This window comes from Carcharodon carcharias, chromosome 5 (assembly GCF_017639515.1).
Source record: "Carcharodon carcharias isolate sCarCar2 chromosome 5, sCarCar2.pri, whole genome shotgun sequence".
Taxonomy (NCBI): Eukaryota; Metazoa; Chordata; class Chondrichthyes; order Lamniformes; family Lamnidae; genus Carcharodon; species Carcharodon carcharias.
In genome coordinates this window covers 51,798,297-51,942,475 of record NC_054471.1, presented here as the reverse complement: position 1 = coordinate 51,942,475, position 144,179 = coordinate 51,798,297, and the positions used below count along the sequence as shown (strand labels likewise).

The 144,179-nt window shown below is 43.8% G+C and overlaps 1 protein-coding gene across 15 annotated transcripts; it reads left to right on the top strand.

Annotated features, from left to right (window-relative positions):
* The first annotated feature begins 38,640 nt into the window (after positions 1-38,640).
* On the top strand, positions 38,641-131,714 carry prdm1a (PR domain containing 1a, with ZNF domain). Of its 15 annotated transcripts, XM_041188825.1 has the most exons (12): positions 39,673-39,917; positions 41,421-41,506; positions 42,641-42,698; positions 44,897-45,075; positions 50,085-50,151; positions 100,806-101,084; positions 108,298-108,417; positions 113,573-113,825; positions 116,411-116,482; positions 124,111-125,225; positions 125,999-126,127; positions 129,644-131,714. In XM_041188825.1, the coding sequence occupies exons 6-12, from the start codon at positions 100,905-100,907 to the stop codon at positions 130,217-130,219; spliced, it is 2,445 nt and encodes an 814-aa protein (XP_041044759.1). In that variant the 5' UTR covers positions 39,673-39,917; positions 41,421-41,506; positions 42,641-42,698; positions 44,897-45,075; positions 50,085-50,151; positions 100,806-100,904; the 3' UTR covers positions 130,220-131,714. The 15 variants fall into 15 exon arrangements, with proteins under 15 accessions (XP_041044761.1, XP_041044759.1, XP_041044764.1 ...); XM_041188827.1 differs by lacking the exons at positions 39,673-39,917; positions 44,897-45,075 and adding an exon at positions 38,641-38,689; XM_041188830.1 differs by lacking the exon at positions 42,641-42,698.
* The last annotated feature ends 12,465 nt before the right edge of the window (positions 131,715-144,179 follow it).

Sequence of the window (144,179 nt, the reverse complement as noted above, 5' to 3'; positions counted from 1 at the left end):
TCCCTTCCAACCTCCTCCTGTCATAGTTATGGTGCAGCACTTGAAAGGGCTGGGGATTTTCAGCCTCATTGACTGCAGATAGCGATATATTACGTGACTTTGACAGTACAGAAACAATTCAAATGGAGACCTAGGTGATAACCTAGTCTTCTGATGACGTGATATTGTCCCTGCTTTATTTACATTGTTGCGAAGATTGTTTTACTCCAGTACCAACAGTTACCAATTTTGTTTGAAAATATAATTTGTGATATTTACCCACGGTTGGGAGAAGTCTACATAGTGTTCTGAAGAAAAAGCAACTAGAATTATGTATGCAGCATGTACACTGCTACTCCAGCACTCTGAGGTCCAGGGAAAACACCAGGTCTCAGATTCTTAGTGGCTCCAGAGGACTTATGACTCTTCAGATTACAACTTCATTTGGATATCAGCCTTGGCCGAGTAGTACCTCTCTCACCTCTGAGACAAATTACTATTGATCCAAATCCCACTCCTGAGTCATCAGTACATAATTTCGGTTGATAATTCAGTGTAGCACTGAGGGAGTGCTGTAATGCCAAAGAAGATGTTAAATTAAGGCCCTGTCTACCTTCTCAGGTGGACATAAAGGACGCCATGTATTTTTTTGAAGAGGGGGGTGGGAGGGGGGTGGGGGGGGGGGGGGGAGTTGGTGTGGGGGGGTGCGCGTTTGGTATCCTGATCAAGATATAGTCCTCAACCAATTCTGCAAATAAAAAAGTCTTATTGTTGTTTTGTGGGAAATTGCTGTGTGCAACTGTTCCCTACATTATAACAAAGACTACATTTCAAAAGGGCTTTATAGGATGTGCAGTGCTTTTGGGACATTGTGTAATGCGTTATCTATATGCAAGTCCTCCTTCTTGGTGCCTCCACCCCATTTACTTGGAACACTGCTGCTGAAACTAGAACTATTATCAGTGTTTGCACATTTTGTTAAATGCACATGAGGTATTGTCATGTCTAAGGTGTGTTGAAGAACAATTAGGCACAAGTTCCACTATGTGTTACGACTGTTGGCACCTGAAATTTCCTTGTTTACCCTTCCAGAGAATGAAACCCTATCAGGAGTATTACAGGACAAAAATAAAAATACCTGGAAAAACTCAGCAGGTCTGACAGCATCTGCGGAGAGGAACACAGTTAACGTTTCGAGTCTGTATGACTCATCAGCAGAACAAAGGAAAATTAGAAGAGAGGTGAAATAGAAACTGGTTTAAGGGGGGGATGGGACAAGTAGAGCTGGATAAAGGGCCAGTGATGAGTGGAGACAGCCAAAAGATGTCATAGACAAAAGGACAAAGAGGTGTTGAGGGTGATGCTATTATCTAAGAAATGTGCTAATAGGTGACATTAAGGGTAGAAAGCAGGACGAGCAAGGTACAGATAGCCCTAGTGGGGGTGGGGTGAGGGGAAGGGATCAAAATAGGCTAAAAGGTAGAGATAAAATAATGGATGGAAATACATTAAAAATAATGGAAATAGGTGGGAAAAGAAAAATCTATATAAATTATTGGAAAAAAGGGGGATTGGAGATGGGGTGGGGATGGAGGAGAGAGTTCATGATCTAAAATTGTTGAACACAATATTCAGTCCGGAAGGCTGTAAAGTACCTAGTCAGAAGATGAGGTGCTGTTCCTCCAGTTTGCGTTGAGCTTCACTGGAACAATGCAGCAGGCCAAGGATGGACATGTGGGCAAGAGAGCAGGGTGGTGTGTTGAAATGACAAGCGACAGGAAGGACTGCGTCATGATTGCGGACAGACCGAAGGTGTTCCGTAAAGCAGTCACCCAGTCTGTGTTTGGTCTCTCCAATGTAGAGGAAACTGCATTGGGAGCAGCGAATGCAGTAGACTAAATTGAGGGAAGTGAAAGCGAAATGCTGCTTCACTTGAAAGGAGTGTTTGAGCCCTTGGACGGTGAGGAGAGGGGAAGTAAAGGGGCAGGTGTTGCACCTTCTGCGGTTGCATGGGAAGGTGCTGTGGGACGGGGTTGAGGTGTAAGGGGTGATGGAGGAGTGAACCAAGGTGTCCCGGAGGGAACGATCCCTGCGGAATGCTCCCGGGGGGTGTGAAGGGAAGATGTGTTTGGTGGTGGCATCATGCTGGAGTTGGCAGAGGATGATCCTTTGAATGCGGAGGCTGGTGGGGTGATAAGTGAGGACAAGGGGGACCCTATCATGTTTCTGGGAGGGAGAAGAAGGTGTGAGGGTGGATGTGCGCGAAATGAGCCGGACATGGTTGAGGGCCCTGTCAACCACTGTGGATGGAAAACCTCGGTTAAGGAAGAAGGAACTGTTTTTGAAAGTGGCAGCATCAGAACAGATGCGACAGAGGCGAAGGATCTGAGAGAATGGGATGGAGTCCTTACAGGAAGCGGGGTGTGAGGAGCTGTAGTCGAGGTAGCTGTGGGAGTCGGTAGGCTTGTAATGAATATTAGTGGATAGTCTATCACTAGACATTGAGACAGAGAGGTCAAAGAAGGGAAGGGAAGTGTCAGAGATGGACCATGTGAAACTGATGGAGGGGTGGAAATTGGAAGCAAAATTAATAAATTTTTCCAGGTCCAGACGAGAGCATAAAGTAGCGCCGAAGCAATCATCAATGTACCGGGAAAAGAGTTGTGGGAGGCGGCCGGAGTAGGACTGGAACAAGGAATGTTCCGCATACCCCATAAAGAGACAGGCATAACTGGGGCCCATGCGGGTACTCATAGCCACACCTTTTATTTGGAGGAAGTGAGAGGAGTTTAAGGAGAAATTGTTCAGTGTGAAAACAAGTTCAGCCAGACGGAGGAGAGTAGTGGTGGATGGGGATTGTTCGGGCCTCTGTTTGAGGAAGAAGCGGAGAGCCCTCAGACCATCCCGGTGGGGGATGGAGGTGTAGAGGGATTGGACATCCATGGTGAAGAGGAAGTGGTTGGGGCCAGGGAACTGGAAATTATTGATATGATGTAGGGTGTCAGAGGAATCACGGATGTTGGTGGGAAGGGACTGGACAAGGGATGAGAGAATGGAGTCAAGATAGCAAGAAATAAGTTCCGTGGGGCAGGAACAGGCTGACACGATCGGTCTGCCGGGACAGTCCTGTTTGCGGATTTTGGGTAGGAGGTAGAAGCGGGCCGTCCGAGGTTGGAAGCTGTGGAAGGAAGATCTCTAGAGGAGATGAGGTCTGTAACGGTCCTGGAAACAATGGCTTGATGCTCAGAGGTGGGGTCATGGTCCAGGGGGAGGAAGGAGGAAGTGTCTGCGAGTTGATGCTCAGCCTCTGCAAGGTAGAGGTCAGTGCGCCAGACAACAACAGCACCACCTTTGTCAGCAGGTTTGATGACAATGTCAGGGTTGGACCTGGGAGAACGGAGTGCAGCAAGTTCGGAGAGAGAGAGGTTAGAGTGGGTGAGAGGAGCAGAGAAATTGAGACGACTGATGTCACGTCGACATTTCTCAATGAAAAAATCAAGAGCAGATAAGAATCCATAGGGAGGGGTCCAGGTGGAGGGAGAATATTGGAGGCGGGTAAAAGGATCCGTTGAACGGGGAGAGAACTCCTGCCCAAAGAAGTGAGCATGGCGACGAAGGCGGTGGAAGAAGAGTTCAGCATCGTGCCGAGCCCGAAATTCATTGAGATGAGGGTGTAAGGGTATGAGACTGACTCCATTGCTGAGCACTGAGCGTTCAGCATCAGAGACGGCAAGGTCAGGGGGTATGGTGGATACAGGGCCGGGGCTGTGATTGGAAGACAGGATGGGGACGGGCAGGGGTGGAGGGTCCTGGATGGGCGTTAGTGTCGATGAGTTGTTGGAGCTTGAGTTCCTTTGCACCTGAAAGAAAGAGACAAAGTTTCTTGTTGAAGCGTTGGATGAGATGAAGAATAAAATGAAACTGGTCTTGCTTCATGCTCTTGTCTGGACCTGGAAAAATTTATTAATTTTGCTTCCAATTTCCACCCCTCCATCAGTTTCATGTGCCCCATCTCTGACACTTACCTTCCCTTCTTTGACCTCGCTGTCTCAATTTCTGGTGATAGACTGTCCACCAATATTCATTACAAGCCTACCGACTCCCACAGCTACCTTGATTACAGCTCCTCACACCCCGCTTCCTGTAAGGACTCCATCCCATTCTCTCAGTTCCTTCACCTCCATCGCATCTGTTCTGATGATGCCACTTTCAAAAACAGTTCAGTTCCTCTGACATGTCTTCCTTCTTCCTTAACCGAGGTTTTCCATCCACGGTGGTGGACAAGGTCCTCAACCATGTCCGGCCAATCTCCCGCGCATCCGCCCTCGCACCTTCCTCTCCCTCCCAGAACCATGATAGGGTCCCCCTTTTCCTCATTTATCACTCCACCAGCCTCCGCATTTGAAGGATCATCCTCAGCCATTTCCGCCAACTCCAGCATGATGCCACCACCAAACACATCTTCCCTTCAGCACCCCCTGGCAGCATTCCGCAGGGATCGTTCCCTCCGGGACACCCTGGTCCACTCCTCCATCACCCCCTACACCTGATCCCCCTCCCACTGCACCTTTCCATGCAACCGCAGAAGGTGCAACACCTGCCCCTTTACTTCCCCTCTCCTCACCGTCCAAGGGCTCAAACACTCCTTTCAAGTGAAGCAGCATTTCGCTTTCACTTTCCTCAATTTAGTCTACTGCATTCGCTGCTCCCAATGTGGTTTCCTCTACATTGGAGAGACCAAACACCGACTGGGTGACCGCTTTGTGGAACACCTTCGGTCTGTCCGCAAGCATGACGCAGACCTCCCTGTCGCTTGCCATTTCAACACACCACCCTGCTCTCATGCCCACATATCCGTCCTTGGCCTGCTGCAATGTTCCAGTGAAGCTCAACGCAAACTGAAGGAACAGTACCTCATCTTCTGATTAGGTACTTTACAGCCTTCCGGACAGAATATTGAATTCAACAATTTTAGATCATGAACTCTCTCCTCCATCCCCACCCCCTTTCCAATCCCCCTTTTTTCCAATAATTATATAGATTTTTCTTTTCCCATCTATTTCCATTATTTTTAATGTATTTCTATCCATTATTTTATCTCTACCTTTTAGCCTATTTTGATTCCTTCACCCCGCCCCACCCCCACTAGGGCAATTGTACCTTGCTCGTCCTGCTTTCTACCCTTAATGTCACCTATTAGCACATTGCTTAGATAATATCACCACCTTCAACACCTCTTTGTCCTTTTGTCTTTTACATCTTTTGGCAATCTCCACTTATCACTGGCCCTCTCTCCAGCTTTACTTGTCTCCAACCTCCCCCCACCCCCTCCAACCAGCTTCTATTTCACCTCTCTTCTATTTTTCCGTAGTTCTGTTGAAGAATCATAAGGACTCGAAACGTTAACTGCGTTTCTCCCTGCAGGTGCTGTCAGACCTGCTGAATTTTTCCAGGTATTTTCATTTTGTTTTGGATTTCCAGCATCTGCAATTTTTTGCTTTTATCATAGGTGTATTGCAGGTTGTGGGTGAGTTTAGGTGCAATATTTCCAGCAACAGAATCCTACTCTGCACCTCTATGCTTTCCTACTTACCACATTAATTCCTATTTGTGAATGATGGTGTTTGTATATACTGCATTATAAGAACACACAAAGTTTTCAAAAGCTGAATTAATCAAGCATGTAAATAAACTAATGGGATGCTAAACTGAGCTAGGGACAATTTTATTGGAAGTTGCTGAAGTTGGTGACCTTGACAGTAATATTCTAGGCTTGAATTTCCACAGCCACATCTTCGCTTTCATGCCATAAATCTAGAGGTAATCTAAAGAAAGTGTCAGGATTATTGATGAAAGTTCCACTGAAAGATCAACATTCACTGTACTCTGTCTCCAGAGATGCTGCCTTGACCTGCTGAGTGTTTTTCCAGCTTTTCCAGTTTTCATTTCAGATTCCCGACATTTGCAGTATTTTGCTTAAGGCATATTACAGGCCACGTCTCACATGATCACTCTGACTCAGGCTTTGCAAGTACTGGGATCTCTGTCTAGATATTACCAGGCATCAGAATGGACAGGGACTTCTTACATTGGCAATTGCTATGTCCTTGTCTTGCAGGTAGCCTGTTTAACTTCAGGAGAATGAAAAAAAGGTGTTCTAGCTAAACGAGAAGAGTCAAAGTGGTCCTCCCTGGTAGGATCCAGCTCAGCATCATAGCATGGTCCTTTGAAGATTGAACGTATATAATTTTTCTTTATTTAAAAGGCATCCCTGGCATAGATGGGTGTAAGGGCCACCATAAAGCGTTCCCTCTACCTCCACACATTCCTACTATGGGAGAATCTTGTCCCATGGACTGGAAAGTGTGGCCTGACTGTAGGCTGGGGGAGGGGTGAGGGCAGGGATAGAGGAGAAAGGTGGCCCCTGTAGCCTTCCTCTTTGGACTCCAATCTTCTACATCTATAAGCTTAACCTCATTCAAAAGTCTGCTGCCTATTTCCTAACTCGCACCAAGTCCTGTTCATCCATCGCCCCTGTGTTCGCTGACCTATGTTGGCTCCCAGTTGAGCAACAACCTGTATTTCTAGGTTTCCTGGCTGCTAATTTTAGTCCCACACTCCAACCTTTTTCCCATAATGCTGCAAATTAGTCCTCTTCAAATACAGTTCCACATGCTCTTTGAAAGTTCCTATGAAACATATTGCGCCATAATGGCCCTCTGGGTTTTTATTTATTTTTTTTTTATTTATTCATTCTTGGGGTGTGGGTGTCACTGGCTAGGCTAGCATTTATTGCCCATCCCTAATTGCCCTTGTTTGGAGGGCATTTAAGAGTCAATTACATAGCTGTGGGTCTGGAGTTACATGTAAGCCAGGCCAGGTAAGGACAGCAGATTCCCTTCCCTAAAGGGCATTAGTGAACTAGATGTCTTTTTACAACAATCAACGTTGGTTTCATGGTCACCATTAGACTTTTAATTCCAGATTTTTATTGAATTCAAATTCTACCATCTGCCACGGTGGGATTCAAACCTGGGTCCCCAGGGCATTGCTCTGGGTTTCCAGATTACCAATCTAGTAACAATACCACTATGCCACCGCCTTTGTTTCCAGGGTTATTATTATTCTTGATTATTTCCTAAAATGATCATTGCATCAGCCTCTTCATCTCTACTCAACATTCATTATCAACGTACTTCTAAGATTTCTTCAATCTGGAGTTGTTTGTGGGATGTGCCCACTGTCCATTTTGATTTTCTCAGTACAGCATTGAGTTTCAGGCTTGGCAGCTGCCAAAACTAGCATTTACTTCACAAATTTATTATTAATCATGTCATTGAAACAAAATGATCTCTTAAGCTGGTTGCTTAATGCAGCCTTCTCACTCAATCCACTCTGGCTACATGCAAAATTATTGTCACTAGTCATCTTCCTGGAACCCATTTTCATCATATTTTTGCTTCCAGTTCTCTGCCTTTTTCTCACCTTTCCTGGGGCAATGCTGTGTACTGCTGGGCATCTGATGGGCATCCATAGCCCTCTCACAGTCCAGTCAAAAGGCCATCTTTCAGGCATGTTTATTTTACCACAGAGGATGCTGGAATGGAATCAAATACTTTCTTGCCAAAACAAAAACAGAATTACCTGGAAAAACTCAGCAGGTCTGGCAGCATCGGCGGAGAAGAAAAGAGTTGACGTTTCGAGTCCTCATGACCCTTCGACAGAACTTGAGTTCGAGTCCAGGAAAGAGCTGAAATATAAGCTGGTTTAAGGTGTGTGTGTGGGGGGCGGAGAGATAGAGAGACAGAGAGGTGGAGGGGGTTGGTGTGGTTGTAGCGACAAACAAGCAGTGATAGAAGCAGATCATCAAAAGATGTCAACAACAATAGTACAATAGAACACATAGGTGTTAAAGTTAAAGTTGGTGATATTATCTAAACGAATGTGCTAATTAAGAATGGATGGTAGGGCACTCAAGGTATAGCTCTAGTGGGTTTTTTTTTTATTTTATATAATGGAAATAGGTGGGAAAAGGAAAATCTTTATAATTTATTGGGAAAAAAAAGAAGGGGGAAACAGAAAGGGGGTGGGGATGGGGGAGGGGACTCACGACCTAAAGTTGTTGAATTCAATATTCAGTCCGGAAGGCTGTAAAGTCCCTAGTCGGAAGATGAGGTGTTGTTCCTCCAGTTTGCGTTGGGCTTCACTGGAACAATGCAGCAAGCCAAGGACAGACATGTGGGCAAGAGAGCAGGGTGGAGTGTTAAAATGGCAAGCGACAGGGAGGTTTGGGTCATTCTTGCGGACAGACCGCAGGTGTTCTGCAAAGCGGTCGCCCAGTTTACGTTTGGTCTCTCCAATGTAGAGGAGACCACATTGGGAGCAACGAATGCAGTAGACTAAGTTGGGGGAAATGCAAGTGAAATGCTGCTTCACTTGAAAGGAGTGTTTGGGTCCTTGGACGGTGAGGAGAGAGGAAGTGAAGGGGCAGGTGTTGCATCTTTTGCGTGGGCAAGGGGTTGTGCCATAGGAGGGGGTTGAGGAGTAGGGGGTGATGGAGGAGTGGACCAGGGTGTCCCGGAGGGAGCGATCCCTACGGAATGCCGATAAGGGGGGTGAAGGGAAGATGTGTTTGGTAGTGGCATCATGCTGGAGTTGGCGGAAATGGCGGAGGATGATCCTTTGAATGCGGAGGCTGGTGGGGTGATAAGTGAGGACAAGGGGGACCCTATCATGTTTCTGGGAGGGAGGAGAAGGAGTGAGGGCGGATGCGCGGGAGATGGGCCGGACACGGTTGAGGGCCCTGTCAACGACCGTGGGTGGAAAACCTCGGTTAAGGAAGAAGGAGGACATGTCAGAGGAACTGTTTTTGAATGTAGCATCATCGGAACAGATGCGACGGAGGCGAAGGAACTGAGAGAATGGGATGGAGTCCTTACAGGAAGTGGGGTGTGAGGAGCTGTAGTCGAGATAGCTGTGGGTGTCGGTGGGTTTGTAATGGATATTGGTGGACAGTCTATCACCAGAGATTGAGACAGAGAGGTCAAGGAAGGGAAGGGAAGTGTCAGAGATGGACCACGTGAAAATGATGGAGGGGTGGAGATTGGAAGCAAAATTAATAAATTTTTCCAAGTCCTGACGAGAGCATGAAGCAGCACCAAAGTAATCATCGATGTACCGGAGAAAGAGTTGTGGAAGGGGGCCGGAGTAGGACTGCAACAAGGAATGTTCCACATACCCCATAAAGAGACAGGCATAGCTGGGGCCCATGCGGGTACCCATAGCCACACCTTTTATTTGGAGGAAGTGAGAGGAGTTGAAGGAGAAATTGTTCAGCGTGAGAACAAGTTCAGCCAGACGGAGGAGAGTAGTGGTGGATGGGGATTGTTCGGGCCTCTGTTCGAGGAAGAAGCTAAGGGCCCTCAGACCATCCTGGTGGGGGATGGAGGTGTAGAGGGATTGGACGTCCATGGTGAAGAGGAAGCGGTAGGGGCCAGGGAACTGGAAATTGTTGATGTGACGTAAGGTGTCAGAGGAATCACGGATGTAGGTGGGAAGGGACTGGACAAGGGGAGAGAGAAGGGAGTCAAGATAACGAGAAATGAGTTCTGTGGGGCAGGAGCAAGCTGAGACGATCGGTCTACCGGGGCAGTTCTGTTTGTGGATTTTGGGTAGGAGATAGAAGCGGGCCGTCCGAGGTTGGGCAACTATCAGGTTGGAAGCTGTGGGAGGGAGATCCCCAGAGGAGATGAGGTCAGTGACAGTCCTGGAAACAGTGGCTTGATGTTCAGTGGTGGGGTCATGGTCCAGGGAGAGGTAGGAGGATGTGTCTGCGAGTTGACGCTCAGCCTCCGCGTGGTAGAGGTCAGTGCGCCAGACAACAACAGCACCACCCTTGTCAGCAGGTTTGATGACAATGTCAGGGTTGGACCTGAGAGAATGGAGTGCAGTAAGTTCAGAGAGAGACAGGTTAGAATGGGTGAGAGGAGCAGAGAAATTGAGACGACTAATGTCGCGCCGACAGTTCTCAATGAAAAGATCGAGAGAAGGTAAGAATCCAGAGGGAGGGGTCCAGGTGGAGGGAGAATATTGAAGATGGTTTGACATGCACTTTCAGCAATGTCATGATGCACATGTGGATCACTCTGGTTGAATTTACTGCATCCTTGCACAGGGAGCCAGAGGTTAACTGTGCTGCACTTCCCTGACTGAGACCAACTAATTCAGTCCAGACAGGAGTTCAAGCCTCAGAACTTCCAAACTTCTGTAAACAGTACTGTAATAGGAATGATATTTACTCACTGAGTCATCAGCAGAGCTCGCCTTTCACCATCCGTCAAATGCTGATTTGTCAGGTCCATACCTTGATGCTTCAACATATTGTACTGTTCCCTAAAAACTGATGCCACAGAGATGTGCAATAAGTGATGATCATGCATTGCTTGCAAGAAATGGGAGAAATCCAAGAGAGAGTCACACCAAGCAGCTGCTGTGCATTTGACAATAATCTGTTACACAATCTAACACAATCTTACATAGTAATTACAGCACACAAACAGGCCACTCAGGCTAGCAGGTCCATGCCCATGTTTATGCTTCATATAAACTACCTCCCGCATCTAACACCAACTATAACTTTCTCCCCCATGTGTTTATCTACCTTTTCTTTAAATACATCTACAATAGCCACCTCAAATACTGTGTTGCAATTTTCACATTCTAAACACTCACAACTAGATGATTCTCCTGAATTCCCTATTGGATTTATTGGTAACTATCTTAAACTTATGGCCCTAATTTGGGCCTGCCCTACAAATGGAAACATCTTCTCTTTGTCAGTCCTATTAAATGCTTTCATAATCTTGAAGCCCTCCCAACCCTAGCCTCTATCTGGAAAAGAGAAAACTAAGGGGAGACCACAGAGAGGTCTTCAAAATTAAGACTGCAAAGTGCTTAATCAAAAGATGAGGTGATGTTCCTTGAGCTTTTGTGGAGCTTCATTTTGCGTGTGCAGAAGGCCAAGGACAGAGAGGTCAGAGTAGGAGTGGGATGGAGAAGTTCAGCGTCACATTTATCGATGAATAGCAGTTTTCACCCAATCTTTATTTGGTCTTCCCACTGTAGAGGAGGCTGCATTGTGTGCAGTGACTAAATATATACAATTGAAAGAAATGCAAGTAAATCACAGTTTTTCCTGGGAAGGAGAGCTGAGACCCTGGATGAACAGGGAGATGGTGAAAAGGCAGGTGTTGTATCTCCTGGGGGTGATGGAAGAGGACAGGAAACAGACCTTTTGCAATGTTGAAAGGGGAGGAGAAGGGAAGATTTGTTTGGTGATGGCATCACATTGGAGGCATAAATGGCAGAGGGTGATCTGTTGTAGCGGCTGATTGGGTGGAAGGTGAGGACAAGGGGGCCCTATCATAGTTCTTGGATTGAGGGGAAGGGAGGGGCATAAATATAAGATAGCCATTAACAAATAAATAAAGAATTCTAGAGGAATTCCTTTACATTGAGAGTGATATCTGGAACTTGCTGCCATATGGAGTGTTTGAAGCAGACATAATTGCTGCCTATAATGGAAGCTTGATGCTTAAATGAAGGAGAAGAGAAGACATGGTAGAAAGGGGTAATTAGAATGGGAGGAACCTTGTGTCGTGTATAAGCCTGTTGGGCCAAATGGCCTCTTTCTATATTGTAAATTCCATGCAAACCTAAAAAAGGTAATTGGCACCAGGAACAGATGGATTCTTTGCCTGTTTGACTGAAATCAGAAGCTCATCATGTGGGAAATCACATAGTTAACCACTGCCAGTCACATTATACATCATAGTTTCAGCTCATTGCACTTAAATGTTACCACAAGAGAACAGTTCTATGTCAGCACAGAATGAAGTCTGGTGAAGAAAATATTAACAAGGATGATACCTGAACTGAAAGGCTATACCTATCAGGAAAGACTGAACAGGCAGTGGCTCTTTTTTTCCCAGAAAGGGGAAGGCTGAGGGGTGACCCTAATCGAAATCTATTAAAAATTATGAAGATGTTTGAAAAGTTAGATTTAGAGATGTTTTCATTTGAAGGGGAGCTCCAAACTAGGGGCCATAAATCTAAGAAAGTCACCAGTTAATCCAATTGAGAATTCAAGAGAAACATCTTCACCCAAAGAGCGGTAAGAAAGTGGAACTTGCTACCACAAGGAGTAGTTGAGATGAATAGCATAGATGCATTTAACAGGAAGTTACATAAGCATATGAGGGAGTACAGAATGGAAGGGTATGCTAATATGGTTGATAAAGAGGAGACTCGTTTGGAGTATAAATGCCGACAAAGACCAGTTTGACCAGAATGGCCTGTTTCCGTGCTATAGGTTCTATGTAACTAACTCTGTGTAACTATGTGACACATGGTCAACTGTACACCACAATCCCTCAAATATGAAGCAACAATGATTCATCAAGCAATTACCCTATGTGGTAAATTCCAGTAAAAATACCAATGTTACCTTCATTGATGATTCATTGGTCGGTGATCATAACGTGTGGTACCTGAGTTCGCTGATCTTAGTCACAATATCAACTGCTGTGGTAGTATTAACTTTGCTTAACATTGGTTTCTGTGTCCTCAGGCAAAGGAGGGGAAAAATGCATAAACCAGCAATCTTGCTGCTTACATCCCTGCTGCAGAAGTGTATGTGGATCTCTGTGGGGTAGGTGTTACGGGCTCTTCCAATGTCAGATAGTTGTAGGCAGTTAAGGAAAAACTAGCAGGGAACCGATTCCTTACTGCCGAATATCACTTCTGGGATCTTTCTGCTGGAAGTGATGTTGTTTATATGATACATCTACTCACATATGGGTGGGTGTGTTACAATAAGGTGCAAATGATGAAATAAGACTTGGAGACATTTCCTGTCACTCCTGGTGTCCTGCATGACTAGGGGATGCAGAGAGGGGTTTAAAACGAAAATGACAACTTTACTTAATGTAATTAATCAGAGAGTGATTGAATGCTTTAGCTAATGTGAAAAATTCAAGAGAATGTTTTTTAAATTCACAATTCAGGACCAGTAAGATCAGCGGCATTGTGCTTCAGCAAAACTACATGATTCCAGAAGAGGTGAGGAGCTTATGCATCATAATTATATAGAACAGGTTGAATGAATCAGAGGGTATTCACCTGTCCATCATTGTTCAAATATTCACATGTACCGATGACAGACTATGATGACTATGATTAATATCTTCGCTCACAAGTGTGTCTCTCCTCTTAAGGATGACAATGCCATCTGTCAAAGCTGAAAAGAACATTTTCAAACACTCCTCAACTGTGAATCCACACCACAGCGGCAACTGATACTCTCCAAGCTATCTGTGATGGAATCCATGGGTGAAGCACCATCAGTGGGAGAGCTGCAACATGCAGTCATTTCACTGAAAAACAACAAAGCATCTGGTCTCGATGGTATTCCAGCTAAGATCTTCAAAGCTGATGGGCCTTTGCTCACATCAAGACTCCGTGCAAAAACTCAGGAACCCAAGAACTCACCCTTTACTTAAGGAATGCGAGAATTGTAACTATCTTCAAGAAGGGGGATAAATCATGCTGTGGAAACTATCAAGGTATTTCCCTCTGGTCATAGCAAGAAAATTTTTGATGTGCATTCTCCTGAATTGCCTACTTCCAACAGCTAAGGAAATCCTCCCAGAGACACAGCATGGTTTTAGACCTTCCAGACTCCAACATTGTCTTTGTTGCCAGACACATCCAAGAAAAATGTTGAGGACCATGCCAGGAACTCTTCATTGCGTTCATCGAACTGACCAAAGCATTTGACTCAGTAAATCATGAGGCTCTGTGGATTGTACTCCAAAGACTGGAATGTCCAAGAAAATTCATCACAATTGGCAATTGCTTCATGGTGATATGACTGCAGCTGTCATGAATGGGAAATCTGAACCAGACATCTTCAAAATCCAGACTGGTGTCAAGCAACGCTGTGTGATAACCTCATACTGTTTACAATCTACCTGACAGTGGCTATTCACCTCATCAACAATCAATTGCCCTCTGGTATCAGTATTAAATGCCAGCTAGTTGGGAAACTCTTTAACCTCAGTTTCATCCAAGCCAAACTAAACTGACCACCATAGACATACATGATCCAGAGTTTGCAGCTGGCTGCAGTGTCATTACCCATTCTGCACCAGATTTGCAAGTCACTCTTGGTATCTTTATCTGCACACAAGAGACTCAGCCTGAACTTGAATGTTGCCAAAACAAAATCTAGCCAAATATTCCACCTCTCACAGATGTTGAAGGAGAGACTCTGGAATATGTTGAGCACTTCTCATACTTTGGCAGCTGCCTCTCTCAAAAGGCCACCATTGTTGAGGAGATCCAACACTGGATTGGCTGCACCAGCTTAGCCTTCTACAAACTACAGCAGCAAGTGTTAAAGACCTCCACAAGTCAACAAAAGTCCTAGTGTACAGAGTAGATGTCATCACCACATTCGTGCAGTGAGACCTGGATTGTGTATCACGTAAGATACATAACAGCACTGGAGAAATTCCATCAGCAATGGCTCTGACGCATCCATTGGATTCAATGGGAGAACGACCAGACAAATGCTGGTGTCCTTCTTGAAGAAGGCTCCACAAGCATTCAGGCAAAATTCCTGCAAAATCAACCATGCTGGACTGGACACTATGTCCTGATGGTCAAAAGGTGCCTTCCCCACCAGGTCCTGTTTTCTCAGCTCTCAGGCAGCCAGCGTTCCAGGGAGGATAAAGAAAAGGCTTCAAAGGCACTCTGAATCTCTTCTTGAAGTGTAGCAGCATTGACATTAATGACTGGGAGGAGCTTGCTAGCCAATCGTTCAAAATGATAACAGCTTGTCCATAAAACTGCTTCATGTTTGAGTCCAAATGCCTTAATGGCAAGGCATAGCGATGGCAGTGAAGGAAAGAAAAGGAAGCAAACCCTGCACTCCCGATCCCACTACCTCATGGGATATCCTGCCCCATGTGCCCAAAGATCTGTGGGTTGAAAATCAGCTTGTTCAGTCACATGAAGGCCCATGGCAGAAACTCATGACACTGAATAGACATCATCCTCAAATCGAGGGTCAGCTGTCGACAACAGGTCTTTACTATGTTTGCAACTTAAATCACTGACTGTTGTTATCTGATGCTGAATTTCTGGGCTTCTTCACACAATGTTTCCTTACTACCTAAACTCACCATTAAATGGATGAGTAAACATAAGTAAAGAATTGAGAATACATATTTTTGACCAGAAAAAAACAATAAAATGTGAAACACATTGCTTTCAATTGCTATTTTCAGTTCACTTCAAGCTCAAATTTCCCATCTTAATGCCTTACACCAGCAAAATCAAGCCTGCAGCCTTAGACAGGATTCCTCTTGCAGTGACATAGTTATTTTCTCCAGTCATGTGAGGGTATAAGTAATTAAATATTTTTCTTCTTGTGCACTTATATCTTCTCCATTCCTTCCTTAATGGTATAGACCAGGAATCTGCAACCTGTGGATCTGGAACAGCAGGCAGCTCATTACAGACTCATGTGGCCCCCAACCTTGCTTAATCAAACCCATTTTGATGGTAATTAAATGACTTGTTTAGTTCTTTGAATTTTTATCAACTTGGGAGAAAATATAATTCAATTACCCAATCTTTAAACTGTTGTTGAAATATGTCTCTGCCCTGTTTTTCATTATTCTTGGCATCTGAGAATTATAGCTCTTAATTGTGTTTTTTGACTAAACTGAAAAAAATGGCTCTTCTTGTTGTTAAAGTTGCTGATCCCTGGTATAACCTGATGCTGAGCTTGAGTCTAACGGAAGACAGACACTCTCCAGTATCCTTACCTAAATAGTTATTCATTGTATGTAAGCCCAGATAGCGACTGTCGGTAGAGTGCTCAGCCAGGGTGGAGAGGGAAGGGATTGCGGGTTGCAAAACTAGTCGGTCCTGATTCTGTCCTAGCCCAACATCTATATATACACACTTTTCAGCACTGGAAGGATAACAAACTCCTACCACCCTCTCACTTAAAAAGACAAGGAGCTAACATTTTGACTGGTTTTATCAACTGGGACATCAGTGGCATCCTCAAATAATGAATATATTTTTCTTTATTTAACAGTTTTTTAGTTGTATAATTTGTCTGGGCATGTAAATTACCAGGTATAACATTTACTTGCCTCTGTCCCATAACTGCCTCTGGTTCTAGTTAGGTTTAGATTCTTCCTCTCTGTCCTCTCTGTTCCTGATGGCATTAAACCCTTAATAGGATACTGTTCCACAAGTGTCTGGTTCCTTCAGGAACCCCACTTAAGAGTCCATACCACATATATAAACCTGGGCAGTAACTGATGGCAGGCAAAGGGGTGCTGCTTTGGGGGCGGTTGGTGGGGGTGGCTGGTGGTGTTGGTGGGGACGGGGTGACATCTTGGTGGCAAAACAATCAAAACCAAAGTTGCCCTTAATCAGTCTTCACCATATGTAGACAAGGGTGATCATTGAATCACATTCAGGAACAGGATTCCTGGTCCCCTTTCCTGTGTCTGCCCAGGACTTGAAAAACAGTTGGTTCATGTGAAGTGATGTTTACCAAGTGCATAACAAGTTTATAGTAGGTTTCATACTTACCCACCGAACTATCAGAGAAGGCCTATTATGTTTTATATATCATTTACATGTGGTATTGTGCACTGTGCAAAGAATTCATTATCATCTCAACTGACTAATTAACAGATCCACCAAATTGAATTGACTCTCTCCTCTGTAGATTGAGGAACTTTGCAAAAGTAATTTGGAATTATGAATTTTCTATTGGCAATTATTTTTAAACAATCATCCTATACAGAAATTTGCACATAAAGAGTTAAAGTGAATCTGGTTTATTAATGCTATAGTTTACTAACTTGTATCATTTACACCTCTTTTACTAAACAATGAATAAACTTGGAACATTATCCAATTCTAGAACTTCATGACTTTCAGCTTTTGAACTAAGGAATTTGGGTTTAATTGAGCCCCGAATCAATGTTAACAGCTATAAATGTAACCCCTAAAGCTATAGATGACTTTGCAAAATTATTGCACATAGTCTCTCCCATATAGATGCTCTTCATGGCATTAACTGCTAACTATTCTACAATTTATCAATGAACTAATGAAGACCCCACTGGAATAAGTGCATCAAAAGAGGAAGATCCCTTTTCCCAACAGTATCCAGGTGTTCAGATAGACCAGCACAGGATGCAGGGCAGGAGATAGACAGCAGCATCACTGCAGGAATCATAACTGCACAAAGTTTGCCAACCTCACCATGCTACCCAACGTGGAGCATACATTGTTACTTTTATTGGTTTTAATATCAATTACACAAAGGATGCTGAAGACCAGAAGAGATTAAACATTTGGTGCCCAACAAGCAATACTCAGAGTGTCAGCGGCACCTGTTCTGTCACAGTTGTACCCCTGCAGTGGGCTTGACAACTCTCAGGACTAGCCTGTGCATTCAGCACATGTCAGACACTTGACTGTTCCCAATTTTTTTTTTTTTAAGTCACCAAATGTAACTGTAAATGTTAGAGGAGAAAAATCTGAGATTATTTCTCTTTATATAACTGCAGATGTTGTACAAATGCATCTTGAATTAGAACATGCTGATTCAAATCAGGGAGTTCTGTTCAAGGCAGCAAAAATAGGGTTGCAGCTGTTCTCAGTGGACTCTCTCTGCCCTGGCCTCCTGGACTCACCACCCTGTCACTTCACCCCTCCCGCACAATCCTCCATCCAACACCATCACTCCAAATGCATAGCTTTTTGCTACAAATTATTGCTCTGATAATCAATAGCTTGTGTGACAGATGTTTGGATGAGTGACAAGGTATTACAGCATTGTTCAACAATTGTTCAATCAGTTACCATCACAGATATAATTGGACTCAGTGCCTCTGACTTGGGAGAGGTGGGCACATGGTGGGGGGAAATCACACAGGGTGCCTGCTTCTTATCACTATCCAGGGATACTGGACATGGCAATGTGTGGAGATACATACTCCTTCATGGGTGAATAAGCTTCTGGCAGTCACTGTCCAAAGTCAAGCGTGAAGAGCATTTCCATCAGCATGGCACAGAAACTCTGCCATTACCCTGGGGACCAGACGACAAAAGTAATCGGCACCTTCTGGTGAGGAGGGGAGATAAAGGGGAGGGAAAAAAATGACCAAGTTAAAGGCCATAAGTCTTCAAATGGTATGCACCGCCCAAACTTCACTCTTGTGATTTATCATGAGCACCCCACAATAGAATGCAGGTAGTGGTCAAATATTTTGATGCAGGTTGACAGGCAATATATTCTTAGGTCCCAATCTTAGTGGTGCTCTTGAGGAAGCTGCAGAGCAGTACTGCAGTGCTTCACCAACTGAACATCATCTAATAGCTGGTAGTACAGTGACATTGACAGTCATCAATAATGCCTTCTTCACTCATGACTCAGGACATTACTGGCTGAAAGAAATGAAAGTGAAGAGAAAGTGTCTTTCTTTGTTTAATTCTCTTTCTTCTCAGTACTCCTGAAGTTTTTGAGTCTTGCTGGGTTGTCTTATGAGTCTACAGCAAGCATAGGATCTGTTTAATGCCTATCAAGCACCTTAACAGCCCTAATAATTGGGATTAAAGCGGTTATGCCCATTAAAACAATGTTGGAGAGTGGAGGAACAGCAGACATTATGTTAGTCTCACGCACTAGGCAAATGTGTTTCACAAACTGTACCATAAAACATTTGTCAATGAAGTGCTGGTTCACCAACACCAAATGTTCACATTGTGGGTTTTGCAACAGCTAATACTTGCTTACTTTGCACAAGATGGCACAATGGCTAGGATTTTCCACTCCTGTTCTTGATTGGTCTGTAAAAGTCAGTGTCGCTGGTGAATCCCAGGCAGTGTATGAGTGCTTGTGCATGTATGGAAAGTCAATGTGGTAACACAAAAGACAATGTAGTGATACAAATGTAGCAGAGGGCAACTAATCATATGGTTCCTTTTAGCCATTTACAATTGTGCTCATGCCTTTTCATTCCTGTAAGGCATGAGCACAATTGTAAATGGCTAAAAGGAACCATATGAGCAGTTGCAGGGTTGTTATTGTTGAAAAGAAGGCGTGTTTCTACCTATACAAAAAGTGCAATCTACGTGCCATAATATACATCATAGTAATCTTGATATCAATCTACTTGTTACAGATCAAACGCTTACAGAAAGTAACAGCACAAGGAGGAAGTAGTGAATCTAAGAAACTCCTGCAGCCCTAGCAAGGGTTCACACTTGATTTTATTGTGTCACTGCAATTGCCCTCTCCCTGAGGTAATTGCCACACTGCTACCTTAGTTATTAAATTTCTCCACCAGGCTAGTATCTTCAGCAGTGGGTGTTAAACCAAAAATGTAGTGAAGAAATTAGCCCCAAGGTAACTCTGCATAGACAAAAAATTAAATCTTCCTCATTCTTATGGCCCAGCATCAAGCACCCAGTTGGCTTACCCACTCACCATCTAAATCTTAAAACATATTTTAAGCTTGCTTTCCATCCTTAATAAAGCTATTTGTTTTTACCATGTTTTTCTTTCTACCCATTCCATTTTATTTAATTTTCCCTTCCCAACTTTTTCATTTCCAGCATAGCTAATTGGATCTTTTCATGAGCTCTAGACTACTGTATCTTATACCAATACAACTGATCAAACGAAGACCACATGCTTTGAGACTATAAAGAAGAATTTATGAGCAAACAATCTATAAAACAAAACAGTGGTGTCCTAAGATGAGGAAATCCATTTTGTGGTGCTAGGGCCACTTGTGGTCTCTGAACCCTTTCAAACCGGCCCTTGTCATCCAAGGAGCATTTATAAAATTTTTCATGGACTTGCTGGCTAGACCAGCCTTTTTGCCCATCCCTAATTGCCTTTGAGAAGATGATGGTGATCCGCCTTCTTGAACTGCTGCAGGCTATCTGGTGTAGGAACACCCAGTGCTGTTGGGAAGGGTGTTCCAGGTTTTTAATGCAGCAACACTGAAGGAACAGTGATATATTTCCAAGTCAGGGTGGTGCGTGGCTTGGGGGGATCTTGCAGGTGTTGGAGTTCCCATGCGTCTTGTTCTTTTGTCCTTTAGGTGCTCAGAGACTTAAACAACCTACAGCAGGCACCTCAAAGCACTAGAGAAGCACCAACCAGCGTTGCCTTTGCAAGATCATCCAAATCCAGTAGCAAGAAAGACGGTCCAACAGCAGCCTCATCTTGTAAGCCAACATGCTCAGCATCAATCAAAGCCAGCTCCACTGGGCAGAACATGTCATTCCTGTGCCTTACACCAGACTCATGAAGCAACTGGTCTACCTGGAACTCGGTTGCTGCAAGGAGGCTCCCAGGAGCACAGCAGTAACACTTTAGGGATGTCCTTAAAGCATCCCTGAAGAGGCCAAACATCCCCCTTGTCTCATTGGAATCCCTGGACTGTGACTGACTAAAATGGAAAAGGTTCATTCGGGAAGGCACTGAACACATCATGAGATTTTTGTCAGGAACACGCAAAGCAAAGTCGAGGTGTTGAAGAGAGCGCACAAACCTCCAAACAATTCACCTACCTGACCCTTCAAGTACCCCCTGCCCCGCATGCCTACAGGTCATGCATTGGACGTATCAGCCATCTCAGGACCCATCAAACTGGAATGGAAGCAAGCCACCTTCGATCTTGAGGGACTGCCTGAGAAGAAGAAGGTGGTAGATGTCATGGGTTTGCAAGGTGTTGTCAGAGGTTTGGTGAGTTGCTTCAGTGCATCCCAGAGATGGTACGCACAGCTGCAACTGTACCATGACGTTGGAAGGAGCAAATGTTTAAGCTAGTGGATGGGGTGCCGAACAAGTGCTGATCAAGCCTTGTCCTGGATGGTATTGAGCTTCTTGAGTGTTGTGGGAGCTGCACTCATCCAGGCAAGTGGATATTATTCCATCACACTCCTGACTTGTGCATTTTAGATGATGGACAGGCTTTGGGGAGTCAGAAGTTGAGTTATACACTGCAGAACTCCCAGCCTCTGACCTGCTCCTCTAGCCACAGTATTTATATGCCAGGTCCAGTTAAGGACTGGAATGGTTTGGATTCCCCTGTCCTGAGCTTATTTCCCTCAGCAGCAACTGATGCGAACTGAACGAACTGGACTAGTTTCTGTTGCATGTCCTGCACTACCTGCTGTCCAAGCACAAATCTTGCTTACCCTTCCAGAAAACCTGGTTTGTTTCTGCTGCATAATTTTTTAAAACAAAAAATGAAAGAAAGCAAGAGGTGGTGAAACAAACTTGTAGATATCCCTGACAGTGCAGTAGAATTTCCTCTGCTGTGTCCTCTTCCCTCACAAATTGCTTCTGCTCAAAAGTACAGATAATTATAGCTTACAAACTGAGCCAGCACATCTGTTTGGTCAACATGTGAAACTTGGCTGCTGTGAATCTAGTAACACATCCATTCTTTGATGTTTTATGGAATAAAATTCATTTAGATTTGTTATTCTTCCCTAAAGGGTTTAGGCTTTGCTTGTCTGTATGAGGGCTGTGTGTTAATCATGTAGCTTTAATTCCAATTCTCAGAAATGCTTTAATGTAACCCGACCTATCCCTGTTACACTGAGAGCTTTGCAAGAAAATATTTACTGTGTCGGCTGGAAATTTTCAGATGCTTTCATGTACGTTCAACTGCGAAGAAGAATGGTGCTAAAGTGCAAACCCTTGACCTATCAGCATCATTGTTCCACTCTTCCTTTACCAGTGTGTTGCCAACATCCAGGGGCCTGCTGAAAAGGACTATTTTGTCTGCTGATTGTAAGGGTCTTCTGTCAAATGGGTTTAAGCAACTATATTTCAGTACCTTGTGAATAGTGGGCCAGAGGTATAGAATTGACATATTTCCCCACAAATGTCTGTACGATAGAGGTTCAGTAGCCTAATTGTTATGTTACTGGACTATTTACCCAAAGGTCTGGAGTAATAAGCCAGCAAATATGAGTTTAAATGAAGAGTGCAGGAGGGCATTCCAGGAGCAGCACCAGGCATATCTAAAAATGAGATGTCAGCCTGGTGGAGCTACAACACAGGACTACTTGCGTGCCAAACAGCATTACCAGCAAGTGATAGGGCTAAGCAATCCCAAAACTAATGGATCAGATCTAAGCTCCATGGTCTTGCCACATCCAGTTGTGAATGGGCAATTAAACAATTCACTGGAGGAGCAGGCTCCACAAATATCCCCATCCTCAATGATGGAGGAGCCCAGCACGTCAGTGCGAAAGATAAGGCTGAAGCATTTGCAACAATCTTCAGCCAGAAGTGCCAAGTGGATGATCCATCTCGGCTTCCTCTGGAGGTCCCCAGCATCATAGATGCCAGACTCAAGCCAATTTGATTCACTCCTTGTGATATCAGGAAGCAACTGAACGCATTGGATACTGCAAAGGCTATGGGCCCTGACAATATTCCGGCAATAGCACTGATGACTTGTGCTCCAGAGCTTCCACAACCCCTAGACAATCTATTCCAGTACAGTCACAATACTGGCATCTGCCCGGCAATGTGGAAAAATGCCCAGCTATGTCCTGTATACAAAAAGCAGGACAAATCCAACCCAGCCAATTACCACCCCATCAGTCTACTCTCCAAGATCAGTAAAGTAATGGAATGGGTCATCAACAGTGCTATTAAGCAGCTCTTGCTTAGCAATAACCTGCTCACTGATGCTCAGTTTGGGTTCCACCAGGACCACTCAGCTCCTGACCTCTTACAGCCTTGGTTAAAACATGGACAAAAGAGCTGAACTCCCGGGGTGAGGTGAGAGTGACTGCCCTTGACATTGAGGCAGTATTTGACCGAGTGTGGCAAGAAGGAGCCCGGGCAAAACTGGCATCAATGGGAACCAGGGGGAAAACTCTCTGCTGGTTGGAGTTATACCTAGAACAAAGGAAGATGGTTGTGGCTGTTGGAAGTCAATCATTTCAGTTCCAGGATATCACTGCATGAGCTCCTCAGGGTTGTGTCCTAGGCCCAACCATCTTCAGCTACTTCATCAATGACCTTCCTTCCATCATAAGGTCAGAAGTGGGAATGTTCACTGATGATTGCACAATGTTCAGCACCATTTGCAACTCCTCAGATACTGAAGCAGTCCATGTCCAAATGCAGCAAGACCTGGACAATATCCAGGCTTGGGCTGACAAGTAGTAAGTAACATTCGCACCTCATAAGTGCCAGGCAATGAACAACTTCAAGAAGAGAGAATCTAACCATCATCCCTTGATATTCAAGGGCATTACCATCACTGAATCCCCCACTATCAACATCCTGGGGGTTACCATTGATCAGAAATTGAGCTGGGCCAGCCATATAAATACTGTGGCTACAAGAGCAGGTCAGGGCCTGGGAATTCTGTGGCGAGTAAATCACTTCCTGACTCCCCAAAGCCTATCCACCATCTACAAGGCACAAGTCAAAAGTATGCTGGAATACTCTCCACTTGCCTGAATGAGTGCAGTTCCAACAACACTCAAGAAGTTTGACACCATCCAGGGCAAAGTAGCCCACATGATTGGCAACCATCCATAAACATTCACTCCCTCACCACTGATGCACAGTGGCAGCAGTGTATACCATCTACATGATGCACTGCAGAAACTCACCAAAGCTCCTGAGAAAGCACTTTCCAAACCCATGACTATCCCCATCTAGAAGGACAAGGGCAGCAGATGCATGGGAACACCACCACCTGGAAGTTCCCCTCCAAGCACCACACCATCCTGACTTGGAAATATATCACCATTCCTTCACTGCCGCTGGGTCAAAATCCTGGAACTCCCTTCCTAACAGCACTGTGGGTGTACCTACACCACATGGACTGCAGCGGTTTAAGGAGGCAGCTCACCACCACCTTCTGAAGGGCAATTAGTACGGGCAATAAATGCTGACCTGGCCAGTGATGTACACATCCCATAATTGAATTTAAAATAGTCCCACTATGGTAGTTTGCTAATTTAATTCATTCGAGAAAATCAGGAAAGAAACAGCAGTTATTAGTAAAAAGTGGCCATGAAGCTATTGGATTATTGTAAAAACAAATCATTGGTTCATTAATCTTCCCTTGAATGTGGTTAACTTTAAACTGTCCTTTCAAATGATGAAGAAACACGTTTCTATGCACAGGAAGTGTATACAAATATAAGATTTTACATATACCGATCGTCAGTCTCACTATTCTTTGAACACTTGGAGTCAAGGCAAAGCATACTTTTCAAATGAAGTAGAGTGAGAGGGTTATTGGCTCACACATTCACACAGAATTTACAATTATATATTCTGGCCTTAAGTATATGTAATACAAGCTGAGGAGGTGAAGAATCACAAAATTGAGGCATTACAGTGTTACTGCTGACAAAACAGTGTAATTAAAAGCAGCAAATTTACCTAGACAGTTTCCATTATACTCAGTCCATGAGGTGCTAATCACTTTAAAAAAAGCCAGCTCAACTAGACAGGACATGTTCATATGCCTGACATTGCTGAAGCAGCTCCTTTAATCGAAACTTGGTGTGGCAGGAGACTCTCAGAAGTACAGCTTTAGGGATGACCTTAAAGATCCCTGAAGAGGAGACATAGGCTTGTGACCGACCAAAATGGAGAGGTCTCATTCGGGAAGGCATGGACACACTGAGAAGCTTCATTGGGAATGTGAAGAGGCAAAGTTGAGGCTTCAGAGGGAGAACACAAACTTCCAAACCACCTTTTTTATCGAACTCTTCAAATACCACCTGCCCCACATGAGGCAGTTTGTAGGTTGCACATTGGACTTATCAGCCATCTCAGAACCCATCGAACCAGAGTGGAAGCAAGTCATCCTTGATCTCAAGGGACTGCCTAAGAAGATATGCAGTCTTGGTCAATTTATAATGGAAAAGGTGGCAGAAGGCAAACTTGGACTATAATATATTGCAGATGGATACACTTCAATCTTAGCACATAAATCATTCACAGAGAAAGCCACACTGAATTCAAAATCATGTATGTGTTAGACGTTCCAGAAAATAATTTAGAAACTTTTAGACTACAGCCAACTTAATCCTTAGTTTCAATGATAAAAAATAACAAAAACACCAAAAAGAAAGTATTTAAAATGTAGGCGTGTACATTTGTGAAATGAGGTCCTATTGAGAGCTGTCTCTGACTATGTTTAGCTGTGGATTATTAACAAGTAATGAAGAACAGAGAATGTGAGATCAAAGGTGTAATATCATCATGGACATGTCTTCAGCAGCACTAATTTACAAAATAATCTGCATTCCCACAATAAGGTCATGCTGATAATGTAAACTAAGAAAATAGATGACCAGTCCAGCAGTTGTTACAGAGCCACTAATTTAATCAAGTAACTCTGATAACATCACGAAGCACAATAGGGAGAGTTCAGTGATCTAGTGACCTCAATAAATAGATGAGGTTAAATTACAGTTTTGTAATACACCGGCAATCATTTGTTCACAGTAATGTGATATAATATTACATAATTTGCTTAAATAATGTAACTTTGCTTGGTTGATATACTAAGCACAGCAGAAGTGGTGTGAGGTCAGTGAAAGTGGTTTCTGTATTGACGTCGTTTTCATTTAGATTGTGGGAAATGGCACCAGTTTCTCCTGAATCTGCTTACAAGTCTGCTGGTAGGTTAAGGGTTTCAGCAGAGTAAATACCAGAAGCCAGCTCACAAGAACTGGTTCCCTGCAATCTGTAATTGAAACACTGAAGATATAAAACAACAACGATAATCATGTTTTAGAACGTGAAGATTAGTCATTGCATGTTACTGATTGTCTGATAGGTGCTACATACTGTACTGAGGTTTTTTTTTTGAGTAGATTACAAGCACACCCAGTTTCTTAGGGCAGAATTTTGCCCTTGGCATGTGGGCTCAGCGGGGACAGGCGGGGAAGTCGGGAAGCCGACCTCCGCCTGTGATTGGCACCGCGCTGCGATGTCATGCTGGCGGGTGAAACGCCGGCCGCAATGCTCAGTGCTGCCTGTGCGGGTGGGGGAGGAATGCGAGCCAGGTGAGTTCGACCTTTGCGCAGGCGTGTGAGTGAGCGCTTCATAATCTCCCTGAGGCACAGAGCTGCTTCAGGGAGATACAGTGAAATGAAAAAAAAACATTAGAAAAGTAAGAATGTAATGAGACATGTCCCCTCGTGTGACCCTGTCACATGAGCAAGGGCGTGTTATTAATGAAAAAAATAAAGTTTTTATTTTACTTTTATTTGCTTTTGGAAACCTCAACTTGCCCATGGATGAGATTTCCCAAAAAATGCAAAGGTCACTTGGCCTTTTCGCCTGCCCGACAACTGTTAGGTTGGACAGGCAGCGAAACACTTATCTTAATTGATTACTTAATGGCCTTAACAGGCTTTTTAATTGTCGGCGAGTGCGCTGCCGGCTCCAGCGTGCACCCGCCAACGAACTATCACGCAATTGCTCGTTGACATTGGCACGCTTGGCCGACGTCAATGCACGTCATTTCACGCTCAGTGGATCGGGTGCGTGCCCGCCTGCCGAGCGAAAATTTCTACTTTTGATGTAGCTAAGGGTAAATTCACAGAGATTTGCCATGCTAATAGATTTGCACCTGGCATCCTTCCAATTGTCCACTGTAAAGTCAGCAGAAATTGGAGAAGGAGCATTTACACCTTTTCATTGCAGTTTCTGCCAATTCTTCCATCAAGGTTGTGTTAAGACATCGAAAGACCCCATGGAATTTCTACCCATCGTTCAATCATTATGAATTAAAATGGTGACAGGACAGACAGGTTTAATATCTCATCTAAAGGTCAGCGCTTGGCAATGCAGTGCTCCTTTAGATAATGTGCTCAAATTGTTGGTTCAATGATTGAACCTCCAACCTTCTGAGGCAGAGGTAAGATGGTTATCTCAGAACCAAGGTTGACACCTAATGTAGTGCCACCTCTTATGGGGTCCCTTGCATATCGGAAGATGTAAGAAGAGGTGAGAAGGGAAACAGAATGGAAAGGCTAGAGTGGTGAACTAGATGACTGGTTAAAGAAGAGATCTTTAAGCCTTTTAAATAAAAACACAGGAAGAGAGGTGACAATGTGTAGGGAACTCAGTAGAGAGCTGTAGGTTAAACAGATGGCACCAATGTGAAGCAGGGAGATGAGGAGAATTTCATTTGGGGGATCTGTGTCATTCAGGGGCATAAAGCAGAGAGATCAGCAGGTTGAGTCATAATCTCCTCCACCCCTAATGAACCTGCATGATCTCTAAACTTTTCCAATTCTTGCCTTTTGCACGTTCCCAGTATTCATTGTCCCATCATTGTCAGCCTTGCCTTTAGCTGTCTAAGCCCTAAGCTCTTCTTATCTGAAGCAGCACTGCATTGCTGACCTTTAGATGAGAAGTTAAAGAGTGGCCCTGTCTGTCCTGTCACTGTTTAAATGTGTTAAATGTTGCTTGCATAGCGAATGAATGGGTAGAATTTCCATGGAGTCTTTTGATGCCTTAACATAACTGGAGGAATGCCCAGGTGCAAGTCTGGAGTCCCTTCTCTAAATCTCTCCCCTCTCTCTTCTGCGTTAAGAAGCTCCTTAAAACCTGCCTTTTTGACCAAACTTTTGGGCATCTGTCCTAATACATCATGTCACTTGGTGCCAATTTTTTTTGATAACTTTCCTGTGAAACACCTTGCTACCATAAAGGTGCTGTGTAAATGTAAGTTTTTGTTGTTTTTGGAACAAAGCCATGGAGAGAATTGAGAAAAGAAAGAGAATTTTGCAAGTGACACCCTGGATCATAGAGAGTCAATGGAGAGAACAGGAGTGATGGGCTTACTAATAATTTAAAAAGCAATAATTTAAATTTTTTTCCACAATCAAGGAAAACAGTAGCTTAGTTGAGTTAATATAACAAATAGCAACTTGTTTTTTTTTAAAACAAAGATTTAAATAGACATTAACTATGAGGAGCTCTTAGCACAGAGGTTGCAACATAAGGAATAGGAAAATGTAATAGTCACTATGCCAAGTCATTACAAATAAGACAGTGAACTAACTAAACTGTGAAGAAGGTGGCCTGAAGAACCTTTATGTCATTCAAATGTTCTTACAACAAGATTATAGTAGAGTCAGTCTCTTTCAATTGCATTATGGAAATCATATTGATGTTATGGCAGAGTTATTAGTAGAATTATAAAACACTCTCTTCAGTAATGTCTGTGCATAAGCCATCAAATTTTTTTTCTCTCGAACATGCCAAGATCATGAAATTTAACCAAAAATCTGATGGAAAATGCAGATCCTTTATCATTTCTTTTCACGGTCATCCTATGAAAGCACGGGGCTGGGTTGATTAAATTGGGGCCTGGGTTTATATCCAGCCCAGAGTGATGGTGTGAAACCCCTTTCTTTAATTGCTAGCTGTATGGCTCTTATATGAAATGAGTTTGGATGGTTTCTATATTTTTGTTTAAAATTGTATTCTTTAGTTGTTTTTGGTCTTTCCTCTTCCCCTGTTCTGAAGGCACATGCTTCATGCTGGGTTATATCCTCCTGGTAGTTAGTTGCTACCTGCACTAACAGCGACCAGCTAATTGAGAGTAAACAAGTTGTTGCAGAGGATTTGGAATACTGCTTAAAGTTATATCATGTTTTACTATTCAGTTGCTGCTGGAGGATTGACTGATGGACTTTTGAAACACATCAAAAGGCTTTCTGGGACACTTTGTCATACAATGGCATTGCCTTCGCTGAATCCCCCACTATTAAAATCCTAAGTTACTATTGACCAGATACTGAACTGGACTAGCCATATAAATACTGTAGCTAAAAGAGCAGATCAGAGGCTAAGAATCCTGTACTGTGTAACTCACTTCCTGATTCCCCAAAGCCTGTCCATCATCCACAAGGCACAATTCAGGAGTGTGATGGAATACTCTCCACTTGCCTGGATGAGTGCAACTCCAACAACACTCAAGAAGCTTGACACCATCCAGGACAAAGCAGCCCGCTTGATTGGAACCTTTCCACTAACATTTACTCCCTCACCACTGATGCACAGTGGCAGCAGTGTGTACCATCTACAAGATGCACTGCAGAAACTCACCAAGGCCCCTGACGTAGCACCTTCCAAACCCATAGCCACTAGAAGGGCAAGGGCAGTAGATACATGGGAACACCACCGCATGGAATTTCCCCTCCAAGCCACTCACCATCCTGGCTTGGAAGTATTTCGCTGTTCCTTCACAGTCACTGGGTCAAAATCCTGGAACTCCCTCCCTTACAGCACTGTGGGTGTACCTATACCACAGGGACTGCAGCAGTTCAAGAAGACAGCCCATCACCGCATTCTCAAGGGCAATTAGGATGGGCAATAAATTCTGGCCTAGCCAACACCCACATCCTGTAAATGAATTAAAAAAACACTCCATCAACATTTATTCTGGAAATTCCCTGAACACTTCACTTAAAGGAAGAAGTGATTTTCTGCTTTATAAGAGTCGCCAGAAGAAAAGGAGTGCTTGGACATTGACATCTCACTAGGGGTTCCTCTTAGCCTGCAGGAGGAATGGTAGGAGAACATGAGGCCAGGCAAAGCAACAGCAGCTGCTGTAGGAAAGAGGGGCAGAAGGCACAGGAGGGTAAGGTGAACTCCATCCCTCCTGCAAAAATGGGACATGCTTGGTTTTCTGCAAGCCCTCCACCAGGACCTCCAGTGCAATGTCAAGAACATGTGCACCCTCTCTCTAGATCCATGAGACATCCTTCCATGCTGGCCTCTCTCCCAGCCAGTGCAGTGAACATCCTAAATGGAAGTGCATGAGTGCAGACTACAATATATCTTCTTTCCCTCTTTTGCTCTTTCCTCTTCCCATACCTAGTGGCATATGAGACAGACAAATTGCATACTTATGTCTGTTTCCCTAGCTAGTTTTTACCTTGAAGGAGTCACTAGCCTTTTGCTAAAGCTACATATATAACTCTTGGAAAATTGAATCTAAACAGCTTTTGAATGCTGGACCTGCAGTCATTGATTTCAGTGTCTGCAGGCATGTTTAAATCATCATAATCATCAGTTAGCCTGAAAACTACGTGCTAAGTCCATGCTTTCAATCAGGCATTCCTTATTAGCATAGTACTCATTTAGCGCCTGTTTTCACCCTTTGGTCAAAATAACCCCCTCCAAGTGTTCACAAGGGAAGATTAGAACTACATGTTCCAACTGATATTAATGACTTTTTCATATAAATGAGATTATTTATTAATGGTTTGAATGAAGGAATAGAGGTTTGTATATCCTAAATTGAAGATGGCACTAAATTAGGAGGGACAGGAAGTAGTGCTAATGGGAGAAGGTAGTTACGAAGGTACTATGGACAAAACAATGCCAACTGGAGCTGAGTGAGAGAAAATGAGAGGTCCTTGGATCCAAAAACGACAAATCAGAATATTTTCCACATGGTGTGAAATTAGAAACAGTAAAGGATCAAAAAGAGTTGGGAATCCCAAGTACAAAAACCATTAAAAGCCAATAGCGAGGTACAAAAAGCATTCAAAAAACCTTGGAGTGGGTGGTGCAGTGCAGATTCACCAGAATAATAGCGGGGTTTACAGGGTTATATGATGAGAACAATTTGCATAAACCTGGCTTGCCTTGAGGGCTGATCAGGTTGAGGTATTTAAAATATTAAAAGGATTCGGTTTGGTAAGCTTGTGGAAAATATTTCCTCCGGTGGTGGCATCAAGAATTGAAGACATCAGTCTAAATTTAGAACCAGACACTTCAGGAGCAAAATCAGGAAGCACTTTCTCAGACAAAGAGTAGTAGAAAGTGGAACTCTTCCTTCTAAAAGACTGTGGACACTAGGACAACTGAAGCTTTCAAAACTGAGACAAGTGGAGTTGACATGTAGGCCAGCCATGATCTAACTGAATGGCAGGGCAGGTTTACAGAGCTGAATGGCCTATTTCTGTTTTTAATATCCCTATTAAATAAATTGGGTAAATATAAAACTAAGAAATCCCTGGTCGACTGACAATCATTCTAAGGGAGTTACAGCACAGTGGGAGGACACCAGAAGGTTGGAAACAGGCTAATATGGTCTCCATATTCAAAAAAGATGATGAAACAGATAGAGTAAACAATGGTCCCAGTAACGTTACTTCCATTTCATGAGAAATAATGGAATTGATTATCAAGAGGTTAACGTGAAGGTTCTTTGTACACCAGTACCCTAGCTAAGCTACTCTCTGATACTCACATATGGACCTAAAATTGTGTACATTTTTGTTTGTTAATTATAAAAATTCTGGTGAAATATAAAAGCAGCTGTTTAATCGAATGGTTTGATGAAACCCCCAGGGATCTGATCAGCCAGAATGGAAACCTTAGAACAGAAACAAATCCCTGGTCTATATTGCTTTACCCAAGAAAGGCCCTGATCATTCTTATTCTATGCTTGCTAACTTTGTGGCATTATTTTATTTTAGTTTTCTGATATAGTTTTGAAGTTTGAAATAAGTAAAGTTTCCTTACTTGTTGACTGTATTCTGAGCAATGTATTCACAAGCCCTTAATTATGGATAAGGAAGACCATTTAGTACATCTTGATTCATCTATCGAGAGAAAGTATAACATCTTCCAAATTCAATTGTTTATGACATGATTATGGAGTTTTTGCCTGCACTACTCTATCTGGAGGTGCATTTCAGGTGCTGATCACTCTTTGTTGGCCGTGTCTCAGTTGGTAGCACTCTTGCTTCTGAGTCACAAGGTTGTGGGTTGAAGTCCTACTCCAGGATTTGAGTATGATAATCTAGGTTCATCTAGGTTGATGCTCCATTGTAGTACTGAGGGAGTGCTGCACTGTCAAATGAGCTGCTTTTAAGGTGAGACATTGAACTGAGGCCTCATCTGTCCTCTCAGGTGGATGGAAAAGATCCATTGGCACCAATTTGAAGAAGAGCAGGGAGTTATTCCCAATAATCTGTCCAATATTTATCCATCAATAAGTGGCACATAAAAAAATAAATAATTTGGTCTTTATTACATTGCTGTTTGTGGGCGCTTGTTGTGCACAAATTAGCTGTCACTTTTCCTACAATACAATTCAAAAATACCTAATTGGCTGTGAAGCACTTTGGGATGGCCATTGGTCTTGAAAAGCATAATATAAGCAAAAGCAAGTCTTTCTTTATGTGAAGAAGACTTTTTGATATCTGTCTGACCCTTCTCTGATATAAAACAATGCCTTCTTGCTCTTCTTTTGCTGTTTAATTTAATGTCATATTCTAGGTTAATTTCTTTCTAGGTCCTTAAAATCTTAATTAGTTCTATGAAATCATTTCTCAGTCACCCTTTTTCCAAGTTGAAAACTCAAGTTTCTCTAATCTACCCTCAATACTTTCCTTTGAGATGCTTCCAACACTTGAATGTCTCTCTTGCCTCCTGGTAACTGGAACTTGATGTAGTATTCAAAGTGCAGTCTCACTAGAAGTATGTGTGTTGCCGTCTCTTACTTATATTCTACTGTTTGGTCAAGTAGGTCAACACTTTTTGGCATTGTTGATTACTGTTTTCTATTTGTTGGACATATTTTGCACTGAGTTTATTAAAACTCCTAGATAACTTTCAACTTCATTATTTTTTTCAACAGCACTCATGGAGTACATGTATCATTTCCCCCCCTTTTTATAACATTTTTTTTCATTAAATCTGCCCACTTACACATGCTATCCAAGTCACTCTGCCCTTTTTGAACTACATCCTTTAGTTCCACTACTAGTTTGGTATTATCTGCAAATTTGTTAAATTTGCAAGTTTCTGAATTTCCATCATTTACGTTAATTTGAAACAGTAGTGGTCCCAAAATGAGCGCTGACCCATCCCATTAGATACCCCTTCCCCCCATTCTGACATAGTTCTTCTAAAAAGTATTTTGTTTCTTACACTTCATTGAGTTTCTCCTCCATTCCCACGGTTTTCCCCAAATCCCGGCAATGTTACATTTATTAATAGCCTTTCGTGTGAATCTTTGCCAAAATGTTTTTGGAAGTTGAAGTAAACCATGTCATGGGTCTTACCACAGTCCACTCGGGTTGTCACTTCCTTAAAGAAATCAAGGAGGTTGGTCAGGCAGGATCTTCCCCTTTTGAATCCATGCTGACTACTAAAAATGGGGTAGAGTTTCCTCTTTGGGTGCAATCAGGAAATTATGCTCAAAATGTGCTGGTTAGGTTACAATTCTAGTTTCTATTAAAATTCATTTACATACTCACAAAGGTAAAATTTTCCCTGAACCAATACGATCAGGTAGCTTATTAGAACATAATTTTTTCTTATTTGTCTATTTGTTTATGGGGTGGTGGTGGCATAGTAGTATTGTCACAGAGACCCAGGGTAATACTCCGGGGACATAGGTTCAAATCCACCACAGCAGAGGGTGAAATTTGAATTCAATAAAAATCTGGAATTAAAAGTCTGATGATGACCACGAAACCAGGCCAATTGTCATAAAAACCCATCTGGTTCACCAATGGGGAAGAAATCTACTGTCCTTACCTGTAACTCCAGACCCACGGCAATGTGGCTGACTCTTAAATGCCCTCTGAACAAGGAGCAACTGGGGATGGCCAATAACAACTGGCCTAGCCAGTGACACCCACATTTCATGAACAAATTCTTAAAAATGTATATAAGGATGGTAATCAGGTATAGGTTAATACAGCTGAGAATGGGTTTATCACCAAAAATAAGCATTTTTCATAAGTGTCCAGTTCTTCACCTGTGAGTAACCTGATTTCAAATAACTGAAAGTGACTTTAAAATAAACTATACTGAGCCACCTAATAGTTTCTTAGGTGTACATTAGTCAGTTTCTTAGTAAGTTAAATATCTTATACAAAAAAGCTTTTAAAACATGCTTACCACTGCCTGTGTGCCTAAGAAAATTAATGCAATTTGAAGAACTTTACTGAACCAGTGCAGTTGAGGGAATTTTGCAATTTTAACCTGGAATTGTGGCCAGTTTTGTGGGTGGAGGGTCTTATCTGGGTGAATTGAATCTTAAACCAGAGTAAGAGACCACAGAAAGCACAAACTTGAGTGACTGTGGGCATAACGCACTTACATTTAAAATTTCAAATTCTTTTGCACTGGTTCAGACCATTCCACCCAGCACTGATATCGCTAACTCCACCCAAAGGCCTTCAGGAGAAGGAGTGAGAGGAAGAAAGCTGAGAAAAATACAACCCACACACCTGTAGAAATGTTATTTATGGCTTAGGGGAAATTACGATGGGGAATTTATAACCTCACCACATTTGCTAATGGGTTAAAATATTGCACATGTAGTTCCATATTATGGTGGGGTGCAACTTTTACATTAGAAAAGTGGAGGTTATGGCAAACATGTGCTTCCTCTGACTGAATGTCAGCTGATCTTGTTCTGTAAGTAGTGGAGACAGAGGTTTTGTCTCTGCTTGAAAATGAACGCGTAAATTTGGATTTGTTCACTTTTAGCAAAAGAAATCAGAAGTCTCAAGATCCCAAAAAGAATAGTTAAAATAAGCAAGGGAGAATGGCACATGGATGGTCACAGATCTCTGTTTAAGCCCTTCTGCTGCAAAGCCCTTTACTAAATCTAACCGTCTTGTTTCTAGAATCATACAGAACATGATGAGGCCATTCAGCCCACTTTTTGAAAGTGGCAACTGATTAGTTCAATTTATTTGCTCCCTCCCTCCAATCCTGCATTTTTCCACTTCAAGGATTTATCCAATTCTCTTTTTGAATGTTACCAAATTGAATCCATCCATTCAGGTCATGCATTGTAGATTACAACAACAACAACAAGGACAACATCTCCCCCCTGGTTACGATAGAAACATCACAATTTGAACGAGAGACTTCAGGAGGGTCCCAGACCTGCCCACAAGCCGGGGTAAATTAGCCAATCTCAGTCCCAAGCAGCAGAAAATGGGGATGCCACTTTGCACCCCACCCACCTTCCAATGCCACTCAAGGTTCAACCGTGATTAATACTGACGGGTGAGACATACCCCATCAAGGTGTCAATACCTTCAGGAAAGAGGAGAAAACTGGCGAGATGGGGGAGTCGTTTTTTTTTTACCCATTGCCAGATCAAAAATGACGAATTGGGGAATGGTGTTACTAACATTGCTGACACTCAACGCTTTTAATGGGTTTAGAGAGTTGGCCTTTGCATGTTGACGGCTGGGAGCAGAGCTATTGAATAAATTAAGTGAGCGATCGGCACAGAAGCCGTTCATCAATTGTTAGAGAAGAAACGCAAAAGACAATAGTTTGGCAAAACAGCTCCTAAAATGTAAACAAACAAACCGCATTGCCGTGTGTGACCCTCAACCAGCGGCAGTGCTTTTGTTCAAGGGGAAAATACTTTTGTTTTTCTCGAGTGAACACACACAGAAATGAGCGTTTCTGCGAAGCATGCAGACAGTAGACTTTAAAAAAAAGTTTCTTCCAGAGCCTACTTCAGAATCTGACTGTTAAAATGTATTTTCACATCATTCAGCCCTTTCTTCTCTTTTCCAAGCGATGAATTTAAAAGCAATTGGAACCTGACATTTCCGGGTCTTCAGTGTCCCGGGGAAATTGCAGTTATTCACTTGAGGTCCTATATATAGCATATCGTTGAGCCCAATAATAACAATGTGTGACAGCCTTTTGCATCTTGTAAGATGATGGTTGGCGCCATGGTGGTCAACTCTGTGTTAAGCTTCATTAGCTGTGGCTTAGGAGTCCCACTCTGGCATGGCTGTCTCTGCTGCATTTGCTGCATTGGAAGGCAGGGAGCTGAGAAGGCGCACTCTTCTTTGGCCTCTGTTTTCCCTGGGCCCTCTTCTCGGCCAGCTGAGCTTTTCAATTCTGCTCGCCTCTTCCAATGCCCTTTCAAACTGTTAGCTTCCAGAGGTCACGGCCATTAGTGAATGTCTCCCAGTTATCATTGTCAATGTCTGCCATCTTCCCATTTTGCTTGCAAGTGGTCTTGTAGCGGAGTTATGGGCGTCCAGGAGACAGTGACCCAGTGGCCAATAGACTGTGCAGAAGGTCTTTGGACATACAGCTATCATCCATCTGCTGAACGTGGCCAAGCCAGTGTAGGTGTCATTGGCTTAGCAATGAGTGTACGCTGATGGAATTAGTGCACCCCAGAGCCTCTGAGTCGGTGACCTTGTCCTGGCAAGAGATGCCGGGAATACGCCTGAGACAGAAAAATTGAAAACCTTCAGCCTTTTCTCCTGCCTGACATATGTTGTCCAGGTCTCACCACATGTAGAGGAGTACGCTGAGGATACAGGCTCGGTAGACTCACAGTTTGGTGTTCTCAGTCAGGATGCTGTTGTTCCACACTCTCTTGCTCAGCTTGGACATATAACAGCTGCAGCTTTTGCTACAGCGCCAAGTGACAGATTGCTGGTGATTGTGGAGCCTAGATATGTGAAGCTATCAAAAACCTCCAGACTCGTATTGTCAATGCTGCTAGATTGCAGTATGGCAGCATCCTGGACCATGACCTTTGTCTTCCTGATGCTGGTGGTCAAACCAAACTCTTTAGAGATGTGAGACTATCCTGGATACAATTGTCAGCTCAGGTTAGAATCATTCAATCATAGAATGGCCACAGCACAGAAGGAGGCCATTTAGCCCATTGTATCTGTGCTGGATCTCTGTAAAAGCAACTCATCTAGCCCCACTCCCCTGCCTTTTCCCCATATCCCTGCTTTTGCCTTCTCTTCAGTTAACTATTCAATTTCCCTTTGAAATTCATGATTGAATCTCCACCACACTCTCAGGCAATGCATTCCAGATCCTAACCACTCACTGCGTAAAAATAGCTTTTCCTCATGTTACCTTTGGTTCTTTTGACATTAATCTTTTGCCCATGTCCTCAAACCTTTCACCTAGGTGAACATTTGGAACACCACCACCTGGAAGTTCACCTACAAGTCACTCATTATCCTGACTTAGAAATATATCACTGCTCCTTTGCTGTCGCTGGGTCAAAATCCTGGAACACCCTTTCTAACTGCACTGTGGGTGTACCTACACCACATGGACTGCAGCGGTTCAAGAAGGCAGCTCACCACCACCTTTTCAAGGGCAACTAGGGATGGGTAATAAATGCTGTCCCAGTCAGTGAAGCCCACATCCCATGACAAAATAAATACGTCTCTCCCTATCTACTCTGTCCAGATCCCTCATAATTTGGAATACCTCTTATCAAAAATCTCAATTTTCTGTTCTCTAAACCTCAGCTTCTCCAATCCTTCTTTTAGAAACTGCTCACATCCAAAGGGTGCAAGAGTTAATGTTCGAAGAATAAATAGCTAACAGTAGCTAAGTCGTTCAGAAGGTCCTTTTGGAGGATGCAAAACAGCCCCTTCACCACCACCCTTCCCCCCACACCACCCAAACCATAATCATTAAAGTCGTTGCTTATGTTGTGGGATCAGTAAAGTGTGTGTGAACGCATTGTCTCCAGAAAGCTACAATAAACTTTCTTGCACTGAAACAGGTATTGTGAGCCATCTGTTGAGAACTATTCATCAGCGCTTATAGACACTTTTCACTCTATCTGGGAGATCAGATCCAATCTATACCACACCCAGGCTTTGTGCTACCTTTACCGCTATCATCCCCCAATTCTGTTTTCTCGACCTAATCAGATGAAAGAGGCCAAGAAAAACATTCTTGCATGAGAATAGCTGGCCGATTGTAGCCTCTCGGTTCCAGAGGGCTGTTATTTCACGGCTACTTTTATTGTTATTCTTTCGGCCAAGTGAAAATGGTTTCAATCGGGCTATTTACACTGGCATTTCAAATATAACAAGCTGCTAAACTGATGGACAAGTCACGTTGTCCCAATGGGGAGCCTGTTCTTAAACGTGCAGCAAAGACACCTTTCAAACTACGCAATGCCCACGAGATCTGCACACACGGCGGTGTAAACATTTAATATACAAGTGTACAAACGAAATGTTTCATGTTCTCGCTATCTTTCACTGGAGCGACCCAATGCAGGTACGTGACGAGTTACTGAGATGCAGTGAAAGCGACCTGAGTTATTGCAACTGAGGTTCGCTACTAACAGGTATCGATATAAACCCTGATTCCTCCCCCCTTCCCCCACCGCCCCACCCCCCCCCGCCCCCCCCATATCCTCAGACCCGGTTTATTCCAAACTGCACCAAAAAAACAGAAAGCAATCGAGCTCACACCCCAGCATGCTGTTTGGTCGGATTGACAACACTCAAGTCAAACAGCTATTGCGAGGATTACATTTCTGTTCATAAATAAATACGGGCAGTATTAAGGCGGGCACAGTGACACCCGAGTTCATTCAGCCGCCAAGTCCCCATTTGGAAGCTTTCCCTAAAAATGAGGGAACTTTCACTTGTTTGCAGAACTTGCCATTGCTCCTGCCACTCGCCTTACCCTGCTATCTGGGAAAGCGGCCACTGACGGCTTTCTCTCTCGGAATGAATTTTATTTCAAAACTCGGCACTCGGGAGAGTTCGGAAGTTTGAGCTGGGAAAGGTGAGTATTTCAGAAAGTGGACCGGGTGTTGGGGGACACGGGTGAGGGTGAAGGTGGGGGGGGGGGGGCTTGTGAGTCAACAAGGACTTCTCTCAGTTGCTAGATTGGGTTGTTGTCTTTTTGTTCGGAATTTCGCTGTTACTCCAAGCGTTAGCTGACAGGTGCTGACTTTCTCCACCACCCCCACACCCAGCACTCCACCTCCCTCCCCCCCCACCTCCCGATCTGTCTCTTCGCACCTGATCCCAAGCCTCAGAGAGTGAAACCCAAGATCAGGCAAATCTCCCAATACTTGGCGAATGTAGATTTGAAGCCAACTCATGAAATATTCAAGATTCTCTCTCTCTCTCTCTCTCCTTCCCGAATGAAAAAGGTACGCTGATAGCAGCACGCACAACCTGCAATTCACCTCTCGTAACACCGGCCCCCAGACTAATCAATCACACACACACACACACACACACACAGAAAGGCAAACCTTCCAGCCCAGCTCACCTCCTACCCTGCAATACTCTACACGTCCGAGGTGGGTCCATTCTCAGTTAATATCATTTATATCTTGTCCCCAAGCTGCTCGGGCTAATTGAATCCAGATATCTCTGAAAGGGAATACAAAAAGAGACGCATTTATTTGATTTTGGTTTTAAAAGAAGCCACTGAAGAGTGAAAGGTCACCTCTCAGTAGTTGTAATTGCCGCTGGGAGACGTGCCAAGTGGTCTCTGTAATATTGGGAGCGGGTGAAATATTTGTAAGTGTGATTTTTTTTTAAAATAAAAACAATTTCTTGCTCATTACTCAAGATGAAGCAGCGCGCGTAGGTGTAGGAAACTAGCTTGCACAATGTTAGTTAAAGGGGAAAAAAACAGACCAACGTCGAATCTTTCTAAGAACATTTCGAAAGCGAAATGCAATCAACGGGGTGACGAGTTATCGAGTATAAAATACAGAGGCTTTCTTTTGAACAGAAAAGCGGTGTGTGAGAGCCGGCTGATCTTATAATATGGGAATTTCTGGGAACTGAGAGGAAGGCTGGCTTCCTCAATGAAGCCATAGAGAGTAAAAGTCCAGTGAATGGATCTGTGGGCCCGTTCTGTGGAAGGAAGAGAACCTTTCCGGCAACTGTGAACCGTTGACAAAGTATTTCAACTCCGACGGAAAAGGCAGTTCATGTGGAGTCGGTGCGCCGTTTAGCCTTAAGAGATCAGTGTCCCGGTACTCCCCCGAACTGTAAGATGAAGTTACCACACTTTCTGACTTAACTGGTGTTTTTTTCTCTCCCTCTCTCTGAAATGGGTAACGTTTCTATTCTGGAATTTAACACGGGATTAAAATTGATGGGCATTTTTAAAAAGAAAAGTTTCACCTTTCAGGCCCTACCCGAGAATCAATGGCGTGGAAATTCAGGAGTTCCCGATATATTGTCACTCTTTATAACCGTGTCTGTGTGTGTGAGAGAGAGAGAGACAGGGAGAGGTGGAGGATGGGTTAGTTTTCTCGGGATATACTGGATATATTATAAATCGAGCAGTACAGGTGCCTCAGATTTGGATATATTTTATTCTTAATATCATCCCCTCGGATGAGATTTTGCAAATGTCCCTTTAACTGAAAGCTCTCCACCGGTTTCTTTTATGCATGTGTACATCTCCATTTCAAATACATTTTTAAAAGCCTTTAGAATAAAACCTTGGGACAGAAATTCCCTCGAGCTGGTGTCTCCTGATTTCTCAGGTGCCTGAACCGCCCTTGTCCCGGCGGGAGCGGCAGAAGGAACTGAAGTATCGCTTTGCAGAAATCTGTTCTTCCAAGCGCGGGACTTGGTTACGATTCTTTATTCAGTGATGGAACCCACCCGGGATATTGTTCAATGGGGAAATCGATGATTGAGAGGGCGTAAACTGATCAGAGAGGAAGTAAGCCTATCCCAAGTGGATGCGATGCCCAGCATCACATGCAAGTTGCATTACTTTCCATTAATCTCTCCCGAGGAAAGTTCAATAAGCGTTTCTCAGGCACCCATACCTGCCTCGAGTGAGGCAGAAAGTGGCAAGGATTCCGCCCGTGAAGGTAATCCTAAAGTTAAAGTCAGGCCAAGTATAAACACGTTTAGTCTTAGGAGCCTGACTGGGGGCAGGAGAGGGGCCGAGTTCACAGGTCAAAGTCCCGAGGAAAAATCGGGGGCGAGAAGGTGGAAGTGAAAGTTGAATTCTCTACACTCTCCCACCCCCACCCCCACCCCCACCCACCCCCTCTCTTTTCGGGTGATTGTGTCCAAAGATGTTGGCGGAAATTGGCTGAGGGTCACGAGGAGGAGGGAGGGCTAACAAGTTACCCAGTGACCCTGCCCACGTTGAAAAGGAATTTCACCGTGAATGGCGGGGAGAATGAAGACAACTGCAGCAAAGCTGACAGAAGAGCAGCTCTCTGCAGGGAGCTTTCATCACGAGTGAAGTGCTCGGTGCCTTTCAGCCCATCTTGCAGAGTGGGAGTGGCCGGGTCAAGGGAGGTGACACAGGCTTATCATTAAACCGGGGCACAGGTAAAGTATTCAATCCCACTGAATGATCATAGCAGCAGGTCAGCCCAGCCCTGGCTCACACAGCACAACATGGAATCGAGTTTGAAATGTAGGGTTACGTGGAGGGAGGGGGGTTGGTGGGGGTGGGGAGCTGAGGTGGTCTTGTTTATTTTCCTAGGTAATGAGATTCATGCAAATCTTGTGCTTCGCAGGTCTGAATTAGAGGGGTCCCGAGCCTTGGTGACAGCAATCTCACTCGGCGGGGTTCACACGGCGCTCAAGCCTCCTGAGAGCTCAGGTAGGAAACCGCACGCAGCGCTTCCCACAAAAGCCAGTTTGCTGAGAAGATTGTTATTCAGTGCAGACTCTTGGAGGAGATGTGGCGAGTGTCCCGCACTGGGACCTGTATTGGAATTAGTAAAGCGCCAAAGGTTAAGTGACAAAAGAGGTCCAGCCGGTGGAACTTTATAACCATTGAAGGCGGTCACTGAGCCCCTCCTTTAACTGACCCTTTCCCCATTAGCAATATTTTCCCCTTCAAGTATTTCTTCCCAGTAATAAACGGGAGTAGCTGGTAGCTCCTTCAAAGAGCCGTCACAGGCAAGATGGGCCGAGTGGCTGCGCCGCTTCTATAGCTTTTGCAGACGAGAGACAATATGAAGGTGGTCACAGGGGTTCAGTTAGTTGAGGACCAAGATTAGACACAGATATAAGTTCTGCACCCCTCGTAAGTTGTCCGTGTGCGTTTCATAAAAAGCGTTTATTTTAGACCTGAATTTGTGGGCACACCTTTACAGATTGGTTTCAGAAATTGAAATCCCCGCTTTATAAATTCCCGGAGGTGAACGCTGGCTCCCTTACCTCGAATGAAAAGCTTCCATTGCATGGAGCAGTTTTAAGATGTGTGTGTGTGTGTGTGTATGTGGAGCGGTGGTTGGAGCGGGTGGGGGGGTGGGGGGGTGGAAATGCAGAAAATGCTCCGGCACTCCTGTATGAACCGAGGCCCCTGCACCTCAGTTTCAGGTTAACCTGCCCGCCCGTGCAACTCCAACATTTACTGCTGGCACTTCCGATTTGTTTTTTTTTCATCTTTACCGTTTTGCCATGGTCTTTTTTTTAAAAAAAGCGATCACAATAAGGAATGGAGGGATTTCTTTATCGGAGTTTGGTTGGAAATAGGAGAAAGGGAAGTGTTGTGGGGGGGGGGGAGGGGGTGTGGATCCGCCTCGGAGATCTGTTAACCTGAGAAAACTGACTCCAAACAGGGAAAATGACCAGGTCCCTTTTGATAAAGGTTGTCGCGGGGCTGAGCAATAACCATTCAGAGCAGCATACTTCTTGGGGAGTGAGTATAACCGAGCCAGCCTGGGACACGGGCCGAAGTTTCTTTGGCGTGGAGTACTTGAATAGTTATTTATTTTACATTCTTTAGGGCCACACGCGGATCCTTTGCCAGCACCGAGATCGGAGACACCGGTGAGGTGTCACCGGTAAGTGAAGAGGCTCCCTGGTTTAAAAAAAATGTTTGTGTGTCTTGAGTTGCGTCGCTTCAAGGGATTTGCATCAATCAGTTTTAACCATTGCAAGTTGGGGGCGAATCTGGATTATTCCTGTTGCTCTTATTCGAGGTCAGGCAGTCAGTAAGTCGAGAGAAAGAGATAGTGGCCTTTTGGTTTCCATTTCCCTCAGGTGGACAATGAGCAGGACACAACTTCTCCCAATTTCCAGCTGGTTTTCTCCCCCCTCCCCGAGTAAGGATCTTCACCAGCACCAGTACCTGGGCCCAGTGACTGTACCAGAAAATCTCTCCTGCACAGGCCCCACCATTGCTGAACTCAATCTTGCCCTCAGCCATTGCCCGCAGGCAGACACTTTCCAGCAGGAACACAAACAGAAAATACTGGAGCAACTCAACAGCAGACCTGTCAGCGTCGGTGGAGAGAGAAACAATACGGACTCGAAACGTTAACTCCCGTTTCCGTCTCCACCCAGCTGCTAGGCCTGCTGCTGCTGCTGAGTCTCTCCAGCATTTTCTGTTTTTAATTCAGATTTCCGGCATCCGCAGCAGTTTGCTTTATCTCAACTTTCAGCAGGAGGAAAGAAAGCTAATCAATTTTACTCCTCCCGAAGCCGAGGTGCTGAGGCCAACTAGAAGAGCCCTATTGGTGAGAGTTGCTCAACTCAGCGCACAGCAGGGACCCCTGGCCTGCATGGCTCAGTGCTGTAGCTGCAGGTTAACTGGAACATTCAAACCCGGTGAATTCCCCCCCCCCCCCCCCCCGCCCCTTCCGTTTGTTATTCTCTAGATAAAATTGGAGATGATTTCTTTGGTGGAGCTTGTGATACAGTGTAATCGTGAAGGAGAGACTTTCAGTTCTTTTTATACAGAATGAAAACTGTGCCTTCTGATAGGTCTCCCTGACAAATCCTGATTTTTCACCATTCTCCTGTCCCCACCACAATACATGATTTTGCGTTTGACAGAAATGCCTGTTTGAAGAGCCCATGAGAATGTGGAGCTGCACTCTGCATGTCAGCAAATTAGCCCTGGTTAACATCGTATTTATCTCCCACTCCTTGTGCAAAACTGGGCTTGGCAAAAAGACTGGCTAATATTTATTTGGAGATGAATTTACAGATTATCAAGGGAACCATTTTATTTAACATTCACCATGTATTGCTAAAGTTACAATATGGATATATGATGACATCGCTTCAACATTGCCTGGTTAATTGTTATAACAAACATTATGACTGTATATGCATATCTCCATAGACAACTTTTTTTTGTATGCTTCCCAAAGATGGCCTAGTAGATGTTCTGCTTTAGTTTCATCTTCTAGTCACTTTTCGCTAGTTCTTACATTAGTCTCCGCCAACTTTGTGAACAGTTCTGATCAGCTTTGAGCTATAGCAAGAGGCTTACACAACAATAAATCACATGACTAGTTCAGATGGAGCAGCCCTTCCAAGGGCTGTCTTTGCATTATTCCATTTCTGAATTGTGTGAAGAGCCCTGGCCGCAGCCATCCTTCTTGGTGGCCCATTCAAGTTCGTAGTCACCCTTTAGGTAAAGTAATACTTCCTTACATTTCTTAAACTTTCCCTTTATTTATTCTTCATAGGATGTGGGCATAGGATGTGGGCATCACTGACAAGGCCAGCATTTGTTGCCCATTCCTAATTGCCCTCAAACTGATTGGCTTGCTAGGCCATTTCAGAGGGCAGTTAAGAGTCCATCACATTGCTGTCACACGTAGGCTAGATCAGGTAAGGATGGCAGATTTCAATCTGCAAAGGACATTAATGAACCAGATGGGTTTTTATGACAATCAATGATAGTTTCATGGTTGCCATTACTAAGATTACTTTCAATTGCAGGTTTTCTTAATTGAATTTAAATTCCACCAGCTGCCATGGTGGGAAAAGCAAAATACTGCGGATGCTGGAAATCTGAAATAAAAATGTTCCCCCAGAGGATCAACCTGGGCCTCTGAATTACTAGTTCCATTACTTTACCTCTACACCACCATCTCTCCCCTTTGCCACCCAGAACCCATACTGCTTTGTCCTGCCTACCTTGCTGTATCTGAAAGTTTCAGGTACATGTCTGCTGCCCTAGCAAGTATCTTAAATCTTGTCCCAGAAATCTTCAAAAGAATGCTAACTGTACATACACTTTGTTTAGTTTACAGAGATAGGAGCCCCTTTCTCAACATTGAAAGAATGGGGGAGAGTGTTTACATTCTAGAGTGGATGAAATAAAAGGATTTTTCGCCAACACCCGATGCAGACATCAACTATTCCTGGGTTGGATGCAGCTATAAATTACTTTACTTGTTGTAGGAAAACCTGATATCACTAAAGGTGAATTATTTCTACAGCATCTTTGATCCACCCCTTATCCACTCATCATGGCTGTTTCCCTCAGTACAACCAGACTCTCTCCTGGCTTCACACCCCAACATGTGTTCTTCCTGCAGGTCCACTGGATTAGCCATCAGGAACAGTAACCCTGGGTGACTCTTCGCTGATCTCTGTTAGTTCAATTTTAGTCTTTTTTTGACCATGATCAGTGTGTTTAATTTTATACTGATTGTTTTAAAGTCAGTTTCTCTCTGGAGTATGTGTCAATGCTTTGATGATGTCAGAATATTGTCTCATTCTCTTGGTCAAATTAATCATTTCATGTCATGTTGTTTGTCAAGTAGCTGTGTATGTTTGGGACCCGTTCCTCAGTCCACTTCACCATGAATTTACGCGTCTTATTGTCTTCACATGTAACAAATCACATGTAACAAACCTGCCATCCCACATTACCCTGCCATCCCACATTACCCTGCCATAGCAATTAAGTCAATATGAGAGCTGTTTGATTTGTACCAAAATAGCCACATTGCTGCTGTGATCACATCGCTACCTAAAATCATTACAGTGCTCCCAACTGCACAATTGTAACATTTCCAGTCCCATGCTTGTGGTCTCATGGAGTGAGAGTGATCGGTGAACAGCAGCAAATTACAAATTCTGATCAGTTTCTTTTTTTGTGTGTGTGATCTTCTGTCATTGAGGCTTAATGTAAGACTGAACACAATCCTTGTCACTTGAGAATCATGATGGCTACTCTCATGGAGACAGAGCTTTAATCCAGTTGAGACTGGATTTGAACCCAGGTCTTACAGAAGGGACAACTGTCCTCGCCTACCAAGCCATTCCATTTTGTTATTTCCACTGATAGTCCACGTTTGGCAGCTTCACTCTAATTTGTTTGAAGCAGGGAAATTATTGGTAAATTTGCACATTTATTTTAATTGTCACGTTGATCATTTACATTTAAGCACTATTTAACTGTCAGTGGCCATAGAAACATTTTCCTGTAATTTTAGTCAGGTCGGAAGTGGTTGCCCATTTTCTTCTTCAGTTATCTAATTTATTAAATTGATGGAATGCAGAATATCAGTTGTGCCAAAACATGCACTCCATCTGTCCCCTAGTGCTTCGGAGAGGAAACAGTGAAATTCTGGCACTTTTTCACTTATTGAGCAGCAGAATAGTTTCTCATCACAGGCATAACATTGTAATTGCTGCAAGGTTGCATTGAGCTGTGCGGTTTGGCAATGCACTACAAAAACTTGTTACTGGCATCAGTCCACCTTATCACATTCCAGTTGTACGCAATAAATTAATTAGGGTGCCGCTCATAGTGCTAATTGTTTCTAGCTAATGAAGTCAAAATCCCATTGGGCTTTGTTGGAAGTTGTGTGCTACATGTTTTGACAGGCCCTTAACAACTGTTGAATTTTTTTACTCAGTGGAAGATACTTTCCTTCATTCATTGGCAGTGCTGTGGTTTTCTCTTTTCTGATGGCAGAGGTGGGGGTTGCACGAATTATATAGATCATTTTATTTTCAGCCCTCTAGGCTTGCCAAGTCAAACACAATGTTAAATATTTACGACCTTCTGTGTTACTGATACCTTTCCCCATTGTAAAGAAACAGATACTGTTGCTGGCAACTGTTCCTGAACTGGCATGTTCGCCTCTCTCTCTTTCACCCTTGCCGGTTGCCCTTTCTGCCGTGTTAAGTTAGATAAACATTTGCTTCTCAGTAATTACGGCTGAGGCAACTCCTCCTTGCCATGCACTGTGCAGCCGTCTGTGGATTACCACACATGCTGTGCCTGCCTGTTTGACACACGCACAGCGGGGAAAGCCTGCAGTTTCTCTGCTGACCAAAGGGCAAGGGGATCGCTCAAGATGAAGCGGGCAGGGTCACCCAGGCTTATTTTGGGCGAATCTTCTACATGTCTGTATAAGGCGAGCAAAAAAAACACACCTTCTCCTTCATGATCCAGGTGGTTGTAAGGGGATCAGAGAGACTTAAACTTTTTACAGAGCGACTCTGGCATTGCTTCAAATATGCAAGGAATTTTAGTGGTGGTGATTTGTAGAAAGCTCTGACCTGTTGGTTGCGTGAATTGTTTTCAGGGCTTTCCTCAAAGGCATCTTTACTCTCCTATTGTAATCTTGCATGAATGCAATATTTCATAAGGCTCGGAATTTTCCTTTGCAGTTGTTTCTCAGTCAAATATCACAAGTGTCGTCTTACAAGCTGCTCAATGCACTGATCACAGCTCTCAGGCTGTTCCAAATTGTTTCACATCCAATTAATTACTCCTGGGTGTTGATAGGTATACAGAGCAATTGAAAGTGAATCATAGCTTATGAATGACAGAGGAGGCTAGTTTCAGTGACTAGTATTGAGATTTCTTCCTTTGATTTCAAGCTTTTTTAAAATAACATCTAAGCTAAGCATTCATTCTTTTCTATCTGTTTCTTCGATGACCTAGGCATTGCTATACGGACCAGAAGGTGTCACTTTTGTCTTTGTGTATGCATTGACTAATCTAGTCTCACCCTGGGCAGAAATTAGGGTGCTATAATTCTTCTCAATATATATGTGGATTAGCAAGGGGATAAATCAGCTAGAGTTCCCATTCCTGATACTATCCAGGGGCCCCTGTTGGAACGTGCCTGTGTGAGGAGAGGATTACACTCAGCTGTGAAGCCCACCAACAAAACTCCTGCCAACACTCTTCATTGAAACTCACATGCATAGAATGATCATTTAGATGAAGTACTGGAGGACAGAATTGTAACCCAGCATGAGTCGACGCCTTCAGAAAAAGGGCAGAGACACGTGAAGGAGGTGGTACAGGGGGTTAGGGGTGGGGTTGATGGGGTGAATCTTGCTTGTCATGCTGAGATTTTCTGTCACGATAATAAGCCTGTTGTTAATTGACACTTGAGTGTGTGATTAGATTTCAACATTTCTTTATGTATTCTTAGGTATGTTGCTATGTAATGTCAGGCTCTGGGTCCTCACTCAATCCAAGAACATAGGAATATACTAGGATAAAACAGACCAAGGCCCATCTAGTTCATCATACACCATCTTGGTAGCTGCGTAACACAACAGTAATGGAATCGTTGACTAATCATAGCAAGCAATCTATATCAATTGGTCCACAAAAGACTCAGACGTCACCTGTGGAAAAATTTGTAAACCACAGATTCCAATCAGCTGCTCCTCCCAGGCATGCTACACCAACCATATGTCATGTCTTAAATTACTCATCTGTTGTATCTCAAAATATTATTTTTTCAAAGAAATCTAACAAAGTGTGCATGACCTGAGATGGTGTGTGTCAGTGTTGATTTCTTGGTGCATTTATTTAGCATTTTTAACGTTGAAAAATACCCTGAGTTGGAGGACTTTGTGGATGAGTGAGAAATGCCTGCTAGAAGAGGTGGGTTTGACTGAAGGGTTGTTAGAAGAGATGGGTGTTCTGGCTCATCTTAAAGTAAAGAGACACATGGAGGTACAGGGTTTCTTTCAGTGAGCCAAGGTGACAAAAAGCTTTGCTATCAACAGTGGGAGAAGATGGTGAGATGCATCGATGCCCAGAGGATTGAAAGGCACAGCAAAATACATAGGGCTGGAGAAGATTGCTGACATAGGATGGGGGGGCAAGCCCTGGGTGGATTTGAAGATGAGGATTTTAAATTCAAGTCAAGAGGGAACAATGATGGGATTTTGCTATTTGTGTACTTCAGAGGCTATTAAGATTGAAATACATTGAAACAAGGGTTTTTGAGGCAGTGGGGTTGGGATAGCTTGAAGGTGGGCTATATTGCAAGTGGGAAATTAAGCAGCTTTTGGCAGTGGCTTTGAGATTCCACTTGAAGAACAGAGAGTTTAGGGTTTGTATAATCTGATTCGGCCTGAGTGAGCAACCACGGAGTAGGGTGGAGCAAATGGCAAATCGGTGGAACTTTTGTTGAGGTGGTAAAATGCCTTCTTGATATTTAACTAGGGTAAATCCTGGCTGATCTTTGCTTGACAAACTGCATTTTCCAGCAGGAGTCACTGGATTCAATTGGAATAAGGAATCCCAGTTGTTTTTTCCTTTCCACCTTGTAGTCACAAGACACTTGGACCACTCATGGACCTGACATGGTTGAGATCAGTTAGCTCCAGCATTAAACCCAAAGCTTTGCTCATCTCTATGGCTCAGTTACTCTCTGGGCAGTGCTTTTTCAATTGAGTCATCAACTGAGTGATGTAAACAGTTTGGTTAATTGTTCACTTGAAAAGGGAAGATTTGGAAAGAGCAGGGGAGTGGGACTAATTGGAAACACATGGAGATATGGGGTTTCTTTCAGTGAGCCAAGGTGACACTAGCTCTTTCAAAGAACCAGCACAGGCACAATGGGCCAAGTGGCCTCCTGCATTATTGCATGATTCTATCAGTAAGATCTCAAGCATTTTCTTCATTTTGAGGGGTTTCTATTCATAGTCTGACATCTATATTTAAGTTACTTATTATAGCAAGGGGAGGTGGTGGCATAGTATATTTTCTCTGGGCTAGTAATCCAGAGACCCAGGTTAATGCTCTGGGACATGTGTTTGAATCCTACCACGGCAGATGGTGAAACTTGAATTCAGTTAAAAACAAATCTGGAATTAAGTCTAATCATGACCTTGAAACCATTGTTGATTGTTGTAAAAACCCATCTGGTTCACTAATGTCCTTTAGGGAAGGAAATCTGCTGTCCTTACCTAGTCTGGCCTACGTGTGATTCCAAATCCCCAGCAATGTGGTTAATTCTGAAATGGCCCAGCAATTAGGGATGGGCAATAAATGATGGCCCAGCCAGCGATGCCTCCATCCTGTGAACAAATATAAAAAAATAGTGGCTGTAGCTTGTTTCACCACACAGTATACCCTCTTACTTTACAAGTGTTGTTAATCAATCATGAGCCAGGCTCCAGCATTGGTAGTAATGAACTGTTAATGTTTTGGTTTGTTTAAGGATCATTTCGGACTGGAGGCAACTGGAGGTTGGCCAAGTTACATCCAGAATAACACCCTGCAATGAGGTAGGAAAGAATGAGTTACATGTGACCCACAGATTGCAGTCAATAGCCTTGTTTTTTTAAGTAATTGACCAGCTAACATGATTTTGCTGTTGCTTCGCTGGGAGAAGTACTTCATATTCCTTTGTTAGGTGGGGATGGGAAGGTGAGAAAAATCTTAAGATCTTAGGGTCTTTATGTACACAATATATAATGCAAAGCATTCCTGGAAACATATTCCCCTTGAGTGAACTGACAACAAATTGACAGGCCTTGTTAGTGTTTTGTGGGTATGTGTGTTTTTTTATTAAATTAACCAAAGCATTTCTTATGTAGTAACTTCAGTTTTACTGGAACTGTTGTACTATTGAAATCTGATGACTTTCCAAAATGTTGACCCAGATTTTAGTAAATTGTTTACCAGGAATTCATTGACTTGTTTAAGTATAGGAAATGATCCTATATTTAGTCTATGCTGTTATTTTTCATTTCCTATGCATCAAAATGAAGGATCTTTGGTGAAGACTTGGAACTTATGAGTCATTGCCCTGTTGTAACATTAGGGACAGAGGTAGGCCATTTAGCCCCACCAGGCTGTTCAATCAGAGCAGGCATGATCTTTAGCCCAACTTAATTTTCTTGCCTTTGTTCCTTGTCCCTCAATGCCCATTGGCTCGCCCAGGTATGTGAGGGTAAAATTTGCCTTGGTTGTTTTTATCCCCAGCAAATTCCTCTCTTCCCCTGTCAGCCTGACTATTTTCAAGTTTCCCCCCTGGTCTTTGCCTAAGATGCCAGTATTTACATGGGAGGTTTGTCAACGAGTATCAGGATGCTATTCCACCACAGGAAGTATTATGTCTAAGCCCATTCCAGTCCTGGCCCTTCAAGTGATTATTGGGCTGAAATCCAGAGCAGGAATTCTGGCCTAACATTCCATCTCTAACCCAGTGCTTATATCACCTTCAAGCCTGAGACAAGGCAATTCACTTGCTACCTTTCAGCTCTGAGCTCGATGACCAACATTGGCTCCTGGTCAAGCAACATCTTGATTTTAAAATGTTCAGTCTGGTTTTCAAATCCCTCCCTGGTCTTGACCCTCCCTACGTCTGTAACCTCCTCCAGCCCCACAACTCTGGGTTATCTGCACTCCTCTAATTCAGGCCTGTTATGCACTCGTTATATTTGCTCCACCATTGGTGGCCGTTCCCTCAGTTGCCTAGGCCCCAAGCTCAGGAATCCCCTCCCTGCACCTCTCTGTTACTTTACCTCACATTTTTCCTTTAAGATACTCCTTAATACCTAGCTCTTTGGCCAATATTTTGGTCATATGACCTAATATTTCCTTATGTGGCTCAGTGTCATATTTTGTTTCATAATACTCCTGTGAAGCACCATATTAGAGATGCTATATAACTATGAGTTGTTGTAAGTTGTTGTTGCATGTCTCAGCAGCTCGCTGATCCTTTGAAGGAACCAGTAAACTGAAAAATGTCAGTTTACTCATCTGGCTAGGGAGACAGAAATGGAGATGTGTTCATTTATGTTTAAAAAGCGCTTTCCTATATCAGCATCTTGATTACCTTATTTATAACACTAAATGGAGGTCAGATATTGGAACTGAACATGGCTACATCTTCCCATGATGTAAACTGGTTCCAAATGAGCACAAATGTAGATGAGATCCACTCCAGGGACAGCACCTCTGCTGGCTTCTGATTGGATACTGGTGGAATGGCTCCCAATACAAGTTGGCAACAGAATTCACAATTTGATCCCAGATTGACTTCTCCTGCTGCATAAACAGAGGTCCTGATGGTCCCTTACATTTATTCAGTGAGCCGCTAATTTTTATGAAATAGAAAAGCTCCTTCACTAAGTTAGATGATCTCTACCAGGGCGGCAGTAGGAGTGTTACATTTGGCTCTGCCCCTGGCTTAATTAGGGAAGCATTAGCCAGAGTCCCCAGTCTGAGTATAGAAGTGAGATGAAGTAAGGTGGGAGGAGGCTCGTGTGGAGCATTTAAATTAGCATAGATCTGTTTGGCAGAATGATCTGTTTCTGTGCTGTAAAATTCTATGATCTAGTGCAGGGGTGGCCAAACTTTTTGAACCTTAGGGCATCACATGATAATCTTCAGACATTCGAGAGCCACAAGACACAGACAACTTTTACCGACACATTCTATAACTATTGATTTAAGATATTACTATCTTTAAGCTTTCTCTTCAATAATTATGAAGTACATATACCACCATTTCTAAAGCTGAATTAATTGTGATATTTTAGATGATACTTACAGTTATCAGGGCTAATCACTGCTACAGGTAGAGGCCCTGCGAGTTCCCACCCTGGAATGGCCGGGAGTCTACTGGAATCAGCATCAATCTTCTGAAACCAAACTTTAAGCAAATCAGTCACATACTTCATACTTCTGACCCTCTGTCTGTCTGTTTGTCTCTCTCTCTCTCTCTCTCTCTCTCTCTGTCCATCACTGTCTTTTTATCTGTCTCACTTTGTCTGTCTGTCTCTCTCCCTGCCTGTTTGTCTGCCTCTGTGTCTTTCTCTCTGCCTGTCTCTCTGTCTCTCTGCCTGTCTCTCTCTGTCTGTCTGTCTTTCTCTCTGCCTGTCTCTCTCTGTCAGTCTGTCTGTCTTCCTCTCTGCCTGTCTGTCTGTCTCTCTCTATGTCTGTCTCTGCCTGTCTGTCTCTCTCTGTCTGCCTGTGCCTCTCTCTGTCTGTCTCTCTCTCTGCCTTTTCTACCAACTCTTCTCACTTCCTGCCACCATGATTGAATAGCCATCTCACTGTGGTCATTTCAATCTGGGTATTTCTGAGCCACAGCTGCACCAACCAGTCATCAGCAGCAACCACCAAGAAGCTATAACTCCCACCATGAGACATTACCATGCAATGACATCACATCCGGCACAGCACCACCCGATCAAATTCAAACCTAAAGTTTAATTAAACGGAAAAAGAAGGCCAGGAAGACTCCGATTAGCTGGGATTTTGGCCAGCTGCGATGGGATTGGTGAGGTTTGAATTTCATTGAGGGAATGGGCATGAGCAGTGACATTAATCCAAGTGCGATTGGCACGAGCGAGGTTTTGGATCATTTCTCCTCAGGTCTTTTAATTAAAATCAGAGATCTATTTTACCGTGAGCCCACTTTGTGTGCAAAATAGCCGCTTGCAGCTTGCGAGCTGTGGCCTGGCCACCCCGATCTAGTGACTTCTATTAGAAGCGTCCTTGTTTGAGTGGTAGATGAGAGCATGATTAGACTTTGTTACGATGTTCTCTTGCGCTCGTCTAGTTTGTTGTCACCCACTGGTTGGCCTCAGTATATTAGAAGCCACTTGACAGAGTACTATAAGGTTCCTGGTGCTCATTGAACTGTACTCCAGTATGGAGTAAATGCCTTCAGGAGTTAGGCCAATATCATTATCAGTTTTCAATTATTCTTAGGTAGTTTCACTTTGCTTAGGACATCGCTCACTCGCAAATAGCATCTAAATGCAGAATCTCTTGAGTTAAATACAGGTAGCATCCTTTCTTATTCAAAGCAAAATGGAACAATAGATGCTGTTTGGTTTGTGTAGCTGACCTTCTCACCTTTGCTGATTCCAATATGCCTACAGGTCAGTAAAGTTAAAAGTGGCATTTTGTTTCTTGGGAGAGTAAGGGAGCAGTTGGATAACACATATCACTAAAGGGATCGGGATGGAGCCTATGCATTGAGATAACATTCAGCACCTACAACTAATCTGCAAAATCACTCTCCTTAGTTAGTGGTCCTAACTTGGTTTCAGTAAAAAGAAATGAGCATTTTAGTTTGTGTAAGAGATTGAAACCTTTTATGTTGGCCAACTGTCTCCCTTAGTGCCTTATTTTTTAAAATGATTTTGATTCTAAAACATTGATGCAGTCTTAGCAAAGGTACTTGAAAGTGAAGTTCATAGGAGTGGGTCTGTAAAAGAATATTTTTAAACAACTTGCTTTGCTGAGCTAGAATGCATTTGTTAATATTCCTGAAACTTTTTTTCTTAAATAAGATGTCTTATTTTTGAAACACTTAAATTGATTAATCAGTGCATTCACGAAACCACCAGACACTGCACCCATCTATCCTGCACTTCCCTGCAACAATAGCTCAATATAGTTTGGTTATTATATTTTGATTAAAATCCATTAGAACATTTTTTAACAATAGTTAGTCATTGACTTTCAACAATGTAAGTCTACAGAGTCTATTTTAAAAAGAGATACACGCTTAACAATGGATGATTTCATAGCTGCCCTCACAATGTTCCAGGAGTCTGATATCCCTGTGCGGCCCTCCATTCTCATATACTCAGACAGCAAAATGATTGCCGTTGGCGTTAAGGGGACCTACATAGTTTAGACTCCTGGGGCTGGTTTACCATCTTGCCGTTGCTAAAACTGGCTTCCTTGTCCTGATAAGAGAATCGTACAGCCACATTTTCATGGGCTGACTATATTATCAGTCCCTAGAGTCAAGGCTTTTTTAAACTGTGGATTGCAATAACCTTTATATGCACTGTAAGTTACATATCTATAGTGCCAAATCACCTGGTGCATCAATTTTGAATGCGTCTTTTTCCCTTAGTTGGGCATAAGGAAGAAACTTGCATTTAACTGGCACTTTCTCATATCCTCAGGGCGTCACAAAGCACTTCACATTCGATCAATTATTTTGGTAATGTGGTTACTGTTCGTTACATAGAAAAAATCAGCAGTCAATTTGTGCACAGAAAGATTCCACAAATGGCAAGTACAACTTGCAATTGTATAGGACCTTTTATATACCCTCTGTAATATGGCCTAAAGGTATTTCACAGAGAAGAAAGTCCTGAACTTTTGCAGGACCATTAGGAGAGATAACTAAAGGCTTGGCCATGGGAATGTTTGGAGAAGGTTTTTGAAAGTGAATGGGAATGGGGTTTACAGAGAGGCAGAGTAAATGAGTGAGAAATGTGCATGATTCTTAACTACCCACTGACATGTCCAAGCAAGTCACTCAGTTGTATTAAAGTATTGTATTCTCAACGGGTCATTAGGGATGGGCAGTAAATGCTGGCCCTAAGAGCCATGCCCACATCTCATGAATGAAAAAAGAAAAGATTTTGTTTTCAGTTGAGGGAGGAATGTTAGCTAGTACAGGAGGAGAACTCCCTATATGTTTAAATACTGCTAGATATCTTTTACATCCATCTGAAAAAGTAGACAGGGCTTCTGTTTAACACCTTATTCAAAAAGCCAATGATGCAGTGCTCCCACATCACTGCATTCAAGTATCAGCCTAGATTGTATGCCCAAATCCTGAGCCCACAACCATCACACGCCTAAGTAAGAATCCTACTGAGCTGACACACAATTATACTCCTAGGCCTTTGGCAATGCCTTCCCAAAACTGTAAACCAGGTAGCAGCAATAATCAGAGTCACTCCTCAGTTGGTTTTCCCTCCCTTATGTAGAAGAACCTGGACTCACAATAGCATCTGCCCTTGGTGCCATAGGTGGGATTGGAAATTGGACATGGATAAGGACCATGTATATAATCCTACATTCTACCATTCCAAAACTAGTTGGGTATTTGAACAGTTATCAGTGTGAATTGCTGTTCCTTGTCTTGTGATTGAAAGTATTGGCAATATCTGTGCACTCGCTCTTCTGTGCACTCGCTCTTCTGTGCACTCGCTCTTCTGTGCACTCGCCTGAATTTCAGATCAAAGGTTACTAGGTGTTTCAGAAGTAAATTGCTAAGCAGTGAGAAAGGGAAAGGGGCCCGAGTAGTTTACCCACACTGACCTTTCTACTCTTTTAACGTCAGCAGGTTTTCACTTGAAACCCTGTCCCAATAGCTCACTGCAGATGAGTGTTCCCAAGATACTGCTGAAACCTGCAGAAATCACGTGTGAAGCATGTGTTCAGAAACTGTTCGTTTTATGTACTGGTAGATTAACTCTAAACAAGTAACCTACACAATAACTGGTAAATATTGATACTGACTGCTAATCTTTCATTAGGCCAGCTCTGATTTATTGTTTAGGGCTTACAGGCCCATTGTTTGTGGTTAACATTTGTTTCTAAGAGATTGGAGCTGTTAAAAGATGAGGTTCACCAATGCAGAGGGTGGCCCACAGAGACTGTAACCAAAGTGCTCTTCTTTAAAGGTTGACAAATATTTATTTGGTTTCTGTATACTTTGGGGGGTGGCCGGGGGGGTGGGGGGGGGGGGTGGTGGGCAAGGAGAATAGGGAGTGTGAACAAAGAGTCAACATTTCTTTAATTCACAACTTTTAATTCCTGTTGAACAGCTTGTGTGAACACAAAATAGTATCAGTTTCTTTTTGAGCAGTCAGTGTGTACAACAAAAAAGGAGAAAGATGGGACAAAGTTGTACAGGTTACTACATTAATCAAGTGTCCTCTCCTTTTCCTTAAACAGCTTTGTTTAGCTTTTGTTTGGTGACAGCGGAAGAAGGAGATGATGAGAGAAGGTGGCACGCGTTAATCCTTTTTTTAGTGTTCATTTAGCAGCAAAGTCTCCACAAGTGTGTGAATTTTAGCATGGCTTTCCTGTTCTACCATCAGAGCTGCCCCCTTGTGCATATGTTCGTCTGCACAAGTGCTGGACCTCACATATACAAAGGAGGAGAATGATGCATTTAAATCTGATTGTCAACACTTTCACAGGGTCTGGGTTGTACCAAACTGCAATGCCAAAGTACCTCAAGACCAACACTTGGAAGTGGCCTTGCTAGTGCCCAGTCAGAGGTCTGGGGAGCATCCCGGGCAGGTTGAGGCTGGGATTTCTGAAAAAGTTGCACTGCATTCATTCCAAAAGTGTGATATAGGAGCAGTCACCCGCTGGAATAGCTTTCTGTTGAGGCTAGGGTGGAGATAGGGCTCAATTATTCTGTTTTCATGTGTTAATGAAGTTGAATTTAGGAGGCTCTTTTCACCATTGATAGGTGTTTGATTATGCAGTGACTTTTTGTGCCTTGTCTGTCCCTGCATGGATCTGTCTACACTCAAGTGGTGGTCTGAATGGTAGTCGTGGCTAATCTGTCTCAGCCAGCAGGCTTTCGGCTTCACCCCAGCAGGATCCCCTCTGTTGTGTAATTAACAGAACTATCAAACCTGCTGTCTGGTGCAAGTTGAATCTCTGACGTCCTCTTTCTCTTTTGCATGGAAGACAGGTTGTTGGCTTCCATCATTACCTCGTTAGTTCATTTAGTATTCCAAACCGATGTCAGCTTTGCATGAAAACCACTCTGAATCCAATGTCTATTTTCTAACACTGAATATTTCATGAACTCTTGACCAACCTGGATCAAACTCAGAGGCCTCGAAGAGATCAGATTCCTGGAAAGTAAATGGGCCCTTGTTCTAACAGAATCCTGCACATTTAAATGCAATACCAGCAGAGCAGCAGTGACTGCTCCAGCCTCATGAATTTAAATCTGTCATTACGAGAATGAGGAGAATGAGGTTTTGTTGCGTGTTGTAGAGCAGGGATCACTTTGACACAATGGAAGGTTTGAGTCAGTCTGCTCTTTTTTTAAGGGAATATTGGATACATATTTAACATAGGTAAACATGCAGGACTATGAGGAGGTAGCGGTAATGTCACTGGACTCACAATCCAGAGGCCCAGGCTAATGCTCCAGGGACACAGGTTGAAATCTCGCCATGACAGCTGGTGGAATTTAAATTCAATTAATTAAATATCTGGAATTGAAAGCTAGTCTCAATAATGCTGGCCATGAAGCTATCATGGATTGTTGTAAAAACACATCTGGTTCACTAAGAAATTTAAGTGGCTACCTGGAATTATCATATATCTGAGAAGTGAATGAAAAGGACATTGGGACGGAGACTCATAAGCCTAATGACATTACTTGCAAAATCCATTTAAATCAAAGTGATTGAGTCTCACTCCAAATGAGCTGTAAATCCAAACTCAATTGCATGTTGTTTCTCTATTGGCCCTCTTGTTCCTATTAATATCCTGTGACACTGTGTTAGGATGGTTATCTCTTCTGCTGGTATACTGAGCCATGCATATGTTCTCACTAAAAATTACCCCTTTCCAATAAAAGCCTGACTCCGCTGCCCAAAAACAGACCTATTTATGGCCAGAATCTCAGCTAAATGAAAAGTGGGATGTTAAAACAGAATTTTGGCTTGTTTGTTTATGTATGTAATAAAAATGTGTGCATGCAGCTATTTCAATTTCAGCTGATTTGGGCTTAGGAATTGGTTAACACCTCACTTTTATATTATCAGTTAAAAATTGTGGCCCTGGCCAATATTTAGCTCTCTCAAGTTAACTGCCTTTCAAGGCTTGGAAGCCCGAGTTTCCCCAGTGTTTCTTTTTGGCTGAGGTTCCTGATGTTAGTGATCAATCTAGAGTCTTCTCTGCATCACCTACACTGAATAGCAAGAATGCAGCAATCTCAATAGCAATTTACTAAGGAACCATTTTGGGCTATAACACTACTAACACTGGCCAAGGGACATAACACTACATTCACTTCCTTCCAATAGTCTCCAAATAGTTCTCATTAGAAACAGGATTAATGCAGACCTGCCAAACCTAAAATTAACCTGAATGAACTAAAGCATCAGCTAGAATTTGGCTGAATTAGACTAGCTGGTCAATTATCTTTATTACTGTTTGTGGGACCATGCTGTGGGCAAATTTGCTACCAAGTTTGCTCTCATTACAACAGTGGCTCCTATTCAAAAGAACTTCATTGGTTGTGAAGTACTTTGGGATACCCTGAGGATGTAAAAGTCACTATATAATTGCAAGTTTTCTCTTTGTGTTTGTCTTCAAAACATTTTAGCTCCTTGCTAAACTACTGTAACAAATTCATAGGAACAGGAATAGGCCATTCAGCCCTTTGAGCCTGTTCCACTGTTTTAATTCGATCATGGTTGGTGTGTATCTTAACTCCATGTTACCCTTGCAAGTTCAATAAGTAACTCCCATTAAAGGGAGTGTCAAATGTGGAAATCGGAATACAAGAAGATCAGCTGTGATCTTGTTGAATGGCAGAGCAGGCTCAAGGGGCCAAATGGTCTACTCTTGTTCCTATTTCTTATGTTCTTATGTTGTTAGAGCAAGGGAGAATTCAAATTCAAAATAATGAAAGGTACATTTCGAAATGAAGGCAAGAATACATTTTTGATCGAGTAATGTAGACAAAAACCCTGAAATTACCAAATGGTACGATGGGGACAACATGGGGGATGAACTAAAATGGGCCGAATGGCTTTCTTCATCTCTAACAATTTTGTGGGTCTAGTTTCATTTTGTTTTAATGACCTTAGGATTCAATTGAATGCAAGTGAGCACATCACCATCTGAGGCATGTTCCGATTTAATTGAAGTAACATTCCGAGTGCACAAATGGTGTATTTAAAGCTGTGCGTCTGTTTGACCTGCTGGTATCCCAGTTGAACCCAGCATTATGCACTCATGTGGCATTTTTTTTTAGAGGTCTGTTTGTAGTGAGCTTTTATTTTTAGCATTGCTGCAGGAGCCCATGGCTGTCCAGCTATCATGACCCACACAACTGTCTCTTCTTGGCCATGATGGATTATGAATGCTGTCCGCTTTTGAGGACTGAAGGTCAGCTGCGGAAGCTTTCCTTTTTTTTTTGGGAAGCCCTTCAGGGAAGTTGGTTCTCAGGTCATCTGCAGACGATTGACTGCTGAGAGGCCCTTAAAGCAGGCTGAGGTCTGGAACAAGGACTGCCACCTCCTTGGTACGCTCAGGATTGCGAACAGAAATCTTTAATATTTCAATAACCAGAAATATGAAGATCCAGTGGCATTGCAGTTCCTATCGATTAACCTAAACACAAGAAGATCAGCCGTGATCTTAATGAATGGCAGAGCAGGCTCAAGGGGCCAAATAGAGAAAAAAAAATCCCTCAGATTAATACACTCAGAGAATACTAGATGGTTGCAATAGCCTCAGCTGTTTCCCCCCTTTAAACATACCCACTGAATTAGGCCTCTATGGGAAACTTCTTTTTGAAAAGCTTTATAAATGAGCAATGTCATGACAGAAATTACACACCAAGATCCCAGCACTCTTCTTTCTCCCCCTCAAACCACTCCTACAAATAGCCAAATACTTTTCTTGCCAAGGCAACCTTTCTTTTTGGAAACAATCCTTTGTCATTATTCTCCCCTTCTCAATGAATACATTGTTCCCTTGCTATGACAAGATTTGATGAGTCGGACTGGCCGCTGTTGTCTTATTCAGGTGGCTATTTGTATGTCCAGGTCTAGAGTATGGGTCACAGGGAGTATCAGAGCCGAGCCCAATCCTAACACCTGCACAGGTTACACTTCCAGCAGCAATTGTTGGGCAAGGATCAGAGGCAGCAGCACCCATAAGGGGTGCCCAAGCCAATTGTACTGGCCTTAGTTTTGCTCCAGCTAAAATCAGCTAACCGTGCATAAACCAGGATTAAACCTCAGCTCCTCTTACCCCGTACAGCTACGTGCAGGATAAAGCTCACTGAGTCACTCTGAGCAGCAAGTTAAGAGGCACCTTTGTGGTGTGATTCAATCCGTGTGCATTCTGTGGTACTCCAAGGGGTCACATCAAATTGTTCAGGGTTTGCTCTGGTCTGAGCTGTGTTTTCTTTATGTGAAAGGGAAGTAAAAAGGAGGTAAATGTGATTAGGTTTAGTCATTTTAAAATCCATGCTTTCAAATTTATAACTCAGTCTATTCTGTCTTTCCAGCAATTTAGGAACAACATGTAGTTTTGAGGACAGATATTCTGAGTTGCAGAATAAAGTCACCTGTGTGTTCTTTGAACCCTTTCCAATGCCTTAAATCCAATTCAAAATGCAAACTTTGAATTTTGAACAGCCACAGGATGAAACATAAAACTGCAAAGGTACAAAGTGGTACAAAGGTTCAGTTTGATAAATTGACTGGGAGATGTTAGCTTGAAACTTGACAATATAATCATTCTGTGCTGACAAAGAAGAGCAATGTGTAATTTATTCATCAAATAATGCAGATCAGCTCTCTGAAACACCCAGCAATGGTACCGTCCAGCACTGCTTCCATTTATCAATGGTAAATATAATTCTGGAATATGAATGGAGCAAACAAGTTAGGTGGTGGGGGTCAGGTCAGCTGTGCAGCTTTGTGGCTGGAATAGTCTCTGAATGAGTTAATTAAATCTGCAGTCTCACAAAGTTCCATGTGTTTTAGACTTTGGTGTTTTCTGTCAATGACTAGTCAGCGATTCATGACTCTACTGTAAAATGTGCGTGTGTGGGTATCAGATATGCCTATAATACCCTAACCTCCCACACCAGTCTGAATCCTGAAAGCCTTTCCACCATCTGCAAGGCACAAGTCAGAGAATAATGAAATACTTCACACTTCACCTTAGAAAGCAGACGGGCTGCTGTTCAATGTCTCATCCAAGGTAAACACCTCTGACAGTGCAGTACTGGAGTGCCAGCTGAAATTTTTGTGCTCAGGTCTCTGGAGTGGGACTTAAACCCACAAACTTGTGAGTCAGTGGTAAACAGGGCTACCAACTGAGACACCGCTGACACTATCGCTGGTTTGCAGGTTGTAAATGTGAAAATTATCTCCAAAATGTCTCTTTAAAACCTAGCATGGGAATTACATTACCTGTCATGCCTGGATGTCGCTGGACAAATCCCCATGACAAGGTTCTTCTACCCATAGGCTATAATGGCGCATGGCTCCTGAACTTGTTGGGATAGATTGGAACCATCCAATAGAGGACAGATTGAGAAATGAATGGCATTAGAGTGTAAACATAAAAGCCCTGGGGAGGGGAAGAGATTAACCAATTCATGTTAAATGCAGTCTATAAAGCTTGGTCAAAGAGTTAGGTTTCAAAGAGTGTCTTAAAGGAGGAGAGACTTAAGGAAGGAGTTCCACAGCTTAAACCCTGGATGACTGAAAGCATAGCCATCAATGGTGAAGTGAAGGGTGTGTAAGAGACCAACATTGGAAAAATTGTATGCTATTGAATCTGACGAACAAATGTTCAATGTGTCAGCTGTGGCTCAGTTGGTCGCACTTGGTTTTGGGCCCAAGTCTCACTCTAGGACTTGAGCATAACAATAAATGTTGACCTAGCCAGCGATGCCCGCATCCCATGAATGAATCAAAAAACACAATCAAGGCTGACACACCAGTGCAGTACTGAGGGAGTGCTGTCGGAGGTGCCATCTTTTGAATGAGATGTCAAACTTAAGCCCCATCTGTCTGCTTGGCTGGATGTTAATGATCACATGGCGCTAATTCAAAGAAGAGCAGGGGAGTTATCACTGGTGTCCTGGCCAATATCTATCCCTCAAGCAATATCACAAAAGCAGATTAGCTGGCTATTTTCATGTTGCTGTGTGCAATTGCGTGGTTGCCTTTCCTACATTACAACAGTGGCTACACTTCAAAAGTACTTAATTGGCTTTACATTGCTTTGTGATGTCCAGTGCTTGTGAAAATTGCTATATAAATGTAAATTTTTTTACACAACCTGTAATGGACAATTTGCTCTCCCAAGTTTGGTCCTCAGTTAGTAAAGGTGAAATCTGTTCATAATATTAGAGCTTTATTTTTCTGCTGTAAACAGGTGCTGGATTTGATATTGTGAAGGTTAGTGTGTGCTTTCTTTCTCCACCTCCAGATTTTACAAACAAAAACAGCGGGTGGGGGATGGTGCGGGTGGTTGATTATTTCAATTCTGTGTCTCCTCCTTGCTGCTCACTCACACTCACGCTTATGCTGTTCATCTTTCACATTTTTATTCCTGGGAAGAGCTCCATAGGGAAAATTCACACACTCCTGCACTCCAAGAGGAGGAGCCATGCTTAAAGCGTGGATCAGGAGGAGCGCTTGCAGCATGTGTAGTGCCAATGTCCCATGGTCTCCCTGGGCATGGCATCAGCGAGTTTACCTCGGCATTTACGTGACCTGCAAAAAAGTCTTTAACCTTTCTGTATCTTCTCTGGGCAGCTAGCCACAGATACCATGTTTCTTGTTTCCTTGCTGACAGCAATGCAGTGTTTCCTCTTTGATCCAGTTATCCAGCTTGTTTTGTTTGGCCCGCTGCCTTCAGTAATGCTATTAGCTCAAAGTTTGCAGTTTGGTCTAAAATTGGATCTTGTCCTAAAAAAAGAGTGAGAGTTGTTTTCTCCTGTGACTTTTTTTTTATCTCACAGCTTTGTGGGATGGAGTGATCAACTCGTGTGATTTTGTTTTGTTACTGGCTTGTTTGATTTTCTGCCATGTGAGTGTTCAGTCAGTTGATGGGTTTTAATCGCTCAAGTAAAACAGGCTTCTGAGGCCTACACCTCAACGCTCACTTTTGAGGCTGGGGCTTCACTAACTTTAAGGAACTCCTGTGCTGGTGGAGCGCATTCTGCTGAAAACCCAGGCGCAGTCGACAGACAGCACTCGTAATACAAAGCTAGGGAACTCTGGAGAGCTGACACATCAGATGGCGCTTTTAAATTGTATTAAGTGCTGAGCTGGTGTCGAAAACCCCCAACACGGGTTTCACAGCAGCCAAGAAGTAAATGTACTATGCTCATGAAAGTTGATAGCTATGAAGACCGTTCTGTTTAAAATCAGGATCTCATGAGCGGCAACTCTGACAAGTTTAATTTCGGGTTGATGCTGGCTGGATGAGACCTGCATGGACCATGCATGATATCTCAGCTTGCAAGTATAGTCAGAGGGATGGATTCCTTATTCCTTATTAATGGAAATCATGGGTGCCTGGCGTCCGTGCGGAATGGGTAACGGGATAAAGTGGCACATCAGAATCTCCGTTTGAGTGCCACCTTACTTTTAAAGTTGGGAACCGCCCTAGACTATATAACAATGACTTTCAGATGGTTCTTCTCAGTGGTGGCGCTAGTCACTTCTTTTGGAGTCCCCAAAGATCTATATATACACGAACAATTGTTCAGAAACAGAGGCCAATTAAATGAAAAAAATAAAATACTGCAGACACTGGAAATCTGAAATAAAAACAAAAACTGCTGGAAATCCTCAGCGGGTCTGGCAGCATCTGTGATGAGAGAAACAGAATTGACTTTTCTAGTCAATAACCTTTCATCAGAGCCAATTAATGATACGTTCAGCAGGGGCTTAGTACAGCTCCAACGCAGGATTACTCATAGCCTTTTCTTCCTTGGGGAAGGCAGAAGGAGTGGTGGGGCAGGGGGAAGGGGAGGGGAGGGAGGTATCAAGGTTCAAGGAAACAAAAGTAAGGCAGAGAAGAGATTGAGCTGATAAACACAATAAACAGAAAACTGTACAGGAGTGTGGGAAAACATTCAGAAGAACTACAAACAGGAAATGCACAGCCCAGCCTAAACAAGTAGTCAATGCAGTGACTGACTTTCAGTGAATGTGAAGTCTATCAGTGTACCATTGACATTACCAAACATGTGTCAGAGTGAACATCAGCAAAATTCCTTCCTGCTGCTGTGCCCTGTGGCTCTCTTTAAGAACTAAAGCCACATTAGAAAGATTGCTGTTTTCCAATGAATAGCTACTGTCCATGATGCACCAGTTCTGGGAATTCCCAGCAAAGTTTTATTTGGTCTTTGGTTAGAAAGAGGAACACAAGCATAAAAGTGATTGGGATTGTGCAAATAAAATAGACATTCACAAAATGAGATGGAAGATTGATTCATTTACATACCAGTTTAAACAGTGATTAGGTTGGTTTCATTCCAGTTTTATGTAAGGAAAAGTCAATGGGAAGTTTTGATAAATTTAAAGCCAACTTAACACTGCACTCTGAGGATTGAGAGTTTGGCCATTCATGATAGAGAGCCATTAACAAGTTGTAAAGCTTGGATCAGTGCTTCCCGAACTATTTTTCAAATGCAATCCCATTTTAACACTTGAAAATAACACAAGCCCAGTTGCCAATTATGACAAAACAGCAATAAAGCATCATAGTAATATTCTGGATATAATTATTAAAGTCAGTGTACACAGATCAATTTGGTTAACTTTCTGGCCAGGCTGCATGTTTGGTAAACATAGGAGCAAATCTATACCCCACTGCACTTTAACATTTCCCTCCTGCTTTCAAAAGGTCTTGAAAAATAAGTCTGATAAATACAAACTGTATAAAGAGTTTAATTTCACATTACCCAATTTTCTCCATAAACACTGATTAATTGTTGCTGCTAGCCTATTGCATCCTACTAAAGTGTCATCATGTATCTTTTGCCTCTTCTTTAATAACCTGTTTACTCTGAGTTCCATGTGCTTATATTATCCATCTACTATAATTTAAGCAGCTTTGTTAAAACATGTATTTGCCCTTTCTGAGCTGGCATAACCTGGAGAGATCAGCTCACTTTCTCAAAAGCTGTTCTTGAGCTCACTGTCCTTTGCTTAGCTTCCCCACCACCTTTCCCCACTCTGAAAAACTAAAACTAAAATAAATGAAAATAGCACAGTCTGTATCATCAAGGGCATTGAATCAATTTACATCATGAATCTCTTGGACCGGGGTCATTATGACAGTTTTGTAATCTCTAATGACTTGCCAAAGAGAGATGAATGAATAACACAATCTGAGCAAATGAAGCGTTTAGACACAGTTTGGAAAGAAAAACTACAAAAGATGATTGAACATGACAAATTAAAGAATGTAAAGCTTGAGCAACCCTTTCAGATGCAGGGTAGAGGAAATCAGAGATAATATAAAATGATTCAGATTCTGCAACAGGAAGAGTTAAAATGATTCAAACTGCTTAACACCACCATTAGCCAAATTATGTAGCGTCTTTAAAGTTGAAAAATGTTTCAAGATACCTCAGAGATGTGCAATCAGATAGAAGTAGAGACCAAGTTAGAGAAGGAGTTATTTGGAGGGGCAGCCAAATGCTTGTTCAAGGATAGGTGGGATTCAAGAATTGTCTTAAAGAAGAGAGGGGGGAGACGGTTTAGGGAGGGAATTCTGAAGGGTCGTCTAAGAGGTGGAAAGGACAGCTAGCAATGGTGGGATGAGGAGTTGCCAAGAGATCATAGTTGGAGGAATGGAGCATTATGAGGGAGATGTAGGGTTGGAGAAGTTTACAGAATAGAGTAAAGCCATTACGGGATTTGAACACAAGGATCAGAACTTTAAATTGAAGCTGTTGGGGGACCAGGAGCCAATGTAAGACAAGAGTACCAGGAATGATGAGTACTTGGCAAATACAAGTAACAGAATTTTGGATGAATTGAGGTTTACAAACTGGATGCTGCGAGGCCAGTCAGGAGAGCAGCAGGATAGTCTAGTCTTGAGGTGATGAAGTCCTGGGTGTGGATTTCATTCAGTAGATAGGCTGAAGTAGGGGTGGGGATGGAAGATGTTGCATAGCTGCAATTAGGTGCTCATGGTGACGTAAAAGATATGAGGTCAGAAACTAGCTCATATTCAGATTGGGCGCCAAGTACACCAGAACCAGTAGGCAGGGAGAGGGATGGAATCAGTGGCAAGGTTTCACAGCTTGTGGATGGCTTTGATCTGTCCAACATTTAAAAGTGACTTAACTTGGTCTTTCAGCTCAGTTTGAGGTTTAGAAGTCCCACAGTTTGCTCTCAGGTGCTGAACAGCAGCTGGAGCACACTGCCATGCTTTGGGCAGGCGGGTGGGGCCGGGGTGGTGTGTTAAATTGGACATAATGCCCTGGGCACCTTTCGCAGCACTTACCCACTGCCACTGCCCGACCCCATTGTAATTTACACACAGTGGAGGAGGCATTGCGTGAGCCATCTGCCTTGGGCCAATTGAGGCCCAAAATTGGTCATTGTCTTCCCATCTGCCACAATTTTTCCCACAGCAGGTGGAGAAGTAAAGCCAGTTTGAAGCCCACTATGTCCTATTTCCCAGACTATTGACAGGAAAGGGTGGGATATCTTCTTTACAGGCCCCTGGGCCCATTGGATGCCCCCTGGGTCATTTCTTTCACTCTGGATTTTCCATCCCATTCTGGCATTCCAGCCTCCATCCCCATATGTCACCTCCTAGCCTGGCCCCACCAAGAACCCCTGCAACCCCCCATCCCCAAACAATTTACCTCTCCACCCGACTTCAGCAATGATGCTGTGTTGGGGCCTGCTGCAGTCCCAGCAGTGGCCACTACTGCCAGTGATGCTGCAGAACCCAGAGTGTTGCCAGGCATTTGATTGGCCGGCAGCTGTCGGAGCCAGGACTTCCTTCCAGACGCAGGTGGTTGTGCCACCCATAGCTAATCAATTCCCCTCCTAGTGTTAAATGGCTACAACATCGGCGTGATGGAGCGGGGGCAATTTCATTATTGGCTTTTTTGCTGGGGTGGGTGGGGATACAGGAACCCCAGCGATGTGTAAAATCCTGTCCTTTGCTTCTACTCCTTTTTGGGGGGTGTGCGGGGTGCTGGGGCAAGGAAAGTTTGTTCACCATTATCAGATATAGTATCGTTGCCTTCTAATCTATTGTGTTCAGCTGGAACCTACACCCCAAACTGAACCTTTTCATTTTATTTATCAAACTGGCAAGCAAAATATATTAAGTATCTTCTTGTGTTTTCATAATATTCCTCCTGTCCCGAAGGCACTGAGCTGTGCTGGGGTATGGTTTCATGGTTACTGAGAGCCCTCTACAATCACAAGCTGAACCGAGAGAGTGGGTGTAGACTGGGTATAGACAGACTATTCAATCATGGCCCCCAACCATGGGTGGGGAGCGCGCGTGAGAGTCAAGCATGTCTTAACGTGGAGACCTCATGCATTTTCCAGCTGGGTGCACTGGATAGTTCAGGAGCAGAAACCCCGGTTAATTTGCTTTTCTTCTGTCTGCCTCAGTGGAGGAATGGAAGTGGGGCGCTTGTTTTAAGTGAGCCCTTCCTCCTGTCCCCTGCCCCACTCTCAAATTTCAGTCTAGCTGATAGGGTTAGATGAAGCAGGGTGGGAGGGGGCTCATGTGGACCAGTTGGGCTGAATGGGCTGTAAATTCCCCTGTAATTGTACGTAGTAGTGATTTAAATTGCTGTGTATGCCCTCTGCAGTTACATCCTGCCATTACAGACAATTGGAATAGGCACCTTGAGCTTTGCTCCGCTATTTACTGGTAGAGCCTTACTCGCATGGCTGCCACTAATAATGTCATCCGAAAAGATGCATGAGGGCAATTGTGCTTGATTCATGTGTGCCTGTACTGCAAATAGAATACTTCCATGGTGTAGCTGTGACTCATGACTTAATCCGCCTGTTGCTGCTAAATTACTTAACTGAGTTGTGTTTAACCTATTTCTCTCTAATGGTCATTAGCAAACATTTTCATTTCCAAAGAGAGGATTGGTGATGAAATCCTTCTCCCTGAATGGTCTGTATGCCAAAGGCATTACCTGAGTCTTTCAGAGATGAATAATTGATTGGGTCAAGAGTGGTAAGGAAGAAACGAATAAGAAGCTAAATGTTTAAAATCCACCTAAATACGCAGATTACTATCTAGCAAAGCTTCCTTATCTCTGACCGTTAGGCTTAAAAGCAACCCATTGTCTTCAGCTTGGAGGTATTAATTTGAAGTGAATCAGGCTATTGGGTTTGATGGGCAGAAAGTGACCCCACACTATTCCCACCCCATCTCAATTCTGTGGCAGCCATTCACAAAGTAGGTTTAAAATTTAAAACTGGAAGGTGCCGGAGTGAGGCTGCTATTTAAATGTCTAATGAAAAGCATTGTAGAGGCTTGAAAGTATCCTGCTTAAAGATGGCCTGTTAGATTGTGCTCTAATTTTGCTTGAGAAAGAGAACAGAAGGTGCTGACAGCTAGGTCAAAGCAGGATTGCTCGATGTCTGTTAGCACCTTAATTAGCAATTATTCAAATAACAAAGTGTGCTTTTTCTGGGGGCAACAATAAAAGTTGGATGTGTTCAGGAGCACTGAAACTGATGGCACTTTTCAAAAAGTTTTCTGCTCTTCATTGATGTTCCTTGTCTTTCAGCCAGTGGTAAAGAAAAAAATGACCCTCTTAGTACTTTAATTGTTTATATCGATGTATCTGTGAAACCAACTTCCTCTTAGACCCTGAGTTCTGAACATCGCCAACAACAGATAAAGGGGAAAGGGGCAAACTTTATATATTTGTGTTCCCTCCCACCCTGTCTTTTATAAAGAAACCGCTGCACAACTAAGGAGCCAAGTGGAATCCATGCTTGCTTAGTTTGCATTATAAGACTTGCACATGAGGATGATTTGTTTGAGAAGTCCCGTTGGACTGACAGAGTAATTTGCAAACCAGTGTTTCTAGTAGATCTATCCATGCCCTCACAACCTTTTCATAGAATTATGCAGCACAGAAGGAGGCCATTTGGCCCATCGCTCCTATGCCAGTTCATTGTGAGAACAATCCAATTAATCTCGCTCCCTTGTTCTTTCCCAGTGGTCGTGCAATTTTTTCTCTCTTTTCAGGTAATTATTCTATTATTTGTATCTGCTTTCGCCACCCCTTTCAGGAAAATTTTTCCTCAACTTCTCTTTCCCCCCCCCCCCCCCTCCCCCAGTTTCTTTTGCCAATTACCTTTAATCTGTGTCCTCTGGTTGGCGACTGTCCCACCGAGGGAAATACTGGTAATTTCGCAGCTCACCACTGTTCTAAAATGTAGAAAAATGGGAACAAAATATAGCTTTTAAGATTTATTCTTTCATGGGATGTGGTCTGACCAACGTTTGTTACCCATCCCTAATTTCTTTTGAACTGAGGGGCTTGCTAGGCCGCTTAAGTGTCAGCTACATTGCTGTGGGTCTGGTGTCACATGTAGGCCAGACCAGGTAAGGACAGCAGATTTCCTTCCCTAGAGGACATTAGTGAACCAGATGGAGTTTTTACAACAATTGACAATGGCTCCAAGGTCATCATTACTGAGAATAACTTTTTTTTCAATTCCAGGTTATTAATTGAATTCAAATTCCACCAACTGCTGGGGTGAGATTTAAACCTTTGTCCCTAGAGGATTAGCCTGCGGGCCTCTGGATTACTAGTCCAGTGACATTAACACTGCCACTTTCTCCCTTAATCAGTGATCATAAATGATGTGTTGCCATTTGCTGCTGCTTCAAGGTAGTGAGGGCAGACCTCCAAAGTCCAAATAGCTACTGACACGTGTCACCCAGTTTCACATAAAGGATGGTCTCTTTACTGAGGTGTCAGAGTATGGTAAATTCCCACAAAACTGTTTAAGGTCACTTTTTAACGTGATAGGGGAAATTAGTTTTAACCTTTTTGTCCTCCTAATGGAGAAAGAACATTGGGACCAAGTACTATTTAGAGCATTAATGTTCAAATGCATTCTGCGGCCATACTGTTTTTATATAGACATCTGCTTAGGTGGGAACCTGGGAAACTGGTGTCCCTGGGCCTGCTTCCTCTGTTTACCCGAAATGCAACCTCTTTGTCCACTATTCAGCTCATGCAAAGTCTGCTGCCAGAATCCTAGCTTGCACCAAGTCCCGTTCACCCATTACCCCTATGCTTACCACACACCCACAGTGACGCCCAATTCGGCAACAGGCTCAGTTTAAAAACTCACATCCTTGTTTTCAAAGCCCTTCCATGGTCTCGCTCTGCCCTATCTCTGTAACTTCCTTCCACCCTACAACTCTCTGTGATATTTAGGTGGTTAAATTCTTGATCAAGGGAGTCAAGGATTATGGGCAGGGCCGGGGGAGGGTTGTGGCGGCAGCAGACAGGAAAGGTGGAGTCGGGGCCACAATCAGATCAGGCATGATCTTATCAAATGGTGGAGTAGGCTCGATGGGTCAAATGGCCTACTCCTGCTCCTCATTCTTGCGATCTCTGTGCTGCTCCAATTCTGGCCTCTTGAGCATCTCTGACTCCATCGTTGGTGGCCATGCCTACGGCTGCCTAGGCCGTAAGCCCTCGAATTCCTTCCCTCAACCTCTCCACCTCTCTATTTCTCCTCCTTTAAGATGCTCCGTAAAACCTGACCCTTTCATCAAACTGTAGGTCAAACCTGCCCTATTATCTGCTTTTGTGATTTGGTGTCAAATCAAATTTAGTTTAATTCCTTATGAAGCATTTTGGGGATATTTATATAAAGACACTTCATAAATGCAAATTGGTGTTGTTAAAATTGGATCTATGATTCTACCGCCAAATTAAGTAATTTAGTTGCGTAAACATGGGGAGCCAGATCTACGATTGCCGTTAACCAGAATCCAACCTAGTACTTGGTTGTTTTAATTTAAAAAAGCACCTAGGAATTAATAAATCTTGCATGATGCTTCTTGGATGTGCTTCTCTACATTAGCACCAGCCGGTATTTTTTTGTGGGGGGAGGTATGGATTGTACAATTCAAACACTTTTCCCACTGCTCATAAGGTAGTAGCAGTGGATGACATGCTGATCTTAAACCGCCTACATTTGGAAGAGATGCACTCGCCATTTCTCTTTCTCTCTTCCCCTCACCCACCCCAACTAATCTGAAAGCTCAAAATTGCTGTCAAAGTGACTTCCATGTCCGGAGAATTTAATCAAGGAAGTCCTTGTACTGAACACATTTGTGGCAGCTATGCGTAATTTGTCTTGTAATTTTATGACAGGCCTTGTATTGCCCGCTCGTGCGCTGGGGACTCCTCAGTGGGCGGATAATGAAGGGTCTAACGTGAGCCTGAAGGTCAGCTGCTATCAAACCCCTTCACTGTGTCGTGCTTCTCCTTCGTGGTCAGTTTTGTTTATCAGCTAGACCTCTCGGCTGCTAATCAAGCCCATTCAGAGACAGGCTTATTAAATTAATTAGAATCTGTCAGATCAAACGGATTAGCTTTGACATGCAGGCCTGGGACTGGGAGCTACTGAGGAGGGTGCATTCGCTTTCAGCTGAGAGTAGGATGGTCACCAAGGTGATCAAAGGATTTTCTTATCTGTCTTTCATTACTGATGGGACGTAGTTTTTCTTTGGTTTCTAGAAAAGATGGGGGGGGGAGGGATCTATTTCCTAATACAATATTGTTTTTTATCTCTCTGCAATAGATGTACACCCTGGTTCCATCATCTTAGGTAGGAGCCAGCGTTGGAGTGTGATTAGTCAGGGAGGAGGGAGCACACTGACCCTGTGGCCTTTTGACAGGTTTGACAGGTGGGATACAGATTAAATATTTCTCATCCCCATGATGAGCCATAGTCCCCTCAGCAATGACCACAAACTGATTTTTTTTGTGTGTGTGGGTTGGGAGGGGGGCACGGGCAGTGGGGGTTGTGTATGTGGTGGGGAGGGGGCCAAAGAGAGAATGAGACAAAAGGGGCAGCCATGTGACCTGCCGGAGGATGCTGTTGATTGCAAAGATCTTTGTGTCAACATCTAGGTTGAGTGAGTGACCACTGTGCTGGCTTTCCTGTTGAGGAAAAAAAGGGCATCGGGAAGCTTTCAAGTGCAGCTACAGACTAAATTGACCAAGTACGAAGTAGCCAAGTACGTCAGGGAAGATTGGACACTGAAGGTCAGTAAAAGTGCAAGGGTTATTGTAACGTTGAGGGCAATTCAGGCTGAAAGCCATCAAATCCTCTGTATAGGAGTAAATGAAGCTGAATTAACTATTCAATAGCCAACTGGAAGCTTTTGAAAACTTGCAGATGCCAGAGTGATGTGCATACCTAAACGAATGCTAAAATATAAGGGGTGGAGTGGTAATTTCAATGTAACCTGCAGAATTGGGTGGAACCCTGTCCAATATCATTCAGAACTGATCCCACTTGGGACTAACGTTAGGTGGAGCATCAGACCAAAGCTGCAAGCGATCTGGTCAGTCTTCCAAAGGGCCGGTTAGATTAGAAACACCCCCTCCCATGTTTCCTGGTTTCGGACAGCAGTTGGCTGTACCAGTTTGGAAATAAAAACACAAATTCTGTAAATCGATGAATTGCTAGCTGGATACAGGTGGCCCAGCTGTGACTCAGTTATGATGGGCTAAATGTCCTCCTCCTGAGCAAATTCTTTTGCAAGGCCTTTAGAAACATTGAGTTCTCTGTGTGGAATCAACTTAATTTTAGAAAACGCCGGCAATTTTAAAATTGATTAAAAGTTCTTTTTCAAAAAATGAACCATTGACAACAGTAATCTATGTCTATTGTGGTGCTGACCTATGTTCTTACGAAGCTGTAAACTTACAATTTTAAAAGTTGCAAAACTGCCAATTAAACTTTGGCACTTTTCTGAAGTTAGCTTTCCTTTGGCTTTCATGGCTCTTGTCAATTTGTAAATCATTTGAATAACCAATATTAGTTCAGCTGATAGCAGCAGCAATAAAGCAGGCATTATTCCAACTCACTATCCTCTACAGCAAGATCTTCAAAGCCTCACCTTTGGCAAATACCTTGTGAAAATCGGAGCTGCTTGCTGGACTTGCGATAGTTCAGAGCAGAGACCAATGTAAGCCGATCTGCTTGGTGATAGATTGTAGGGCTTTGTGCTTGATTTAAGGCTGCCAGTGCAGGCGATGTAGGAATTCACTTATCCCAGGGAAATCTGATTTCACGTCAGGCTGTTTCAGCATTTTGAAAATGAGCTTGTGTACCTGACACAGCTCAGCTTCTGGCTTCCTCCACCCAACCCTTGACCCCTCCCCAGTCGCTTATTCCTGAAAAAAATGGTGCAAGGTAAATCTATGAAAAGTTGGGAATAATGCATCAGATGCCTCCAAGATAAATGTAATCGGATCACCATGGTGTCAGTTAATGGTTAACTTCACTTAAGACGTACCTGTGCCCCAACACACTTACTATTGACGCAGAATGAGCCCCGGTCACCACTTGAGTCAGGCTGTGAAGCCATGGCTACATTTAACTAGAGAGTGGAAATAAACAGTGCTGATGTAGAGGGAGAAAAAGGCTTTCACTGACCGCTGGAGCAAGAAAGTAAGGACTTGTGTTACCTAAATACTGGTAGGTGGTGGCTCCCTGGCTTTCAGGGAGGTGACCTGACCCAGTCAGCTGTTGTTTCTTTTATTTTCCTGTCCGTTGTCCTAACAGGTGCTTGAAATACCAGGAACTACTTAAATATTTAGCATAACGTTCCTTTCTCGCCTTTAGAAAAAAAAAATAGCAAAAATAGATTCTGCGGGCTGGGCTGGGGGTGGGGGGGTCGTTCGTGGAGAGCATTGTTGGTGAAAGAGGGAGGGGGGGTCTTATATGTAAAGATTTGAACAAAAGGTTGCAGTGTTCCTTCCACTCCAAGGCATGCCCATCTTGTACCATTTTTTATCTTGTTAGGTAAGAAATGCATGTTTCAAACCTCCCCAGTGTAATGATGTCTTGAGAGCGTTTATCACCCTCCTTTGCCAGCTCACCTGCAATGCTTTTGAATCCACCTCGCCACAACCCATCTTGCTCTTTTAGCCTGCCCATGCTGAGGGTGATGTCACAAGGTTGGCATTGCTATGGAAATGGTGTATACGGCAGTCCCTGTGTTGATTGATCCATTGCGTCTAATGATGGCACAGGCTTTTCTGCACATTGGTTGCTGCTGTTTCTAGCTTAATAAGAGAGAAAGAACAGCAACGGAAGTCAGTACAAAGCATACAAAAAATCAGAGAATCAGCAGCGGTGGTTGGCAGAATAGAGCTTTTTGCTACATTGTGAAAAAGGTTGCATCCAAGCCAACAATTTAATGGCACAGATAAAAGGTCGAGCAATTGATTTAGCACTGCCTGGCAGAGACCATTATATGACACTTTTATCTTTGGCTGATAGGACTTGGCTGGCTGTGCTGCTATTTAAAGCAAATCAGTCTGCCTTATGCCTCCCTTTCTGCAGGAGAGCAGCAACATAAAGTTGCAGTTCAAAGGTCATGCAATCGTGCTGTAAAGCTGAGGGACCTCAAGTTGGAAAATATTCTTCCTACCTGCAAAAGTGTTCACGTGAACAAAACCTGCTGACAAGCCTTGAGCTAAAAAAAGGGACAGTATTTGGTGGTCAAGGTTGGAATGGAGTAAAGAAGTCTTTAATCTTGTTTAGTTTTCAGTACAAAGGCTTCTGAAGTACAAGTGATCGCAGAGAAATATTGGGCGGAATTGTACGGCCCATCGCGGGGGAGGGGGTGAGGGGGCTAGAAAATACAGCAGGCCATCCAAAACTCCATTGGCTTCGGCGGGACTGGAAACTCCTGCTGGCGGGGAGGGCTGTAAAATTCCGCCTAACGTGTGAAACATGAAACCTGTGCTTTGGGGACACGAGTGTGAGAGCAAACTCTCCCGGATACATTGGATGTAAGAGAGGGCTGTCCACTTTGGGTATCTGGGTCGTGGGTATCTGTCAGCAAACAATTCTGGCTCTGTGGTTCATCTGCCCATCAGATAGTGCAGTTGAATTTCAATAAGGCCCTTAGGCATGGGGCAACTCAAAATATTTTATCATTTTCAGTTTTGGTAAAGAATACCTGCTGACCTATGGTGACAGATTCAGCCCGCATTCCTCTAAATGATGACAGCAATCTTGGGCTTTGAAACTGTTGGTTTCTGTTGCTCAATGAGAGAAGTTATGAAACCCAGATTGCCCAAGACCTCGATTGGTGAGGCATAAAATACAATAGTTTTATATTTCCTGTTCTATCTTTTAGCCTTGAAGATGACTTACCAAATGACTTTAAAATTTTCCAGTTAGCCCCAAATTAATTCTCAATGTAGACAACAATGTTTCTGACTGTATAACTACCGCCAACTGGAGCAGAGAGTCTGCACGTACTTACATAATGTCTCGTGCTGTTTCTGGGCCCAGACTGTGCAAGTCCCCAACAATCAGGCCTGAGGCAAAATGTCAGGACAGCCTTGGGCCTCCTTGTTGAGACCACATCCTTATCTACATCTTGGGGTTGAGCTTCCAGCATTGTTGGTTCCAATGGAAGCTCATTGGTCAATCAGCAGCAGTATAGGCGAGGGTGGGGGCGGCGGGCAGGGGTGGTGTCAATCGCCATGATTATGGCATCGATGTGGGTGGGTTAGGGAGGGGGAGGGGGGCAGTGGGGGAGCACTCCTGATCCTCCTGGCTCTACAGAAAAGGTTTCCGGAAAAGCATACTTTAAAAAGCAGCTGCTGCTGGCGGTCACAGGGGCTGCTGATCTTTCTTTCTATTCATTCACGGGGTGTGGGCTTCGCTGACTGGGCCAGCATTTATTGCCCATCCCTAATTGCCCTTGAGAAGGTGGTGGTGAGCTGCCTTCTTGAACCGCTGCAGTCCATGTGGTGTAGGCACACCCACAGGAAGGGAGTGCTAGGATTTTGACCCAGCGACAGTGAAGGAACAGTGATATATTCCCAAGTCTGACAAATCCTGAGTGGGACAGACAGGAGGGGAGGAGCCTTCTACAGGCATTAGCCCCACCTAGCATGCCCGTTTCAGGCATCTGTCCATATGTGTGGAAGTGATGGTTCATGAGAAATGGCAGTGGCTATTGTAGCGCCAAGAGCTGAAGGCCACAAGTGCGATCTCTGGTGCATTCTTCTTTCAGGTAGGAGATTGAGAAAGGGAAATGAAAATACTGGCAATATTCCCATAGCTGATATCTATCCAGTGGCATCTGCACTTGTGTAAAAACCCAAAGGTTCAATCTGAGCAGCGATGTCTTGTCCACCACTTGCCCCTCCCAAGCCATGGACACCTGTGGACAAGCACCCACCTCCGCCATCCAAGCTCACACGGAAATGGCATGTTTGAGGGAGGGCTGCTGGAGCCCACGGAGCATACCCCCAGAGAGATCTTTCTTTCTCTCAGAAAGGCAAGAATAATATTGGGGGTGGGGTTGGGCGGGGGAGGGTCGGGCAGTGAGAAGCTGTAAAGACAATTCAGCCCAAAAGGAATTTGCCAGAATTATGAGTCATAAAAATGATCTCCGTGTGAGCAACAATTTTCATTCCAGCAAGAAACTGAATAAACGTTGGGCTATTTATTTGGGCTGTGGGGGAGGGGAGGAGGGCAACAGTCCCCGAGCGGTTGACAGCAAGCTGGCAGGGAAGATTTATTGGTGTAACCTGGGCAAGTGTGGGCTGTGCCATTGAAGGGCAGTGGAAAAGTGGAGATTACTTTCTGTGTCAAATCAGTAAAACTGCGGGGAAGGAAGTAGCAGCTGCCGAGAGCAAATGAAGATTGATGGTCCCCTAAAGGAAGGAGGGATGCAGGAGGGAGTAGTGAGGATGGGATGGGCAGGCTCCTGGCAACCCTCAGCTGTCGCTTTCTTAAAGGACTGCAGTGTTTCAAAGACCGGTTACACGAGAGGACTTCCTGATTATGGCTATCGTACAGCTTCGGGTCAGTGTGAGGCCAGTGGTAACCAAGTGAACAATTTTAATTCGAAGCAACTTTTAAAAAAAAAAAAGAAAATCAGAGAGGATGGAAGGTAGTGGGTTTTAATGGAAGGCCTTTTTGTGCAAGCTCACCTGATAAGCGGAGAGAACTCTCTGAGTAGCCCGTGTGGCTCGGCATCATATTTTGTTTTGTAATACCCCTGGAAAGCACCTTGGGACTTTCTATTATGTTAAAGGTGCTATATAAATAAAAGTTGTTGTTGTAGTCAGTGGCAGAGCGTCCACAGATCAAAAAATTCCACACTTCGATTCTCAGTCTGTTCTGGCCTCAGCTGAAAAATGTTACATTTGGGTAGATTTTGATTTTGTGTGTCAGTGCAACACTGGTGATAGCAAGTTGCCAGCTGGTTTTACATCTCTCGATTTTTATTCCCATCGGTCAATTGTAAATGTTACTCGAGAGATGTAAAGTGGGCTAATGTCCATTTCACACTGTTACACAAAGTCAAGATTTACCTCAAAGACTCTGTGCTCTTGGTCACTGTGATCCTTGCTGTTTACTGCCAGGTAAGAGCAGAGATTGGGCTCGGCTGTGGTGCCCTCCTGCCCACTCACACTCAATCACTCACTCGCACGCGCTTTGCGCACGCGCTTTGCGCACGCGCTTTGCGCACGCGCTTTGCGCACGCACTTTGCGCACGCACTTTGCGCACGCACTTTGCGCACGCACTTTGCGCACACAATCTCACAATCACATACACACAATCTCACAATCACACACACACAATCTCACAATCACACACACACAATCTCACAATCACATACACACAATCACACACAGACACATACACACAATCTCACAATCACACACACAATCACACACAGACACATTCACACAATCACACACAGACACATTCACACAATCACACACAGACACATTCACACAATCACACACAGACACATACACACAATCACACACAGACACATACACACAATCACACAATCACACACAGACACATACACACAATCTTACAATCACACACAGACACATACACACAATCTCACAATCACACACAGACACATACACACAATCTCACAATCACACACAGACACATACACACAATCTCACAATCACACACAGACACACACACACACTCGCACACAGACACACACACACACACACACAATCTCACACTCTCTCAATCACACTCTCTCAATCACACTCTCTCAATCACACTCTCTCAATCACACTCTCTCAATCACACTCTCTCAATCACACTCTCTCAATCACACTCTCTCAATCACACTCTCTCAATCACATTCTCTCAATCACACTCTCTCAATCACACTCTCTCAATCACACTCTCTCAATCACACTCTCTCAATCACACTCTCTCAATCACACTCTCTCAATCACACACACTCATGCTCACACACACTCATGCTCACACACACTCATGCTCACACACACTCATGCTCACACAATCATACACACGCAATCTCGCGCATGCGCGCGCTCTCACACGCGCGCGCACACAGACACACGCGCAACCGCGCGCGCGCACACAGACACACGCGCAACCGCGCGCGCGCACACAGACACACGCGCAACCGCGCGCGCGCACACAGACACACGCGCAACCGCGCGCGCGCACACAGACACACGCGCAACCGCGCGCGCGCACACAGACACACGCGCAACCGCGCGCGCGCACACAGACACACGCGCAACCGCGCGCGCACACAGACACACGCGCAACCGCGCGCGCGCACACACACGCGCAATCGCGCGCGCGCACACACACGCGCAATCGCGCGCGCGCACACACACGCGCAATCGCGCGCGCGCACACACACGCGCAATCGCGCGCGCGCACATAGACATATATACAATGGACACATAGATATGCACACACACATACATAGAATCACGCACACAATCTCACACGCAGACTCATACATGGACACACACGCACACAGAGACACACACACACGCAATCACAGACAGACATGAAGACATACAAATATACACACACATGCACACAGATATGGAAAAGCATACACACTCATACACAGACACACAAACACTCATATACACACACGCAGGCACACACACGCAGGCACATATACTTACACAACACAAGGCTGGTACATCAGCAGTGGGTGAAGTACTAGAGGACACAAGTGCGGCTGTCTGCCAGTGAGAAGTGAACAGCTACAGAAGGGAGAGATGAGGAATAGATAAAAGTTGGCAAGAGGAAATGTTTGTTTGAACCTTGAGGGATTTTCCAGTTTGTAGCTGATTTAACACCTTGCTGAGAACTCTGCAGCAGTAATTTGTGATTTTTTTCTTCCTTCATGCTGCTATGTTTGTTATACCCTGGCTGGTCAAGAATCATCTCACCTGAACAGTCAGCAGCTGCGCCCCCATTATAGATGGGAATGGCACAAAGCAGATTAACTTTGGGCTATCCTCACACAGTTTCTAGCGCTCAGTTGCAGAGTAGACTCCTAACACTCGGGGCATGATTCTCCGCTCGGCGTGTGTGTGTGTGTGTGTGTGTGTGTGTGCCCGATACACCCAAGCGTGAAATAGCGTGCGAAGACGTCAGGCAAGAGTCTTGACATCATCTTGCACTAGCGAGAGTTGGCTGCTTGCCCGCCGACCATTGGGAGGCCCATTAAGGCCATTAATCAATTAACTAAGCCATATTTTTCACCGCCCGTCCAACGTTATGCTTGGCGGGCGGGTGAATCGGCCAGGCAGCCTTTGGATTTTTGAGGAAACCTCATCCACGGGTGGGAAGAGGTTTCTGTGATTACATTTAAACAAATAAACATTGTTGGGCAGAATTTTTCAAATCTACATGTTACGGTGAGTGATTCTGCTGTGTGGGCATTTTTTCCGGGAATTTTAAAAACTTTATTCCTTGGTTTAAAATTCTTCAGCTCCCTGAGGCAGCTCTTTGCTCCCCCCTTTCTCGCTGGCTGGCTGTTAACTGGCCAGCCGGCATGAAATTGCAGTCGGGGCCCCATCACAGGCATTGGGACCGTTTCCCAGCCCCTCCTGGGCCCACCCAGCAACCCGAAAATCATGCCCTATGTGTCTGAACTCTCTGGAAACATGGCAACATCTTAAGAAGAGGAGGAGGCCATTTGGCCCATCGAGCCTGCTCCACCATTCAATTAGGTTCGTGGCTGATCATCTACCTCAAAGCCACGTTCCTGCACTATCTCCACATCCCTTGATGCCATTGGTCTCCAGAAATCTATTGATTTCTGTCTTGAACTTGCTCAGTGATTGAGTTTCCACAGCCCTCTGCAGTAGCGAATTACAAAGATTCATCACCTTCTGAGTGAAGAAATTCCTCCTCCTCTCAGTCTTAAATGGCCCGCCCCTTATTCTGAGACTGTGTCCCCTGGTTCTGGACTCACCAGCCACATCCTACCCACATCTACCCTGTCACGCCTTGTGAGAGTTTTGTAAGTTTCATTGAGAAACTGGTACAATGCTAAAGGGACTGAACAGAAAAGAATGGCATACCCAGTGCCTGAATGTTGTATTAAATTGGTGGGGGGAATTAGTTGCAGCATGCTGGACTGAATGACGGGGCAGGAAAGTGGGGATGGGGGGTGTTGGAGGGAGGACAGAGCAGAAAATCAGCCATGATCCCCATTGCCAAGTGCACCAAACTTATAAGGTGCAAGCTCGAAAGTGGAAAAATAAGCAGCAATGCATTCACGAGCAATACCTCCAGAAAGGTGTTTAGGGTGCAGACTGTCTAGCTGCACAGAGTTGCAGGTTCACAAAGTGGTTCAAGCGATCAGGCATATGGTAAACTTATTGAAGTAGTTTCACAAGTTCATTCACCCTTGTTTTATAAATGTGCATTACCAACCAAAGAGATCTTTCTGAATTTAGTACATACTCGATAAAGGTAAAAAAAAAAGTGCAGGGCATTGGGCAAAGATGGGATTAATTGGATGGCCCTTTCAAAGAGCCAGCACAGGTGTGATGGACTGAATGGCTCTTTTCTGTGTTTATAAGGTTCTTGACTCTAAGGGGAGAATTTTCTCCCTGTCGTGTGGGTTGGGCGGGAGCGGGCACAGGCATGGGCGGGCACACAGCCGATCGCTGCCTGAGATCAGCTGCCCGCTGCCATTTTATGTGGGCTGGCCAATGAAGGCTGAGCGCTCCTTGTGCAGGTCGGGGGGAGGAGGGAGAGTCAGGGACTGCGCTCTTCCACACATGCGCTCAGAAATCTCTCTGAGGCACGGAGCTGCCTCAGGGAGATTGGTTTGATTTTGAAAAATTGAAATAAAGAAGAAAAAAAAATTTACTCAGACATGTCCCCTCGTGTGACAGTGTCACATGAGCTGGGGCATGTCTATGAATTTTATTTAATTTTTATTAAAGTTTAAAAACCTTCATGAAACCACATCCGGCCCGTGGATGAGGTTCCATGAACAATGGGAAGGCCGCCTGGGCTCTTCGCCTATCCACCCCCCCACCCTCCCCCCCCCCCCCCCCCCCCCCCCCCACCCTCCCCCCCGACCTCAAGGTTGGACGGGCAGCTCAGTTAATTATTACAATTGGTATTTAAATAGCCGTAACAGGCCTTTGACGGCTCAGCGGGCGTACAGCCGACTCCAGTGCGTGCCCGCCAAACGGAAGATCGGACTGACGCGCGGTGACATCGATACGCACGCCCGATGTCACTGTGCATCATTTTAGGTGTCGGCGAGCGGGACCCGCCCCTCCACGCCAACCAGAAGATTCAGGCCAATGTGTAGCATCCATACCTGGAGCAGACTTTTGCCCTTGGTGGGCGGGACCCACTGGCTGGGCGGCAGGCGGGCAGCCGATCACCGCCGCCGAAACGGGCCCCACCGCCATTTTGAGTGAGCGGGGCCGCCTGACGGGAAGCGCTATGTGCTTCCTGTGCGGGTGGTGGGGAGGGGGGGAGGGATTCCCCAGCTGTCAGAACATCTCCCTGAGACTAAGAGCTGCCTCAGGGAGAGTGCTGACAGTGTTTGAAACTTTAAAAATAGAAAAAAAATTATTAACTTGTCCCCTTCAATGTGACAATGTCACACAAGATGGGACGTGTTAATAAATATCACAAAAAGTTTATTAAACTTTTTTTAAAACAGACGTGAAACCTCCTCCCGCCGGTGGATGAGGTTTCATGTTTTTTCAAAAGTCTGCCGGGGCTCCTGGCCTGCCTGCCAAGCTTAAGGTTGGATGGGCAGGGCCTTTAATTGGTTTAACTGCCCTCTCAATGGCCTCAATTGGCCATTGACAGGTCGGCAGGCGGACAGCTGATCGCACTGTCCGCCCGCCTTCCTGAATATTTAATTGGAGTGGGATGATGTCGGGGGTTCCCCCCCAATATCATCCCGCATCATTTTCGTGTCAGCGAGCGGGCCCCGCCCCCAGCTCACCGACAAAAAAATTCTGCTCCTGGTGCCTATTTTCTAATAAACAGAACTATCAGGACTGCCCCTTTTGTAACAATTGTGCTTACAAGTTATATTCATTTCTATTAACTGAAGTTCTGATTAAAGAACAATTGCCCTTGTAGATAGGAAGATCATGTAATTAAATGTCGCTGCTTCTCCTCAAGTGCCAGGCCCAGGTGGTGAAAGTTAAGTGTCTTGTCATCCAGATAATGCCCTGTAAACAATCTTGCTTAGACTTCCATCCTGTCTTTCTACACCCTTCTTTCTGTTACCAAGCTGCGGAGAGACACTGCCCAGACTTCACACCATACTAACTGTGCAAGATAGCAACTAGGCCCACTCAGTGTCTTGTTACTCAAAGTAAACTAGCTGCTAGACCTTTTGGCTGAACTCTGAAGCACAGGGAGTTGATTGGGAGTGTGGTAGAGAACTGGAAGATGCCCCAATGCGTGGAATCAGTAAAACGCCCAGCTGTGCACTCTGGTAAAAACCTGCTCTGAATTCAAGCCATTGAAGGAAGTGGGTTTGTAAAATATCTTGAACATGTACAGGCAGCTTGAAGCCAGGCCGTTCTCAATTAAGCATCTTTGAACATTGATAAAATGCATCTTTTAACTCTTTCTGTGCCAATGAATGGGTGAGGGAAGAAGGCCAGTGCATGGGAAGGGTCAGCATTCCCCCTCCCAAGTTAAGGAAACTTATTTCCCACTGGTGGAAAATGCCTCAGAGATTACTCTGGTTTAAGATTAATTTACCTATCCAGAGTCTCAGAGAAATATTATTATCACCCAAACACCTTTCTTTGTGCTGTCACTTTTGTAGGTGTTGCGAGCGAGTAAATCTTGGGTCCGAGTTTGCCAGACATTGGAAACCCACCAAGCCTTGTTCAGGTACTCTCCTGAGAGCCCTGAGCTTTGCTGGCGTACAGTTGTGTGAGAGCCAGTGCACACAGGTAGCTTGCTAAAGTTGGCACATGTGTCAGCTGAGGTAGTGAATGGCAACAAGAATGTTCAATGTTTGAGGGAATAGTAAGTGAGGCTGATCCTTTTTCTTGTGCACTTCTCGCCAAAAGCCTTTGGGTAACAACCCGGTAGATTCCCCCCCACTCCCCAGGCACCTCTTGCAGATGCCAATTGTAATACCTGGCTGAGCTCAGCTCAGCCAACCAGCAAGAAGACATCAAACTGGGGAGCAAACTGTGTGGTGCTTCTACCTCCCAGGCCACTAAGGAACTTTCCTGTTTCTTTGCAATCTTTAAGTTTAGAAATTAAAATAACTGTTCCATTGATACTGCATTGACTGACGTCCCGGATTACCCACTTGAGATATCTTTTGATCTGGCATGCCATTCCTATTGGCCCACAGTTGAATGGTCATCTGCCAGCTGGTCTTTCCTGATGCATTTCTATAGGAAATAGACAAGCTCTGCTTATAGTGGACCCTATCGGAAGATGAGCTGGCATAATCTTTCATCACAAGCGGAGCAAATGTCATCTGGAACTTAATGGCCACTTTTGCAATTCCGAACTTACTGGATGATTTGTGGTCCCATTTGCAGTTTGTTGTGTGATCTAGACTTCCAGTGCTATGGAGAGCATGACGTTGAGTGGTCTACTATTGGTTGTGCCTGTTGGGGAATTGAGCCTAAATTGGTGTGTGGAATAGGGCTTGCATGTGTGATAGATCTGAACAGGGAGAACGAAGGAGGAAGAGAATGAGGGGACGGATGTGTACATCGAGAAAGGTGGGTGTGGATAGATTGTGCAGTGAGGAGGGGGAGGAAGGGATTGATCTGTACAGCGAGAAGGAGGAGGAGGGGAGAGACCTGTGCAAGGCAAAGGAGGATGAGTTTGCAGTGGTGTAATAGAGATTTATACCATGAAGAAAGCTGGTGGGATGAATTATGGCTGACAAGAATTGACAGCAGAATTGTGAACAGTGTTGTGAAGCAAGCCGTAGTGCTAGACTGCAACGCAATCCAAACAGCAGAGGCACTGGCTAATTTGTTGCTGTAACACACCAATAACCACATAAGAAATCAAGGCCTAACAAAGCAGTGTCTGAGGTATCATCTTGCATTTCCTAGAGCAGCCTGAATAAAGCTCCGTTTTGTAGCTAGTGTTTAAGGAGCCTGTCCATTCTCTAATCTTAAATAGAAGCTTTGTTTTAGCCTTGCTGCATAAGCTGTCTTCAAGCAACACACCTGTCATATCTGTCATAGGTTTAATTCATCATAGCTGCTGCTCAAAAGCTACGTTGATGGTATTGGGGAATCCCTCTTATAAGATTAGTGATCAAAGGAGCTTGCAGGTTCAATTAAGTAAAGGAAAGAAGATAGGAAATGATCAACAGCCTCATTTTTGCTCCCAGTCATTGACTGGTTGTGCATGGATTCAAACCTTAAGTTTGTTACTCGGTGAGCAATTCCTTTAGTTGCTTCTGTTGTTTCCATTGTGTCAGGCTGAATGCTTTGCAGAGTGCCCTTCTTATTTTTAAAACCAGCTGCTAAAGGTGGCGTATAAGTACGGACAAATGAAATAGGAGCAGAAGTAGGCCATTCGGCCCCTCGACCATTCGGTAAGATCATGGCTGATCTGTTTGTGTGTTGAATTTGACATTCCCGTCTAACCCCGATAACCTTTGATTCCTTTGCCTAACAAGAACCTATCTAACTCTGCCTTGCCTTAAATATTCAGTGACCCCACCTCCAACACAAGGTTTGGTTTGAGGCCTCTACAGCAGTTACATTACATAATACCCACTTAACCTGGTGTCAAACCTACATATGTATAATGGTGATTAAGCAGGTTTACAATAGGTAATATAAAAATAGTTGACACAATGATGAGGGATCCGCTATTGCCACTGTACAGGTGGACTTTTTCTGAATTACCTCCAGCCCCAGACTGCCTGTGATCATGGTCCTAACTTTACCCCAAACTGGAATGGGTGAGTGTGGAACTTCTCTGGAATCCCTTTGCGCTCACAGAGCTGGTCCCCCGGTTCACATAATTGTGAAGCAGTGGTGCCTATCCCATTCCAAGCCACCCCACCAGCCCTACCCTACAGTGCGAATTTCCTCTGGTCACGACTGTCTTGTGTAGCAACATGGCAAACTGCAGCCATTAAACGTTACCATTCTTTAGTATTTCGCCTTTTAGAGTGTGTTTGGTTATCTCGGAACAGGACAGAGAAAGGATCTGCACTAACACAGCTAGAAAGTCACTGCACACAGAGAGAATGGGGGAATTCACACAGAGCCTTGGGTACATAGGTAGCAAGTTTCTCATATGCAAATCATTGCCACCAGACCGGGCCACAGCTGATTCATGCGTGTTTACATTGTTTCAGTGCGTTTAGTTTTACACCTTGTTCAAAATGAAATTGATTCAAGCGTTGTACTAAAATGGGATAACCAAATATTGCATTGCATTGATGTGGCCCACAAATTGGAAACAGAAGCAGATTTTCTTTTTATCACGTGCAAAGAGGGGGGGGGGGTGGGTGCGGGGTGGTCACAAGGGTGCAACAGCTTAATGGTGTCTCCCTAGCTGTTTGTGCTTGTTCTGCCTGGGCGTGACTACCTAGAGCTGCCTATTCAGATGCCAAGCACGTGTCAGGTAAACCACCTAATTCAATCTATTCTTCCCGTATTCCCTGGCCAGCGGCCAAGCTAAATGTTTCTACGGGATACGACCTACAAGTGCTTCACTCCACTCCACCTGCCGGCCGTCCAGAGGCCTACCCGCCCTCAGCAGCAAGTTGAAACAGTTCAGCGAAGCACTGAGGAAGAAAGCCACTCATGTCGCTTTTGGAAAAACCTTTCTTGGAATTCTTGGCTGTTTGCCAGGCTCTGTCTGCCGGCTGCTCTCGGTCAAACCATTTAGAAAGAATTTAATATTTGGGAAACTGAATCACAGACCCATTTGCAGCTTGTCAGAGCAATAATGCCCGGTTCAATCTCATCTCTTTGTGACTGTTAACATTAAGAAGCTACTGGATCTCCAAGAACAAAATCTATCTTCGCATTGACATGTGTGAACTAGATTTCTAGAGTAGTGCCACCAACATTTTTAAGTTGACGTTCTTAAGTGTGTTGATTTTATTTGTGCATTGGAATAATAATGGATGTGATACACTGGAAGCATTTGTCAATTTGTTACCATTTGTGTAAACAGCTCAGATTTATCAATCTACCTTCCTTTGCTGTTTGTCTCTCGCATACTCGTCTCTCGCTCACTGGCTATTTTATTTCTTTATCTAATAACACTCTCATCTGCCTATTAACACCCGATTTCACCCCTTTTTCTATGTCTTTCCTGCTTGTCCCCACTTCCTTGCCCCACCTGTTGCCTTTCTCGCTCCCCTCCCCCATCCTGCTACAAATCAGAACTAGACACATGGGTTTACAAATGAAAGAAATTGTTGGATAATAACATGATGATACTGCTTTGTTCCTTTCTATGTTGATTTATGATGTAAAGTTCAAAGTGCCTTGTTTATAACACACACCAGGTAATAGCAGGGTGAGCATGGGGAGTTGGCATGTGTCTCCCCAAGAATTGATGTAAAACAAGCACCAGTATAAAAACAACTCTGAAGTTCGAATCAGATCACTGAGTTAGTTGATGAGCTTGGTATAAAGTGGTACAATAATTTTAAAAAAGAAAGCGTACTTACTGATATGATGTAGAAAATGCAGCAGCTAATTAATGCATAGCAAGCTCCTGCAAACACCAATGTTAAAATAATCGGGTCATCTTTGTTTTAGTTGCCGCTTGAGGGTTTATCTGTTCAGGACACTGGGGAGAACTTCCCAGCTTGTCTTTAAAATAGTGTCATGGGATCTTTAGAGTTTGCCCGAGAGGGCAGACCTGGGCTCACGTTAAGGTTTCATCTGAAAAACGGGCACCTCTGACAGTGCAGCACTCCCTTGGGGGTGTACTCAAGTATCACCCAGATTTTGTGCTCAAGTCCCTGGCGTGGGACTTGAACCCACAACCTTCTGACTCAGAGGTGAGAGTGTGCTCTCATTGAGCTCAGGCTGACACCTTAATAATTGCAGGATCTCAGTAGTTAATGAGCAGGCCCCTGGCTTAGTTGACAATTTGCTGACTAAAAATGATTGTTAAAGAGTTTCTACTCCCAATTACCATCCAGTCACCCATACTGTAAAATGCATGTGTGTGGATGGCAAGTGTGTACAGGATTGGGATGCGGGGTTATTAAAAATGCACCAAGGGAATATTGTGGATAAAAACACAAAAATGCTGAGGCCACTCAGCAGGTCAGGCAGCAACTGTTCAGAGAGTCAAGCAAGGTTCACGTTTCAGGTCACTGAAATGCAATAAAATGATTCCATGTTTACTATGTATTGCAATCTGTCATTGTGCAGAAAGGAGAGTGTCACTAGTCTAAAATAAAGTAATAATTAAACAGGCAAAGAGACTATGCATTAATTGTGGATATGTGCAAAGGAAAATAATACTAGCCAATTGCGTATTGACTATAGAGAAAGAGATGGTCACTCATGGATTTCCTAGCCACCATGGCTGCTTACTGCACACCATCATCTTTCATGGTTTCTAGCTGCTTGTTGAAGTGCACGATGAGGCTTCTAGCTATGGCCATACCGTGTAACCTGCAGTTTACTGTTAAAATACTGCTATATTTCTAGGGCAGTATATTGTATGGAGCTCCTCCTTGTCCAAGCACCTGAAACAGCAGGGCAGGCGAGGGTCAGGGCAAAAGAACTGTCCTAAATTTGAGGCCCAGTCCAGGCCTCATCCATATGCCACTGGTCAGCTGCCCTCTAGTTGGCATGAAATGAAGACTCTCCAGCACTCAACTAAATCACAGGAAGGGGGTTTTATCTGTAACTTGCCAGTTTGGGGGGAGGTGGGGGGGTGAAGTGTGGAGACAGGGGATTGTGGGGTGTGTGGAAAGCATGGTGGGGGAGGTCCTGGGACAGGTGAAATATTGTCCTTGCCCTGCTCTCCTGCTCCCCCCAGCAGCACAAAGAAATGTTTTGCACTCCCCTTCTATGTGCAGACCAGCTGCAGATTCTCCATTAAAATGCACTCAGGCTCCTGTTAATGTGTCTTGAAATAGGTCCCGGTAGTGTTGGGAAATGGTTGAGTTACAAACGGTTAAGTAGCAATCCACTTCCACTACCCCTTCTCCCCAACCCACGCCCACCCCTAACCACATTCTTGACCATCCGGTAGGTGGGATTAAAACAAACCCCATTGTTTTAGCAACCTCAACATGTGTTCAGCAGTACATTGATTTTCCCCCTTGTGCCTTGTCAGGTTGTGCAGAGGTGTCATTGGGCACAGTTGCTAAGGAGCTATTAATCTGCAAGAAGCCAAGTCTTCTTTCCTCTCTCTTTCCTATTGCTGTGTGTTTGTCTCAGAATAGAAGCATTCTACAACCTCTCCTGGAAACATACAATGTGACCTGGACTATTTATGACATGGTGGGGGTCACATTGTGTTTCCATGGTAGAATTATGAAACCATAGAATGATACAGCACAGAAGGAGTCCGTTCAGCTTGTTTTTGGAAAGGCTACCCAATTAGTCTTTAGCTCTCCTCCCATAGCCCCTATAACTTTTTCCCTTCAAGTATTGCCATCAATTCCCTTTGGAAAGTTACTATTGCATCTGCTTCCACCATCCTATCAGTCGGTGCCTTTTCTGTCACAACAACCTCACCTGTTGCTCCCTGTTCTTTTGCCCATTGGCTTAAATCCGTGTCCCCTGGTTGTTTACTCTTTTGCCACTGGAAGCATTTCTCCTTATCCAAACCGTTCATGTTTCTGAACATCTCTGTCAAATCTCCTCTTAAGCTACCCTGCTCAGCAGCCTTTGCAGTTCTGCCAGGTACGTTAGTAGTTACACACACTAGGTTTGAATCAGTTGCAGTAGATCCACTGCTTGTTCTCTGCACTTTCACTGCTCTGAGTGCTTCCAAACACATGCACTTCTCCCCCACCCTTCCTATTCCTGTGCTACCCAATAATAGACACTGAATTGTACCTATACTGTGGGGCTAAAAGTTCAGTGCTTCTGCATTTGAAATAGTCGGAATATGCACTTGAGATTTTGAAATATTTATGCCACTCAGATCAGTTCATGAGTGTCATGTCAGAACTTCCTCTACATTCGTGTATCTCCTTCTCTTGCGTAACTCTACACGGGCTTCTCACAATTGACCTTCAACATGGACAAAAGCTTAGGTTTCCTTTCACTAATTTTCAGTGAGCCTTTTGAAGTTTCAGTCTGAGGTTGAACCTTTGGCTGGTAAAACAGAGCAAAATCGCTTGTGTAGGCACCACAGCCGCTACTTAAGATGCTGGTGGATTTATCTTCTTGCTGGGAAGTTATAACTGGGGTAGACATGATGGGCCAAATGGCCTCCTGTGCGGTAAGCATTCTATGATTCGAACTAAAAACAAATCTTGAGTGCAGTTGCCTTTACCTTTCCTTGTACAGACCCAGCTCTCCCATTCAAATATCACTCTGTCGAGTGAAAACTTCCAATACTTTACAGTGATCATCACTTTGTTGGTGAATGGGTTCAGTGGGGATGTAGGTTTGGTGACAGGGGGCAGACAGAAAGGTGGATGCTGCTTTCAATTCTTTCTCTTTGTGGTGAATTAGTACTCTGTCCTTTCACTTCTGGAACATGACATCAGATCCAGCTCAGACTGATCTGAATGTCTCCATCCTGTATAGTGGTTGCGTTCTACACAAGATCACTTTAGAATCTGGTTTGATGTAACCTTAGTCAAAAGGAATGCTGGAAAACCCCTAACTTTGGTGCCAATTTATAGCAACAACAAGCTTTCCTTTGCAACAGTCTCGAAAATGACTGATTGGTGTGAGAAATTAAAGATATACGTGGGCAAAGGATGCCTGTGCTCTACCGAGGTTATGGGGATGTGAGGTACATTGTTGGGAGAGCAGAAGGAGATTATCCTGCATCTGGCCTGCTTATACCTGATCCGAGAGTGCCCATCACTGACAGTAGGTTCAAAAAGGTGGTAGCCTTTTGCTTTAAAAAAAATTGCTCTCTTTCCAATTTACTCTCCTTAATATCATGAAAGCATTGACTGATGTTTTGCTGGACTACAGTTCCACATGGTCTGTCCAAGTGTCCTTCAATGCCTCGCCAAAGTGACCATACTTCATAGGTGAGCCCAGATACTGAGTGTTGGCAAGGTTATTCAACTGTTAGGGGCATCACAGTTGAGCTCGATCTTCTTGTCACTCAATGTCTACATGTACGCTTCCAGCAGGTGTTTTTGGAAAGCAGCCAGGAACTAATATCTTGGTTGTCTATTTAGTTCCTTCCTCAACTGGTCTGAGATCTACTATAACATCACCCTAGGTGAAATCAGGAGGAAATGTTTTCCATGGATGCCATCTACTTGTCTCCAAGGCCATTGGTGCTCAATACTAAAACAAATTGTTTTTAAAAAGGTAACCTTTGCAGCATAGGATTGGAATGCAATGCGCCATGACATGGTAAGACTCAGCAGGTCTGGCAGCATCGGCGGAGAAGAAAAGAGTTGACGTTTCGAGTCCTCATGACCCTTCAACAGAACTAGATCTGTCGAAGGGTCATGAGGACTCGAAACATCAACTCTTTTCTTCTCCGCCGATGCTGCCAGACCTGCTGAGTTTTTCCAGGTAATTCTGTTTTTGTTTTGGATTTCCAGCATCCGCAGTTTTTTGTTTTTATTTTTATGACATGGTAAGAGCCTGGTTCATGGCTGCAGTTAGCAGCAGGGTGAGTTTGTGCCCCATCATGCCATTGTGCTGAGACCTAAATGGGTAAAAGCAAAATACTGCGGATGCTGGAAATCTGAAACAAAAACAAAAATAGCTGGAAAAACTCAGCAGGTCTGACAGCATCTGTGGAGATGAGCACAGTTGACGTTTTGAGTCCATATGACTCTTCATCAGAACTAAGGAAATAGAGAAATGAGGTGAAATATAAGCTGGTAGAGGGGGGTGGGACAGGTAGTGCTGGATAGAGGGCCAATGATAGGTGGAGGCAAAGAAGAGATTGCCAAAGATGTCATAGACAAAAGAACAAAGGGGTGTTGACGGTGGTGATATTATCTAAGGAATGTGCTAATGGGGATATTAAGGGTGGCAAGCAGGACGAGCAAGTGACAGATAACCTTAGTGGGGGTGGGGTGGGGGGAAGGGATCGAAATGGGCTAAAAGGTGGAGATATAACAATAGATGGAAATCAATTTAAAAATAGGTGGGAAAAGAAAAATATACTTTTTAAAAATTATAAATGATTGGAAAAAGGGAAATCGGAAAGGGGGTGGGGATGGAGGATCTGAAGTTCATGATCTGAAGTTGTTGAACTCAATATTCAGTCTGGAAGGCTGTAAAGTGCCTAATCGGCAGATGAGGTGCTGTTCCTCCAGTTTGCGTTGAGCTTCACTGGAACATTGCAGTAGGCCAAGGATGGACATGTGGGCATGAGTAGGGTGGTTTGTTGAAATGGCAAGCGACAGGGAGGTCTGGGTCATGGGATTGTTTGGGCCCTTGGGTGGTGAGGAGGAGCGAAGTAAAGGGGCAGGTGTTGCACCTTCTGTAGTTTCATGGGAAGGTGCAGTGGGAGGGGGTTGAGGTGCAGGGGCTGATGGAGGTGTGGATCATGGTGTCCCGGAGAGAAAAATCCCTGCAGAAAGCCGCCAGAGGGGGTGAAGGGAAGATGTGTTTGGTGGTGTCATCATGCTGGAGTTGGCGGAAATGGCAGAGGATGATCCTTTAAACGTGGAGGCTGGTGGGGTGATAAGCGAGGACAAGGGGGACCCTATCATGGTTCTGGGAGGGAGAGGAAGTTGTGAGGGCAGATGTGCGGGAGATGGGCTTAAATGGAGGTTGACTCATTTGATGTGGGCCACTCATGTGCACCATCTAGTGGACAGTCTTTGTGCTTCATTGCTGGAGAGGGCGACGTGGATCTTGACTTTGTACATTGCGCTGAAGCGGGCAATAGTGAATCTGTGGCCTGTTTTAAACCTCTCCTGATTTTTATTGCCACCAACTTCACTGCTATTGGCCATTTTACACTGTTGCACAAAGTCAAGACCTAATTAATTTTCTGGCTGCCTTATTCCTGTCTTTCCCCTTTCTGCCTTGTCTTCCCATTGCTGAGAAATGTAAGGATGTCTTTTTCAAAGAAAAGGAAGTAAAGCTTTCACTGACCTCAAGTGCAGCATTTTAGTGACACTGAAATAAAAGAAAGGGAACTTTTCAGATCTGAGACAGTCCTGGCTGCAAAGGATGTTGCTGATTTCACTACAGTTTAGACCCAGTAAGAATTGGAGGTGTGCAGTGACAGTCTGGAGATGGTCTTTGCATATCTCCTGTTGTGAATGCAGCCAGCAGGAGGAGCTTAACACAGCAGAATGTTGCTACCCTGTAAACACACTGCACCTTATGAGTCACAAGTTACTACAAAATAATTTTATAGCCCTCAATTTTCTTCCCATCTTGAGAAGCCAACGGCTTGTCGGATACAGTTCCACAGGTGCTCCAGTAAGTGGCATTCTTTATATAGGAACCTCTGACAGTGCATGCTGCAGCTATCTCAATAGGGCAACACCCTCAACACACACACCTTCCCAATAAAAGGCGACTGGATAACAATCTGGAGCAGGAACCCCAGCTGACTTCCCTTGGATACATCCAAGGCTAACTGTTTTCCTGGGTTGAGAACAAGAAACCCAGCACTGACCAAAGATCAAACCCGTTTGGCCTTCTTGCCACGGCCTACTCACTCATTTACTTGATTGACAATAATGAGATTCTTGTATGACAAATTTTTAGTGGAGCCACTGAAAAGTAATATGTGTGTGTGTGTGTCTGTGGGGCACCAGAATCCCTGTCCCGATGCCTTTCACCTCTCCCATATACTGCAAGGCATCTATCGCAGCAGAACCTTGTTGGTCAAATTTCACTGGTTCATGGAAAACCTACTGGTGTGTTTGGTTTGGGTTTTGGGGCATGATTCAGGAAGAGTCTAGTAACTGTAACAGTTCTCCATGGGCCATCATTCTCTGAATCCTGAATTGGGTCACCTAGCGCTAGGGTGGGTGAAAGGGGCCATGGTGGGGGGTGGGGGAATGGAGGGGGAAGAGAACATATTATAATCCTGCAGATTGGAAACAGGGTGCAGAAATGTGATTTTCAACTTTAATCATTGGAGTTACTGATCCCTTCTCCCCGAATGCCAGGGAGGATAATTGCTTGCATTTTGTCAGTTGAAACTCAAGCTCATTCTTTGATCAGTAGAGATGTTTTCTGTTCAGCTGGCCGAATTTGGATCGAGGGGATGGGGTGTTAGGGAGAAGGATAAACCATGGGGCTTGACTTTCTGCTTGCTTCTAAAGATGCACAGTTCCACCCACGTTTTGTGTTTTCCCCTCCTCACCTCTCCTGAATTCACTGTCTCATGTTGGAGTACAGTTCCACAGAGACCAAGCACACTACTTTGTCAACCATATATGGGCATTCTTTCTAAGACCCTATAGGCACTGAGTGCCGGCAGCTTATTCAGCCATGAGGTATTACAGTACTGCACATGATGTACATTATATATGCATGTAAAACACTGTGCTCTTCTCAACACCCATCCAGGCACAATTTTCACTGGTTAGCAATCAAGCCTGCTTGAGTTTTGTTTTGCTCTCACTCGCCAACTCCTTTGAACTAAAAACACTGAGGCCTATTGTAGCCACTACTACTGCCCTTGCCGACAGCCAACTGAGCACAGCTTGATGGATCGAACTGGAAGCCTTCCTAGTGTGTATGGCTCAATTACTCATTCAGCAGTGCATTTGCAGACTGAGCCAGCAGTGGGCCTGTGATCTTACATTTAATGCAGTTGCTGCGAAATTTGTCAGGCTACAAGGAATTACGCACTAATTGGAGACAGGAAGAGGAAAGAAGGTGTCAATAAGTTTAACATCTTTACAGTCTGCATTGGATCTGGCTTCAGCTCCTTACCTCAATGATAATACATTAAGAACCATCAGGAAAATAGACATTTAAGATTGATTTATTTTGATGCAGAAGGGATTAATCAATGATTAGAATAGATCGCATAGATTTCCTTATGTTTGGGCTGTTGGTTAGCTCAACCAACCACAGCAATATTCTTTGGTTTAAATTTTGAATAATTCACTTCAAATTCCTTTTGAACATTATGGCCAGAATCTTCAGGTTGGCGAGCTATTCTCCCCTATCCGAAAGTTGTGAATATTTAACAGAAAATAAATGGCAAAATTTAGCTTCTGTTGATTGACAAGAAATGATACCATCGACGACACACTTACAATGCCAAAGGCTTGCCTAATGAAGGTCTTTGGGAAGGGTGTTAGGGGCTTATGTCATGGATCCACACACCAACAAAACTTCCAATTCACATTGAACAGTCTTTCTGACTAATAAATAAAAAGGACCGTTTTAAAATTTTAAAACCTATTTTAATTTCCCATATGCGCTGCTATTGCGTGAAGCTCTGTACTGGCACTTGCAAACAGCCTTAAGCCACGTGATTGGTACTGAAATGTGCAGGGGAAAAGATGTAAGGAAAAGTCAAAACCTGGAGGAAGGTCAATGAAGTGATGTACGAATATAAATTTAAATTCCAAATCTATAAAGTAATGGACTGTATGAGGATATTTTTAAATTCCTGAACGAGTTTACTCAATGGTTGAAGTGTGGCAATTGTCAATCCTGTAGATTGGCCCCTGATAATTGTACTGCACCTCATGCCAAAATGATGTCTGCTGTCCCCAGTGTGAGGGGGCGAATTGTTAAGAATATAGAATTTGGCCATTCAGTCCTTCATACCTGCTCTGCCATTCAAGTAGATAATGACTGCTCAAGTTACCTCTCTTTTATAACACAGCTTCCATCTGCCAGCACCCTTTCGTCCCCACTGAGCTGTAAGCTGCTATTCATAGGCCATTGATGTAGTGGCCCAGGTCAGTTATACTTGCTCCTTAGTGAAAAGCACAACTTAATCACCAGTGTGCTAAACCAGGCACGATTAGCCCTTACTGCAGATTAGGGTCCTGTCTGTGCAGTATATCGATCTGAGTCATTCATGTCTCTTGTAATTGTACAGATGGCATCAAAACTCCGCCAAAGATTTAATAGGAAGTAGGTCACAAAAAGCGGGAGATTAGCACCGGAACTCGTCCCTGTTCTGCAGGAGTGATGCTTTCAAGGAGTATGCCTCAGGCATGCAGTTATTCAGAATCAGAAGCAGAAGCACTTGTTCATATCATATCTTTTTGGATTGTTTGAATGTTCTTCCCTGCCTGGCAACATTTTCCTTCACACCTTCTGAAGATGCTGGCTGGCACTGGGTCACAGTACAAGTAAAAGTCACTCGATTGCTTTCAAGAATGCGCTCTGCATCTTTCCCAACCCTTCTTCCTCCACGCTGGGGGTGGTAAGCTGCTGTCCAGATTGAAACCAGTTAATTCCATCTGGTCAAACTGGTCTGTAATAGCCTTATTGTACAACCAGCAGTACCTTGGCCCAACTGAATCTTTCAGCGAGCTGCATTCAACACAATGTCCACTGCAGATGTATGTCAGGTGATTAATTCAGAGCTGCTTCTGCTGATAACTTTCATAGCTTCCATCTATTGCATTTGCGGAGAATCTAATTGACCAATATCACAAACGATTGCAATTCCAAAAGATTTAATTGGCTTTGAAGCACTTTGGGGCGTCCTGATGTCATGAAAGGTGCTATAGGAATTTCAACACATACGCCTTTAACATGGTAAATGAACAGCCAAAGTTTCTTTAATTAGTTCTTTTCTTGGCAGTAACAAAATCACAAAATCTTTAAGCTCGTCTTCTGCTTTTTGAAGCTCTTTGTTTAATCTCTTTCTCACTCATCTCAGTGTGCTCCCCTCCCCACCACTTTTACCTGTTTTTAGAAATGTCGCTCAGGGAGGAAATTCATCGCCAGGGCAGGAGGCTCCCCAGGTTTGATCCTCACTCTTTGCCGAGTTATCTGGGCTCAAATACAAGGATCGGATTAAAATCAGCCTGGGTTTCCCGCCTCTGGTCGCTATGTTAGGACCTCTGCTTTAAGGGGCATGAGCGCAGACATCAGTTGAGGACAACTGGGTTGGGCTGGGCTACCATCCCAGCCTAACCCCAGTGATCAAACACATTGCTCCTTCAATGATTGCTCGTTTTCACAGGTAAAGGATAGGCAGTGGGGCGAGATGCCAGAATGTGAAACCAAACCTCAATATGAAGCGACAGTTTTTCAGTCAGTCATCATTGGAATAAAAAGGATAAGCCTGTTGGAAGTTCCTTAGGTATTAAGAGAATATCTTGAGTGCTTTAGTTTATGGATGGGTGGAGTTGAACTACTTTTCAATTGTTTTAAAAACTGAAACTCAAATCCTTGACTCATATGCAAGATTTCTCATGAAATTTCATCAAGTGTTAATCCTTCCAAGTGTGTTAAAAGAGACGGCTTTTTCAGAATTGAGGCTCAGGAAAGACTAACCCTTACCCCTCCCTTTTACATTTATAAAAATACCCTAACCTGTTGTGGTCACAGTATGTGCATGTTTTGCACTTTTTAAACAAAAAAAGGTTTTCTGTCTTTCTTTAAAACTAGGTTTCTAAATGATAATATTTGCCAGAGAATTTCTTTCAGTGTTTGATGGGCTCGAAAAAAACACATCTGAGCCGTGTTAAAACCGCGTGTGGTTTTTAAGCAGAATCTTGCTTTATTACAGCCAGGCTGCCAGTGACAATAAAAAAGAACAAACCAGCAAATGTTGGCAATGTTAAGTCATCATTTACTGTAGAGCCAGCCCGATTTCCAGGAAGTGACTAGCGGAGATGTTGTGAATGATGTCGCAGAACTCTGTGTGTCTGCATGTATAGATGTGTGAGAAATGCAAGCAGCGAAAGGGAGTCCCTGCTCTTCCTCCCCATATACAGAGACAATAACCCCCCCCCTCCTCCCTCACCACCTCCCACCTCGCTGTCTTTTTAAAAACTCTTTCCTGCACACAGATGATCCCTCTTAGAGATAGCTGAAAGCCAGCATACGCTTCGGCAGCTGAAGCCTGTGTGACATCTGTCAGTTGGTGAACGACACTGATAGCCATCAGAGGACCTACTGGGGGATCTCTCCAGATAACTGTGGCCATGCAGCGATTCAGAAAGTACTGCAGACTTGGTATAATTCAAATAATAATAATGCTCGTGAACTGCGGGTGATGAAGCTAGAGCTCGGAGGGGGGATGACAGAGAGAGAGAGAGAATGTCTGTTTCAACACTGGCTGACAGACAGGATCTTTATGGCTACATATGGGAGTTTGTTATCAGTGCTGCTGTTGGGAGGACAGGGATGGCGAAGGAAGTGAAGTGTCTGGTTTGTTTTGTAAGGAGAAGCAGGAATGCAGGTCCACGTTCCCAATAGTAAACAAATAGGGCATTGTGTCCCTTCATCACAGGATGTCCTTCCTATAGCCCAATGACTGAGGCAGATAGGAGGAAGAGACTGACATGGGACTCAACCAACAGTGAGTAAAATCACTTCAAACTCTCCATGTCCCAGAGGGGCATGTCTGCGTTGAAATGTTTATCTGGTTAGCACTTCTACCATTTCTTCTCCTCTGTCCACTCCCCCCACACACCCCACTCCCAGCCCCCTCCCTTTTTGTTTTCCCTTCCTGGGAACAAGTACTTTTTAATTACATTTCTTTAAATAGTGTGAATTCTGTTTCTTGTGTGGTAATAGCTTCTTGTAGTTCCACAGTTAACCCTTTTCAGTCCGGAGAAAAGCCTAAGCCAGGGATATGTTTGTGTGTTTTAGTGTATAAGTGTCTAAAGACTACTTACAAGGCTAATGTGTGTGTGGACCGATTTCAAAAGCTCATAGTTTTCTTCCTATTTTCAACTAATTTCTGGTAAATCTTACAAGACACGTCTGTTCAGTATGTGCTGGCACTGACAGAGTTAAGAGTAGGAAGTGGATTAGAAGGAAAAGGAGTTGCGGGAGTTTACTTTGGCTGATTTGTGTGCTTCTCAGTCAGGAAAGAAATAGCCCAATCGAAGGAACTGGTAACATACCTGGCTACATGGCATGTCGATTTATTTATGTGAAAGGAGCGTTGTACCTGGAAAAGCCACCTGCTCAGTTTGACTTGTCTTTCCAAACACACCTCAAGTGTTGCCTTTTAGGTTAACTTGCTATTGGCTGCTATGCTGTTGATGTGTGTCCAGGTACAGATCCCGCCCCACAACCAGCAGGTCTCGACAGCAAGCTCTTGGCGAGTGAATCATCAGATTAAGTTATTAATAGGAAACTTGAAAGAGGGAGGAGAAAGGAAGAGTCTCTTTGGTTTGTACTTACTGAAAGTTTCACTGCAACAATCAACCCTTCAGTATTCGCAAGAGGCATGAGCCCAGCACCTGTTAGAGGAGCAGTGCAGTCTGATATCTGCAAGTTTGTTTGTCTTCCAACACAAAGCTGACAGTACCAGTGAGTACTAATGGTAAACAATTGCTGACATTTAACTCCAGTATGTTCTTTATGTTCCTTCTCTTTTTTATCCTTCCTTTTTCTCTGTTATTTGTTTCTCTTTCTATACCTGCATCAGCCTATCTCTCTGTTTATCCACATGTATCTATTTCTGTCCTTCATTTCCATCTCTGCCCCTTTATTGATTTGAAATATCTATTTTGCTGTTTTCCTCAAAAGTCCATCATTTGATTCCCCCCTCGTCGGTATATTAGTAACGTTGTGGAATTTTGCCTCAGGACATTGTAGTAAGCGTTCGCTAAGATATTTAAAATTTAGTTTAGAAACTGGAAAGGCTATTTAAATCTGCTTATTTGAGGGCATCATTTTCTCCTCGACATTTTGAAGCTTAAGTCCCCTTTTTAAAAAAAAAATAAGTCGTTGCTTTTGTTAATTTTTGTAAATTTTCGTTGAAAATCCGGGATGTCAGTGATGTCCGCTGTTGGATTATTGCATCTGTTGGAACAAGTTTGGTTGCTATTCTGATGCTGCCAAGACCCAGCACTGCTGTCTACCCAGAGGATGAGGAGACGTCACGGCTGGTTGTTTTTGGGATATTGTTTGCTCCTCTGGATTGTGCTGGGAAAGTTTGAGCTTCCCCATTTGGAAAAAGTAGCAGGTTCCGCTCCTGCCACACACTGTTCCATATTTAACTCTCCGACGCAGACAACAGCTCCTTCCTCTTCCTCTGCTTGTTTGTGACACTTTCTGAAACAGCTTTTCCATAGCACCCCAGCGTCCCAACCACAGGTACCCACCACCACCCCCTCCCCCGCACCCCCCCTCCACACCCCCAGGCATTGGCCATGACCTAAAGTCCACTTGGAATCACGAAGAAAGACTTCCTGTGATACAGGCTGCAAATCTGTTTTCCAATGTGTGTGGTGGGAGGGTTGTGGTGTGGTGGCGTTGTACAGGGAGAGAGGAGATGAGGTGCTGGAGGCAGCGAGATACTGATGTACTTATTTTACATTTGAAGTTTTCTCACCCTCTCAACTTTACCATCAATATTCCTTTAGTGGCTTTTCTACAGACTAGATTACAGTATGTGAGACGACCAAGCATGTTAGTTACAGACTGCTTTGATGATTACGCAAGTACTTTCAACAGCTAGACCTATGGCAAAAGTGCCCCAGTCTACTCTATTAGTCACACACTGTCTCAGAGGAAACCACAGAATGTGGACAATTGAAATTAAAAAAGAAGTTTTTTTCTCTTCTCCACCTCCCCCCACTCCCCCCCCAATCTAGGCTTCCACAGAAAGTAGTTTAGATTTGTTGCCTCGCTGAAGCCTGAGAAGAGAGCGAGAGTGAGAGCCTACCTGCGAGCCTGTGAGTGTGTGGGGCGGGATGAAAATGGATGTGGAGGATGTGGACATGACCCAGTGGACAGAGGCCGAGTTTGAAGAGAACTGTACGTACATTGTAAATGATCAGTCCTGGGAACCCACCACAGACCATGACCCAACACACGCTCAAGCATCCCTGCCCCGAAATCTGAAGTTCAAGAATGCACGCAACTCAGAAGAGGTAAGTGTGATATTTCTCTTCAAATGTTTCAAACCTTCTGTTAACAGTGGTTGCAGGTAATTGTTAAATGCTGCTGTATATCTAATCCCTGCTCTGACATAAAGTGCTTGTTGGTTTTCATATTAATTTGCCTCCTTAGCCTTCAGACTCTAAAGTTATTAGCCTGGAATCAAACATGAAGAAACTAGTCTTAAGTATTCTACTGCAAAGCATTGTGAAAAATTGAAGGAAATTCACATATATTCATGAACGCATCCAGCAAAATGGCAATGTGCTTGTATTTCACTGTAAGCTAAGGAAACCAGAGTACACTTGAGAGCTTTCCAAATTATTTTTAAAAGGTACCAGCTCCCTTCTGCAAAAATATCTCATCAATTTAAAGTGTCACTGTGTTAATTCATTGATATGTTAACACAATGCATTTTTTAAACAGTGCACTCTAGTAGTTTGTGGGTGGTCAGTAAGTGCTTTGTCTCATTAATCTATGACAGCCAACTAATGTATTTTTATATATATATATTCTATATAATATACATTTTATTTACATATATATATATATATATATAAATTGAGCAAGATTGGAAATGTCTCTATATTCCATTGCGTAGAACAAATATTTTATTGCATAGAACAAAAAGCTGTAGAGTGGAAGTGCCAATTGTGTGCGTGTGTCTGTGTCTCTGTGTGTGCCTATTTGTTTGAAAGCAGATCCCAAGGATGTAGGTAGATTATTGTGGATTTAGGTATGTGTGTGTGCGCGCGTGCGCGTGTGTGCGCGCGCGGGTGTGTGTGTCTAACAGCAGATAATGTCCTAAGGCTGTGTTGTCTGCAGGTAAAGCGATAAATAAAGCTGTGTGTATATTTATATGTGGAACAGTCTGTGTGTGTCAAATAGTGGATAATGCTGTTTGTATGTTTAACAGTAAGCAAAATATGAATAACAAATAATGTATCTGTTTCTAACCATAACAGAATATAAAACTTTTGACAAAATCAGGGGTGAGACACTCCAGTTATTTGGATATACTAGTCAATGTCTGCTGAAACAAGGAAGGCTGAGGAAATTTAATCTTTTTTTAATTATGAAGGGCTTTGATAGGATAAATAGGAAAAGACTATTTCCTCTGGTAGGGGAATAAAGGCAACAAGAGACTATCAGTTTAAAATAGTCATTGAGTCAGGGGCACATTGCTAGAAAAAGGCAGAGAATTGTTGTTGCATGGAATGCTCTGCCTTAACTAAGGCAAAGACTTGCACCTTTTGAAGGAAAATTTGATGTCATTTGAAGTGGAGAAAAATGCAAGGCTATGGGAAGAGAGCAGGGCAATGTGATCAGTTACAGATTGTTCTAGCAAAGAGCTAGAATAGGCACAATGGGCTGAATGGCCAGCTTCTGTTCTGCTAAGTGTCTCAGGTTCAAGCAGCAAGTGTGTGCATAACATTCAGTGCGTAACTAGAGTACGGGGAGAAATTATCACCACTATTAATGGCACGTTTCCCAGTTGGTCATAGAAGACTGAACAACATCCTTGATTCCCACAGTTTACTTGAATTGCTGTTCAGCTCTTTCAGCACTTGCAGGAAGCATAAAGACAGCCGAGACATTTAACTGTAGTGATTTATCAGAGAAAGCAACGGGTCAGAGCTGCAGTGTGCTCTCTGACCAGCTTTTTTATCAGGTTCATAAGTTTACACTCAAAACAGATCATTGCTGAAGTGGGTGTGTGCAAGTTGTGGGTACAACTCAAACTCATTTGACTATTTTTTTATACTGCATGCAAAGTGTTTCGTCTGAAGTTGAATTTAATTGATTTAGCTCATCCTCTATCTTGTATTTGACTGTTCGTTAACAGTTACAGGTTTACCTTCTGGCATTGAGCCCTTTTTTACCTTAATAACTTAAGCAGTTACTGTGCCTTAAAGGAAATTGCTGCTTGTAGTGGGACTGATCGACCTTTTATTGCGTTGTCACAGTCATTTGAAAAGTGGCAAAAATGAGGCCAACTTCAGATGGACATTGTGAATTTAGAACAGGCTCCAACTTTATTCTGGCCCCATGTTTATATGTTGTGAATTTTTTGGCATCTCACCAGTAATATATGTGCGTTAGGAGAGGAGAATCCAACCCCTTCAACGTAAGAGTTTTACGCTCTGATGTGACACTCTCTCTCTTTCTCTCTATCCCTCAGTCCACGCTGTGAATGTGAGAGAATGAAAAAGGGATGAAAGTTGAAGAGAATGGAGCAGTTTTTGTAAACTTTCTTCTAGATGCTGCTTTCATAAAGGAAATATCTTTTCTTTGACCCGCTGCCTGAGGGCAGACTGCCGTTGTCCTGTGCGGTTGATAGTGAGCTCCATGTAGAATGCCTGCTGCCCCTAACCAGCACACCTGAAGTAGAGTAAGTGAGGCAGACTTGAGGCTGCTAGGCTTTCTCACTAACACTTTATTTGGCATCCAGTGGAATACACTGTATCCTTGTAAATGTCACAATCTGGCCTTCCCTTTTAAAAGAAGTTACCTGGGATGCGGAAAGGGGATGGGGAGAGGAAGCAGTTTCAAAGGGCAGGGGAGGGTGGGTGAGGGACAAGGTAGTTCCCCTGTTAGTTTAAAGGGGAAGGGAAACCAGCAAAGGGTTGTTTATCCCAGGCCTGCCCTTTCACACCATGTTACGGTTGCAAAATTGGGCATTATAACTGACATTTTCTAGCAAGTCATAGGGAGAATTTCTTACTCCTTCCCTTTCTCTTTCCTCCCACCCCTCTCAAAAGCGTGGGTGGAGTTGTTGCTCTTTATAAAAAAAGATAATAAAAAAGCATTGAGGTTTCTGATCTCCGAATAACACCAGTGTAATTTAAAAGAGCCCTTTTGAACAGCCTGCAATTTTTAAGAAAATGTACCTACATATCACCAACTTGTACACTGTAATCACCATTTACTTTGCAGACATTTAATTAATAACTTGGAAGTTGTTCCCTATGTAAATAATTAAAGTAAATTGAGTTAATGAAGACTTGGCGGAGCTGTTTTTTGTCTGCGAGGCAGACATCGGCAGAATACTTCACTGACCTACCCCCACTGACATAGATAGATGCTCCACACTGGTAGAGGGGTCAGGGTTACCATAAACCACCAAGAGGAATGGCTTCTGCAGGAGGAGATATGAAGCATGAGAGTGTGGAAGCTTTCTACCTGTTAACCACAGTGTGTTTATACTTAGCAGACACCCACCCTGCCCCGCCATGATTCATTGGGACCTTGGTCAGTGGCACTTGATTCTTGTGGGACCATGGTCAGGGGAGGCTGAATGCAGAGCTGAAAGCTTGGCTCAATTGATTTTAAACAGCCACCTTTTAGTGCTGCCGGACAAACTGTTCTTCTGTAACGATGTTTAGAAAAGGAGGGAGAGAAAGCTGCAATCCAAGTTTTGTGTGTGTGTGTGTGTGTGTGTGTGTGTGTGTGTGTGTGTGTGTGTGTGTGTGTGTGTGTGTGTGTGTGTGTGTGTGTGTGTGTGTGTGTGTGTGTGTGTGTGTGTGTGTGTGTGTGTGTGTGTGTGTGTGTGTGTGTGTGTGTGTGTGTGTGAGGGGGGGGGGGGTGTTGGAAACAAGATAATAAGGTCTGGGTTCAATTTACTGACTGACCTGCTTCAGTGGCTAATGGGGATGAACTTTCTTATTGGAAAAGGAATTGAAAACTGCCCCTGCTGACTCACCACATAAATGCCCCGTATGTTACTGATTCCTCCGAGTCAGGAAGATCCCAGGTATGATACTGGTTTATGGTAAGCTATCTGATTTCAGCCAGGGGACAGTGGAGTTACTGCAATTCACCTTGGGTGCTCCTCACCCTCACCCCTATCCCCAGATACACCAGGGAAGAATTAAATTAGATCGCTCACTCCTGGTGATCACTGGGTCCATGGCCCCTGTCGGAAAAGAAGATAGCTACATTCGGCTGTGAAGCCTGTCAATGCTCAGACAACTGGCTGATGCTCACCAGCTAGATTCATTCATGAAAAGCAAACATCTGGGTACTGCGTCAGAAGGCTGTTGGAGCACCAAAATGATTCGACACAAGGAAGCACATTCCTCCCCGTGGGAGGGGGGAAAATGAGAGAATGAGCAGAAGCAGGAGCTTTGAGTTCTTTTTTTTTGAAAACACACTCAGAACCGCACTGAGAAAGGGAAAGAGAGAGAGAGACAGACAGAGGGGGGGGGCGGGGGGGCAGGGGTCTGCCCATTCTGCTCTGAAACATGTTGCCAGTGCAGCAGCATTGGGAAACGCTTGACTTCTTTTTCTCTTCTATAATATTCAAGATTACGTAAGTGTGCTGCACAAAAGATGATCACAATCTAAATTGAGTTTATCTCTACAAGACCCACTCCCAGCAGTTGGTTTCGGGCTCTGTTTCTGAAGTGATTTTTAGAATCTGTCTTTCACAACTATCTCTTGCATATACAGGTGGCATCTACCAAAAAATAGCACAATTAACGTGGCAAGAACTAAAACATGATGATTCGTAAAACCATTTTTTCAAATGGTTTTGCCCATTATTTTTCTAAAAGAGGGAAAAATATAAGCATTGCTGTTCCCCATTTGTTTTCATGACATTACCCTACTGTATGGTTTTGTGGAGTAGGAAGGTTGACGAAGCATTTTGGACAGAATTTGAGCAAGAGTTTGTGTCAGGATGCATTATGATGATGATGATGATGATGCGCAGATGTAGAGGCGAGAACACGCAATGTGGAAGTAAAACTTCAGCTGGCTGGCTAATTTCAGTAACGCTTAGCACTAAGAAATAGGCTGGAATGTGTCACAAGTTTGAAACGAAAGTCTGCAACAATAATGTAAAAAGCTCTTGAGGTGAGTATAGGCAAGTAGCAGTATTGCAGGTGTGTGTGGCCTCTGCACGCAGGCCTCCTGGCGTTATGACCCTGAGCAAATTCCCTTGTTTACACTGGCAATTGGGGATCAGAGTGGCCCTGTGTCTGCTTAAATCTAATCAGCAAGTGTAAACGCAACAAAACCTGCACCTGGAGCTGAGGGGATTCTACCTCCTATCCCCCTCTCCTCTCCCCACCTCCTCTTCCAATGTTTCAAGTAAGTGTCACACTTTTTGCAAGTAGCATAATTTTGTGTTTTTTTACTAAGTAGCCTTCAGGAGATGGAAAAGGTCAGGACCTTTAAATCACGCACACTCTGAAAACAAGTGCATGTGCATGCGCATGTTGTACACTGAATACAAATACACTTGTTTCCAGAGTGTGCAGTTTTCATTCCTACCTCCCCTGAAGGCTCTTAACTCATGCTCTCTCAAGTGGTCTCACAAGAACCTAAACAGCGAGTACCAGTAGGAAATTTGGACCTTATGACTAGTGCTGAGTTATACATGAGACCCTGAGCTCCACAGAACCACACATGTCCACTCTGCTGCTCTGACTGCAGAGTTTTTCACACCAGTCGAGAAATACTCTGGCAGAATTGGTACTGCAACAACTTGTACTCCAGTACAGTCTTGAAATTCCTTTTTGGGACAAGGGCATCTCTGGCAAAGGTCATATTTATTGAGCATCCCTAGTTGCCCAGAGAAGGTAGTATTGAGCTGCCTTCTTGAACACAATGAAAAATGGTACCTGTATCTGTTTTGTTTGTTTTTCCTCTGACTCTGGACATATCAGATCACTTAAGAAAACTGAATGCAGAGAAGTTCAATGGCTGTAAGGGAACCAGCCCAATTTTTACTTATATTTAAAATAATCTATGAAAAATTGGGTGGGATCTTCAGGGGTGTGCACTGCTGTATTCCCACATTCCTCCCATACCTTGGCCCCAGATGAACCAATGCACCTTGATGCAGGAACAGGACAATCTACCCATTGGGCATCTTATTCTTACTAGCACAAGCTGTGTTACCACCAAGCAGTGCTTGAGGTTGGAATACCATCCCTTTAATAGTCTAGATAAAAAGCTGGCTTTCTGATTTGTGACTCACAATAAAATATGTGGTGAATAAAAGAAGAAACCCATTATTTTTGAGCAGCTGCTGTCCATTCGATGCTTTCTGCTTTTGTTGTATTTTTACCCTTCCTTATTTCCCCACACTTACCCACAGTCATTTGAAATCTCTGTGCTGTCTAAGTCAATATTGTTTAAGTTGTCATGAAAATCTGAGGTGGGCCAGGAATGACAACCATACGTCTTACATTCTCAGTTAGACCATACACCTCCAAGCTGAACTGCTACTTTCATCCTGGAGAGGCGCATTTCACCAATCTTGCTCAGTTTGCTCAAGGGTGAAGCTAGAGCTGGAAGGGAGGGGGTAGGGGACAAATTGAAGCATTATTGTAATAAATTTATTTTGACTGTAAAAAAAAAAAAATGGTTTCAGAAGTTATCCAGTGATTGTGCGGTGCTGGTACTGCATTTGGCACGGTGCAGATGTGGTAAATCGGCTGAGGCAGTTCCAAGCGTTGGGTTGTGCATTGGATCAGTACTGTCAGTCAGTGCTGCAATATAAATAGATGCCTGGTACCTGATAAGAGTCCACTTTTTGATCTGTCTTCAGAGCGCCCATTTAGCAACTTGCAGTCTGGACATTCTAACAATTAGAAAAGCTTGCGAGGGACAGTAATAAGCTGCAAGGCAGAGCCGCGGTAGAATCAAGCTTTTAATAACCTTGGAGCAGAGCTTGCCAATTTGCTCAGAGTAAATGTGGTTTTGTATCATTTCTGCTGGCAATTCCATATAGAAACTGCAATATATTTGAATGGCAAAACAGACTTGAGCGGCTGAGTGACCTACACCTATTCCTAGGCTCTTACTCCCCCTTCCCCCACCCCAGCCCCCCCACAACTCCTTCCCCTTCCCGGCCATTCTTCCACTTGTAATAACTCATTAGTGTTGGAGGGAATTTCTTTCACAAGCGAGGAAAATATTATACTACGGCAAGATTTAGGAAATGCATTTTAAAATAAAAATGTATATGACTGTGATACAATAAAAAATCCATGTTAGGATCATTTGTGTAGTGGAGCCTGATTCCTAACCTGTTGAAGATGTGATGTTATTGGGAGGATGCCAGATATAACGTTTAAGAAAAATAAACAGGCATAAAATAAGAATCAGAGCTTTGCATATTTTAATCAGACAGTGAAATGTTTGAACCAGTGTCTTCTTCCTCATGGATTTATGGCATGGTGTCTTGTCCCACAGGTGCTTGGAGTTATGAGCGCAGAGTACATTCCCAAAGGGACACGTTTCGGACCACTTGTGGGTGAGATCTACACCAATGACACTGTCCCAAAAAATGCAAACAGAAAATACTTTTGGAGGGTAAGTCGGAAAAAAAAAATTCTGCTGATGCAATTCTAAGTTCGCTAAATGAATACTGCTGAAAAACATTGTCACTTCCTGTTTAAAAGTGGTGCTTGTATGTGTGTGAGGGCAGCAGTGAAGTTCCTGTGAAAAACCATATATGTACTCAGTAGGAGTTAACGCAGTAAATGAGCTGAGTAAGTGTCTGTGTCTCAGAGGTTAGGAATGCTGAGGGTGAAATCTTGTTAGTGATGAACTGATTTCAACTATTCTTGGCCCCTATGCTGGAACATAGCATTTCTTATGGAAAAGGAAACGATTCAGCTCTTGCTTGGAGGCAAATCAAGTTTGCATTTTGACCAAGAACTAATTAGAACCAGTTGATGCAAAAATCCTGTTTTTCCTTCTACTTACTCTTCACTCACTCACAACTATCAGTAAGGACAGGGTGACTTAAAAAGGTCAACAAGCACATGAAGTGTGTTCAACTCCTCCTCAGTTGTTGGGTGTGTGTGATTCTTTATATATTGTGGCATCTGATTCATTGAGAGATTGGTGGGCAGCTCTAGAGACAGCCACACAGGCCTCAGGCGCATCTGTGTAGACCTCTGCCTCCCTCCCCCCAACAATGGCGAAAGTATGGCGGCCGGTTATATAGTAACGAGTCGGGACAGAGAAAAAGAAACCTGTCCAGCTGCCATGGAGCCAGCCCACATTGCATGCAGGGTAATCTCTACAGTATCTAAGGCCCAAGCCTGCATTTCAGAATTGTTTGCTAAAGTCCTTCTGTAACATAGAAGTCTCATCAGAAAGATAGGGGATTTTGGTTACTGTCCTCTGGCTTCTAATGGTACTGTTATTTCATTAATGCCATCAACATCCATTTTGTTTGGCATCTGTCATTGTCCTTTTTCTGCCTGTTGGTACTCAGAAGTTTTCTTAACACAATTTTCTTGCCTATGTACCCTGTAGAGAAATCTCAACAAAAACCAATACATTTGTGTTCTGTAGTACATTTCAGCCCCCTATCACACACACTCATACTCACTCACATGCGCACACACACACTCACTCATGTACAGACACGCATACACACACACACACACACACACACACACACACACACAACACACACGTGAACACGCTCATGTGAACACGCACACACGCACACACACACACACACACACACACAAACGTGCACGCCCGGCGATGTCCATCATTTCAGTTACAAACCTGGGATTAATATAGTGCTGTGATTACAAACTGGTCCATCACGCATGTTTTTTTTTTCCTTTTTTTAATTCTTTCATGGGATGTGGGTATTGCTGACTAGGCCAGCATTTATTGCCCATCCCTAATTTATTGCTCATCCCTAAGAAGGTGGTGATGAGCTTCTTGAACCACTGCAATCCATGTGGTGTAGGTACACTCTCAATGCTGGTAGGAAGGGGGTTCCAGGATTTTGACCCAGCGACACTGAAGCAACAGCGATATGGTTCCAAGTCAGGATGGTGTGTGGCTTGGAGGGGAACTTCCAGGTGCTGGTGTTCCCATGCATCAGCTGCCCTTGTCCTTCTAGGTGATAGTGGTTGTGGGTTTGGAAGGTGCTGTCAAAGGAGGCTTAACAAGTTGCTACATTGCATCTTGTAGACGCTGCTGCCGCTGTCGTTATGAGCCCAGTATGACTCTTCTGTGGAACTAGAGTTCTGGAGTTTTGAAGAAGAATCATGTTGGACTCGAAAACCCTGTTTCTGTACAGATGCCAGACCTGCTGAGTTTTTCCAGAGCTTTCTGTTTTGATCCCCCAGCATTATGATAATGGTAGAGTGGAGCATTTTCTGGGTCAGGAGGTTACAGATTGTGTTTGAGTACAATTCTGCTGCTGTTGATGGCCCACAGTCCGTCATGGATGCCCAGTTTAAGTTTCTAGATCTGTCCGAAATCTATCCCATTTAGCACGGTGGTCATTCTAGACAACATGATGGAGGGTATCCTCAATGTGAAGGTGAGACTTTATCTCTGTAAGGGCTTGTGAGGTGGTCACTCCTACTAATACTGTCATGGACAGATGCATCAGTGGCAGGTCGGTTGGTGAGGACGAGGTCAAGTAGATTTTTCCCTCTTGATTGGACCCTCACCACCTGCCATAGGCCCAGTAAGTGCCCCACCCAGAGTACATTCTATGCCCTAGCCACCCTCAAAGCTTCTTCCAAGTGTTATTCAACATGGGGAAAAGCACTGATTCATCAGCTGAGGAGAGTGGTAGGGAGCAATGTACATGGTAACCAGCAGAAAGTTTGCTTGCCCATGTTTGACCCAATGCCATGATATGAGGTACTGGTGTGAAGTAAGAACACCACAACAGTTAATGAGATGAGGAGAAATGATCTCACTCAAAGAATTGCAGATCTTTGGAACTCTCTTCCCCAGAAAGCTTTGCATGCTTAATCATTGGGTATAGTCAAGACAGATGTTGATAAATTTTTAAGTGCCAACAAAATTAAAGGATATGGGGATAATACAGTAAAATGGATTTGAGGTGGAAATTCAGCCATGATTGTATTAAAATGGAGGAGCAGGTTCGAAGGAGCAAATGACCTATTCAGCTCCTACATTTAGGTTTCTTATGCTTTTAAGGATTTGCAAACCCAACATGACAACAAACAGAATTATTTTTCCATCCCTTTTCCGTTTCATAAGTTTTTGGAACTGACTGTGGTTGAAGATGGCTTATATGTTTTTTCTGGTGGAGGTTGGGTGCCACCCTTGCTACAACTCACGTCACTCATTGTTGTTGGAGCCACTACTGTCTAAAGGAAAAGGCAGTTTCTACCCCAAAACTTCCAGGCTTTGTTTACTTCCTTCCCCCTCCCTTCGCCAAACACCCACAATCTGTTATAAAAGTCTTCACATATTCGGCAGGGCAAATTAAATGGGACATTCTCTGAATCTGGAACTTAAGCCAACAGTAAATACAGCTACATAATGATGGCACTCCTTTTTAATATGTTCAGTGCACCTTGAACACAAAATGGAATGGAATACCAGGTTCTACAGCAAGAGATACAGATTATCAAAGCCGAGATTTAATGCTGAATCTATCTAATACATGAATAAGACCACAAGCACAGTACTGTGAGCAGTTTTGTGTCAACTTATTGGAAGGATATTTAAGTAATAGAGGATCTGGGAGAGAAACTTTAGGATGCTCTGTGATATGAGAAAATACAAATAGAAAAACGTGGAAAGGTTAGACTATTTGCATTAGAACATTGGAGATAATGGGCCATATTAATAGAGGTGTTTGAAATTATGAATGGGTGCAGCAGAGTCGATGGAAACAGTTTCTATTGTTTGAAGGGTTGAGGACAAAGGGACATAGATATCATATTAAATGTAAGAGATTTCAGACAAGAGAGCAGTGGATGCTTTTTTACAAGTATAGCTGTGAGCTGGTGGAATACACTTACCGGAGTTAACAACTCGGCCACACCAGCCTCTTTCCCTGTAGTTTCTATGTGGCTCCATGTAAGAAAGTTGGGGATGATGTGCGGGCCTCGGGGTTGGAGAGTGGGATGGTTAGCACACAATTTATCAGGTATTTCTAATAAGCGTTCACCTGTGTCACTGTCTTGTGCTTCTAAAGGCAGCTTTGAGAGCAGTGTAAAGAGTTCCAGGCTACTGCCAGACCCTGCAGCCTCACATTATACAACAGTGGCTGATTGTCACAGAGCTTAGCTGTTCTACTTTTTGAAGAAATAAGATGCAGTCATTTATGAAGTTTGTAGTACTCTCTAAATGAACCAATTAAATATAATTGAGCTTCATTCAAACCATTTATAGACCATGTTGTGCTTTTTTTTAATCTTTAATCATTTGGGACTTGGGGTTTGGCCTTGATTCTAAAATTGTGATATGCATAACTGCAGGTTGGTCAAGATTGCAAAATACATTACTAATTACCAGAAATAAGTTTAGACAGAAGATGTAAATGTTACTTTATTTTTCTCTCTCTTCTTTCTGTGTCATCACACTGTGGAAATAAGATTTGAACTAGGGCTGTACTGATGACATCGGAGCCGATGCCTCAGTTACATTTCTGAAAACCGTACAGTAAATGATACGATGGAAAATCAATCGGAAGTTAATCAAGATTTCAAACAGACACAAAGTGCCTCGTAATGGAAGCAGCAGAGTCATTCATTCCTGGAAGTTTGAGAAAGTTCTTCACACCAAACAAAAACCTGAAAGCATACTTGTTCACACACTACTCCACACTCTTCCTGCTGTTCCAGTTTCTCATAACAAACACACCAGAAGATGTCAAGTGGGTTACTTTAAGGAGAACCCACGTGTGGTTCTACCTCCACCCCACCACCCCCATCCTCCCACACCCCAGTACTTGTCTCTCCCCCGTCGAATTCACAGGAAGCTCCATATGTTTACATATGAACAAGATAAGTATGAAAAAAAATCTAGTATTTCAAAAGATGGCAAGGAAGATCTGAAAGAGTAAAGTACAGGGTAATTGCAGTGGAAAAGTGCGTTCTGCTAAGGTCAGGGCTTTGATCTGCTTCCAAACAGCTGCCGGTCCTGTTGTGGCAGGTAATCGCTGTGCAATTTCCCTCCCCAGATCATCTGCAGGAGCTCAGCATCGGAAGCAAATGTCTCGCAACGAAACTGAAAGAGATTTGCAAAGCTGTAGTACTCAGAGGGGGCGGCAGGAAAATGGAAGCTACAGATTCAGTTTGAGTAGCTTTTGACGTCAGGGCTTCAGGTGACTCAACACAGTGTATGTACATATAAGAATGGGAACTGTGGTGACAGCATCCACCTGTCCCTTCAAGCTAGTCACACTTGAGACACTCCGCTGGATCGTGCATCAGCGCAGGGTTTGTTCCAGGTTAACAGCAGAATACACCATCAAGAAATTTATTACTAAAATTTATAAAACAAAACTTAGCACAAACAAATGCAGAAGGTAACAGTGAAGGTATTCTTGTCTGTTATGACAGCCAGATTGAAATCCATTTGTTGTTATTTTACTGAGAAAGCTCGAAAGATTAATGTTCCACTTTCACTGGTCAAATGTGTCCACATTTCCAAGGAAGACAGGATGGAAGAGTTTTGAAGTTGTATTTTTAATTTTTCTCTTTCTCTATTTCCGTTTTAGGTGTACTCAAATGGTGATTTACATCACTTTATTGATGGGTTCGACGAGAGCAAAAGTAATTGGATGCGATATGTGAACCCAGCCCATTCGAAACAGGAACAATGCCTGGCAGCTTGTCAGAATGGAATGGACATCTACTTCTACACAGTGAAGGCAATCCCAGCTAACGAAGAGCTACTAGTCTGGTACAGCAGCGAGTTTGCAGAACGTCTCCACTACCCAGCCTCAGGTGATCTTATGATGATTAAGCTAAGTAAGTGCATCAAGCTGAATGCTGCAATGGTCATCGTTTCATTCCTAGCATGCCCACATATCAAAGTATCATAGATGTATTTGCATGAAATGCTTGCAGCATAATTTGAATGGAACTCCCATGGGACAGAGTTCAGAATATTGTTATTGCATCAGCAGCACATAGCAATGCAAGCAAGGCTTACATCTGAGTCCCTGCAAGCCAGGTGGTTTGGGTAGGGTAGCACAAGGGTTGCTTTATTGTGGAAAGCATTGAACGAAGCCACACAAGAGGCAGAGTTGAAGGAGTGCAGGTATCTTGAAGGACTGTAGCACTGGAGGAGGTTGCAGGGATAGGGGGGGGGTTGAGATCATGGGGGGACCTGAACATGAGGATGAGGATTTTATATTTGAGGAATTGCCAGAGGGGGTGCCAATGCAGGACTGTGAGCACAGGGGTGATGGGTGAACAGGACTTGGTGTGAGTTCAGACATGGGCAGCAGAGATTTGGATGAACTCCAGCTTACAGAGGGTAGAAGATGGGAAACCAGCAGGGAGACTTTTGGAATAGGTGGGTTGGAGCTAACAAATGTACATATGAGCTTGGTGTAGGGGTGGGGGGGGGGCGCAGGAGGTCTAATGGTTTTATTAACATCATGCTATGTTTGGGAGCTTAGAAAGGAGGGTAGATTTTTTTTTTATTAAAAGTAGAAAACTTTTTCAATCATTACTTCTTAAAAAAGGATATTCTAGGGTTCAACTGAATACGAAAAACCTTGTCTATCTCCAGCACTTATTGAAAGATATCAGTGATGCTGTGCTGTCATTTGGCAGCTACAGCAGCCTAGAATAACAACCCAGAATGTGGTGTTCCAATCCCACGAGGGAAAGCTGTGTAACATTTTACAAAAATTCTGGTAATTGGTGGACCTAGGAAAAAGACAATGAAAAGCAGCCAGATTGTTAATAATGTCCCTCAGGGAAGGAAAACCAAGTATGATTCCAGTTCCACATTGCACGGCTGGCCCTTAATGCCCTTGGGTCAATTAGGGATGGGTAAGGGATGTTGTCTTGCTGATGTCACCAGCTTCCATAGAACAAATTTTTGAAAATGCACTGATATTTGGGCGGCCAGCACATACTTGGAAAGCGTAGGATTAAGTTCTGGTGTAAAGTGTAATTAGCTGTGCGTGCATGTGTACTACAGAGAGCTTTAAAAGTGCTGGCGTGACATGTGGCTGTTGCCGTTGGACTTTTTTGTCTTAAAAGATCCCAGTTTCTCACCTCTTCCAGTTTAAAGCAGTGTCTGTCACTGGGGTTATGCCCCCACAATTTCTGGCAGCCTTCTGAAATCTTGCCCTAGCAATCATTCCTTTTTGTGTAAATCTTGACACTATAAGTGCCGGGAAGCTATCCCACCGCAGAGGGCATCATATCTGAGCTGCTGAGCTGGCAGTGGCCTTTACTAAGGGCTAACCTTTCTTATTGTTCAATAGTGATCAGAAATCTTCCCCTCACTTGCCCACCTCAGCTCAATTCTAAAAATCTCTCTTGTTTCCCTCACTGAGTTTTGGTTAACTCCATCCAAAACTGGAGTCAAGCTGTGGAGATTCCAGCTGCAAATAGATCAATGCCATGTGATGCACTTACCCACTGAACCAACAGGGAACCATTGCAGCTGGTTAACCTTCTACCAGTTTCACCAATGTAAAGCATACAGTCGGACAAAAGAAGCCATAAGGATAGTTAATGGCACATCGTTTGTAAATGCTTCAGTCAGCCGCATGCCATACACAAGAGCACTTCTTATCTACTTGTCCAAACTTTCAACCAGTTAAATAAATTATTCTATTAACTCTTTTTTAAGTTAAGAAATAATGAATCAACAAACATGCAAAACCAACATGAGTGTGAGGTAGGAGGCTTTAAGAGGAATTTTCTGCTCCTGCATAAACGTGCTCCATCCAGGAAGATCAAGTTTGGAAGTGAATGTAACCCCTGGGAAGAGGAGTGAAAGGACAAATAAACATGGTTTAAAAAAAATTCTGGAATGACATTCTTCAAGCTCACAATTTTGCAACCCCAGAGCAGATTTTGTTCTTTATTTTTGTTTTCACTATTAATTTGTCTTTTTTTGTTATTTGCTGAGGTGGGTGGACAGGCGACCTCTTTCCTGGGGTCTGTCTAATGCTATTTTATGACAGGCCCGTGGGAGGTGAGCCTGTGCTTTATAGGATGGCTAATGCCCCTGCACACAACCCCTCCACCCGATCCACCACACCCCTCACGCCCTATTCTTTGACATGACTGGTCAGAAATTCACTGTACAGTGGTGCGTTGTGTATTTGCCAATCCCTTTGGGGCTACTTGTTTTAGCTTGCAGGGGCCTAGCAGAATTGTCTGCTGCTCAACGATCTGGTTTTCATAGCAACGTCTCAACCAGAGGGATCCAATGGGGGATGTGGGAAATCAGCCTAAATTTATCGATTACCAATGTACGAAGGGGAACTAGGCTTTAATTTCCGTAAGGATTGTATTACAATATGTTGCAGTAAATATTTATTTTTCTTAAAATTGACTTAATTTCTTTTGTTCCAAATCTCCAGGGTGCGTCAACCTGCCTAGAAGGGAGGAACTGCAGGGAAAGTGGCAGCACAGATCAAGAGGCCAGCCTGATGGTAAGGGAAAGTTTTAAATTTTGAGAGGAAGGTGAAAAAAACTAAAATGAGCTCAGGATAAGTTTATTAAAGAACTTTCCCTTCCATTAATGATACACTCTTTTTGGGTATATAAAAGCCTCGCTCCAGTGTTGTATCCTTCACTGTCTACCTATCAGTTTTAACAGGGAGTGAGGGTAACTTTAATGAATACCTAGTTTTATTAGTTTGTATGGAGAATTGTTCTGTTCAATTTTTAATCATTTTTAACTGTTTAGTACCTCAGTTCTCACTATTATAATATGTGCCAGTGAGTTGCTCTTTGATCACCATATATTTCATTCCCAAGGATATTTAAGGTGGTGTAAATTATCCTATTAGTGCTAATACATGAAATGGGATTATTTCCTGTCTTCTTTAGTCCAGTAGCACCCTTTCTATCTCTCTTGGCCTCTAAGTAATTATAATTTATGTACATTTAGTTATAACACTTAAGAGGAATGTAGCATTTGTATTTTAAGAGCATTCCTGGGTTTCATTTCTTTGCTTCAATACACATTTCTGGCTGTGGTTACAAACTGATCAGTAAGAGTTGTAAAAAATTTTTCGAGCAAAAAAAGTCACAATTTTTTTGAACAAATTGGGTTAAGACGGCAGTTTTAAAAGCACTTATTATCACAAAGGCACAGTCTTCATAATAATCTGCTGATGGCAGAACAGGCACACACGCAAGTCAATTAGAAATTTATTCAGCTGCGCAACATGTTATCTTTCAGACCCATTTCACTGAGAGTTTCTGTTTTTGTCTTAACCTTATCTACATAGCCATTGAAAAGCAACTAATTTAATGTGATTCTGCTTTCGCTGAATGTAAAACATAATGCTCTGGCAGTGTGCGGGTGAAAAACAGTTTGTCTGTAAGGAGTTTGTCAATACGGTTCTGAAAAATCAGTTGTTGGGAGATTTGTCAAGCAAACGCCTGCTTGTTGATGCACAGCTTTAAACTGTGTTTTCGTGATTGGTTTCCGATTTCTGAGATAATATTTGAGACATTAATAATGTTTGATTTCTACATTATCCAATTCCTCCACACTCACCACTCACCTCCCCCCACCCCACACACCCCTCACTTTCTGGCTTTGTATTTATAATACCAGACAACACTAGGAATTGGTCAAGATGTATTAGGCTGAATCTAGTGACGGCAAAGTGATATGACTTTGTTTTTCTATAAGTGTAACATTGGAAACTTTTATTTACTGCTTCTTTCCAAGATGGAAGTGCCAAAGCAGCTGTTGCACTCTGCAACTTTAGGGACCGTCTGCATGAGGGCATCTGCCTGTTGTGTAAAACCCTGGCGAAAGCCAATGTTTAACTGCAGATAACAGGATTGCAACAGTCCCTATTTACGAGTTACTTGTACTTTTTATTACCGTTCCATTCAGTGAGTGCTTGTTTGTTAAACAAGCTGGAGTAATCTGCTCGACTGGCACCTAGTCTCCTGTGGCTGCTCTACTTCTGAATATGTGCCTTTTTATTTTGTTCTTCAGAACTGAGTGTGGGGCCCACCCCGTCATTCCTTAATTTAGTATCAAAAGTGATTCAGCAGAATTAAGAGACATGGTGCGATGTGTGCAGCAGCCGTACTTCCGTGTCAGAGGCATTCCCCGCCCACAGGCGCATTGCCTTTTAGACCAACTTATACTTTCTATAATTGAAATTTTAACCCTTTGAGTGCTGCATTTCTCTTACCCTGCAGCCTTCTATTTCTCCTAAAACACACCAAAAGGAAAGCTGCCTAATCATCTGGAGAGAGAGACAGACAGACAGACTATAGAGTGTGGTAGTTGGTGGGGAGGGTGGGAGATCAGGAGGAAAATGAGCCATACTTGATATTGAAGCAGAGCAATCATTTAGAATAGATGCTGTGTCTAAAATGAGTGGCACTGTAAAGGTTACATTGACCGACAAAAATGTCTGCTTCACAGAGAATGTGGAGGGGGGGTGTCTGCTGAGAACATTCCCAACCTTTTGTCTGTCACTTCTGTATTGAGATGCAGTAAGTTGCCCTGATAACTGATGGCCCAGAGACTCCAGCATTTATCACTATTCTCCAATTTACTGTTTCTGCATCTTTGAAGAATGGAAAGTGCTGCATGCTCGGAGGAGGAACGGCTGGACAGCTGAACTCTGCCATCACTTATCGTGGTGATGCTTTGTTTAGCACCTGATTTTTCAAAAAGAATGTGCCTTTAAGGACAGCTGCAGAAAACCTCCATCTTGCTGGCATGGTGCTTTAGGTGACAAGAAACATTGCCATGACTCTCGTCCACAGTCCATCTTGTCACAGAGAGATCTTTATATATATCTGTGCTCTTTCTCCTCCAGCCCCTTCCCCCACTCAGTTGGCCCGCTGTGGGGTTCACTGACAGTTTATTTTCCGGTGCAGTGACTGGGAAAAGTTCAATGACTACTTGAACTTCCTGCCTGCCAAACCCTATTTGAGAGATAGGTATCTCCCTGATAACCTTCTATTTATTTTTGTCTAGTGGCCCAAGGAAGCCAGATCGTGCTATCTGTGCTTACTATCAGCACCTTGCCTATAGTGTCCACTCACTGCTGTTTGTTTAGCACTGGCAGTGCAGAGAGGCATTGATTGCTATAGCACAGCAGTCGTCCATCATTATGCCTGAAATTTAAGCACACTCATCCCTGGCTTCCAAAAGCACTTTGTCTGACAGCTCCGGGATGTCAAGTTAAATGGCAGCTGGGACATGCGTCCTTACTTAAACAGGTGATTGTGACAGGTTTGGTATTGATGGAAATGGACTGCCAGGACTGTAAACACCGTACAGAAAGAAAACACCAAGGGAATGAGCTGCTTGTTTTCCATCCCGGTTTAGGAATTTATCCAACAAAAAGAAAAATGGTTGTGTAATGCTAGTCTGCTCAAACTGGTTGGTGAAGGCACATTAACTGTACGGCCATGAGACCTGTCCAGCAGTGTTTAGGGCCTCTTGCCTGAAGTGCACATCTTGGCAGCTTCAGTTGTCTGCATAACAGTGACTGCATTTCAAAATGCTAATCATTAGAGAAAGATTGCAGCACAGAAGGAGGCTATTCGGCCCGTCATAGCCGAGCCAACTCTCTGCAATAGCATAAAAGCAAAATATTGGGGATGCTGGAAATCTGAAACAAAAATCGGAAAATGCTGGAAAAACTCAGCAGGTCGAGCAACATCTGTGGAGCGAGAAACAGAGTTAACGTTTCAAGTCGGTATGACGTCGTATGGGCTCAAAACGTTAACTCTGTTTCTCTCTCCACAGATGCTGCTAGACCTGCTGAGTTTTTCCAGCATTTTCTGTTTTTGTTTCTGCAATAGCAATTCAGGTAGTCTCATTCCCCTACCCTTTCCCTGTATCCATTGATTGTAGAGCACTTTGAGCTATCTTGAAGGTGTAGGGAGGCAGAAAATGAATATTTCAATCCTTCGGTCCTTCCTTTTTTGGAATGAGTTGCATACAAGATAAATGTGCTGAGTTATCAGGAGAGATTTACTTCCCCATGCAGTCCCCACCTCCCTACCCCCACTGACTACCCCCAGAATACTGACTTTATCAAAACATTGGAAAAGTCCTGATCAGTTTTTGATTCATGTGAAGGAGGCAGATTTGTTGGCCCTGATGTCTGTTCCTGTCAGCTTGGCTCAGTGCAACACACTCTCTGAGGCAGATGATTGTGCTGTTAAAAAACTTCACAACAGGATTTAAGCATATCACCTAGATCGACCTCTTCAGTTCCATGAAGTTCTGAGGGAGTGCTGCATTGTTAGAAATGCCACCTTCTGGATGAGGCTCCACTTGTCGTATCGATGGGTCACCTGGACATTAAAATCCTGTGACTATATTTAAGGAAAGACAGGGCCAACCAACAGCACCAAAACCAGATTAAGGCAACATTTGCCACTCCACCCCCGCTGCATTTCAGAGAAGTTAATTGCTTAGAGTCACAGAAACTACAGCACAGAAAATGGAAATTTAGATCATCACACCACCCCGCCCCCTAATTACTAATCTGCTCTGGTCCTATTTCCCCATATCATTTTATATTCACCTTGCTCCTATACTTAACCAAGTCATTTTTAAATGATCATATAGTCTGCCTTGGAGTATGTTCTAGTAACCCTCTATGTAAAAAAGATCTTATTAATTCCCCCTTTCGTTCTTCTGGTGATAATCCCCATGAATGCCAATTTATTTTCATTCATGGGATGTTTGTGGCTGGGCCAGCATTTATTGCCCATCTCTAGTTGCCCTTGAGAAGTTGGTGATGAGCTGCCTTCTCAGACCACTGCAGTCCTTGCGGTGTAGGTACACCCACAGTGCTGTTAGGAAGGGAGTTCCAGGGTTTTGACTCGGCGACAGTGAAGAAATGCCAATATATTTCCAAGTCAGGATGGTGAGTGGCTTGGAGGGGAACTTCCAGGTGGTGGTGTTCCCATCTACCTGCTGCCCTTGCCCTTCTAGGTGGTTGTGGTCGTGGGTTTGGAAGGTGCTGTCTAAGGAGCCTTGGTGAATTCCTGCAGTGCATCTCGTAGATGGTACACACTGCTGCTGCTGTGCTTTGGTGGTGGAGGGAAAGAAAGCAGGCTGCTTTGTCCTGGATGGTATCAAGCTTCTTGAGTGTTGTGGGAGCTGCACTCATCCAGGCAAGTGGAGAGTATTCCATTACACTCCTGACTTGTGCCTTGTAGATAGTGGATGGACTTTGAGAAGTCTGGAGGTGAGTCATTAGTTTCCACTAGTTAGTCAACTAGTGGATACAATCCTTCACTATTTACCCCGTCAAAACCTTTCCTAATGTTCAAAGTCCCTGTTGGCCCTTAGCCCGCTCTGTTCCATATTTTAAAGCCTTTCTTAATATTCATACTCTGTTGTTTGTGGTATCATTTTAGCTACTCCTTTACGGTTTGGTCTTATCTACACTGGAGAGACAAAATGTAGATTGGGTGATTGCTTTGATCAGCCCACAGGCAAGGCCCTGAGCTTCCACTCGCCTGTCATCTTACTTCTCTGCCCGATTCCCACTCTGCCCCGCTGTCCTTGACCTCTGACACTGTTCCAGTGAAGCTCAATGGAACAGCATCTCATCTTTCAATTAGGCACAGCGTTCTGGATTCAGCATTGAGTTCAACAATTTCACATGATCACAACCCCGTTATTTTTTTGGATGGCAGCTGTGGGTGATGATTCTGCTATTGCCATTTTCAACTCCTTTTAACCCAGCTTTGGCCTCTTATCCCATTACCATCCCCTTTTGTCCTTGCACCATCAACACTTTTGTCATTTTATCACTCCTGCCAATCCTCTCTTTTTTTCTTTTCTCCCCTCCCTTTTTTTCTCTGTCTCTGTTTGTTTTTCTTTTTTCTTGCCTGCGCATCTACATATTATCAGTTCATCAGTTAAAGGTTATGCATGTGACTTTACGGTTTGGCAGACAATTGACCATATTCGTTAGGTAACTAAAAGTCTAGTTACTTCAGGGAGGAGGCATGGCAGATAATAAAATGTTAAATTCTGATAATGGCCTCTGTTATAAACCTTAACCTCCACCCCACTGACAGACTATGGGCAGAGTTTTGCCGTCGGCGAGCAGGGGCGTGGCCTGCCCACCGAGCAGGCAGAAAACTGCCCTATAAGATGAATTTATTGGGATCCATTGTGTCCACGTTATGTTGCAATAATATTGCAGTAAAGGGGTTGCAATTATTAGCACTTCAATATACAACTCATTGCCTATCTACAGGGTAAAGTGTTCTGGCTATTGATCTGGTTCTGGGCAATGCAAAAAAAAAAACCCTCACAAAACTGGACAGTCCTTTTATTAAGAAGGTTCTAGGGTAATGTGAAGGCCAACTTTGGAGGCCTTTAAAAATGGCAAGCAGGACCCGATTCCGGGATTCCCGTGACCATTTACGGTGTAGGCAATTTTCACCGACGCGGGATAAGGATGTGGGTTGTGAATCAGCACTCCCGGCCTTGTCAGTTCTATTGTGGGGGTAGGTGTCCCATACCCTGCCCATAATGTTTGTACAGTCTGACCAGCTTCTCGAGGCCTTGTGGTTCATGGTCCCTCAGAGGAGTTGTGAACCATAGTCTGGATTTTGGAACCTTTTGGAAGGTACCAATGCTCCCTCATTGCCCTGCATGCCCCCATGCCAGCTCCATACCTCTTTCGTGCTTCCTCCATCCCCCCCCCATTCACCCAGTATGCATTATAGAGCCAATCAGCCACTTCACAGTAGCAACATAAGCAGATGTCCAGACATCTAATTCTCCAGATGGCCTCATGACAAATGCTTGGCTGAGCTCCAAAATTCATTTAAGAATTAGCTCAGCAGGGGATGGGGGGTCTTTTTACACAGGTTCAAGGAACATGTCTCTTGGTTTGATTATCATCTTTATGAGGTTGTAATAAGTTACCTTTTCTTTGATTTTTTTTTCGATGTCTGTATGTTTATTTGGACAAGGTTAAGATGATTGAATTGAGTTAAAGCTTCCGCTTTTGAAACTATAGTAATGTCTGATTGACACTTTTATAAGGTTGTAATAGTGGCTGTTTTTTCGAAGCAGATTTCTGAATGGTGTTTTTTCATGAGCATTTCAACACTTGCCATTGTTATTAAATGGCTCATCGGTCTATAGTGAAACTGGGTGAGCGGGCGTGGAATATGCAGGGGGGCATGGGGGTGACATTGGGGCATGGAGATGGCATGGAGGTTATGGGGGTGGCATGGGAGCATGTAGGCCACGGGAAGGCATGAGGTGCATGGAGTCACATTAGGACATGGAGGTTGCATGGGGGTCATAGAGAGGGCATGGAGAGTGGACGGATGAGGGGGTGCGTGGCTGAAGGCCAGAGGCCTTAACAGCCTTTAATACAAATGGAATGAAGTTTGAGGGAAATGAAGCAGGCCTTCTAACCAACCAGCAGCTCCTATTTCCTTTGTTCTTATGTTCCAAACTGCTTCCAGTGTTGGTGGACCCTACTGGATCCTGCCCCACCCTCCCTCCCTGGGATGAAAATAGTGCATGCGGGGGCCATTTATATGAGAGGGGTCTGCCAAGCTTCCTGTTTCATTAGGTAAAATCTGGCCCGTCATCTCAGGGTTCAGTGGATGGACATGGACTGGCTGAGCTGTGCCCTTCCTCCTGGTGATATCTGAACATATTGATATACATTACTGCTAGGGATCCCTGGGATGATTGTCAGTCTTTGGAAAGTAGTTCATTCCAACAATAAAGATGAACTGACTGCCGTGATTTGGCACGGGGTTGGCCCATTATACTGCTGTCTTTAAAGCATGTACATGTTGAGGGCATTTGTCTCAGGCTTCTAGGATAGTGAAAGTGTGGTGGTAATGATATTGCACAACATCAGTATATTAAAAAAAATCACCACTTCCTGATCATGCAGTTTGTTAAGCCAAAGTGTTGCTTGACTCGCAATTCCTTTAATAGATATTTATATGCTCTTCCCTTTTTTTATAAACACACTGAAACAAACGTGAAATGCTGAGCAATGTTTTTTTTTTACAATTCATTTCCTGATTTTTTTTTTTTTCTTTCCTTTCCCTCCTCTTGCTACAGAACAAAGAGTCAAGGATAAAAGATACATGAGCGAGCTGGACGGCATCGTGAAGAATGACAATGTGACGCACAAAAATCATGGCGGTGAGGAAAATATGATGAAGGAGAATAACCAAGTACAAACAATCCAAGCATTGATGGCTCCAGGAAAAGAAATGGAAGAGATCAACAAAAAGCATAGCCCAGAACGAATCTTCTACCCTCGTGTCATATACCCAGTCAGGCCTCACATTCCAGATGACTACCTGAAACCCAGTCCTGTTTATGGGATCGAGAGGCACAGTTACATCAAACACTCTCCAATCCAGTCTTCAGTCACCTCCAGTCCATCGTCTAGAAGCAGCCCAGACCAAAGTTTGAAAAGCTCAACGCCACACAGCAGCCCAGACTCCCATATTTCCTCTCTGACACCTTTAACTCAGGAACACAAACAAGCCTTTCCTTACTTGAGTGGACCCTACAACCGAGAAGAACTGAGCTCTCTCACAGCCTACCCTGCCCCTAGTCACCTGTCTCCAGCCTTCTTGCATTCCTATAATCCTGTTAACACTCAGTATTCCAGGTTCTTGTTACCTCATTACCCAGTTGGCTGCAATGGTTTGAACAACTTCACTGGCCTCAGTGGTGTGAACGGCATGAGCAGCTTCGGCCTTCTCCCCAAAATGTACCCATTTTACAACAGCCTTCTAGGAAACGGTGGCCTGTCCCAGCACATGTTCAACCAGGCGGTTCTTCCCAGTGCATTACCCCCCGAAGGAACCCGGAGACTTCTCCACCCCGAGCAGCAGAAAGACTTTCTCATACCAGCACGGAACAGTGCCTTTTCAATTGCAGGCTCCGCCGCTAGTCTGAGGGATAGGCCTTCAAGCCCTGGCAACGGCTCCCCAACGGCTGGTACAGCTGCTTCCTATTCTGAACATTTAATGCAACCCAAACCTACCTCAGCTGGCCTGGTCAGCAGCAGCAGCAGTGAAGAAGCCATGAATCTCATCAAACCAAAGCGAAACCTCACTGGTTACAAAACACTCCCCTACCCCCTAAAGAAGCAGAATGGGAAGATCAAATATGAGTGCAATGTCTGCTACAAGACCTTTGGACAGCTATCCAATCTCAAGGTATTTTTTTGTTTAAGGATTATTCACCAAAAAAAAACTTTTGAGTAAATATTGAGCTGATTTCTATCTTGAAAGTAAATTGGCATGCTACAGTGTTCTGGCCAATATTTATCCCTCAACCATTACCATTAAAAATGACTGTTCATTATCTCATTGATGTTTGTGTGAACTTGCTGTGCACAAATTGGTTGCTGCGTTTCCTCTAGTTACTTCAAACTATTTCATTAGCTTCAGGATGTCCAGAGGTAATGAAGGCCACTTTATAAATTCAACTCTTTTTCTCTATTTTTGTTTTACTTTCTTTCTCTTTGTAATAGTTATTGTAAGGCACAGAACAATGGAACTACTATTAAAGCTTTAGGGGGTGAAATTAGGCTAATCAGCATGAAAACCACCTCTTAGGAAATCAGCAGTCCATTTTTCACTGCACCAGCTTTTATATTTTCCATTGATGTGGAAAATATTGCCAATATTTTTAATTTTGAATCAAATTAAGGTGATAATGAGATTAGGATATGAGTCTCTAAATCGAGTTTGAGCTCTCATTCTGTGAACAGCAGTGGAAAGATCACGTGCAGTGAAAAATCACACCCTGATTTGCTCTGAACCAGGTTTATGTTCTGGTGTAGACCAATTTCAACCCTTGATGTTTTCTTGGACAGAGGTTCTATCTGACTACACTCTTGCAAAAGATCTTTTTCTTAAATCAGGAAGTGCTAAATGTGCTTTGTGATATCAAATGGTGAAAGGAAGAACTTGCTCTTTCTTTCCAGGTCCACTTGAGAGTACACAGTGGGGAAAGACCCTTTAAATGTCAGACCTGCAATAAAGGCTTCACACAGCTGGCACACCTACAGAAGCACTATCTAGTTCATACTGGAGAAAAGCCACATGAATGTCAGGTGAGGAAAGGATTTTCTGAATGTACTCGAGAAAACCTTTTAAATTCTAAAATATTCATTTGCTGAAATGTTTAGGATTACTGTGCAGTAAATCGATATCCATCTTTCTAGAGCTCTACCAATTTGATGCAGTGTGTGTAGCGCAAAAAATGCAATGTTGGGAAGCTGCTCAAGTTTATTTTTAGTTCACACCATTGATAGGTCATTGACGTGCTAGATGCGATGGTGTCTTAGTTGCACTTCACACATTTTTGAAATCCTGTAATGTTTAATCTGTTGCCTTGCACTTTCAATCACTTTTGTAACGCACTGGGGTTGCTATTCATACCGTTCCTGACAATGAAGTCTGTGACTCTTTAAGGGTACTAAAGGGTCATCCCACTCTCTATTGATTGTGCTCCTGTTCCTAGTAATAATTAGGGCGCAAGTCACCCACAGAAGGTCATCACTTCATGAAAACAAAACAGGTGAATAGAGATTAAAACTGAAGGCTTTTATAGTTCAGGGTTGAATCATTGCACTCAATGGTTATTGTTTCTAATTCACTTTTTGTCTCATCTTGCCCCTGACAAAGATGTGATGAAGCAATAATGGACACATAGTAAGTAGCCATGGGTGTGCCTGCAGGGAAGCAGCATGAAGAATAAGAGCTGTAGTTTTTCAGTTAAGCCAATATTCTGAGGTATAATGGAACTACTGATCTTTTGTAAAGCAGTAGCCTTGGGGAGAAAATGAGGCTCTATGCAAATATGAATATGAAATATCTTTTGTTTTAACCTAATACTCTGTTGTCTGAACCAATGTCCATTTGTAAGGTGTGATACTAGTTAGTGAGAGTCGGCAGATCATGGGAAAAGTCACACACTTGCCAGAGAGAGTAAGGAATCTGGATTAGGAAAGTAGGAACCTTGGCTGACAGTTCCCCCTTGCTACCAGGGAACCTTAGACCAATTGCTGCCTTTCTACTGTCATTCCTGAAGACAGCTACCTCACCTCAGACCCAGGACACCGCTGATGGTCCTAGACCCGACCATCTTCATCTGCTTCATCAATGATCTTCCCCCCATCTTGAGATCAGAGGTGGGGATGTTCACTAATTGCACAATGTTCAGCATCATTCCTGACTCCATAGCCAAATGCAGCAAAACCTGGACAACTTTCAGGCTTGGGCTGATCAAGTGGCAGGTAACATTCTTGGCAAGTAATATTCATGTCATCCATGTGCCAGATATGACCATCTCCAACAAGAGAATCTCTAACCATCTTCCCATGACATTCAATGGCATTACCATCACTGAATCCTCTACTGTCAACATTGTTGGGGGGGGAGGGGGTTACCATTGACCAGAAACTGAACTGGACCAGTCATATAAATACTGTTGCTATAAAAGTAGGTCAGAGACTGTGAATTCTGAGGCAAGTAACTAATTTCCTGACTCCCCAAAGCCTGTCCACCATCCACAAGGCACACGTCAGGAGTGTGATGGAATATTCCCCACTTGCCTGGACGAGCGCAGCTTCAATAACACTCAAGAAGCTTGACATCATCCAAGACAAAGCAGTCAGCTTGATTGACATCCCATCCACCAACCTAAACTGTGAAGGAGCAGCAAAGATTTGCTAAAATGATACCACAAATAACAGATTATAAATATTAAGAAAGGCTTTAAAATATGGAACAGAGAGGGCTAAGGGCCAACAGGGACTTTGAACATTAGGAAAGGTTTTGACAGGGTAAATAGTGAAGGATTGTTTCCACTAGTTGAGTAACTAGTGGAAACTAATGACTCACCTCCAGACTCCTCAAAGTCCATCCACTATCTACAAGGCACAAGTCAGGAATGTAATGGAATACTCTCCACTTGCCTGGATAAGCGCAGCTCCCACAACACTCAAGAAGCTTGACATCATCCAGGACAAAGCAGCCAACTTGATTGACATCCCATCCACCAACCTAAACATCCACCCTCTCCACCACTGACGAACAGTGGCAGCAGTGTGTACCATCTATCAGGTGCACAGCAGCAACTCGCCAAGCCTCCTTTCACAGCACCTTCCAAACCTGTGACCTCTACCACCTAGAAAGACAAGGGCAGCAGATAACCACCTGTAAGTTCCTGTCCAAGCCACACACCATCCTGACTTGGAAATATATCGCCATTCCTTCACTGTTACTGGGTTAAAATCCTGGAACTCCCTCCCTGACAGCACTGTGGTCTACCTAGACCACTTAGAGAGCAGCAATTCAAGAAGGCAGCTCACCAACACCTTCTCAAGGGCTTTTCGGGATGGGCAACAAACACTGGCCTAGCCAGCCATGCTCACATCCTGTGAAAGAATAAAAGAAAATTGCAAGCTGGAGATTAAACATTGGACTTACCAGCTCTGTGGATTTGCGCTACTCACCGAATAAACCTGCTGAGCGAATCAGGGAGCAACTTACATCATAATTATTTATGTCCGAGTGTGATGACATAAAACTGTCATCTGTTTGAAGTGAACTTAATCTGTAAAGTGACAGTCCCTAGATGGTAAGCAATAATTGTGTTTAATATAAAGGTAAAAGCAATACCAGCTCCATTACCCCCTGCCCCCTCACTGTCCAAGGCCCCAAACACTCCTTTCAGTGATTCACTTGTGCCTCCTTCAATTTGGTCTACTGTATTCGCTGATCCCAATGTAGTCTCCTCTACACTGGGGAGACCAAACACAGACTGGGTGACCGTTTTGCGGAACACCTTCACTCAGTCCACAAGCATGACCCAGACCTTCCTGTCGCTTGCTATTTCAACACACCATCCTGCTCTCATGCTTACATATCCATCCTTGGCCTATTGCAATGTTCCAGTGAAGCCCAATGCAAACTAGAGGAACAGCACCTCATCTTCTGACTTGGCACCTTACGGCCTTCCGGACTTAACATTGAGTTGAACAACCTCAGACCATGAACTCTCTCCTCCATCTTTCCCCCTTTTTTATCCAATTTTTAATGCTTATTTGTTTTTTTATTTATTCCATCTTTTTAATCCCTTTTCCCCAGCCACCCCCACCACCTCCACAGGGCCGTCTGTCACTTATTTCTATGTTGTGCTTTCACAGAGCACTGACCCTTGTTCTGCTATTAACACATTCTGCTATCTTACCTTTATGCCACTATCAGCACCTTCTTTAGTCCTTAATACTACTGTTAACACTCACTCCCTTTGTCTTGTGTACATGACGTCTTTGTCAATCTCTCCATAGCTGCCACCTATCTCTGTCCTTCTATTTTGCTCCACCTCCTCCTAAACAGTATAAAATCCATCAAATTTCTACTTCCCTTTAGCTCTGAAGAAGCCATACGGACTCAAAATGTTAACTTTGTTTCTCTCTCTACAGATGCTACCAGATCTGCTGAGTTTTTCCAGCAGTTTCTGCTTTTATGTTTAATAAAAAGCTGAGTTTTATTTATTTAGAGGAAATGAGTTTGACATGCTCCTGAGAATTGTCCTTTCTTTTCTCATTTTCCCTGCATAGGTTTGCCACAAACGCTTCAGCAGTACCAGCAACCTGAAAACCCATCTACGGTTACACTCGGGCGAGAAACCTTACCAGTGCAAGCTATGCCCAGCAAAGTTCACACAGTTTGTCCATCTCAAGCTGCACAAACGACTGCACACCAGGGAGCGCCCTCACAAATGCCTCCAGTGCCACAAGACCTACATTCACCACTGCAGCCTGAAGGCACACCTCAAAGGAAACTGCCCTGTTTCCCCCGGCGCCGGGCGGTCCCTGGAGGACCTGAATCGCTTCAACGAGGAGATCAACAAGTTCGACATCAGTGACAGTGCAGACAAGCTCGACGACCTGGGGCACAGCGATGAGGTGGAGTCGGCCGTTGAGAATCAGATCTTCAGCATGCTAAGGAGGGAGGTGGAAGAGGCCAGTTTAAAGAACCCTTTTCAAAGGAACCTGGGAAACAACCTCCTGTCCCCTGGGTGCAATCTGTACGAGAGCTTGGAAACTCCAGTCTTGAAAACATCTCATGGTAGCCCACTACCTCTTGTGCCCATAAAAGTCAAGCAGGAAACAGTTGAACCCATTGACCCTTGAGACTAGAAAGATGCAATGTGTTTGTGACTTAGGGAGCCGAGGTGCCTGTAGCATTCAAATGTACATAGATTTCTGCAGTGCTACAGGATAGACTGACTGATTTTCCCTCAGAGCTGTCCCGCCAAGGCAGGGCATCTCTCCATTCAACTCAGGGCATCTTAAAGAAAGTATTTGGCAGAACTATGACAAGCCTATATTAAAAAAAAAGCTTAAAGACAATCATTTTAAGCAGAATTATTTTTCCAGGAATAGTCAATAATTTATTACACAATTTACATTGTTAAGCAATACCTGAAATGATGTTTACAATGACCAAGTTAATCATTGTAATCAAATATTGAAATGTTTTATTTTTATCTTCTCTGTTGCCATTCTTTGTAGATACTTTAAACTGCATTTTTATTCTTATAATGTTAACGAGATCCAAATAGGGAGAGGAAAAGACCTGTCACTTAAATTGCAACATTCTGAAATGGTTTTGCAAAATACTGTTGCAATATGGTTTATTGCCAAAGCAGGAAGTTTTATAGATTGCTAAGTCATGTGTCTTATTGTAACCTTTTATTTTGCTTGCTCTCACCTTCTCTCTTTCCCTTCACTCTCACCATCCTTCCTTTCCCTCTTCCCCTACCTCCCCTACCTCCCCTCTCTTCCCCTCTCTCTCAACCCTCTCCCTCCCTTTCTCTCTCCCTCCCTTTCTCTCTCTCTCTCACACACATACGTTATCTCTGCCCTGTTCCTCAGTATTTCTGTTTTCACTGAATTGTGGATGAGATTGTAAAGCTGAACAACAGCTACCTCATTGTGTGTCCAGTGGTGCAGGGAGCATAAAGGAAGTAAACTGGATAAGATTTGTTATTTCTTGCTTACTGGTAATGTAGCAGCAATATTTGTGTATTTTTTTTTTAAATTCAAAAAAAAAACAAACTCTAAATCATGGACCGCGAGTTAAAATCAAAGGCGGTCTTGTCTGTTTTTCAAACAAGAAGGTTCTGACCAGAGGGTCTTCGCAGCTGTAACCAGCACAATTTGGGCGAGGTTTAAGAAACTGGAATGAGCTTGCGTTTTTTTTTTGTGTTGACTGGTTTAATGCAAACCGAAGCATCACTACTCTTATCACTGGATACACTTTATTCCTTTTTAACTGTAATGCTTCTGTGTTGTGTTTGGTTTTGATTTTTTAACCAGGAACTCTGTGCAACAGCTGCACGGTACCTTGTGTCGACTGGACTCTGCTGTGGACTCAGTTCCAGTGAATGTAGCAGAAACCTGTCTGGAAACTTTGCTGACAGTGGGGTTAATTTTTTTTAAATTTTGTTTGTATTTTATATTAATTTAAATTTCCTCTTTGACCAAAGCAACCAGGTGTTTTGGAGCCTTTGGGCTTTTGCTTATTTCTATTAGAGAAACTTCATCTTATGTTTACATTCTGGTTTATAATGTTATTTATGTGCAACATGTCAAAGTGTAAATTAAAATATAAATGCTCACTTAATTCAAGTGACGTTTCTACTTTGCTTTTTAAAAAAAATCTTTGTACATGTACCTCCTGTGAGGGTGGGAGATTCTGAGGTAATTTTGTGTTGGAGGTTTTCAGTTTACTCCTCAAATTTATGTCCCTTCTGCCCATCGTAAGTCATTGAACTAGAGACTCTCTGAGCGACACAATTAGTTGCTATATAGATTCAGGCCTCTTTTCCTGAAGATGCTGGCTTGTACATGGCAGCCCTGTCCTCCTGTCCTCTGCCTCCACAAGAAGGTCTCCAATTCTTCCCCAAATCAGTCCCAGAGGAATGGGGGGGTGGGGAGGGGGGTGTGGGGGGAGATGGGGGAGATGGAGGGGCTGGGCACCAGGTCCAAGCCCAAAGTCCACCTGTGTGAAGGATCCCTGACTGGATCTCTTGATCCCCTTCTTCTCCTGTTCCCAGGAATTCTACTGGCTGTGATCAGCCAACTTAGCCGAACAGCGCAGAAGAAGACCATTTGGCCCATCATGCCTATACTTGCTCTTTGAAAAAGCTATCCAATTAAACCTGGAATCTTCCTGGTTCTTATGCTTCAGTAACACACTGGGTGATGCCTTCACCAGCTAAGCCAGTGGAGGAACTTATATCCTCTTTATTTCACAATAATAATGTGTCCATTAAATCATAATGAATGGGTGGAAGCTACCTGTGAGTAATTTTCACAGCTCTATATTAGACGAGGCAAATTCCAGCACAATCTGGGCTTCCACTTCAACCTTTACTCCTGGGATCTATAGATATTCACCTTTTTATGTTCCAATTCACTCCATCAGCTTGTCTTCAATCTCCCATTGGGGTTCAGATCACCAGCTGACAAGATCTTCTATTTTGGGAGTGTCCCTGCAGTTGAGGTGCCCATTTCAAGCACAAGACCTCAGCATCTGGTTCTGCTGTCAGCTTCCCAGGGCTCTGTCTGGTATCTGAAGTAAAAAATCCCAAGGCATTATTTGAAGACGAGCAAAGGAGTTCTCCCTGATGTCCTGGACAATGTTTATCCTGCGAACAAGACCATTAAAAAAACATTATCTGGTCATGGTTTGGGCCTTAGGGAAGAAGGCATAATTTTTAAATTTGCTGATGACATGAAACTTGGGGAGTGTAGAACAGTGAGGAAGATAGTGATAGACTTCAAAAGGACACTGAAAGACTGGTGAAATGAACGGAGACAGGGCCGATAAAATTTCATCCAGAAAATATGCGAAGTAATACAGGAACACAAGAAATAGGAGCAGGAGTGGCATGTTGAGCCTGCTCCACCATTCAATACGATCATGGCTGATCTTGGGCTTCAGCTCCATTTTCCTGCCCGCTCTCCACATCCCTTAATTCTCTAAGAAACCAAAAATCTGTGAATACCAGCCTTAAATGTATTCAACGTTTTAGTAGAAAGGCCATACATATTAAATTCTACACTTTGAAAGGAGGTGCAAAAGAGGGAGACGAGGGATGTTTATGTACAGAGCTCTGAAGATGGCAGACTGCTTAAAAAACTAATTATTAAAGCATATAAAGCTGTATAAATAGAAGCATTGAGTTCTATCAAAGGATATGGGGAGAAAGCGGGAGCAGGCTATTGAGTTGGATGATCAGCTATGATCATAATGAATGGCAGAGCAGGCTCGAGGGGCTGAATGGCCTTCTCATGCTCCTGGTTTCTATCTATCTACAAAAGCCAAGAAGTTGGACAGCAAGTATACAATAAACCAATTCAGCCACAGCTGGAGTAGGGCCCAATTCTGGGCACCACACTGCCCTGGAGAGGGTACAGAAGAAATTAACTAGAAAGCTGCTGGGGATGAGGGATTACACTGGAGAAGCTGGGGTTACTCTTAGAGCAGAGAAAGCTAAGAGGCAATGTTATAAAGGTGCTTAAAATCAGCAAGTGTTTAGATAGAATAAATAAACTGTTCCCAGTGGCTGAAAGGGCCAGTAACAAGAGGACGCAGATTTAAGGGAATTGGCAAAAGAACCAGAGGCGGCATGAGGAAAAATGATTTTACGCAATGAGCGGTTAGGATTTGGAATGCACGCACTGACTGAGTGCTGGAAACAGATTCAATGGCTTTCTAAAAGGAGTTAGATAAATACCTGGAGAAGTAATTGCAGAGACATGGGGAAAGAGCGGCAGAGTGGAATTTACTGGATTGCTCTTCAAAAGAGCAAGCACAGGCTCAATGGACCAAATGGGCTCCTTCTGTGTGATACTATTCTATGGTCCAATTATTATATCTTTGCTGCTTGTGGGAGCTTGCTGTGCGCAAGTTGGTTGTCGCATTCCCCTACATTACGACAGTGACTACACTTCAAAAACATATTTACTCCTGTAAAGTGCTTTGAGACGTCCTGAAGCTGTGAAAGGAGCTATATAAATGCAAGTGTTTCTTAATGCCCAGCAATAATTTTACTGTTGTGGCAGCAGAGTGGCCGGATCAACAGACAAAAATATCTAAAACTACTAATGTTGCTGAATATTTGTTTACATGTATATGTCTGTACATGTGAAATGTGTGTTAAATATCCACTAAGAAATATGGGGTAGTTGTTTGAATTAGCTGCTTTATTATTTGTACTTCTAAGTAGTTTAATACCACAGTGATATTTCCCAGCTCAGCAGCATGGCAATTTTATAGCTCTCCCCCTGCTCCACACCCACCATCCCCCGCCTCCCCCCACCACACCCTCCCATTCCACCCCTACCCAGTCTTCCAGCTACTGCACATTTGTTTATATCTGCCCACAGGGCAAGCTGATAAACACCCAGTGAGCCGAGAGTTTTCAAGGAAGAATCTCTAAGCCAAAATCAGAAATGACGGGATTTGTGCTGCACCTTTTCAATGCCAGCTAGTCATACATATCTTGTATGCCAGCTCTCTTTAGGCACTAGATGCCACTGCTCTTTGCTTCATATACTTCGTGCCAGTGAGCATTGCCATGTTGTGCAAAGAGAGCTGAGCACGTCACGGTGCAAAGTCGCCGTTCGCCTCCAACCAAAAACGCTGTTACAAATCATTGCTGCTTTCTTGCTCCTCCTCCCTGATAGCCAGCTTCTCCTGAACATGGGGGAGCTCGTGTGGGGATATAGTTCCACAGGTGTTCACGGCTCTCCCCTTACCTTGACCAAGCAGCAATTCGTGTGGATAGCAGGTGCCAAGGTGCTGCCTGAGCTGACAACCACACACACACTGGGGTCGTTCTCAGCTTTGTGTGATGGGTGACAGCGAATCAACACTGGGTGACGCTGAAAATGTCCCCACCCAAACACATTACCGCGTCTAAGTTTGTTCCAAGTGCCTTCATTGAGTAGCAAAATAAAGCAACAAAGGAGTTCAGTCCAGCTCACAAAAGTGAAAACAAGAAAGGATAGACAGGAGAAGATATAAGTTGCAAGCCAGCCAGCGTGAAACGCATGCTGAAAGGGTCAGCACCGCCAGGGCGGGAATGGGAGGAGGGCAGCCAAAGGGGAGCGCAGAATGAAGGCTCCTTGAAGGCAGACAGCTGCCTCAGGGAGCTGAAGAATTTAAATGGAATAAAAACATTTCAAAATCTGAGGGAAAAAAATGCCCACGCATCAGAATCACTCACTAGAACATAGATAAGATGAAAATTCTGTCCATTTTTTAAAATTTAATTAACGGAAACTTCATCCCGCCCGTGGATGAGGTTTCCTGGAAAATGCAAAGACCGCCTGGCAAATTCACCCGTCTGCCAACCATAATGTTGGACAGGCAATGAAAAGCCTCTGTTATTTACAACCTTAATGGCCTTAATAGGCCTCTTAATTGTCAGCGGGCACACTTCCGACTCTCTCACGTGCCCGGTGACTGAAACATCACACAAGTGCGCGGTGACGTTGAGACACTCGCCTGACGTCATCATGCGCTATTTCACTCTCGATCGGGATCGGTCCTGTGTCCGCGGGTCAAGCAAAAAATTCTGCCCCAGGAGTCCACTGACAGACCACCCTCTTCCTCCGCCACCCCACCCTTTTCCACCTGCACCCACAATTGAGCGAGGGGTTATCTCACTGATTTCATACACTGACACCGACTGCGAGTCACTGGGAAAGCAGAGGCCGAGCCTGGAACCATCTCAATGTGTGTGACTCAGTTCCACACTGTGTTCAACATTTCTGTCACGCTGGAACTTGCAGTTGGGACGTGCAGGCAAGCAGCTTGGGATGACTCTCCTCCTGTTTACTTTTCCTGTCCCGGATGCACCTGCCTGTCACTCAGTGACGTTCATGATCAGGAAATAGCAAACACAAGTTAACATCCTCCCATTCCATGGTGTTTTGTATCAGAATTTCACTGCAATAAACATGCTCACATGGGCTGGATTCTTCAGGACTTGTAAAAATCTCTGGCATTGGGACCATTTCCAGGTCCTGACTCCCTTGGTGTCTGAAGTCGGCACCTGCATTCCCTCTCCCCCACCCCTCGCCACCCCCAAGCGCAATCTTACGGGAGGCGGACAATTAATGGGTGGCCTCTGGGTTCACAATCTGATTAAGGATAGTAGTCCAGTTAAAGGATGCCCAGCAGTCTGAACTTGGACAGAGTGCCTCTGTGGAGATTGGAGTGTGAGAGGGAGGAGCAGGACGGATGGCTGGCAAAGAAGGGAAACCCCAAGGCTTATGACACTGCTCTTGAGATCATGGTGGAGTTGGCGAGGACTTGCAGGCCTATATTGTTCCCGGAGCGAGGAGGGGGTTTTGGGGGGTTGGGTAGGCCAGCTGTCATGACAAGGCAGGTATGGCTGGAGATAGTGCAGGAGCTGTCCAGCTGTGGTGTACTAGGGAGGACATAGATTCAGTGGTTCAATGACCTGTTAAGTCCTGGGAAGTTGACCACATGAATCCACAGGTGGCACACTTAAAAGGTTTGGGAAGCACAGCAGCCTGTTGCACTGCAATGCTTCAGGAATAACAAGACCCATCAGTGCTGAGACTTGCATGCCCTGGACCCCTGTGACTAATTGAAGCATTCATACCATAGCCACTATGAAGGCATGAAAACTGCAGCTTGCCATGAATGATCTGAGATGTATTACATGGTGCAGGTGCAGATGAGAAACCTCTCATTCACGACTCTTCGACAAATCTCGTGGTTGCAAACGAGCTGAATGTTGAGGAAGTGGAAGCACTCCCTATTCACCAATGTGCCCAGCGACTCCTATGGCATCTTAATGGTCACATGGATGCAGTCTACTACCCCCTGTACCAGAGGGAACCCTGCCGTTGAGGCAAAACTTAGAGCTCACTGGGCACATTCATGGAAAGCTCATTCGATGTCCACCCTCTCCTTGAGGCCTGAGGTCCTCATCCAAAGGTGCACACATGTGTGCAACCATTTGCTGCAAGAGGTGCAGCTCTCTGCTGAACTGTTGCTCCGAGAGACAAGAAAGGTTACGCTTTGCTGATATACCCCCTGATGAAGGTTGCACCTTCCTCTGCCTCCTGCCCCACAGCCAATCACTCTGCTGCACTCTGCACACGGGGGCACATCTCAGAATAAAGGGCCAATCATTTAGGACTGAGATGAGGAGAAATTTCTTCACTCACAGGGTGGTGAACCTTTGGAATTCTCTACCCCAGAGTGTGGATGCTCCATTATGGAATATATTTCAGGGTGAGATAGACAGATTTGGTACCTCTCAGGGAATCAAGAGATTTGGGGAGTGGGTGGGGAAGTGGAGTTAAGGCAGAAGATCAGCCATGATCATATTGAATGGCGGAGCAGGATTGATGGGCTGTACAGTCTACTCCTGCTCTTATTTGTTATGTTCTTATGTTGCCTGTGGCTAGATGTGCTGCTGACCATGCTGCTCCTCTATGGTGAATAGGTGGAGCCCATGTCCAGGTTCCCCCTTTATTAAACTGGTCCGTGCAGCCCAGTTGCCATGGCGGCTTCTGATGGCACAATGCCAACCACATTTGTTATATCAGCCTTCTCAAGAGCATTTAGCGATGGGCAACAAATGCTGGCCTTGTCAGCCACACCCACATCCCATGAAGGAATTTTTTAAAAAGTCTTATGAGTGAAGATTCCTCAGTGGCAAGTCACTATCTATGCGAGTAATTACCCCTTTATTGGTAATGTTTCTGGCTGATGACCTTTCAGTCAAACTAAGGAAAGTTAGAAATGTTATAGGTTTTGAGCAAGTGAAAGTGGGGGGGGGAGGGGGAAGAAGAACCAAAGGGAGGGTCTGTGATAGGTTGGCGGGTGCAAGAGATTAAATGACAAAAGGTTTCATGGTTCAAATATCCCCCCTTTTCCCCCTTTCATTGGCCAAAGTCTGTTACATTTCTAACTTTCTTCAGTTCTGATGAAAGGTCATTGAACTGAAATGTTAAACTCTGTTTCTCTCTCCACAGGTGCTGCCTGACCTGCTGAATATTCCCAGTAGCTTTTGTTCTTATTTGAGATTTCCAGCATCCGCAGTATTTTACTTTTACAAGGAACCATCCCTGCCGTGTCTGACAATTACTGGAGACAATGGCTTCCCTAGTGCAGCTGCTGAGTTGCTGTGATGCTGACACAACTTTGGGCCTATTTGCCTATCATAACATCATATTGCAATGGAAAAATAGGGACTATTTGCCCTTTTAGTCTCCTTAATTGGCTACTGCTCCTGCCAGGTGAGTAGCCTCTGTCCCTCCTGCTAAAGGGCATGGAGGCAGACAAAGAGTCGACTCAAAGCACTACAATCTAAATTTCCACACAGTCTCACCAACTCCTGCACCTCCCCCCCTGCCCCCCAGCCTACAAAACTACCTCCAAGGCACCAGGAAGCTTCTGATCATTATATTAACAAGTGAAGGTAAAAATCACAACTGACATTGACGAATCACGTTACAAACAGTGTGCATCATTTGCTTTTTTCATGGTATCTGACATATGGGCACGGATTTTGTGACAATAACTATGGTGAGGCAATCAGCATTCAGTGTTATTTGGGAGTAAATTGGCCCGCAGCCGCTCTTGTGCAGTTAAAGGCTGAAATCAGGAAGTTGGTATCTGAGTTCTCCTGGTCCTCTACAAGCTTCACTATAACAGTAGCTTGCCGATAGACTCAGCATTGAAGTACACGAAGGACATGAAGTTGCAGTGCTCACCTACCGGATATCCACTAAACATGGCAGAATAGATTAGGTTTATTCATTTGTTTTTATTGGCTAGATATTGTACTGAAGTCCCAAGAGTGGGGCGTGCACCCAAAATCTTCTGACTTGGAGCACTAATAATCTCCAGACTCATTTAACTGATCTCACCCAGGGTGGTGGTGGGGATTATTATAATTGACCTCAATTCCTCAGGATAAGGATTTGAAGCAAATTAGTCGGGGCTAGCACACTGTGTCACTTTCCAATGAGTTCAGCAGCAAACTGCTCGAGTATGAACAGGATCTAGTCCAACTCTGATGCTTCTATAGTCAAGTGGCTGGCCTCATTGTTTAGAATCATACATGGAGAATGACCATTAGGATACTCACAGAGCTGTACTCCAGCTGATGAACCTGACTGATGGCCTAAAAGCATCAGTCCAGGAAGAGGAGTATGCAGAACCATGGAACTTAATATTGCCCCTTTGCCGCTGATGTTTGGTCTTAAATGGGACAAAGGTCAGTTCTTGCTGCTGACTATTAGCAGCATCAGTAAAATTAATGGCTAGTTTTGGTTAGAGAGTATGGTCAATGTAGATATTGAAAAAGGATGACAGATGAAACAAGCTGTTCTGAAACTGAGATACATCCACGAGACAGAGTACAGTGAGGTTTTGACTCTCCAGCCATCTTATATCTCATTTGGAAATGGTTGAGGTTGAGACTTGATGCTCAAACTTGAAAACTGTTTAATTCCTTAACATAGCCATTGTTCGTCAGGATAAGGACAATAAGTTCGCTCAAAAATATAAACTGGAAAATAAGGAGGGTTAGGGTAGTTGGGGGAGGTGGTGTGGGGTGGTGGGGGGAGGAATCCTCTAATCGCTCAGTGGTTAAATGTATTGTGAGTTACAAATGTTACATACTAGGAAGGTCCCAGGCCCAAGCTTTGACTTGTGCTTGCTCTTGTTCACTATCCAATGTCTTCCTGTGAGTACAGGTGAGTACAGGTTTCACCTTGGTGCTTGGGTCTTGGGCAGAAATCCACTTTCTGTTGGGCTGAAGCCCATTTCTCCATTGGTCTCTGGACTCCTTCCACTGTCATTGCCACTTTTGTCAAAGGCTGCATTTTCTTCCAGACTGTCTATCCTAGTGACATCAATTTTCTGTTCCTCTGCTTAGAATGTTTCGCTCTACATTGAGCTTTCTCTAATCTGTTCCCACCTGTTCCCAAACTGCCCAGGATTGCACCCCATTGCTGCTGACTGACCTTTGCTTCACTGCTTTCAATTTGCTTCTAGTGGCCATTGACTCCATGACTCTTTGCTGGATTGGGTCGGATCAACTCTTCTTGCTCCAGCTGTGCTTTTCTGGCAAGTGGTAAGTAACATTCGCACCACACAAGTGTCAGGTAATGACCATCTCCAACAAGACAGAATGTAACCATCTCCCCTTGACATTCAATGGCATTACCATCACTGAATCCCCCACTATCAACATCCTGGGGGGTTACCATTGAGCAGAAACTGAACTGGACTAGCCACATAAATACTGCGGCTACAAAAGCAGGTCAGAGGATGGAAATTCTGCAGAGAGTAACTCACCTCCTGACTCCCCAAAGCCTGTCCACCATCTACAAGACACAAGTCAGGAGTGTAGTGTGCTGGAATACTCTCCACTTGCCTGGATGGATGCAGCTCCAAAAACACTCAAGAAGCTCGATATCATCCAGGACAAAGCAGCCCGCTTGATTGGTACCCCATCCACCACCTTGAATATTCACTCCCTCCACCACTACCTCTGATGCGCAGTGACAGCAGTGTGTGCAAGAAGCGCTGCAGCAACTCAGCAAGGCTCCTTCAACAGCAGCTTCTAAACCAACAGCCTTTACCACCAGGAAGGACAAGGGCAGCAGATTCATGGGCTCTCCACCACCTGCAAGTTCCCCTCCAAGCCACACAACAGCACTGTGGTAAAAGCAAAGTACTGTGGATGCTGGAAATCCGAATCAAAAAAAGAAATGCTGTAAAAACTCAGCAGGTCTAACAGCATCTGTGAAGAGAAAAAAACAGAGTTAATGGTTTGAGCCCTTATGACTCTTCTTCAGAGCACTGAGGGCACTGTGGGGTTTACCAACACCACATGGACTGCTGCAGTTCAAGAAGGCTCCTCACCAGCTTCTCAAGTGCAATTAGGGGTGAGCGATGAATGCTGGCCTAGCTAGGGATGCCCTCAACCTGTGAAAGAATAACAAAAGTGTGTATTCCCATTTCTTGTTTATTCTCCCAAAATATATGACTTCATAACCGGTCATCATTTGCCTCTGTGGTTGAAATACACTAAATAGCATAACACGCCCATGTGTTGATAATGGAAGGAGATTGAAGGAGATAACATTCTATTTGCTTTCCTAATTACTTGCTGTACCTGCATACTAGCCTTTTGTGATTTATGCACTAGGACACCCAGATATCTCTGTACTTCAGAGCCCTGCAATCTCTCGCCATTTAGATAATATGCTTCTTTTTTATTTTTCCTGCCAAAATGGACAATTTCACGTTTGCCCACATTATGTTCCATCTGCCAGATCTTTGTCCACTCACTTAATCTATCTATGTCTCTTTGTAGCATCCTTGTGTCCGCTTCACAATTTACTTTCCTCCTATCTTTGTGTCATCAGCAAATTTAGCAACCATTCCTTCAGTCCCTTCATCCAAGTTATTTACATAAATTATAAAACATTGAGGCTCCAGCACCGATCCCTTATGCACACCATTCGCTACATCTTGCCAAACAGAAAAAGACTCATTTATGCCTACCCTCTGTTTCCTTCTAGCCAATCTTCTATCCATATCAATATGTCACCCCCACACCATGAGTTTTTATTTTTTGCAATAACCTTTGATGTAACACTTTATCAAATGCCTTCTGAATTTTGTATACCTCATGAGGCCACCTCTCATTCTTCTAAACTCTAGAGAATACAGGCCCAGTCTCCGCAATATCTCCTCATAGGTCAATCCCACCATCCCAGGAATCAGTCTAGTGAACATTCATTACACTCCCTCTATGGCCAGTATATCCTTCCTTTGGTAAGGAGACCAAAACTGCACACAATACTCCAGGTGCAGTCTTACAAAGGCTCCATACAACTGCAGCAATTCTTCGTTACTCCTGTTTTCAAATCCCCCTGCAATAAAGGCCAACATACCATTTGCCTTTCCAAATGCTTGTTGTACCTGCATGTTAGCTTTCAGTGACTTATGAACAAGGACAGCTAGGTTCCTCTGGACATCAACAATACACAATCTCTCAACATTTAAGAAATACTCTGCATTTCTGTTTTTCCTGCCAAAGTGGATAACTTCACATTTTCCCCCATTATGTTCCATTTGCCGTGTTCTTGCCCACTCACTTAGCCTGTCTAAATCCTCCTGAAGCCTCTTTGCATCCTCCTCACAACACACATTCCCACCAAGTTTTGTGACATTGGCAAACTTAGAAATATTACATTTGATCCCCACATCCAAATCATTGATACATGTTGTGAACAGCTGGGGCCCAAGCAACGATCCTTGTGGCCGCAGCCTGCCAACATGAGAATGACCCATTTATTCCTACTCTCTGTGTTTTGTCCATTAACCAATCCTCAATCCATGTCAGTATTTTACCCCCAACCCCATCTGCTGTAATTTTGATTCCTAACCTCTCAAAAGCCTTCTGAAAATCCAAATACACCACATCCACTGGTTCTCCCTCACCCATTCTGCTAGTTACCCTCAGAAAACTCTTAACAGGTTTGTCAAACATGATTTCCCTTTCATAAATCCACATTGACTATGCCCTTTTCTAAATTTGTAGTTATCACATCTTTTATAATAGCCTCTATCATTTCCCCTACTACTGATGTCAGGCCTACAATTCTATAGTTCCCCATTTTCTCTCTCTCCCCTTTCTTAAATAGTAGGGCTACATTTGCTACCTTCCAATCTGAGGGAACCATTCCAAAATTTATGGAATTTTGGAAGATGTCCACCAATGCCTCCACTATATATACAGCCACCTCTTTCAACATTCATGGGGATCATCAGGTCCAGGAGATTTATCAACTTCCTGTTCCATTAATTTCTCCTGTAATACTTTTTTACTAATGCTAATTTCTTTTAGGTCCTCAATCTCACTAGTCCTTTGGTTCTCTAGTATTTCAGGAAGGTTTTTGTATCGTCCTCCATGAAGACAGACACAAAATATTTGTTTAGTTTCTCTGCCATTTCATTATTCCCCATTATAAATTCTCATGTATCTGCCTGCAGTGGGCCCACTTTGTTTTCACCAATCTTTTCCTGTAGAGGCTTTTACAGTCTGTTTTTATGTTTCTGGTTAGTTTACTTTTATATTCAATCTTCTCTTTCTTTACTAGTTTCTTGGTTCTCCTTTGCTGAATTCTAAAATGTTTACTACCTTTTTGACAACTTTGTAGGCCTATTCCTTTGATGTTGTACAATCCTTAACTTCCCTTGGTAGCCATGTTTGGATCACCTTTCCTGTTGTTTTTTTGTGCCTCAAAGGAATGCAAATTTGTTGTAAAAGTGCCTTTACAATAGCTTATTAATTAGATTAGCTCTTTCTCATTGCATGATACTAGATCTAAAATAATTGCCCTCTAGTTGATTCGTCAACATACTGTTCTGAAAAACCGTCTTATATACATTCCAGGAATTTTCCTCCACAGCATTAGTGCTAACTAGGTTTGCCCAGTCTATATGCAGTTTGAATGCCCCATGATTACCCTATTACCATTGTTAACTACACATCTAATTTTCTGCTTTATACCTTACTTTACCACTACTGTTTGGGGGCCTATAAACAACTCCTACTAATGTTTGCTGCCTCTTGCTGTTTCTTAGCTCCATCCAAATTCATTCTATCCTTGATCTTCTGATCTAAGATCCTCTCACTAATGTATTGATCTCATCCTCTATTAACAGTGCGACACCACCTCCTTTTCTGTTTTGGATATCCTCCCTAAATATCGAATACCCTTGAATATTCTGTTCCCAGCCTTGGCCACCCTGCAGCCATGTCTCTGCAATGGCAATGACATCATTTCTGTTTACTTCTATTTGTGCCATCAATTCATCTACCTTGTTACAAATGCTACGTGCATTCAGATGGCGTGCCTTTAATTCTCTCTTCTTATTATTTCTGCAACCTCTGGCCTTATCTGCTGGTGCAGTCTTATCTGTTGGTGCAGTCTTAGTTTGTCCCTTCCTGCCTGTGATTATCATTTCCCTTAATGCTACCTTGCTCTTTTGCCCTCTCTTTTCTCTCTA

Excerpts from the sequence above, each read along its gene's own strand:
- prdm1a (XM_041188827.1), top strand. The coding sequence starts at position 100,905 with ATGAAAATGGATGTGGAGGATGTGGACATGACCCAGTGGACAGAGGCC. Across the intron at positions 101,085-108,297 it reads ATGCACGCAACTCAGAAGAG|GTGCTTGGAGTTATGAGCGC; the intron begins GTAAGTGTGATA and ends CTTGTCCCACAG. Across the intron at positions 113,826-116,410 it reads TCTTATGATGATTAAGCTAA|GGTGCGTCAACCTGCCTAGA; the intron begins GTAAGTGCATCA and ends CCAAATCTCCAG.